The sequence below is a fragment of the Thalassophryne amazonica genome, chromosome 16, assembly GCF_902500255.1.
Source record: "Thalassophryne amazonica chromosome 16, fThaAma1.1, whole genome shotgun sequence".
Classification (NCBI taxonomy): domain Eukaryota; kingdom Metazoa; phylum Chordata; class Actinopteri; order Batrachoidiformes; family Batrachoididae; genus Thalassophryne; species Thalassophryne amazonica.
This window is the reverse complement of record NC_047118.1, coordinates 43,928,207-44,072,385: the sequence shown is the minus strand read 5'-3', so window position 1 is coordinate 44,072,385 and position 144,179 is coordinate 43,928,207. Positions and strand designations below refer to the sequence as shown.

General features: G+C 41.6%; 1 protein-coding gene and 1 long non-coding RNA gene across 2 annotated transcripts; one reads left to right on the top strand and one right to left on the bottom strand.

Annotated features, from left to right (window-relative positions):
* Positions 1-5,544: 5,544 nt before the first annotated feature.
* On the bottom strand, positions 5,545-10,664 carry LOC117527831. Its single transcript, XR_004565612.1, has 3 exons — positions 10,393-10,664; positions 7,395-7,399; positions 5,545-5,746 (listed from the first exon to the last, which is right to left on the bottom strand). It is a non-coding gene; the product is annotated as an uncharacterized LOC117527831 (long non-coding RNA).
* Positions 10,665-33,037: 22,373 nt separating this feature from the next.
* On the top strand, positions 33,038-119,292 carry slc29a4 (solute carrier family 29 member 4). The gene is made up of 11 exons (XM_034190548.1): positions 33,038-33,248; positions 38,915-39,318; positions 45,270-45,401; positions 53,887-54,000; positions 59,546-59,674; positions 68,043-68,117; positions 68,254-68,513; positions 76,139-76,259; positions 76,447-76,634; positions 84,973-85,213; positions 119,091-119,292. The coding sequence occupies exons 2-11, from the start codon at positions 39,084-39,086 to the stop codon at positions 119,234-119,236; spliced, it is 1,641 nt and encodes a 546-aa protein (XP_034046439.1). The 5' UTR covers positions 33,038-33,248; positions 38,915-39,083; the 3' UTR covers positions 119,237-119,292.
* The last annotated feature ends 24,887 nt before the right edge of the window (positions 119,293-144,179 follow it).

The window sequence follows — 144,179 nt, the reverse complement described above, 5'->3', positions numbered from 1 at the left end:
AAGGTACTGCTGAATTAGACCGTCCATCCCACCTTACTTATTACTTTCCCTGGAAAGTTTCTCCATCTCAAAATCTACGGCATAGGAAAAAACCAAGGGGTAAATAAGAGGCAGTGGTACTACACAACCATGCATGAACTTAGACAAGCCTTGTTTCCTAGCATGACTGTTTCCTACCCAACCAAATCTCTTAGACTTAAATGTTACCATGCTCCCAATATGGGTTTAAAACAGATTTGGTAGGATGTGTCTGTATGAACCTGTAAATTTGTCCAATTGCCTATAGATAATTGGAGATGGCTCAAGGTTGAAGATATTTCTCCAACCTCTACGTGAAGAGCTGGGATTGAAAGCTCGACAACATACATGGAGGGCCTAAGCTTATATCACATTGAGCTTTTGTAGATGAGATTTTGTATCTGAGCTGCATACAATACATTTTAAGGCAGAACGGATTATTTATTATTATGGCAGTATAGATTTGCTTAGGAGACTTCTTGCTAGCTCTCCAGCTACTAGCTGCCAAACACCTCATTATATTTGCTGCCTTTGTACATCTTGTGACAACTCTCTGGATATGATCACCAACGGTCAGTTTAATGATATTATTATTTATTTGAACTTAGTTAACTGACTGCCCATAAAGATTAATTGGAATTGGTAGATTATTACACTTTTTGGAGAAACATATGGCCTGTATTTTATCCACAGAAAAACAGAAACCCCACTTATTGCCTCATCTCTCCTCTGTGCTGACAGCCGTATGAAGGTTTTTCCCATTAAATGCCACATTTCAACCCTCACTGCCACCAGCTGTACACGAGTGTCAAACTGACAAAATCTTTCTTACATTGAAAATCCAGCATGGAAATCTTCTTCTTCTTTGATTTTATTTCTGTAGACTTGATGCCGCATCGCACACTGCTGCCTCCCTCAGCGATAAAACTGAATATTGCATTCAAAGTTATTTTTAAATTATTGGGTACTTTCGTTTAAAAAAACAAACAAAAAAAAAAACAAAACAAAAAAAAAACTATATATAAAACCTTGAACAATTCATGTGCCTATTGTGTTGTTCCATGAAGGTGAAAAAGAGGTCTGCAGGCTACAGGATTTATTTACTCCTGTGATTCTTGTCTCTGCAATAATCTTACTAAGATTATTATTATATTATTATTACTACTAATAAAAGAAATCCTAAAGTGCTTTTTGACACAATCAGCTCTCTTGTGTCACCTGCTGCCGTCACTCCTGTTATCTCTAAAACTAGTTGTGAGGAGTTCCTGGATTTCTTTATTGATAAGATTAGAGTTATAAAGGACAACCTGCCTCCATGCCATGGTCCCCAGCACTGGGAACCTCCCACTTAGTGCTGGGCCTCATTTGAGCCTGTTACTGTAGAGGACATCTCAACCATCATGAATAAAATGAAGCCATCCTCTGGTATTTTGGATGTTCTTCCGTTTAAACTGTTTGTGAATGTATTTGACTCCATCGGGCCCTACATTGCTAAAATGTTTAATATGTCTTTGTTGAGTGGTGTGTTTCCCTGTTATTTTAAACATGCCATTGTGGAACCACAGTTAAAGAAAGCTGGATTGGATTCTACAGAACTCAAGAACTTTAGGCCAATATCTAAAACCCCTTTCTTGGCCAAAGTCTTGGAAAAGGTAGTCTGTGTTCAGTTGAGATCGTTTTTGCAGGCTAACGACATCATGACACTTTTCAATCTGGGTACCGTGAGTTTCATTCTACTGAAACAGCCCTGTTGAAGGTGTCTAGTGACATGATGATGGCAGTTGACACTGGCAGATGTTCTGTGCTGATTCTGCTTGATCTGTCTTCGGCGTTTGATACCGTTGACCATGGCATTCTGATAAACAGATTGCGGGATTTGGTTGGAATGTCAGGTTGTGTTTTAGAGTGGTTTACCTCTTACCTGACTGGTAGAACTTTTAGTGTGATGATGGGCAATGCAGTGTCGGAATCTGCAGATCTTCTGTGGGGTGTGCCGCAGGGATCGGTCTTGGGACCTGTTTTGTTCTCGTTGTATCTCCTTCCTCTCAGCAAGTTGATCCAGCAGTTCAGTGATGTGTCCTATCATTTGTATGCTGATGATCTGCAGCTGTACTGCTCTTTTAAGACAACTGAACCACAGAAACTCTGCTCTCTCACAAATTGTTTGGCCAAAATTACGGAATGGCTCACTAAGAACAGTCTGCTGTTAAATTCCAATAAGACTGAGACTCTGATTGTAGCACCAGATAGTGCTGTACCTGGAATTAAGCAGCATCTCAGTAGCCTAAGCTGCACGGTTAAAAGCAGCCTGTGTAACCTGGGTGTCATTTTGGATGGAGGGATGTCTCTGGAGCAGCACACAAATTATCTGGTTAAGAACTGTTTTTTCCAAATTCGGAACATCTCTAAGCTCCGTAAGATGGTGACTTTAAAAGAGCTTGAGATGATTGTTCATGCGTTCGTCTCATCGCGTTTGGATTATTGTGACAGTCTTTTCACCTGTCTGAATAAGAAGGAGTTGGCCTGCCTGCAGGTTGTGCAAAATTCTGCTGCGCGCCGCAGGAGGGACCATATTACTCCTATCCTTAATACTTTGCATTGGCTGCCTGTCTCCTACAGGATTCATTACAAAATCCTGGTATTGACTTTTAGAGCTCTGCATGGACAGGCACCAGAGTACATCAGGGACCTGATCCAGCCTTATGCTTCCTCCAGGAGCCTCAGGTCGTCCAATCAGAACCTGTTGATGGTTCCTCGGACCCGTTTTAAAACTCGTGGGGACAGATCTTTTAAAGCGGTGGCGCCTAGCCTCTGGAATGAGCTTCCCTGTGCCCTTCGTTCTCTGGACTGTATAGATACTTTTAGAAGGCAACTAAAGACGCATTTCTTTAAGTTAGCTTTTTAGCCTAATATTGTATTTTATTGTTTTCGTATGTTATTTTTAGATTATTTTTGTATGCCATGTGCAGCACTTTGTGACCCTGGTCTGTGAAAGGCGCTTTATAAATAAAGCTTACTTACTTACTTACTGAGAGCAGACAGCCTGATTCTTTTGAGTCCTTGAAATCCAGACTTGAAGGAGATTTGTACTGTTTAACTTTGTTTTGTATATTATTGGCTGCTGTGGGGTGGCACAGTTGGTTAGTGGTTAGCACTGTTGCGTCACAGCAAGAAGGTCATGGGATCGATTCCCACCTGTGGCCTTTCTGCGTGGAGTTTGCATGTTCTCCCCACGTTTGCGTGGGCTCCCTACGGGTGCTCATTCCTCCCAAAGACATGCAGGTTAGGTGGATTGGAAACTTTAAATTGTGCATGTGGGTATGTTTGTGTGTTTATATGTGGTCCTGCGACAGACTGGCATCCTGTCCAAGGTGTACCCTGCCTCACACCCTGTGGTTGCTGGGGTGGAACCCCTAATTGGAGTAAGCAGCTGAAGATGAGTTGGTGGCACTTTGTATCTGTTGTCACTCTGTGGGATATGAGCCAGTGACGTTTCACCCTTTGATTTTAACATGCACATTTCTGAGACAATTAACAAATTCAGAATAAAAATAAGGAAATCCATCAATCCATCCATCCATTTTCTCTCACTTCAATGGGTCATGGGGAAATCTATGGGAGAAATACATACATGTAGACTTATTTATTTATGCCCACTAGAGGGCAGCATTGGTTTCTTATCCAAGCCAAACGTCGTATGACATTTTAACATTTTGCTCAAAATGACAAACTTGAATTTAATGTTTGCAAAAATCGAAATTTTCACACATGCAGAAGAGTTTAGTTTTCACAGTATGCTAATAAATCAAAATATCCATTAATGCATATCCATGTTGGTGTTGCAGAAGATGTTACTTTTTCAAAATATGCCTGCACAGCTGTGAAAAACCAGGTGAGCTGTTCAGTTCTGTCTTTCATTCAGAAGAAAACAGTCGTATAACATTGACACCTTAAAGGAGTCATATTGTGCAATTTTTTTTTATTTTTTTTTTATCTGGTTCCCTGTGGTTGGAGTTTCATGATATCTCCAAAGTACCACCATTTTCTGGCTATGCATCTAAACATTACCCTAGTTTGAACAGAATTTCTGCCTGAAATCTCTCATGTTAAACACCTGCTGTGACATAAGTCACAGACATCTATTTCGGATCTCTTGCATGCTCAGTTAGTTCTGCGCCACACGTCATTTACAGATGGAGAAATGGCCTCTCTCTGAGAGCTGAGGGATTGTGTTAGGTCACTCTGTGAAAGGCAGGGTACACCCTGGACTTTTCACCAGTCCATCCCCGGGCAACATATAGACACACAAACACAATCACGCTTACTGCCAATGTAAAGTTCTCATCTAATGTACATGTCTTTGGAAGTGAGAGGAAGCCAGATCACATGAAGGGATCCCACAGAAACATGGGGAGAACATGCAAACACCACACGGAAAGACCAGGTGGGAAGCAATCCCACATCCTTCTTCCAGTGAGGCAACAGTGCTAACACCTAAGCCCCCATACTGCCACTTACAAGTGTACATTTTTTTTACTAAACTGATTTTTAAAATTAAATATTAAAATTAAACAATGTTGGCGGTTTGAGTTAAACATACTGAAGGCCCCATAATTTTATAGTTGTGCATATAGAAATCCTCCAAGTATGAGCAAAATTTAGACTTGAAATGCCTAATTTTAAACTTGTGTGACATAAGTCACAGAAGTCCAAATTTGGACTCATGATTTCTCTGAGACAAGCCCACTAATCCCATCTGCATGTTGTGACACGCACACAAAATGTGTGTGTGTGTGTGTGTGTGTGTGAGAGAGAGAGAGTGAGTGAGTGAGAGAAAGAGATAGAAAGAGGGGGGCCTCATAACAAGAAGAAGGGGTGTGGCTGCCACGAGTTCCTGTTTAAGGCAACATGCACAGAAAGAAGCTGTTTCTCAGTGACATGAAAATGGGTTTATTTCGAGAAGCAAGCTCTCAGTCTCTTAGAAATTTTTGGCTATAAATTGTAATGCTGTATTTCTTCACAAGATCGCACATAACCTATATTAACATTTGCAGAATTGTATAATGTGGCACCTTTAAAGCAACAGGCGCATAAGCAGAATGTTTTGAAGACATCTGAATGATTTTTTTTAAAGTCTGCAGTAAGTCAATTAATAAGACGATTATGATCTCAGATTTTAAATGTTTCCTTTTAAGACACTTGGTGACTTATGGTATCCTGCTAAAGAGAAATGTGACACCTTTAAATATTAAGTGGATGGACATGCAGCTCTGACTGAACTTCAGTCTCACGTAGAATTAATTACTGGATTCTCAGTTTACTGTTTGCACTTATCTATTTATTTGCTGGTTGTTCTCTCTCTCTTTCTCTCTCTCTTTCATAAGCAGGTCTAAATCAACTGTTTGTTGTGATTCCTCGTGAGGATGTACCGTGAATCTCTGAATAATCAGCAGCCAGTAGAAGTCCGAATGTGCATGAAGACATAATGATCTTATTTGGGCTGGTCAGCCGGCTGATCGATGCATCTCTTGGTGTGTCTGTCCTGCATACCGAGTGAATTTGTGGGTGTAGTCGTGGTTCTGGCTTTCCTCCAAGCAGCAGCTTCTCTTCATTGCCAGCCTGATTTTTCTGCTCTCCTCTAATGACTTTCATTACATGAAGGAGATTTCACACACTCACCTCCTTTTTCCTGATCCTTTCTTCTCTCCTGGTGCCTCTGCTGAGTACACTGGATGAGCCCTAGTGAGATCATGTGGAATACACGTGTGCAACATTAATTATCTGCACATGGACACTTGAGGATTTTATGACGGAGGAAATTACTTATCTTAATTGTACAGCGGATCAAGAGACTGTGTGAAGCATAAATGTTATAAATGTTACAAAAGTCTGTTTGCACAATGATCACTCACAAAAATGTGATCCTGACTGTTGTGTGCACCCTGCTCACATATCCCTGATCAGAAATATTTGGACGTGCACATTAGTTCATGTTGCACTGTGACATATTCACAGGATTTATATGTCAAACTTAATGTTCTGGGTTTTTGTTTTCTTTTACTAGTATACAAGTATGTCAAAGATCCTGTTTGTCCAGTGCTTTTGAAAGCACAGAAAAATTCTGTTCTAGAATTGATATTTTTGCTGTGAAGAGGGTTTTTAAAAATGTCTTTCATCACCTGCTGACAGAAGCTCTAAATGCACCATCACCTCCTGCTCCCTCAGTGAAAAATGCATGAAGCACAGTAAGTCCTTTACAGGCCCTGAGATCCATCAGATTATCTTAGAAGACATGAATCTTCAGCTGCAGTTTGGGAGACTGGAGCAGATTTGAGCACTTTTCTTGTATGAAAATCCTCCTCTGTTCCACTGCATCATGAAGCTGTAACTGCTGACAGGTAATTTAGTTTTTTATTGCACGAAGCGGTAGCACCAGGTTTAAAAAATAAATGTGATTTATAGACAGGTGTTACGTATGTGTGTGTGTGTATATATATATATATATATATATATATATATATATATATATATATATATATATATATATATATATATATATATATATATATATATATATATATATATATATATATATATATATATATATATAAGATCTCACTTTGTGGGGTAAGGATGATTCTGAGAAAGCTCAAAACTACACAGGAGGACCTGGTCAATGACCTGAAGAGAGCTGGGACCACAGTCACAAAGATTACATTAGTAACACATGATGCTGTCATGGTTTAAAATCCTGCAGGGCAGCAAGGTCCCCCTGCTCAAGCCAGCACATGTCCAGGCCCGTTTGAAGTTCACCAGTGACCATCTGGATGATCCAGAGGAGGCATGGGAGAAGGTCATGTGGTCAGATGAGACCAGAATAGAGCTTTTTGGAATCAACTCCACTTACCATGTTTAGAGGATGAGAACAACCCCAAGAAAACCATCCCAACCGTGAAGCATGGGGGTGGAAACATCATACTCTGGGGGCACTCTTCTGTAAAGGGGACAAGACGATTGCACCGTATTGAAGGGAGGATGGATGGGGTCATGTATTGTGAGATTTTGGCAAACAACCTCCTTCCCTCAGTGAGAGCATTGAAGATGGGTCATGGCTGGGTCTTCCAGCATGACAATGACCCCAATCACACAGCCAGGCCAACTAATGAGGGGCTCCGTAAAAAGCATTTCAAGGTCATGGAGTAGCCTGGCCAGTTTCCAGACTTGAACTCAATAGAAAATCTTTGGAGGGAGCTGAAACTCCAAACCTGAAAGATCTAGAGAAGATCTGTATGGAGGAGTGGACCAAAATCCCTGCTGCAGTGTGTGAAAACCTGGTGACAAACTACAGGAAATGTTTGACCTCTGTAATTGCAAACAAAGGCTACTGTACCAAATATTAACATTGATTTTCACAGGTGTTCAAATACTTATTTGCAGCAGTAACATACAAATAAATTATAAAAAAAATCACACATTGTGATTTTTGGATTTTTTTTTTTTTTTTTTAAGATTATGTCTCTCACAGTGGACATGCACCTAAGATGAAAATTTAAGACCTCTCCATGATTTCTAAGTGGGAGAACTTGCAAAATTGCAGGGTGTTCAAATACTTATTTTCCTCACTGTAAGCGTTTGAACACCTGTGAAAATCAATGTTATATATTCTCTTCCTGAGACATTTTTGGACAGATGCGACTCATACTCCGGTGCATTTTACAGTCCGGAAATATATACCTGACTGCAGGGGGTGCCCAAACGGGGAGATTAAGGAGAAGGATTCTAGGGCCTCATGATTGTCAGGGCCCCAGAGAGGCTCCTAATACAATTATAATACTGACAAAGTTATATGACACAGTTATAAACTTACAATCACATATATATTTTATTTGCAATGTATAGGATCCCATAGTCTCGTTTGAGCCCTCAGTGATATCACTGAGAGCTCACACTGAGGGCTTACGACCACTTACGGGGACCTCCATTTAATATATACACAGCATAACTTCACACGGATAAATGGTGTACGGTTTTGTTTTCGGCTGCAATCACCGAAGCAGTTGCAAAAAGTATTCTTTTTTCGGTTCCTGGTGGAGAACAAAAGGCAAGGAGGTGAGAGACATTGTGTCCATAAGTGTTAGCCTACACAGCTAACCAGAGTAGCTCCGTTCTCTTGCCCGCAAATCACCTTGACACGTTTGTGCGTCGGATCATAAACAAACACATGTCCAATTTTCCACTGCATTGTCATTTTTTCTGTGCATTTTCACTTTGTTTGCGTGCAATTTGCCCAAAACCCCATTGAAAATACCATGGTTTGTACCCCGGAAGAAGAGAAATTACATCATATTTTTCCCCTTTAGCGCCTGCCCCCAAACGAGACTGCGCTGCCCTATAGGTAACACTAAGTTTATTTGTGTTTGCAACATTTCTCAACGCCCCCCCCCCCCCACGTATTTATGTAAAATGGTTCAGTCCACCTGCTCCCTCAGACTACTGCAGAAACCCTTCACAGAGGAGTGGAGGAGAGGCAAGACAGCTCAAAGACCTCAGAGGGCAAAAAATAAGAAAGAAAAAACTAAAAAAAAGCTTAGACAGGAGAAAGAAGTGAAGGGTTGAGTATATCACCCAGTTCTTTCATAGCCAAAGTGGGTCTGTGATGGAAAATTCAGGGATGTTAACCTGTTGTCTGTTCCTAACTTTGTCTATAAGCTAGCTCACTTTTCTCCCATGTTAGCTCATATTTCTGACGGAAATTCTGGATTTATACTTTTCACAGTTGTTTTAGTTAAATAATCAATGCAGGATGCTCTGCTAAAAATAAAGATTCATATTTCACACATCTTGAGTGTCTGTTAAGGATCCAAGCTCTGAGCTGCTTATAAAATGCCAGATTATGAATTAAAGCTGTGTGTTATAAGTACTCATTTGTCCCAATGGGGGGACATTTATTTTGCTTCTAACAGAGCTCTCTGAGGAACCTCAGTTTGCACACACACACACACATGCACGCTCATAAAAAGCACTTGGGCACAGATGATTTTATTCCACCTCAAGAGGCTGGTGCCCTCAAGGTCGACCACAGAGACAAATCTTTGAAGCTGATGGAAAAAGATGGAGAGAGTGATAATGCAACGGGGCCAGAGAGAGAGAGAGAGAGAGAGAGAGAGAGAGAGAGAGAGAGAGAGAGAGAGAGAGAGAGAGACAGAAGAGAATACACCAGCATGGAGACAACACGGGGATGAGAGATGTGGAAATGAAAATGATAAAACATGTAAGAACAAAAAGGAGACGCCAGCAGAGATACAGAATGGAGAAATGAGAGAGCGAGGGAGTGCTGCTGTGTAACCTTTAAAGAGCGTTCATCCTTCACTCACCATCAGTGTCTTTGTGTTTTTATTTACCTGCTTTTAATTCATTCCATCTTTTTATCTCTTTTCTCACAGCATCATTTATTTTCCAACCTGTTTCAAACTTTACTCTTTCCCCAGTGGTGGATGATCATTATTTTACTATTATTTATTTATTTTTGAACTGTTCTTTTGCAGGAAAAATTATTATATTTGCTGCTTATTTATTATTAAAATGAAACAAACTGTCCACAAGACAGACAAACCACAAGGAGGAGCTTCACACATACAGAGGACATCATGGGAGTGCCTGGAATGAATGGGCGGACGTCAAGACTGCAAACACACACACACACACACACACACACACACACACACACACACACACACACACACACACACTGCGTGGACACCAGGTATAAGGGTGGTGCACGGCTGTTGGAGTTGGTGGTGGGCCTGCAGGGTCCAACTCTGGATCCCGCTGTGCTGCAACATGTATTTGAAGATCATGAAACAGACTCATTTTGTTTCTGTTGAGAAATATTCAGAAAGTTTCTATGATGAAACAAATGTTTGAAAATCTTGTATCTCCTCAGTTTAAGCCTGATTTTTTTTATTTGGTAGATTTTGATATTTACTCATCATTCTCAGGCACAAAATGTCAGTAGAGATTATTTTTGGCACAACACTCATTCACTGAGGGCTCACTGATTATAATCAACCAGCAGTGGGCCATTGGGGCAGGATTTTTGGGCTGAGGAAGTCAGTGCAGTAATCTAACTATGTAGATCACCTTTTGCCAGTGAGAGTCCTCATAAAGAAAGACAAGTGTGTGGAACAGAGGGATCCAGCTCTCAATGGATCCGTGATCCAGTCTCCAGTCTGCATCTCTGAAATCTCTCCTGCTTTCTTACATAAACTCTGCAGCACCTGGATGTTTCTCTCTCTCTCTTTCCTTCTCTCACACTGCAGTTACTCTTCGCTCTCTTTGTTTTCATCTTTTCTGCATCTCCATCCCCGACTGGACTCGCCTCCTTGTGTGAGCGTTCCCCTTCTGCATGTTTATTTCTCCCTCTCCCACCCCTTCATCTGTCTCAATCCTTTGATCCTCTCCTTCTTCTGATTTTGCACCTGTTTATTTTCTTTCATCCCTCTCTTTCATCATAAACTCCTCTCTTCCACTTGCTCTTTCTCTGTTTCTGGTCTCTTTGTGACAGGATCAGGAACTCATTTGGTTCTCTCTCCTTCTGTCTTTAGTTCTTGTAGTTGTTGATGCCATTGCTTTTGCTCCTTCTCTCTCTCTCTGTGTGTGTGTCTCTTCTGAGGTGAGCGGAGGTGCTGAGACACAGCGATGCCATCAGTATGCAGAGTCACGGTTCTGTGGTTCTGCTGTGACTGATTGAACCAGCAGCTAAATATAGAAACTGTTGAGGCTCAGCATCTTTACTGGGCTGGAGGAAGAGATGGACGAGTGTATGGAGGGATAAACACACATGCACACACACATGCATGCACATATGCATGCACACACTTATTCTTACACAATGCTGCAGGTTGGTGGCAAACAATAAAGACAATGTAACAGAAACCCAGCAAGTACAGGAGCATAGTAGCATAGCATAATAGGGGAGATCAGGACATTTGTTACACACTTCACCTCAGCACCTTTACAGCTTTCAGATTGTCACAAAATGCTACTACTACAGAAAACAGTTACATGAAAACAAAAGCAACAATATGACTAATAAGTTCATCAGTACATTGTAAATGTGTGATTCTTTAATCCATTTTCTTTCATTTTTTCACATAGATTGAATCTGTAATAGGCAAAACCTTTGTGATGTCATGAAAAGCAGGTTTGAAGCTCAAAAGGGGCAGGTCTATGGAGTACCAAAGTGTAGCATAACATATCCATACTGTTGTAGTTCTCTTCAGGACAACACAGACAGACGTCGATTCTTTTGAAACAGGAGTTTATTGGCTGGGCTCCATTACCTCTTGTGCATCCACACATTCAGTTATCCCACAAAAACTATATTTACAGTGAACATACCATTAAGAATGTCAACAAATGTATGAAGATGATAGCATGGACACAAATGAAAATACAATAGCACTTAGTATTTAGCGGTTGGCATCACCATGAAACATTTTCTTCCTCTTTCAGCTGTTCCCGTTAGGAGTCGCTACAGCAGAGCAATCGTTTCCATTTCACCCTGTCCTGTGTAACTTCCTCTCTCCCACCAACCACCAGCATGTCCTCCCTCAGTACATCCATAAACCTCCTCTTTGGTCTCCCTCTTCTCCTCCTGCCTGGTGACTCCATCCTCAGCATCCTTCTCCCTATATACCCTGCATCCCTCCTCTGCATATGTCCAAACCATCTCAATCTCGCCTCTCTGGTTTGTCTCCAAACCGTCCCATCTGCGCTGTCCCACTGATATGTTAATTCCTAATCCTGTCCATCCTCGTCACTCCCAAAGAGAATCGCAACATCTTCAGCTCTGCCTACTGTCTTTTTGTTGGCGCCACCATCTCTAAACCGTACAACATAGCTGGTCTCATGACTGTCTTGTAAACTTTCCCCTTAACTCTTGCAGATATTCAGTCACAAATCACTCCTGCCACCTTTCTCCACTCACTCCACCCTGCCTGCACTCTCTTCTTCACGGCTGTACCACACTGTTGACCCCAAGTATTTAAACTCATCAATATTGCCTCACAGCAAGAAGGTTGTGGGATTACTTCCCACCTGGTCCTTTCTTTGTAGAGTTTGCATGTTCTCCCTGTGTTTGTGCAGGTTCCCTCTGGGTGTTTTGGCTTCCTTCCACTTCCAAACACATGCAGGTTAGGAGAATTAGTGACTCTAAATTGACTGTAGGTGTTTGTGTGTCTATATGCAATCATATCTCACTGCATTTTGTGATGGCATCACAAAAACTAAATTAATTTATTGGTTCATGATACCATCATGAAAAGTGTCACATTTTCATGATGGGAGCACAAATTTATTTAGTGTTGGGAGCAGGAAATGCGGGGTGAAGCAGGAGAGGTGGGGAGGGGGCAGTCTGTAGTCTATGGGGATTATGGTTTGGGTTAGGGGAAGGGAAAGGGTTAGGTTATGGTCAGGGGAAGGGGTAGAGGAAGAGGTAGGGATAGAAATGGTAAAATAAAAATACTGCGTCATGTAAATGTCACTTATTCCATGACGGGAGCATGAAAAAAATAGGTGCGCAACTTGGCTGCTATATGTGGCTCTGCAATAGGCTGGTGTCCTGTCCAGAGTGTACCCCATCTCATACCCTATAGTTTAATCGATTTGTTCTACATATACATATATTGAAATAAAAGGGGCCAAATAATCAAATTAAGAATTTACTCCCCCCCCCAATGCCATTTTCAAGATGGCTGCCATGTCAAGAAAAGATTGTGTAACTTAGTTGCTACTTGAGATATGCTGGTCAACCTGGTGTCAAAATGTTCCTTTTGCTGCAGCCTTTCCAATAAGCCAAAACAATATATGACAAGACTGCATAGTCAGTGATAAAGCAACCTTTTCAAGTTGTTATCCTGTGGCAGAATAAAAATTAAGCGTCAGAGATCACACGAGACAGAATGAGTAAGTTTAAAGATCTTTAGTAAAAACTTGTAGCATGGGAGCAACAGTCAGCATACAGTCAAAAGTCTGTTCACCAAGCTCTGGGCTTGCACACTCTTATATTCTGTATTTCAGTGTTTCCCATAATGCCCCTGGCGGCTGCCTGCGCTTCCCAGAATGCACCGCTGTGCCAGCAGAGTTCCTCTGTCTCACAGTGCATGTAAACAATGGCAAAGCGAGGATGTGGATGGGGTTAATTTAGCGAGTTCACGGGCGATAACGATGATTATACCCTCTAAGTTAAGAGGGTTATCTAGACGGGGTGTAGCACCTGAGATGGACTTCTGCTGTGCCCCGATGTTGACTTATTGTCCAGACTTCACGAGGTATGTTTACACTGTGAGTACTGAGCTCCTGACACCAGAACTCCACTGAAACTGACCTCTCACGTGAGTCACGGACCGCCAGGCAACACAAGATTCACAACTGTGAAACATTGAATAGGAGCATGACACTGTCAGTACAACACATCTACTATGCAGGCATGTATGGGTCATCTGGTTTGACAAGATTAGCCTGTGGTCAGTTCACAGTTTGCACAACATGTATCCAAGAAGACAATCACAAGAATTTCTTGTGCAGGCGCCACAACTAATTCAAGGGTGTCAGCAGTTTCTGTATGCAAAAAGCATTCTGTTGCAAAGATGCTATCACAAGGTTACTTGAGGTTCTAAATTTTCCTGACGTCCTCTCACCATTCTACCAAGATTTATGCATAATAGTAGAAAGCTTGTAATTTAGAAAGAAATGCTCTTGATCTGAAATTGATGTTCACTCTACAAATGGATTCTTCTCACACTGCCAATGAAAAGAATTACTAACAAGCGCAATCAGAGATTTCTGACTTCCGCTAATCCGGATCTGATCATCTCCAAAATTCAGTGGAGCACTCCATGCCCTAATATCTATCTGTGTGGTGAGACTTTCAAGTCCAGACTTAAGACGCACTTATTTTCCCTTTCATATGGCTAGCAAACTGGCATAGTATAGTTCTACGCTTTTTAATCTTAATTCATTTTATTAGGAAATGGAGCGTGCCACGGCCTCAACTTTATCTAAAGTCTGGGTCTTTTAGTGAAGCTTAGGGCTAGTGGCTGCCGATCACCTTAGTATTTCTTCTGTTTTTCTTGTTGCTTTATGCTGACAAATTACACTGTATTTGTCTTTCTGATGCTTGATTCTGCTTTTTTCCTTTTCTCTTTGTTTGAGGTGCAGCTCCATCCACAGATGGGTGTGGTATCTGTTCTGGAAACCGTCCTGTGCACCGGCAACATTTCCTGTATGTTCATTTTGTAAATTGTTTTGTAATTTGTGTCTGTGGCATGGTCCAAGCAGAGGGTCACCCCTTTGAGCCTGGTCTGCTTGAGGTTTCTTCCTCAGAGGGAGTTTTGCCTTACCACTGTTGCTCTGGGGGTTGGTAAGGTTAGACCTTACTTGTATGAAGCGCCTTGAGGCAACCTTGCTGTGATTTGGCGCTATATAAGGGTGATTCTTAGACTACGGGCACTTATTATGTCCTTTGATCATATTGTATGAAAAACAGAAAAAAGGGGAAATTTTACACTTTTATAGTTATCTTTACAATGAAAGTGTGTTAAGAAATTTGTTCTAGTAGTCTATGATGACTTTTTCACCTTTTTTCAGCATCATTATATGCAAATATTGCCGTTTTGTGCTTGTCCTACACCCAGACTTTTGATCTTCAATGATAAAAATGAATGGTAAAGAAACGTTTTTTTCTAATGTTTTAAAATATCTCTGAATAAAATATCAGTAAAATAATCAAAACATAATTGGTGTATTCAATGTCATACAACTGTTGTGATTTTTTTAAACAAAATGTAGTTGTCTCACACTATTGCCGTAATTTCCACCACAACACTGTAATGTCCCTAAACAGTTTGTATGAAAGATTGTTTGGGTAGTTTCTATGGAGATAAACAGTGACATCAGAGCACATGTATATAGCGCCAAATCACAACAAACAGTTGCCCCAAGGCACTTTATATTGGTGTGGTGGAAATTACATTTACAAGGCCAATAGTGCCCGTAGTTAAAGAATCACCCATAAATGAAAATAAATTGAAACTGAAATTGTGGTACAAATTTTGTGAGAAGCAATGAAGTAGTTTTGGCATAATCCTCCAAAGCCTATATAAAGTGAAACTTAATCCAGAATCCAGATCCAGATCACCTCCAAAATTTAATGGATTCTTCCATGGCCTAATATGTATCTGTGGTGAAAATTTCGTCAAAATCCGTGCAGTAGTTTTGACGTAATCCTGTTAACAGCCAGCCAGACAAATAAATAAATAAATGCTGATGATTTTATTATGTCCTTGGTGGACGTAGTTAGGTTTAGATATGCCAGATTCTTATTACTAAACCAATACATGCAAAATAGTTGGTAAGTGTGACAGCCTTCTGTCAAACAAATATCTCATGGCAGATGGTCAGTTCTCTACCGGTGCCTAATGAAAGGTAAAAAATACCTGGTTTCAATGTATCATTCTTCTTTTCTTTCTTTTTTATTTCAGATGACCCTTTACCAGATTCAAGTATCGTCCAGATCGTCTTGTAAAACCCTCCTTATTAGAAAATGTAGCAATATAGCAAGAACATTGTGAACAATGACAGAATAAGCAGAAATTTTACTTGAGGTGACACTTTAATGCAATAATAATAATAATAATAATAATAAAAACTCTAAGGTTGTTAGTGCATGACAAAAATAATTGTTTCTTTTAATGTGAATTTTGCTATAAAAGTTGTATGAATATGATCAGGAGATAGTGAGGTTGGTTTATACAATACTGTACTGTAGTGAATGTGATTAATGCAACAGGTGTCATTATGTTGTGTTGCTTAGTGTTCCATCTGTCCCCACGCTCCCCTACATGTGTTCTGGCAGACATGCCAGTCATTACAGGCCCTCGGGATATTAAAAAAAAAAATCCATGTAAGTGAAGAAGGTGTAATGTACTGTGCCCTTTTGACACATTTATAACAGAGCTGAGAAAAAGCACAGTGAGTCATTTTTTTCTGGATTGATCGCTGTGGGCTAAAACAACATGACAATCCATTATTATTCTGTAAACAGCATCAATCCAGAGCTGTGAGCTGTAAGCTTAGCAGAGAGCAGAAAGAAAACACAGACAGAAACAGGCGGCGCAATGACAAACCACATCAGTGTGACCCACAAACAGAAAACAACATCTGAAGGACTTTATGCAGATTAAATTCATCTCTGAACTGTGTTTGTGGAACACTGACTGCACCACGTGCTTGTGCATATTTAATACATACAGAATCATTTGATAAATAAATCGTGCCCAGCAAAGACTCATGATATTTTTATGTCTGGGCAGTACCTGTATGTCAAACAATTTTTGTGTGTTTATTTATCATTTTATGATTCATCATTATGAGTATGTTGTATAAAAAATTATATGGAAAATTGAATTGATTGTATTTAGAGAAAGCTAATGACAGGGTGCCGAGAGAAGAATTGTGGTGTTGTATGAGGAAGTCTGGAGTGGCAGAGAAGTATGTGAGGGTAGTGCAGGACATGTACAAGGATACTGTGACAGCGGTGAGATGCGCAGTAGGAATGACAGACTCATTCAAGGTGGAGGTGGGATTCCACCAAGGATCAGCTCTGAGTCCTTTCACGTTCACAGTGGTGATAGACAGGCTGACGGATGAATTCAGACAGGAGTCCCCATGGACTATAATGTTTGCAGATGACATTGTGATCTGTAGTGAGAGTAGAGAGCAGGTTGAATCTAGCCTGGAGAAGTGGAGATATGCTCTGGAGAGAAAGGGAATGAAAGTCAGTAGGAGCAAGACTGAGTACATATGTGAGGGGGAGTCCAGTGGAATAGTGCGATTACAAAGAGTAGAAGTGGTGAAAGTAGATGAGTTTAAATACTTGGGGTCAACTGTTCAAAGTAATGGAGAGTGTGGTAGAGAGGTGAAGAAGAGAATGCAGGCAGAGTGGAGTGGGTAGAGAAAGGTGGCAGGAGTGATATGAACATACATCTTCAACTGCTTATCCGGGATTGGGTCACGGGGCAGGATTGATTTGTGACTGAAGAATATCTGCAAGAGTGAAGGGGAAAGTCTACAAGACAGTAGTGAGACCAGCTATACAGTAAAATCACCAGTGTTAAATTAACCCTCTGGGGTCCGAGGGCATTTTTTGGACAGTTCACTAACGGACCTTTTTATTTTTTTCAAAAACTATGTGGATTTGAATCACGTGCACTTGCATCAGCCAAGCTTGAATCTTCGTGTGCATGCGTGAGTTTTTTCACACCTGTCGGTTGCGTCATTCGCCTGTGGGCAGGCTTTGAGTGAGCACTGGTCCAGCCCCCTCGTCGGATTTTCATTGTCAGGGAAATGGCTGAGTGACTGCTGCTTTGCTCTATGAAAGGTTTTTCAGAAACTGTGTAAGACAGCCAGGTGGAAACCATTTGGAAAATTCAGATGGCTTTCGGTGAAGATTCTATCGCCGTCACACAGATTAAGGACCATTACAACCAGATTAAAGACGGCCCACACCGGCGGAGGGCGCGCCGCGCTTCGAGCGGCCATTGACAGGCTGAAACGACCAGATCATTTCCAAAGTGAAGGCTGTGTTGATCCGGCACGTCGTGTGACTACCAGAGAAATCGCAGAAAATGTGGACATCAGCACTTTTGCGGCACATTCCACTGTCACAGGAGATTTTGTAATGAAAGACATGCGAAGGAATTCGCGCGTCGGGACGGAGCCCCTCAGTGCGTGCGGGAGAGAAAAAAGCTTGAGTATCGATCTTTTTATACGAGGATCATTCAATATCAATACCAGCGTTTGTATCAATATTATCAATATTAGGATCAATCCGCCAACCTCTACTTTATAAAGGTAATTTGGGCTCTTGTGTGAAAGTCTGTACAACAAAAAGGTTCAAACAATAAACACAAATGCACATTTTGAATAAACAATATATACAAAATGGTCTATGCATTTTGTTTGTCTTCATCTCAAAGCAATTTCTGTCTGCTATTACACAAAGGTCACATCACAAACTTCTACTATGAAGTTTATTGTGAGTTTGTTCTCTTCTGCTCTGAAAGCAACATTCACACTTTGAGGCTAATTCAGTTTGAGGAGCGGCCCCTCTCCCCTCACTCCATTGATATGGTAAACAGTGCTTTACGCCAGAGCAAGAGAGCTTGCCACAGGCTTATCCAGTAACATTCACAGGAAAACTAGTCGAGCAATCCTGATATTCACACACTGTTTGAGCACGTGAGATTGTATGAGAGGTTCTCTGTCTGCTTCGTCTGCTCACTTTCACTTTCGCTGTGCATAATGCGCAGGGCGCATTGGAGCACCCAGGGGGCTATTCAAACGGGCCAACTAGTAACACATCACTCCTAAAAACAATCTTTGGTGTGTCACGTGAGGTGAATCTGTGCTACGATTGGATTTTGGAAAACCATGTGACGGTGAACCAATTCCGATTGGACACTCACATTGCTCACGTCATCACACAGCTTCTATGAAGAATACAAAGATGGTGGACGATGGCTCAAAAGTCCGCAGAGTTAACTTTTCAGCAAAAAAGTAAGTTTCTATCTGTTGGAGTTATTCTGTAGATACACTGTTTTATTTTATCATGCATGTTTTGTGTTCTCTGCTCTGGTAGAATGTAGTTCTCTCTGCTCTGATAAAGTGTATTGTACTGATGTGATGGGTGAAGGTTACTTAAGATATGTGACATGACGTGTTTCTGCAAGTTGTGGTATCTCTGTGTGCACACTAAGCTCTTTTTAGGACATGTGAAGATGACTCATGCAGGACGCAGCCGAAGCTGAGCAGTAAGATAAAGAATAGAGAATTGAATGTTCCAACCACAGTGTGATTGTGATACATCAGTCCTTTTGTCAGAAGAAGTGTGATTAATCGTTAGATGTCTTAAACACATCTTAACCGAGCCCAAGATTAAAAAGGTTCTGAACATCCTGAATGTATTGTGCAATCAGCAGTTCTGCGGCAACAGCTCACGCGCTATCACTCTTCCCCTCAGGAGCTGTACCGCCCATGTATGTAGGGAAGTCCTAAATAAAAAGAGCGGGAGCGCAGGCCAGACTTTAGTGTAGCTTTGGTGTACAGCCTGACTGCACTCCTCGCGAGCTTAAATTGAAATCTATCTCTCACTTGTTTTATTGCCTGGTTGTCTCTTCCTCTTATCAAAGGTACAGTATTCTAAACCCGACAAAAGACTGGGGGCTCGTCCGGGATCCCAACAGACCTGACGGATCCAGCGAGCGTGATCGACACCAGAGAAATCCTTGGCCAAGGTAACTCAGACCCTTTGACGGGACTGGCTCAATCCGTTGGCTGGGATCTGAAAGGTTGACGGGATCACCGAGAGGGAAAGAGACCGACGGAGTGTGAGTATAGAATTTGATTCTGATAAAATTGTTGTTGTGAATGGTGGCAGTAGGCTGCGTAAAATAGAAATGTTGAAATAGTGAAATAGTGACAGAAAGTCACGGTTAAACAGGGAAATAAGTGCACAGTGAAAAGGCAGTTAAACCTCGCAGGGATGGTGGAGTCCCCTAATGCAGGACATTAGTTAAATTCCACGGGAGGGCGAGCTCCCCTGACCTAAGAATACGCGTACGGTTATTAAAAGTGTTTCTATGTATTTGTGTAAATAAAATAACTGTGTGTGAGTGTAATAAAAGTGACTGAGTGAGAGTGTGGAGTCACTTCGACTCCCCTCTATGAAAATCTCACAGGAAAGTAAGTAGTAAGTTTTGAGAAGAAGCAAAGGCAAGGCCTTCCCATGCCCTCCGGGGTGGCGAAAGGGAACGCACTTCTCAGAATAGTTGATTACTACCCTGTGATTGTAACAACACCAGTGGATTAGGACCCTGTAGGGGCAAAACCATCACTGGTCTAAAACGTTCTGAAAACACAAAATGGGAAAATCTAACAGTAAAAATGAGAGACCTAAGTCCTGGGACGATCTAAAAACAAAAGATTGGATATACATGAATAAAATTGATCCAAATTCAACAAAACACTTAGATAAGTGGATAAAAGATCATGGATTTGATGGACGCCTGCAGAAAGAGTCATTAACTAAACTAAAGAACAGTATTGAGAAAAAATGTGGAACAAGTGAGAAAAAGAAAGAAAAAGAAGGTCAAGGTGAAATTGTAGCATGGGAAAGAGAAGTTGAGAAACGAAAGAAGGGCCTTAGAGAAGGAAAGGAAAGACAGAAAGAAACAGTAAATGATAAGAAGGAGCAGGGGAACGTGATGTTTCACAGACAAGAAGATAATGAGACAGGGCCTGCGGCTCCAAAAGTAGAAATGGTAGTAAAATTAGATACTACAAAACACAGTCAGCCAGAAGCTGAAATAAAGGAGAATAAACTCTATCCAGATTTACCGCAGGGACAACCCCCATCATATGTAGACCCTACACAACACGTCATGAGAACACGATCCAAAACACTAAAAGATGAAGAAAATCAACCTGGACCATCAGCCCCACCGGCTGATCAGGAACCAGGTGGATCAGGAGTCTATCCAATGATTCATGTGGCAAATCCACATACGTCAGGACCAAGAACTATTCTTGTGTACCGAACTTGGACACAAGCAGACGTTAAAGCAGCTGTGGAAGGTGTAACTCCCCCACGAGAAGATGTAGCCCAGTACATTATTGACATAACCGCTTTGGTTAAATCCTACAATCTTAGAGGGGATGAAGTTCAACAAGTCATAATGGCAACTGTGACAAAGGATTGGGCTGATGTAAAAGGAGATTGGGATCCTGCAGAGGCAGACCACACTCCATTAGCCCATGATAGTCAGGAATTGGAAGATCGATTGGCCGCACTATTGCTGAGAATTAAGCAGAAATACCAGCAGAAGTCAAATTACACAGAAATAAATCGCACAAAACAGAAAGATGATGAACCATTCGAAGACTATCGACATCGAATGGAAAAAGTTTTTAAAGTGCACAGTGGTCTTCTACCACTGAAAAATGATAGCGTGTATGAACAACAATTGAAAAATGCACTCCATGCCAACTCCAGATCAGATATCCGAGCATGGGTAGACAAACACATGATAACGCTCCCAACAGCTGGGTTACAAGAGTATGTAGACCACGCCATACACGCAGAAAGAAATCTGAAAACAAAAAAGGCAGCCCCAAAAAGGAAACAGGTGACTACCTTCTATTCTGATGAGTCTGAATGGCAGGAAGGCCAAGTCTTTTCTTCAAGGCAGAAAATTCGGACCACCTCGTGGGCGGGGCTGTTTTAGAGGCCCACCCCGAGGACGTTTTCAATCAAACCCACAGAGGCAATGGAAGCAGGACAGGCAAGGAAATTGGCAGGGCCAAGGCCAGTCAGCTCCCCCAAAGCCCTGGGCTGGAAGGTCAAATGAGTGTTGGGTTTGCGGCAAATTAGGACATTTCGCCAAGGACTGCCCACAAAGAACACAGAATCCGCAATGACTAACCGCCCGACAGCAGCTGGATTTGAATCCTCCATCTGTTGGTGGTGCTCAATTAATAAGAACGTAGACAGAATAAACTACATCCACTACAATGTGCAGAAATTGGGAAATTGGACAGAGGAAGGTTTTAAAGCTGTACATTCCCAACTGGCAGCCACCTCACTGATGGCCTTCCAGAACCGCATAGCCCTGGACATGCTACTCACTGAGAAAGGAGGAGTCTGTGCAATGTTTGGAGAACAGTGTTGCACATTCATACCGAACAACACAGCAGCCGATGGAAGCCTGACCCAGGCCATTGAGGGCCTGCGGACACTGAACAAGAAGATGAAGGATCACAGCGGCGTTAATGCCGAATTCTGGGACTCGTGGCTGGACGTGTTTGGGAAGTATCGCACTTTGGTCTCCTCTGCGCTTATATCTATAGCAGTTTTTGCTGCAATTCTGACCTTGTGTGGATGCTGTTGTATTCCTTGTCTACGTGGTCTAGTCAATAGAATGATAACCACTGCTATCTCACCAGCCAGACAGGATTCAGCTCAGGCATACCCCCTTCTGGGTAACCATCCAGGCGATGACGATGATGAACTGATGAAGAAGACGACTACGACCACTATCTTCCAGATCTGTTCCCTGATCCAGGTGATTATGGTGAACCTGACGATGACCTCAACACCAACGATAAGACCTCCCGAGTGTAAATGTATTCTTACCATTGTTTAATGACCCTGCAGCTGAAAATCTGAATAAGAAGTGGTTGCTTAGTAACAATTGTTTACTTTTGGTCTTCGGAGTGAGATTGCATCAGAATTTTGGCTCTCTGTTGGGACTGTTTACACAGAGACGGCTACCTGCTGCTTTGGACTTGAACTAACAGTCTTTTTCAAGACTTTTTTTACTTTTTTACCTTTTTACTTTTTTAAACTTTTTTACTGTGCTCCAACGCCTAAGGAAGACCTCTAACGGTCGAAACATCGCGACGGAGCACTTTTATCAGCTAACTTTCATTAGCGTTGGCAAGCTAACTAGCTTGCTAACGCTTTCGTTTGAATTTTTTTTTATTTTTATTTTATTTTAGCACCGTTGTCGTGCGTTCGCTGTTGTCGTGCGTTGCCTGTGCTGCTTCATGGCCTGTTTGGTGCCTTGATTGGGGCACTCCTTCTGCTGAATCACCTCTGGATTATTTGCACATTATTCACTTTGTGTGTTTTTGGGAATCCGCTAGCTTAGCGCAGCTACTAGCTCTTAGCCGATTTAGCATGGCGGCTTCTCCTGTCTCTCCCGTACTTTTCTGCTCTGGGTGTGAAATGTTTAGTTATTCCTCGGCCTCCTTTAGCAGTAACGGTACTTGTAATAAGTGCAGCTTATTCGTAGCTTTGGAGGCCAGGCTGGGCGAATTGGAGGCTCGGCTCCGCACCGTGGAAAATTCTACAGCTAGCCAGGCCCCTGTAGTCGGTGCGGACCAAGGTAGCTTAGCCGCTGTTAGTTCCCCCCTGGCAGATCCCGTGCAGTCGGGAAAGCAGGCTGACTGGGTGACTGTGAGGAGGAAGCGTAGCCCTAAACAGAAGCCCCGTGTACACCGTCAACCCGTTCACATCTCTAACCGTTTTTCCCCACTTGACGATACACTCGCCGAGGATCAAACTCTGGTTATTGGCGACTCTGTTTTGAGAAATGTGAAGTTAGCGACACCAGCAACCATTGTCAATTGTCTTCCGGGGGCCAGAGCAGGCGACATCGAAGGACATTTGAAATTGCTGGCTAAGGCTAAGCGTAAATTTGGTAAGATTGTAATTCACGTCGGCAGTAATGACACTCGGTTACGCCAATCGGAGGTCACTAAAATTAACATTAAATCGGTGTGTAACTTTGCAAAAACAATGTCGGACTCTGTTGTTTTCTCTGGGCCCCTCCCCAATCAGACCGGGAGTGACATGTTTAGCCGCATGTTCTCCTTGAATTGCTGGCTGTCTGAGTGGTGTCCAAAAAATGAGGTGGGCTTCATTGATAATTGGCAAAGCTTCTGGGGAAAACCTGGTCTTGTTAGGAGAGACGGCATCCATCCCACTTTAGAGGGAGCAGCTCTCATTTCTAGAAATCTGGCCAATTTTTTTGGATCCTCCAAACTGTGACTGTCTAGCGTTGGGACCAGGAGGCAGAGCTGTGGTCTTATACACCTCTCTGCAGCTTCTCTCCCCTGCCATCCCCTCATTACCCCATCCCCGTAGAGACGGTGCCTGCTCCCAGACCACCAATAACCAGCAAAAATCTATTTAAGCATAAAAATTCAAAAAGAAAAAATAATATAGCACCTTCAATTGCACCACAGACTAAAACAGTTAAATGTGGTCTATTAAACATTAGGTCTCTCTCTTCTAAGTCCCTGTTGGTAAATGATATAATAATTGATCAACGTATTGATTTATTCTGCCTAACAGAAACCTGGTTACAGCAGGATGAATATGTTAGTTTAAATGAGTCAACACCCCCGAGTCACACTAACTGTCAGAATGCTCGTAGCACGGGCCGGGGCGGAGGATTAGCAGCAATCTTCCATTCCAGCTTATTAATTAATCAAAAACCTAGACAGAGCTTTAATTCATTTGAAAGCTTGTCTCTTAGTCTTGTCCATCCAAATTGGAAGTCCCAAAAACCAGTTTTATTTGTTATTATCTATCGTCCACCTGGTCGTTACTGTGAGTTTCTCTGTGAATTTTCAGACCTTTTGTCTGACTTAGTGCTTAGCTCAGATAAGATAATTATAGTGGGCGATTTTAACATCCACACAGATGCTGAGAATGACAGCCTCAACACTGCATTTAATCTATTATTAGACTCTATCGGCTTTGCTCAAAAAGTAAATGAGTCCACCCACCACTTTAATCATATTTTAGATCTTGTTCTGACTTATGGTATGGAAATAGAAGACTTAACAGTATTCCCTGAAAACTCCCTTCTGTCTGATCATTTTTTAATAACATTTACATTTACCCTGATGGACTACCCTGCAGTGGGGAATAAGTTTCATTACACTAGAAGTCTTTCAGAAAGCGCTGTAATTAGGTTTAAGGATATGATTCCTTCTTTATGTTCTCTAATGTCATATACCAACACAGAGCAGAGTAGCTACCTAAACTCTGTAAGGGAGTTAGAGTATCTCGTCAATAGTTTTACATCCTCATTGAAGACAACTTTGGATGCTGTAGCTCCTCTGAAAAAGAGAGCTTTAAATCAGAAGTGTCTGACTCCGTGGTATAACTCACAAACTCGTAGCTTAAAGCAGATAACCCGTAAGTTGGAGAGGAAATGGCGTCTCACTAATTTAGAAGATCTTCACTTAGCCTGGAAAAAGAGTTTGTTGCTCTATAAAAAAGCCCTCCGTAAAGCTAGGACATCTTTCTACTCATCACTAATTGAAGAAAATAAGAACAACCCCAGGTTTCTTTTCAGCACTGTAGCCAGGCTGACAAAGAGTCAGAGCTCTATTGAGCTGAGTATTCCATTAACTTTAACTAGTAATGACTTCATGACTTTCTTTGCTAACAAAATTTTGACTATTAGAGAAAAAATTACTCATAACCATCCCAAAGATGTATCGTTATCTTTGGCTGCTTTCAGTGATGCCGGTATTTGGTTAGACTCTTTCTCTCCGATTGTTCTGTCTGAGTTATTTTCATTAGTTACTTCATCCAAACCATCAACATGTTTATTAGACCCCATTCCTGCCAGGCTGCTCAAGGAAGCCCTACCATTATTTAATGCTTCAATCTTAAATATGATCAATCTATCTTTGTTAGTTGGTTATGTACCACAGGCCTTTAAGGTGGCAGTAATTAAACCATTACTTAAAAAGCCATCACTTGACCCAGCTATCTTAGCTAATTATAGGCCAATCTCCAACCTTCCTTTTCTCTCAAAGATTCTTGAGAGGGTAGTTGTAAAACAGCTAACTGATCACCTGCAGAGGAATGGTCTATTTGAAGAGTTTCAGTCAGGTTTTAGAATTCATCATAGTACAGAAACAGCATTAGTGAAGGTTACAAATGATCTTCTTATGGCTTCGGACAGTGGACTTATCTCTGTGCTTGTTCTGTTGGACCTCAGTGCTGCTTTTGATACTGTTGACCATAAAATTTTATTACAGAGATTAGAGCATGTCATAGGTATTAAAGGCACTGCGCTGCGGTGGTTTGAATCATATTTGTCTAATAGATTACAGTTTGTTCATGTAAATGGGGAATCTTCTTCACAGACTAAAGTTAATTATGGAGTTCCACAAGGTTCTGTGCTAGGACCAATTTTATTCACTTTATACATGCTTCCCTTAGGCAGTATTATTAGACATAAGGACATGGATGACCTCTAATTTCCTGCTTTTAAACTCAGATAAAACTGAAGTTATTGTACTTGGCCCCACAAATCTTAGAAGCATGGTGTCTAACCAGATCGTTACTCTGGATGGCATTTCCCTGATCTCTAGTAATACTGTGAGAAATCTTGGAGTCATTTTTGATCAGGATATGTCATTCAAAGCGCATATTAAACAAATATGTAGGAATGCCTTTTTGCATTTACGCAATATCTCTAAAATCAGAAAGGTCTTGTCTCAGAGTGATGCTGAAAAACTAATTCATGCATTTATTTCCTCTAGGCTGGACTATTGTAATTCATTATTATCAGGTTGTCCTAAAAGTTCCCTAAAAAGCCTTCAGTTGGTTCAGAATGCTGCAGCTAGAGTACTGACGGGGACTAGCAGGAGAGAGCATATCTCACCCGTGTTGGCCTCTCTTCATTGGCTTCCTGTTAATTCTAGAATAGAATTTAAAATTCTTCTTCTTACTTATAAGGTTTTGAATAATCAGGTCCCATCTTATCTTAGGGACCTCGTAGTACCATATTACCCCATTAGAGCGCTTCGCTGTCAGACTGCGGGCTTACTTGTAGTTCCTAGGGTTTGTAAGAGTAGAATGGGAGGCAGAGCCTTCAGCTTTCAGGCTCCTCTCCTGTGGAACCAGCTCCCAATTCAGATCAGGGAGACAGATACCCTCTCTACTTTTAAGATTAGGCTTAAAACTTTCCTTTTCGCTAAGGCTTATAGTTAGGGCTGGATCGGGTGACCCTGGACCATCCCTTGGTTATGTTGCTTTAGACGTAGACTGTGGGGGGGTTCCCATGATGCACTGTTTCTTTCTCTTTTTGCTCCGTATGCATCACTCTGCATTTAATCATTAGTGATCGATCTCTGCCCCCCTTCTCGGCATGTCTTTTTCCTGGTTCTTTCCCTCAGCCCCAACCAGTCTCAGCAGAAGACTGCCCCTCCCTGAGCCTGGTTCTGCTGGAGGTTTCTTCCTGTTAAAAGGGAGTTTTTCCTTCCCACTGTGGCCAAGTGCTTGCTCATAGGGGGTCGTTTTGACCGTTGGGGTTTTTCATAATTATTGTATGGCCTTGCCTTACAATATGGAGCGCCTTGGGGCAACTGTTTGTTGTGATTTGGCGCTATATAAGAAAAAAGTTGATTGATTGATTGATTGATTTTAGGTGAAGATGTAATACCGTTGGAATGCATGATAAACAGGGGGGAAATGTTGGAGTTATTCTGTAGATACACTGTTTTATTTTATCATGCATGTTTTGTGTTCTCTGCTCTGGTAGAATGTAGTTCTCTCTGCTCTGATAAAGTGTATTGTACTGATGTGATGGGTGAAGGTTACTTAAGATATGTGACATGACGTGTTTCTGCAAGTTGTGGTATCTCTGTGTGCATGCTAAGCTCTTTTTAGGACATGTGAAGATGACTCATGCAGGACGCAGCCGAAGCTGAGCAGTAAGATAAAGAATAGAGAATTGAATGTTCCAACCACAGTGTGATTGTGATACATCAGTCCTTTTGTCAGAAGAAGTGTGATTAATCGTTAGATGTCTTAAACACATCTTAACCGAGCCCAAGATTAAAAAGGTTCTGAACATCCTGAATGTATTGTGCAATCAGCAGTTCTGCGGCAACAGCTCACGCGCTATCACTCTTCCCCTCAGGAGCTGTACCGCCCATGTATGTAGGGAAGTCCTAAATAAAAAGAGCGGGAGTGCAGGCCAGACTTTAGTGTAGCTTTGGTGTACAGCCTGACTGCACTCCTCGCGAGCTTAAATTGAATTCTATCTCTCACTTGTTTTATTGCCTGGTTGTCTCTTCCTCTTATCAAAGGTACAGTATTCTAAACCCGACACTATCTCATATAATTAAAAAGTTATTTAGAATTTAGTAAATCTTGGTCTCAGCCATCGTATATGATGGCGTCGGCCCCAGAGGGTTAACACTGCCATTGTACATATGGTCCCACTCTGGCCAGAGGGACCATATTTACACTGGCAGTGTTCATTTAACACGGTCAGTACACGGTCATATGTTGTATGGCTAAGAGACAGTGGCACAAACAAAAAGACAGGAGGCAGAGCTGAAGATGTTGCGATTCTCTTTGGGAGTGACAAGAATGGACAGGATTAGGAATGAACATATCAGAGGGACAGTTCAGGTGTACACACACACACACACACACACACACACACACACACACACACACACACACACACACACACACACACTGTTCACAGCTTTGCTAGCGTGCATGGTAATTATTAACAGCAGTGGCACTGTGCAAAAGCTTTAGGCATATTTAATGTGCCAGATTATCTATCTCTCTATGAACCTATGAACCCAATAATTGATTAGTTTATTTATGAAAACAGAAAAAAAAATCACACATTTTGATTTTTTTCATTTTAATTTCAATTTCAATTTATTTTCATTTATATAGCACCAAATCACAACAGAGTTGCCTCAAGGCGCTTCACACAAGTAAGGTCTAACCTTACTAACCCCCAGAGCAACAGTCGTAAGGAAAAACTTCCTCTGAGGAAGAAACCTCAAGCAGACCAGACTCAAAGGGGTGACCCTCTGCTTGGGCCATGCTACAGACATAAATTACAGAACAATTCACAGAAAAAATTCACAAAACAAATATACAGGAAATGCTGTTGGTGCACAGGACAGGAGGGTTTCCAGCACAAATACAATTCCCATCTCTGGATGGAGCTGCACCTTAAACAGAGAAAAACAGAATCAGGCACCAGAAAGACAAGAAATACAGTATACTTGTAATGTCAATAAAAAGCACAACCTGTTTATTTGATCCTATACCAACTAAACTGTTTAAGGACCTGTGGCCCACTCTTGGGCCGATTGTGCTGGAAATTATTAATCTTTCTTTAACTTCTGGATCTGTTCCTAAAAGTTTCAGATCTGCAGTGATTAATCCATTACTTAAGAAACCTAATCTTGACCCTAGTGTATTGAAAAACTATCGGCCAATATCAAATCTATCATTTTGCTCTAAAATTCTGGAAAAGTGGTGTCACTGCAGCTCGTAGACTACAACCCCTGGCAAAAATTATGGAATCACCGGCCTTGGAGGATGTTCATTCAGTTGTTTAATTTTGTAGAAAAAAAGCAGATCACAGACATGACACAAAACTAAAGTAATTTCAAAATAGAACATTGCAGTAGTCCAGTCTAGAAGAGATAAACGCATGCATCAGGGTCTCAGCATCAGCCATAGACAGGATGGGAGCAATCTTCGCTATATTTCGCAGGTGGAAAAAAGCAGTCCTCGTAATATTTCTAACGTGGAGGTCAAAGGACAATGTAGGATCAAAAATGACACCAAGGTTCCTCACTTTGTCAGTGTGATGTATGACACGCGAGCCTAGGTTAAGCGTTCGCTTGCCAAATTGATGCTGATGTCTCACTGGACCAGGAACCATCATTTCAGTCTTAGAGTTTAACAGTAGGACATTTCTAGACATCCAACTTCTCACTGATGCAAGGCAGTCTAAGGATTTTATGTGAACGAGATTACCAGCAGTTATCGGCATATATAACTGAGTATCATCAGCATATCAGTGAAAGGTAATCCCAAAATGCAGCAATATGTGCCCAAGGGGCGCTATATAAAGGGAGAAAAGCAGGGGGCCTGAGACGGACCCCTGTGTAACCCCAAATTTCATGTCACTAAGGTTAGAGGTAGTGTTACTGTACAAAACACAATGAGAACGACTTGTCAAGTATGACGTCAGCCATGCAAGGGCACTCCCAGTAATCCCAAAATGATTTTCCAGCCTATCAAGTAGAATATGATGATCCACAGTATCAAATGCAGCATTGTGGTTCCAGAGTAGCATATATAAGATGCCTAGAAGTAGGTTTACGTTTGAGACATTCCACGCACGTTGTAGGTAGCAAACACAAAATCTTTGCTATTGCTGGAACAACCATTGGGCCATCCTCAATTTCAACATTATCCACTGTAGTAATGGGGATTAAGGTTGTAAAGGGCCATAGTCTCAACTTGTTGAATTTGCCTTCCTGGCAGATAAACTGCACTATCACCATAGTGGATTTTCTGCACTAATTTCCCTGCTAAGCTAATGGATTCCACAGCCACATTTGTCATAAGCCTTGTAGGGTCTCTAATCACCTGCTCCATGGCCTGCTTTGATTTTTGTTGGAATAGGAATCTTTCAACATTTGAGATCTGATATTCTTTTGTCCTGCTGTTAGAGGTGGCGGTGGTGAGGTTGTGAAACATGACATTGTCATCATAATCCTGGGCTGTCTAACAGCACCACAGATGTGATACTTTTGCAGCACAAAGAGGTTCATCACATTGTTTAATCTATTTTTCTCTTTGTTGTGCTACGTTACACACAGCAGGCTTCAGTTCATTCATTTTGCTTTGCACACCAACATGCAGCATCTGTCTCATGGAACAAACGACGTCAGAAACAGAAATCCAGAATATGACAGCCAGTGATTTGTGTATGAAATTTCAAAAAGATTCACTCACTCACTCATCTTCAAGTGCTTGCTCCAATTAACTGTCAGGGTGGGGAGCCTATTGCAGCAGTCATAGAGCAGTCATACACCCTGGACAGGACGCCAGTCTGTCACAGGGCCACATATAGACAAACAAACACATGCACACCCGCACACACACCTACAGACGATTTAAAGTTTCCAATCCACCTAACCTGCATGTCTTTGGATGTGGGAGGAAGCCGGAGCACCCAGAAGGAACACACACAATACGGGGAGAACATGCAAACTCCACACAGAAAGGCCACAGTGGGATTCAAATCCACGACCTTCTTGCTGTGAGGCAACAGTGCTAACCACTAAACCACTGTGCTGCCCCTTCAAAAAGATTATCATATTATTTTTTATTGCAGACTTGCCTAAAATTCATCAGAAGCAGAGAGTTTGGTGTTGCAATGAGATCAAGCTTTTACACAATGTTCTACTTCATTTGACACGGTTGTTCTCAAGCGGTGCATCTGTGATGTTCAGCCAAAAGGTGATTTCAATTTTGGATTAATTCTTCACACATTTATTAAAAACAAACTGAGTCAGAGATGCAATCTGTGGGCTGACTCTGAGTGCATAAGATGTGAGATTTTGACTAAAAACTGGGATTCAAACTCACACCCTTCACTGCACCATCAGCAGGTCCAGGTTCTGTTCTGAGACACACAAACAGACAGCGTTCTGGTTTATCTCACTGCAGTCTGGCTCTGCTTCTCGTGGCAGCAGCGTGCAAAATGTACAAAATGAAGAAGCCTGTCTGCCAATAATAAAGCATTAGCATATTGAACAGAACTGCCAGTCACTCTGTGTGTGTGTGTGTGTGTGTGTGTGTGTGTGTGTGTGTGTGTGTGTGTGTGTGTGTGTGTGTGTGTGTGTGTGTGTGTGTGTGTGTGTGTGTGTGTGTGTGTGTGTGTGTGTGTGTGTGTGTGTGTGTGTACTTGTTTCGTCCTGTTGTGGGGACACCAACCACTTCACACAGTCATATTGTTTAGGGGACAAACCTGAAGGTTAATTCTCATTATTTAATGTGAGCACTGAGTTTATATTTGAGGTTACGTGTGGGGAAATGATTTTTCTGTTTCACTTTGGAAGACAGAAACTCCTCGATAACTGATGTGATTCTGCAAACATACAAAGTGATTTCCAGATAATATTGTGTTTTTGTTATATTTTGCAGGAATATTTGTTTTTCACTGCACACTGAAGATCATAGTTTGTCCTTTTTTGATGATCAGACTTTACAAGTGTAACCTATGTGTTTATGAAGAAAACAAATGACCTCAATTTTCCAAGTCCCAAATAATACAGGCCAATCACAGGGGGAGGTGGGCGGGGTTAGGTTTATTTGTCCCTGAATTTCTTGTTATACATTACCACCACAAAATATGTGGGACACTGGGAAATGCCGAGGTAGTCATGAATGACTCAAAAAACATCTTTCATCTTGTACTTCTTCAAATTTTAATGACATATAATGAGGATGAACAGATTACATTTTGGTTAACTTTGAGACACCAGATAAATAAAAAAAAAACAAATATATACTCTAGGTATTCGTCTGTACGCAGACAGTGTGAACACAGTAATTTAATTACATTACACATGGCAGACACTTGACTCTTACATCACAGGTGCCTCTGGGGAAGTGTTTGAGTTTATTAGATTTTAAAGTTGTTTAATGTGTATATTTGCATATTAATGAAGGTGAATTTTTTTTATTCTTGTAAACACAATAACTCACAAACACGAGATGGTAGACACTGCATATATAGATCATAAACATGTTTAGTTCTGCTCTAAAGTTGGATATTTTAACATGTACTTGAATGGGAATCTGCCTGCTTTTTTTGGATGCAGCCTCAAGTGGCCAGACAAGGAACTGCAACTTTTTCTTCTTTCAGGTGGGCTTCATCTGAAACCTTACTGCTTGGGTTTCATAAGCTGAAAATGAGCTTTTCGTATCTACACGGGGAAGAGCCTCTCATGGAGGCCGCCATGTTGGTACAGTAACCCTAAAGGGACATACTTACTCCGCCTTTCTTATTTTGCAGCACAGCCTGAAGACACACTGTCAAGTAGTTACTAGTGCAGGCTGACATGTTTGAGAGCCGTCATGTTTGTGAAATGGAGGCTCAAACATATTACTTATCAAAAGAGAAGGCAAGAAAGCATGAATCAGCATAGCCAAAGAAGGGAAACGTGAAAAAAAAATGAAATAAATCTGAATAATGCAATCTGCAACCTCACCAGTAGGTGATACTAAAATCCTGCAAACTGTGGCTTTAAATATTTTCAAGTATTTTATTTTAAATATTTTTTACACAAGAGAACATTGTCAAAGGACAGCATTACTGTTTTTACGTCAAAAATGGCATGCCACTTATTCTTGTCTCCTGTGAATATAAAGGCGCTGAACTCCTTGTGACGTCACAACTACATTTGGCTCTCAGTGTCGGTTAAATTGAGCGCAAACGTTTTTCTTGAAGGTTAATCGCGCTCCTACGTTTATTTATTCGCGTTTTAAGGAGAGGATGTAACGCACGCACACACCCCTCCTCCTCCCTCCCTCCTCACATCCATCCACGCTCCTTTCTCCGCTGCTGGATGGTGCGTAAAGAGCGCAGGACGGTTCCGGGGCTTCCCTCTGATGGAGACGGACTGAAGAGAGTCCAGATCCGCCAGGAAGGATCCCGCAGGACGGAATCTGCCGCTGCCGACACGGATCCGGATCTGGATCGGACCCTGAGCCCAAAGCAGAGGAAGGAGACAAGGAGGTAAAGGATAAGGACCTGTTGTGTTTTCCACAGACACACACACACACACACACACACACACACACACACACACACACACACACACACACACACACACACACACACACACACACACACACACACACACACAGTCCTTCTTATGGACAGTGTGTGTCTTCTGTTGTGATTATTTCATTGAAAACGCGGATAAGGACAAAGATAATCGAGCATCCTTCACTTTGTGCTGCACCTTTTTCATTTAAAACAGGATGTGAAGTTATTGATTCAAATACAGCCACAGATTTGTGTCCACTCTTTTTTTCTTTCTTTTTTAAATGTTTTTTTTTTATATAAGTGCGCTATTAAACAATGGAAGCTGCGGCTTCATGTCTCCTGCCTTTTAATTAGAAGGTTAAAGGGTAGCGAGCGCCCCCTTCAGGATGCAAATGGAAGTCAGCTGGACGCCCCTGAGTGAACTAGATTTCAGACAGCTGGTGACCTGAGTTTCTATGTCTAGTCACCTGTCTGTGTCTAACCCGTGACAGTGTGAGTCAGAATGAGAGGAAATGTAAGCGGTGAGGGTTTATGAACGCAGGTTTGGCGTCAAGTTCAGGCGTTTACCTTCAGTTTGTGTCCACAATTTAAAGGATCGGAGCACACGGAGGCCTGCAGGACATGCTGAAAAAAAAAACCCACTGGTGACAGTGTGCACGGATCTGCGTGGTCTTGTGTAACCAGTGGCACAAAAACACACCTGTCTGAGCACACATGCAACATTTGTGTGTGTATTTACACATAACAATGTCAATACCCATTTATATCGATCTACACTGTAACATTTTCCTCAGCAGCTCCCAGCTGAGTCTCAAACCTAATGAGTGAATGTGAGTTATTGAGCCGTATTTAAGCTCCTGTAAATGCCGGGTCGCATCTCTTGAGAAGCAGTGATCTAGCAGTGTGGGGGTGGTGGGGGTCCGTTTTGGATTTCACCCGCCAACAGAGTGAATTGAACTGCAACATTTCTGAACTGTGGGGCACACTGAGCTCACACAAATGTGGAGAAAATTGTTACACATCTACATCCTTCTGTAAGCTCTAAATTTTGAGTCAAACAAGCCAGTTGCTTCACAAAACAAGCCATTAAACCATAGCAGCGCCTCACTGCCACCAGCTCGTTACGTCCGCCAAGGACGCAATAAAATCATCAGCGTTTATCTATTTGGAGTGCGTCAAAACTATTGCACAGATTTTGATGAAATTTTCACCACAGAGAGATATTAGGACATGGAAGAACCCATTCAATTTTGGAGGTGATCTGGATCCGGATTCTGGATCAAGATTTCGCTTTATATACGCTTTGAAGGATTACATCAAAACTACTTCAAGGATTCTCACCAAATCTGCACCACAGATAGATATTAGGGTACGAAAGACTCCACTGAATTTTGGAAGTGATCCGGATCCAGATTCTGAATCAGGATTTCACTTTGTAGACTTTTTAAGGATTACGTCAAAACAACTTGATGGATACGACATCAAGATGTAAAACCAATATCAGGAAGACACTAGTTTGTTTCAGCTTGTGAATTAAATATCAGATTACATCATCTTGATCAGTCGGGCGATTCTGGATCAGTATGCAATTATTACATTGTGTTGTGAAATCTGGATTCAGGTGAAGTGAATCACATATCTTTTATTTTGAGTCCTCATCAACCCTTGGTGCACGTCAGAAATCTCCTATTGCTTGTAGTTTTTTTTTTTTTAGCTTGCATTATTAACATCAGAGGTCTGAGCGATCTGTTAACTCCAGGACTCTCATTTATCAAACTGTGCTGAGAAAACATTTCTAAATTCCGCCATGCCGATAAAATTTAGTATGTGTGTAAGCACACACAAAAAAAATCATCACGTAACTCAAACAGGCTCACGCTGATCACACGCACATCAGTAAATATCAGCTGTTGATAAATCCCATCTAAATTACATGCTCATGCACACTCGTGGTCATTTATGTTCAGAAACACCCTCAGTTAACCATATATGGGAACAAGACATCTGTTTATATATTGTTTGTCTTCCTCACCAGAATAACGGAGCAAAAAAGTGAAGCAAATCAACTTTTGTGAAACAGAGATCGAGGCACTTGTGTGCTGGTTACACAGTGAGATGAGAAAAATAAACCCTGCAAGTGGCAACACTAGGTAGTGACAATGAGCCCTCAAGTAGTTTTGAACCTGTCATAGTGAACATAGTGAAGGGAGGGGGCATGCGTGATGTGTGTAAATGAGATGAGTTCGTATCAGTCACATGAGTTTCTGTCAGCGTGTGCATAATGTCTGGAGTTGCCTTGACAGCATCAGTCTGTAGGGGAGGGCAGAAAGATAAGAAGGGCAGCCAAATGTTTCACCAAGGATGTGGAGATTCATATGGAGGAAAACAGCGGGGCGTTTTGACCTTCAGCAGTTGATAAGCCTGCCATGTTTAGGGTTAAGCAGAGAAACACCATTTACAGCTCCTCTGACCATCTAAATACAATTTATGAGTATTCCCTGGTCTCCGACATCTTCCTTTGCAAGGCGTATATTTGCTCCGAGATGTTTTCCAACTTACGTCTAAGTTCAAGGGTTAACACAGTCTGAGACTGTACTGCCTTGTCCAACTCATTAATCATGATGGACAGGTGAGGGGTCGTGGTTCTGATAGCAGCCATTTTGCCAATTCTTCAGTAGGTCAGGGCAGCACATAAACCAATAAGCACCAGCCCTTCCACTATAAAACCAAATATAAATAAGTCTTTGACATCTTCCACAGAGAGTGGTACCAAGCACACAACACGCCACTTCTTCCTGGCGTCGAGAACATTGCCCACAGGGTAGATTCCATCTGGGCACACAGGGTCCCCCAGCCCTGATTTCCTTGTTGAAAAAATGGTGTCAATAGTGTTCAGAGACCATCTGATCAATTCCATGGTTAATCCAAATATAGTTTGAAGAATTCACAGTCCGGTGAAGTAGGGACTTTGAAGATTGGAGCAGAGATAAAGGAGATAGAGGAGAGAGGAGGAGATGTGACTGCCCTTGCTGGAGTCCCATGCTGATAACACGCAACATTTAACATAAAACATAGTAGTGCACACAGACATCAACAAATAAGCAAATTAATTCAACATAAACAGACAGACAGCAGGTATATACTACATTTGCCAGAATATTGACAGTGTGCCAGAAGTGTAGTCAGTTATGAAGCATGTTACTGGGGTGCAATAATAAAAAGGTGCAATATGGTAAAGTGCAACATGCAGAATAGCAGCATGGAGATACATATGAATGTAAACTTATATGTTCTTGTGCATATAAAGAGCATTTCACAGACATATGTTTTTGTGCATATAAAGGACATTGTACAGACACTGAGCTTAAATTATTTTTAATTTTCTCGAGTGAGTTAAGTAGTCTGATGGCCTGTGGGGAAAAGCTGTTGCTAAGTCTGGTAGTTTTGCACATTTTATCTGATGTGAGCGAAAAATCCGTTATACAAAATCCGTTATTTATGGTGTTTATTACATGGAAAACAATACAAAAATTTGGGGACTTTTTTTGTCCGGTTACTGTGAATATCCGGTTTATATGATGATGGTTTAGTTGAGTTTTACTGTACATGGTACTGAACAATAAATTTACCTCTGAAAGCTTTGATGATGACGTCGGCTTCCATCCTACATGGCTGACTTTATTTTCCCAAATTTTTCTTTTGCTTGGATCTGAAGGGAATCTGAACCCCTTCAGGGGATCTTGAAGCCCTTGTTGTGTCTATTTGTACATCCAAATGCACAACAGCATTTTCAGCGAATAAATAAATAAAATAGCTAGATTTAAATGCAGACAGATTAGCAGTGAACGCTATTTTGGAACCAGGATCGCACCATGAGTCACGTGACCAATTTTTTTTTTTTCAACTCGTCATGTTGTTACTCTCTCAATAAAGGGACTCTAGATGGGGTCTTTGATGCAGCAGCAGCAGGATGGATATAAGAACTGAAGGGATGGTTGGGTTGATCTGATGATTCACTGATGATGTCACTTCTTAATTTAGATATCACAATTACTTATGGACACAATTTTGACAAGCTCTAAGAAGCTTTAACACATTAACCACAAGAACCAGCATAAAGTGTTTCAGTTAACAGTAAAAGTAGACAATTATCTATCAATTGCCTCAGAGTCCTTTGTACTTCTGTGACATCACCGCCCTACTGTATTTATTAAGATAAGCTCTCTCCTAATGAAATTTTTGCAGCAAAAATGATTGGTGTTTTATCAAAAAATAATTGGGGATTTATCAAAAACTGTAAAATTAAGCTAAAAATGTTGCAGTTAGCCTTTAATATAAAACTGTAGGAGGGAAACTATTTGCGTCATGATCTGTATCTTTAATGACCTCTCATGGCCCATCAATGACAGGCAATTGAAAGATGCTTCAGTAAAATTAACTATTAACTAGAAGCAATTAACTAGAAGCACTTGGAGAGCGCAAACCTCCGCCAAGGCCATAGGGTCACTGACATCACATGGAATACCCTTTGGCAAAGAGACTTATTCCACGTTGTTTCACGCATCTACCGTCATGTTTTAGATTCAGTGGTTAAACCCTTAGATCTTCAGCAAATGGATTTATAAAGAGAAACTGCATGAACCACACAAGTTTTTTTTTAATTTTCTAATAAGTTTATTCAATGAGGAGAAACAAATGCTAAATTATTGTTGTGTCGTAATTTAATTTTTGTTCAGTCTTTGTGACCCATCTTCATGAAGTTAGATGCAAAAATGTTTAAATTGGCCCTATCCTGCAATGATAAAGAATCTTTAAAAAAAATTACTGGATCCAGATTATGTTCCGGATCATTACCAAAATTTAATGACTTCTAACTAAGTTAGGCCATGATACAACCCTGGTAAAAATTTCATTGAAATCCGTTGAGGATTTTTTTGAGTAAGCCTGCTAACAAACCAACCAACCAAACAACCGACAAACAAACAAACGGACGCGACCGAAAACATAACCTCCTTGGCGGAGGTAATGAATTGACATTGTGAAAAATAATGCAGATAGATGATAAGCACTGTTGTTATTGATAATGTAACAAAAATGTTTCATAAATATGTAACCTTCCAGATGGGTTAAGCAAGAAGAAAAGATGAATATATTTTAACTGTAATCATTTATACATTTGTTATATTTTTTAAATACACTTGCTTTTCAAATAAATCCATTCTTAATTAATAAAGTACCTGTGCTAGTTGTCAGAGAAGGGTGGAGCTTCTGTGATCACACCTGTCTCTTAGAGTAATAATAAAAGATATCTCAAAAAGCAGACGATGGTTTTCAACAAGATGTTGAAAGAAAGTGGTCCTCGGGAAGAGCTGATTAAAATTTGATGATCTGTAGCTGCCTCAGTTTTTTAATGTCTTAAGCACTGAGGCATTTTTAAAGGCCTGCTTTGTGACATCATGAAGCTTTGCAGCTAAAGACTTAGTACTTAGGACTTCTGCTTCATAGATCATACTCACAATAATATTTTTACTTTTCATGCTTCTTTCCTCCTCACTGTCCAGAGAAAACTGTTTTTCTCTTGGGATTATGACCTTGGATGTATTTCTGTTTCTGTTTCTTGTTTCTGGCTGCAGATTCCACATCCTTTGGAAGTCTCCTGCCGTTGGTTCTCAGTGCCTGACTGTCTCCTGGTTTGGTGTTTAAAATGTTCACTCCGAGTGTAGAGCCTCCAGAATCCTAAGAGTGCGTAGTGCATGTGTGAGCGTGCGTGTCTGTGTGTACGTTTGAAGCCACGGTGCAAGGATGGGCTCGGTGGGAGCAGAGCGCCGCAGGCCCACGCCAGCCCAGACACCAGAGGAGAGGGATGTGTGGAGAGAAGGCGGAAGAGCGGGATGGAGAGATGTTGGAAGGGAAGGATGGAGAGAGGGAAGAGAGAGTGGGGTGGTGCAAAGCTACAGTTTCGATTCCTATCAGTTGGAAGAGGAGGAGCTCAGTAAAGATGCCCCGGAGCGAGGAGTGCTGGCTCTGTCTGAACCTGGTAAGGAAGGACTTAAAAAAAAAAAGCCCACCAATACATAGTATAGGCACTTCATATATATATCATATATACTCCGTGGGCAGTAGATGCAGTGATTCGCCTGACCGATAGGCCAGCCACCACTGGAATTCCTTTGACTTCATGCTTGGTTTGTGCTCTGACATGCACTGTCAACTGTGGGACCTTATATGTAGACAGGTGTGTGCCTTTTCAAAACATGCCCAATCAACTGAATTTACCCCAGGTGGACCCAGCTGCAGAAACATCTCACGGATGATCAGTGGAAACAGGATGCACCTGAACTTTATTTTGAGCTTCATGGCAAAGGCTGTGCATGCTACTGAATGTGACTGGTTCCCTTTTTAAATTTTGCTTTCATTTTTAATAAATTTGCAAAAATCTCAAAAAACCTTTTTCACATTGTCATTATGGGGGACTGTGTGTAGACTTTTGAGGAGAAAAAAAAAAATAATTTCATCCATTTTGGAATAAGGCTGTAACATAACAAAATGTGGAAAAACTAAAGCGCTGTGAAAACATTCCAGATGAACTGTAAACACTGTGCCATTATCAAGATAGGGACATTTTGCTTTTCCATCAATGGGCCAACAGTGTGGAACTGTGAGGGTTTTAAAGAGGAGCAAAGTAATCAGACTGATGTGAAGCAGGTGTATGGAGAGAGGTGTGGTGTGGTGAAGTGAACAAAGAGGAGAGAAGAAAGGCAAGAGTGTGCGAGAGGGCAAAACAAAGTGGTGCAATACAAGAGAAGTGAGTGACAGAAAAACATGACGTGTTCAAAAATGAATGTGAACAAAACAAAAGGGGCAAACTTAAGAACTACCATAACAAATCAAAAAGGGGAAAACCAGATAACTAATGATTAAAACTAAAACGAGAATGGAACTGTAACTGAACAGTACAGAAAAGTGAATACAATAAAATGACAAAACAAACTATCGGTTAATCCACAAATAAACAAAACCCAGTGAACTCAGCATAATGCAATGAATAAAACAAGATAACTGATAAACAGAAAATGCAATGAATAACAAATGGAACATAATCTGATGAGCAACACCAAAGATAAATAATATCAAAAACCTGTGACTAAACATTATACAACAAATGTGATTAACAGAACTAAACTAAGACTAAAGTAACATAAAAGACCCAGAGTAACAAATACAAACTGCACAATAAATGATGAGCAAAGAATGAACCAGTGATGAAAGTGTAACACAAGGAAAAGCAACAAATAACTGAATGACTGCAAACTAAATGATGAGGTGCTGAATGAAAACAGTGACTAAATAATAAACAAAGCAAAACAATAAATGTTTCTGTGTAGGCTCTCAGTTGTCCAGGTGGTTTCCATAGTAGAGAAGCTTGAATCTTTGACTGGACTGGGTTGCTTGACACGAGAACGTTTCGCTTCAAATCACAGAAGCTTCCTCAGCTAAAATTCTTGCTCTGGAAGTCTGACTTCTGTCTGACTCTTGTAGAGAAGAATAAAACAGAAGCCAACAAAAGCTGGAGTTTTAAACCTAACCAGACCCCTCCTACTGAGAGGCAGACTGCTATAGGCTAGTGACTAAACAATAGCTCTAATTAGCAACTATTATGTTCTAGTTAGCACACCTAATGACAGGACAGCTGTCCCTCTAATGATGGGATGGATGCCTTTCTGATGGCTCCCTTGATGACGTGAATGAATCATTACCATGAACAAAAGACTGAAACTGCTTTGACCTGAGTACCCCATTGTAAACAGGGGATAAAGTGTGTCTCAGACCCCCTCCCTGGTTAAGGCTGGGTTTCAAACGTTTCACAAAGAATGCTTCCTTGACACCTCTCTCAAACCATTTCTTCTCTCTGGTTAATATTTTAACTTCCTTGTCTTCAAACGTGTGGTTAGTGTCTTTAAGGTGGAGATGAACCACAGGCTGAGGTCCACTGGCGCCCTCTCTGCGGTGCTGGTATAGCCTTTTGTGTAAAGCTTGCTTTGTTTCACCTATGTAGTGTTCGTTACAGTTTTCCTGACATCTGATAGAATACACTACATTGCTCTGTTTGTAACTAGGGATCATGTCCTTAGGGTGAACTAATTTCTGTCTCAAGGTGTTAACCGGTTTAAAGTAAACTGGGATTTTGTGCTGTCTGAAGATCCTCTGTAGTTTTTCCCCTACTCCTGCTGAATAAGGGAGAGACACTCCTCTTCTTCTTGTCTCCGCCTCCTGTCTATCTGGTCTCTTTGTTCTCTGGGACTTCTGCACTTTGTCCAGGGACCATCGTGGGTACCCACATACTGTGAGGGCTTTCCGGACACGTTATTGTTCTTTAGCCCTTCCCTCTGCAGTTGTGGGCACCTGTAGGGCTCTGTGTTGAAGCGTCCTGATCACCCCAAGCTTGTGTTCAAGGGGGTGGTTTGAGCCAAAGAGCAGATATTGGTCAGTGTGAGTTGGTTTTCTGTAAACCCCTGTCTGGAGCTGCCTGTTCTCTCCAATCGTAACATCACAGTCCAAGAAGGCTAAATGGTTGTTTCTGGCATCCTCATGTGTGAACTTGATATTGGCGTCCACCGAGTTGATGTGTTCTGTAAAGTCCTCAACTTGCTGTTGCTTGATTTTAACCCATGTGTCATCAACATATCTGAACCAGTGACTGGGAGAGATGCCCGTGAAAGATGTCAAGGCTGTCTTCTCCACTCGCTCCATGTACAGATGGGCCACAATGGGGGATACCGGAGACCCCATCGCACAACCATGAATCTGCCTGTAGTAATTCCCCCTAAACAGGAAATACATGGTGTTGAGACAGATCTCCAAGAGTTGGCAGATGTGGTCTGGTGTGAGTTTGGTCCTTTCAAGTAGAGACACATCCTCCAGCAGTCGAAACCAGCGAAACGTCCTCGCGTCAAGCAACCCAGTCCAGTCAAAGATTCAAGCTTCTCTACTATACAAAACAATACACAGAACCAAACTGAGACTAACATGATAAAGTATGAACTAATGAAAAGTAAAACCAGAAAATCACAAAAGAAATATGCCAAGGGCTAAGACCTAAAACCCGAGCTGGGGCCGAGCATGACAACAACAACAACATTAACAATAATTATCATTAAAATAATAACAATAATAGTAGAAAAATTTTATTTGCTTATACAGTAGGTGTACAGCGGGTGAGATGACAACACAAGGAAATTTGCTGATTATTTCTCACTGCTGCCCCCGCGACCCGACTCCGGATAAAGCAGAAGAAAATGGATGGATGGATGGATGGATAATAAAATAATTGAAAAACCTGATCAACTAAATTGAAAGAGACCATCTAAAAATGACAGATTCTTCATATGAGACATTTATTATTATCATTATTATTTGAAGTTTTAGGCATATTAACTGCGCAATATTATATTTGAATGGTTTTCCTTTCAACAAAATACAATTCCTGGAATAAGGGATGGTGCACTGCAGTGTTGTCTATTTTTTAAGAAAAATAGGCTGAATATGAGTTGTGTGTGGGTGGCTGATGGAGGCAGGAAAGAATTAAAAAAAGCAACAGGCAAGAAAAAAGGGGAGCATGTAAAACACAAGCACTGTTTGTGTTACCAGCAAATTGCTGTGTTGCCTGGTTACTCATGTTGCTCAAAGGCTTTGTTAATCAAATCAGAATTGACCAAGCAAGACACAGCAAGAGCTCAGAATCGCTCTGCCTTCATCTGTTCTCCTCTACCTCCTTTTAGCTGTCAGCTTCCATACCTCAGTCAACCTGCTGTTGAATGAGTCCACACACACACACACACACACAACAACAACAACAACAACAAAGCAGACTGATATCAGTGCATCTCTGTATGTAATTAAAATATGTGATTGCAGCATAAACAGCGAACAATAGAAAAGGAGGAAAAATGCTTATTGTCAGCTTCTTCTGAAGATCTCATCAGTCAGACAGCGTGGGCACTGAAACTGTGCCTCTTTCAGTTTTCTCTTAATGAGGTTTGAGTCACTGCAGGCTCTATGTTTTGTCTTTGAAGACCAGGTGACTATCACTGTGGGTTTATTTACTCAGTTCTCAGGAAATCTGTTCAGCACTATATGACTCACAACACACACATGCACACACAATGTGGAGTTGTGTCAGAAGGGGCATCCGGCGTAAAACCTGTGCCGAATCAACATGCAGCTGTGGTGACCCTGAGTGAAAACAAGGGAGCAGCTGAAGGGACTTGCCACCGAGGAGCTTTCTGACCACCTTGGTGACTTCGGCCTGGGTAATGGATGAGTCCGCCTCTGAGTCCCCAGTCTCTGCTTCCTCTTCGGAAGACTTAACGATGGGATTGAGGAGATCCTCGAAGTATTCCTTCCACTGCCCGACAACATCCCCAGTCAGGTCTCCCCACCCGCACTATAGACAGTGGAGAGCTGCTTCCGCCTCGGGAGATGTCGGACGGTTTGCCAGAATTTCTTCGAGGCCGACCGATAGTCCTCCTCTATGGCCTCCCTGAACTCCTCCCAGACCCACACAGGCTGCAGCATGCTTGGCCTGCCAGTACCTGTCAGCTGCCTCCGGAGTCCCACCTGCCAACAAAGACAAGTAGGACTCCTTCTTCAGCTTGACGGCATCCCTTACTTCTGGCATCCACCACCAGGTTCGGGGATTGCCGCCGCGACAGGCACCAGAGACCCTGCGACCACAGCTACGAGCGGCCGCATCAACAATGAAGGTGGAGAACATGGTCCACTCGGACTCCATGTCTCCAACCTACGATACGTTTGGGCCTGCCAGGTCTGACCGGCTTCCTCCCCTCCCAGCGGATCCAACTTTCCACCAGGTGGTGATCGGTCGACAGCTCAGCCCCTACTTCACCCGAGTGTCCGAGACATGTGGCCGAAGGTCAGATGATACGACTACAAAGTCAATCATCGACCTCCGGCTCAGGGTGTCCTGGTGCCACGTGCACTTATGGACACCCTTGTGCTCGAACGTGGTGTTTGTGATGGACAAACTGTGGCTAGCACAAAAGTCCAACAACTGAACACCACTCGAGTTCAGAACGGGGAGGCTGTGCTTCCCAATCACCCTCCTCCAGGTCTCACTGTCGCCGCCCATGTGGGTGTTGAAGTCCCCCAGGAGAACAATGGAGTCCCCAGTCGGAGCACTATCTCTAGTACCCCTCCCAGGTACTCCAAGAAGGTCGGGTACTCTGCACTGCCGCTTAGCCCCTAGGCTGAGACAACAGTGAGAGACCTGTCCCCGACCTGAAGACGTAGGGATGCGACCCTCTCGTTCACCGGGGTGAACTCCAACACATGGCAACTGAGCTGGGGAGCAAGCAATGCTACCCCCGCCCACCGCCTCTCCCTGTGAGCAATGCCAGAAAAGTGGAGCGCCCAGCCTCTCTCCAGGAGTTGGGTACCAGAGCCCAAGCTGTGCGTGGAGGTGAGCCCGACTATCTCTAATACTAATACTATAATCATGAATTTAAAAAAATAACAGAAATACCAGGATGTTTAAGACTTTTCACAGTAATGTATAGTTTTCCAGATGTTAACAGCAGCCTCAGTGACTGTGATTATCAATTTTTCTTTTTCTTTCTTTCTTTCTTTCTTTCTTTCTTTCTTTCTTTAATAAACTGCACATTTTAATCATGCAAAGAGCACGTTTTTGATTTGGCCTGTACAACTCAAGCAACTTGTTCCATAATCAGTAATTCTTTTGATCAATCATTCAGTAATACACACACACACACACACACACACACACACACACACACACACACACACACACACACACACACACACACACACACACACACACACACACACACACACACACACACACACAGTTTAGCGCTTTAGAGTGAACTCACATCTTCTGCCCACATTTTTGATGTGTGGTTTATGAATTCTCCAAACGGTGTGACCCTGCTCTCTTCTCTTCCCGCTCAGACTTTGAGGAGCCGATCCCTGACGACCGTTACCATGGCATCTACTTTGCAATGCTGTTGGCTGGAGTGGGCTTCCTGCTGCCCTACAACAGTTTCATCACTGAGGTGGACTACCTGCACCACAAGTTTGAAGGTATAACTGTTCATGGACGAAGATAAACATCAACTACAGAAAAATCTGTATTCAGGTTGTTTTCCATTGGAGTGACAATGTGGGTGTGAGTGGGCTAAAGAAATGGATGAATGGAAGTGACAGGATGAACCCAAATGCACAAACACTCAATGTGGATATCGTAATAAATAATTAAAGAAATAATATTAATAATAAAAAACTTAAAGTTAATCATATTAAAACACAAGCGCATTGCACCCTGATATAAATGAATATTGTATGTTACAGTGAAAACAAAAACGCTATGTTTTTAGTCTGAACATGGATTTGCAGATGATGCTGTTTTTAGAGAAAGCTCTAACTGTAGTTACTGCTGTTGCTTCACAGCAAGAAGGTCCTGGGATCGCTTCCCACCTGGCCCTTTATGGTAAACTAGCTGGGGTACCAGGCATTGCCCAGGTTAACCTGTTTAAGATATAATCTACAAAATATTCCAAAGTTTATATTTTGCCATAATTGTAGATATCTTGTAAGTATATATGTAGTCCGAATAGGCAAAGGTTTGAACTAAAAACCCAAAATAGGTGGAATCCCCAAACCAAGAGAGAAAACTGAATTTTGCTGCATGCAAGAAACAACAATGAAGTTCTTCAGACTTTATATTGTAGATCAAGTATGCTCATAATCATTAATCAGAATTGATGTTATGACCTTTATAATTGTTGATACATTGCAAATCTAGTTTATCAGAATGCTACAAAAATAAAATGGCTTTTAAGCAAATGTTAATTTTGGATTTGAGATGTTGAATATATATTTAAATGTAGCTTTTACTGACCAAAAGTTCTGAAGAGCCTCTTGGTAGACAATGTTCCTTGTCCTTCTGTCAGGAAAGTGGATATACGGCTGATAGGGGTTACCAACTCTGGAGCATCTAACTAACTACAACCCCTGGCAATAATTATGGAATCACCGGCCTCGGAGGATGTTCATTCAGTTGTTTAATTTTGTAGAAAAAAAGCAGATCACAGACATGACACAAAACTAAAGTCATTTCAAATGGCAACTTTCTGGCTTTAAGAAACACTATAAGAAATCAGGAAAAAAAAATTGTGACAGTCAGTAATGGTTACTTTTTAGACCAAGCAGAGGGAAAAAAATATGGACTCACTCAATGCTGAGGAATAAATTATAGAATCACCCTGTAAATTTTCATCCCCAAAACTAACACCTGCATCAAATCAGATCTGCTCGTTAGTCTGCATCTAAAAAGGAGTGATCACACCTTGGAGAGCTGTTGCACCAAGTGGACTGACATGAATCATGGCTCCAACACGAGAGATGTCAATTGAAACAAAGGAGAGGATTATCAAACTCTTAAAAGAGAGTAAATCATCACGCAATGTTGCAAAAGATGTTGGTTGTTCACAGTCAGCTGTGTCTAAACTCAACCAAATACAAACAACATGGGAAGGTTGTTAAAGGCAAACATACTGGTAGACCAAGGAGGACATCAAAGTGTCAAGACAGAAAACTTACAGCAATATGTCTCAAAAATTGAAAATGCACAACAAAACAAATGAGGAACAAATGGGAGGAAACTGGAGTCAACGTCTGTGACCGAACTGTAAGAAACCGCCTAAAGGAAATGGGATTTACATACAGAAAAGCTAAACGAAAGCCATCATTAACACCTAAACAGAAAAAAAAACAAGTTACAATGGGCTAAGGAAAAGCAACCATGGACTGTGGAATGCTGATGAAAGTCATATTCAGTGATGATCTCGATCTGCATTGGGCAAGGTGATGATGCTGGAACTTTTGTTTGGTGCCGTTCCAATGAGATTTATAAAGATGACTGCCTGAAGAGAACATGTAAATTTCCAGTCATTGATGATATGGGGCTGCATGTCAGGTAAAGGCACTGGGAGATGGCTGTCATTACATCATCAATAAATGCCCAATTTTACGTTGATATTTGGACACTTTTCTTATCCCATCAATTGAAAGGATGTTTGGGGATGATGAATCATTTTCAAGATGATAATGCATCTTGCCATAGAGCAAAAAACTGTGAAAACTTCCTTGCAAAAAGACACATAGGGTCAATGTCATGGCCTGCAAATAGCCGGATCTTAATCCAATTGAAAATCTTTGGTGGAAGTTGAAGAAAAATGGTCCATGACAGGCTCCAACCTGCAAAGCTGATCTGGCAACAGCAATCAGAGAAAAAGTTGGAGCCAGATTGATGAAGAGTACTGTTTGTCCACTCATTAAGTTCATGCCTCAGAGACTGCAAGCTGTTATAAAAGCCAGAGGTGGTGCAACAAAATACTAGTGATGTGTTGGGAGCGTTCTTTTGTTTTTCATGATTCCTAATTTTTTCCTCAGAATTGAGTGAGTCCATATTTTTTTCCCTCTGCTTGGTCTAAAAAAGTAACTGTTACTGACTGCCACAATTTTTTTTTTCTGATTTCTTATAGTGTTTCTTAAAGCCAGAAAGTTGCCATTTGAAATGACTTTAGTTTTGTGTCAGATCGTGGAAGATCGCAGGTTCTGCCATATTCAGGCCAGCCACATTATCAGCAAAAGTAGAGTGGTTTCTTTTTGCACACTTTGAGCATTCCATCTTTAAATGGTGTAAATGTTGCCTTGCATATTTCTTAAAGTTAGCATTCGTTGGTATATTTAGAGAACAAACAATCTTTTCAATGGTAAAAAAAAAGAGGGTTGACCACTAAAGCAGTTTGAGCCATAGAAACATCAACATACCAAAAACTATTAGATCAACCCCAAAGCTAGTGCACTATTATAATAGGACAGCAGGTTGTGAAGAGTTGATAAATAACAAAATTTAATTTATGATATTTACATCATAATGAGCAGCCTATATACAACATGCCGTTGGAGAACACAGGCTCTATGCCCGCTTACTGGCTGATTGAAAGGGTGCTGCCCCATCAGCAGTTAGAACTACATCACTTTTTCAAATGATCTGCAGAGTGCCATTGTGATACAGAAAACATGCGTTTGCCTGATACATTATGATCAGCGCTAGGCAAGTGATACACATCATGTACACTCTACACCTTTATTTTTAGAAAATGTGCAAATGTTTAGAAATACATGTACAAATTGCAAAAAAAGACAAAGCTTGATATTTTATCCAGTAAACTTTTAAAGTTTACTTTACAGCCTGTGGTTGAAAGCTCTCTGCTAAGAGTGAAAACCTTCATTCCAAGAAGGAATAGGCTGTATTCTGATAAGTATTATATCATAGTGATTGTGTATAAGTTTTATCAAAATTCATGTGGATTGACCCCCCTTCTCAGCCACCAATGCCTGGCATGGGAGAACTATCAAAATTCATGTGGATTGACCCCCCCCCCCTCTCAGCCACCAATGCCTGGCATGGGGAGAATGCATCTACATCTCTGAGCTGGCACCTTATCTGCAGGTCTAAATCCTTGTTCCTGGGGACAGCATTATGAAGCGTTTACCCTGTATTTATTTTGAAGTTGATAAACATAACGCAGTATTGGCCATTAGGTACAGAAAAATCTCAATTTGAGGGTGCATATTGCCATAATGATTAAACCAGATTTAAGGACTATTTTTAAGTAGGATGGCATATCTGTTGGGGAAAGTGTAGTGACACGGACCCACAACAGGGGGCGTAAATGAACGGACAATGAAAGAGTCGAATATGAACACTTTACTGTTGTGAATGAGCACAACCACAATACAGAGGAATGTGAAATTTTGCAAACAGTCAATCACCGGGTGACGTGTGGGCAGGCTTGAGGATAGAAGACGTCTGTCCTGAGAAGAACCGGAACCACCACGATTTCCTCCGCTACCGAACCCGGAGAATACTGGAGCCGCCAAGTCCTGAGTCCCCAGGTGGCCACCGTCTCGAATGTCGGATCTGCTCCACTGAACCACTACCCCAGATGGCCAATCAATCTGGGATTGTGTTCAACATCCACGGGAAACCCAAAATCACGCGGGAGGTAGAAGGAGTCACAAAAAACTCGATCTCCTCCCGATGATTTCCAGACACCACCAGAGTTACAGGTTGTGTCTTGTGCGTGATTAATGGGAGAAGGGTGCCATCTAGTGCCCGCACCTGCAATGGTGAAGGAAGCGCCACCAGAGGGAGCCCTACCTCCCTTGCCCATCTGCTGTCCAGCAGATTCCCTTCTGACCCCGTGTCCACCAGTGCTGGGGCTTGAAGGGTTAAATCCCCGCTCAGGATTGTAACTGGGAGTTGTGTGGCAATATGTGTGTGTCCCACGTGAATGTTATGACCACCCCTTAGTCCAGTCTCTAAGGGCGGGTGTTGTCGTTTTGGCCGTTTGGGGCAGTATTTCTGTATGTGCTCTTTTGAGCTGCAGAGAAAACACTCCCCGCGGACCAGCCTCCTCATTCTGTCATCTGTTCTCATTTTGGCCCTGTGCGTTTCCCTAGCAACGTCAGCAGGGGGAGCTGTTGCCCCCAGAGCGCTGCGACTGTGGAGCGTGGGGAGGGTGAACCCTTTCGGACCCGGAAAGGGAGAGGGAAGACGCGTGCCCGGCCACGTCCTTCGTCTCACTCCGACGGCGTTCCTCCAACCGATTGTCTAACCGTAATAACTAGATCGATAAGCCCATCTAAATCCCGTGGTTCTTCCTTCGCTACCAGGTGCTCCTTCAGGACCGCGACAGTCCGTTTATGAAGGCGGCGCGGAGCGCAACGTCATTCCAGCCGGACCTCGCAGCCGCGATGCGGAAGTCGACTGCATATTCGGCTGCGCTCCGGCGCCCCTGTCTCAGTGACAGCAGCACTGTTGAAGCAGTCTCTCCTCTGTTAGGGTGATCAAACACTGTCCTGAACTCCCTCACAAACCCAGTATAAGTGGTAAGGAGCCGTGAATTTTGCTCCCAAAGCGCTGTAGCCCAAGCGCGTGCCTCACCACGAAGCAAGTTAATTACATAAGCCACCTTGCTGGCGTCAGACGCGTACATTACGGGACGTTGTGCAAAGACGAGCGAACACTGCATAAGAAAGTCCGCGCATGTCTCCACACAACCTCCGTACGGCTCTGGGGGACTTATGTATGCTTCAGGGGATGGTGGGGGGGTTCGTTGAATGACCAGTGGAATGTTTATATCCTGCACCGGGTCGGCAGGAGGAGGAGCTGCAGCAGCGCCCTGAGCGCGCGCTTCCACCTGTGCGGTGAGAGCCTCCATCCTGTGATTAAGGATGACGTTTTGCTCGGTCATCAGATCCAGCTGAGCAGTAAAGGCGGTGAGGATTTGCTGCAACTCACCGATCACGCCTCCTGCAGACGCCCGTGCACCCTGCTCTTCCATTGGCTGTTCAACAGATGGGTGACGCCCCTCGGGATCCATGACGTTGGCCGAGATATCCTGTTGGGGAAAGTGTAGTGACACGGACCCACAACAGGGGGCGTAAATGAACGGACAATGAAAGAGTCGAATATGAACACTTTACTGTTGTGAATGAGCACAACCACAATACAGAGGAATGTGAAATTTTGCAAACAGTCAATCACAAGGGTGACGTGTGGGCAGGCTCGAGGATAGAAGACGTCTGTCCTGAGAAGAACCGGAACCACGCGATTTCCTCCGCCACCGAACCCGGAGAATACTGGAGCCGCCAAGTCCCGAGTCCCCAGGTGGCCACCATCTCCGAATGTCGGATCTGGTACTGCTGCCAAGAAGCAGAAACAACAAGATGTGGGTGTGTGCACACCCAGTAACAGCAATGGTGGAGATTCCACCTCCACCTCTCATCCACACTCGTGCAGCGCCTGCCACACAGCACTTATCTGGTGGGGTGTAAAGCGAAGCTGTTGCTGGTCACGCCAATCTCCAGATAGTGCACTCCACAGGAAAAAACAGCTGCAAAAAATGAGTTTACTAGACACAGTTATTTATACGGCTGAGATTGTTACCTTCACAGGTCGATGATATCTCGGCAACGAGGTGGAGATGACGTCCGGGTTTTATGGAGTAGCATGAAGAAGTGTTGATGGGTGACAGCTGTCATGAGATGATGAGTGACAGCTGTCACCCCCGGCTGTGTCCGTGGCGGCAGCGCCCTCTCGTGCCTGAAGCCCGCACTCCAGGCAGGGCACCATCTGGTGGTGGTGGGCCAGCAGTACCTCCTCTTCAGGCGGCCCACACAACAATATCTATACATTCACACATGGTGACAAATATCATGGATGTAATATTGGTAGAGGGGAGTATGGGGATAACAAAGCACATGGAAGAAAGTTACTTTGTATTGAATTGTGTATTTATATTCTTACAATCAAAATGTTCAGTATATGATTAGTCAGTAAATGACAGAATACTCACATTTGTTTTTGCTATAAACAGGTCTGAAAACACTAAAGTTTGTAGAGTTGTTTAAATCTTTTCAAGGAGAGTCAAACAGGTTTGTCGCACCCATGTGCAACATGTGCAGAGAAAGGATGCATTCATATCAAGGGGGATATTTGAATCTGCTTGGTTATACAACCAAGCTGGCATGCACACCCACGCTATGTGTGCTAGCCAGCAGCCAGCAGCAGATAGCCCAGGAGTCTAGGCTCTGTTTATAGCAGTAGGCAGGCTACTGAGCTCCTGCATATATGCATAGGGCCAGCGGCCAGCTATTAAAGCTGAGAGATTTGTGCTGGAGTACAACTGCCACTGAGGTACATATGGTTCAATTGTATGTATCAGATTATTGTTAATATTGTTGTCTTAATATTGATTTTTTTGTTTGAAAATAGTACCAGGTTGTAGCCCATGTCATGGTGGTTCAGAATATGTAACTTTGGGGTTCAACTGTATGTATCAGATTATTACTAATATTGTTGTCTTAATATTAATTTTTTTTTGTTTGAAAATAGTACCAGGTTGTAGCCCATGTCATGGTGGTTCAGAATATGTAACTTTGGGGAGTTCACCTTTTGTAGTTTTAGAGCCTATTCCGGACAGACAGAAAGACAAAAGTAGCCATTTATATATATAGATGGCTTTTCCATCTGTATCAGACGCTCAAAGCGCTTTACAATTATGCCTCACATTCACCCTGATGTCAGGGTGCTGCCATACAAGGCGCTCTCTACACACCGGGAGAAACTAGGGGATTAAGGATCTAAAGTGTAGTACTCATCCAGTACCAATGCTTCCTGTTATATGTAATAAACATCAAAAAAATTTCATGAATCACTTTGCAGGTCTGACTTGACAGGAGCTGGAGATCAGAAATGCTCCTTTTACAGCCATGATTCACAACAAATAATCTATTTTTCTTCAACCCTAAACTTTGTCATTTAGCATGAAAATGTGAGATTTTAATGGAGATTTTCTTCTTCCTGGCGTAATGTTAAAATGGGGGTAAGGGAGGGTATGGTGGAGTATTTCCTTAAATTTCTCAGCACATACGTCACTGTACTGATAATATTATTTGTATTTCCTGAAAAGCTATAAGCCATAGGGTTATTTATGTGCCCGACTCACTCACACAGGATTGTCATGATAAAATGTTTGTGGATTTTCCCAACCACAACTATTTTCACTGTCAATTTGACAAGAGCTTTGTTCCGTTTTTCGTATTGATCAATCAGAAATCATTCATATTCCTACCAGATCATTCTGGGTTTATTTCTGGTAGGCTGACAGGGGTTTATTACATTTCACAGAAGAAATAAATGATTATTACAAATTTTTCAAGGAAAAAAAAATAGGACTTTTTCCAAAATCAACATTTCATTTTTGATTTTGAGTGTGCACACTGACGGCCAGTTATGGATCTCTGATGGGTCAATTAATGTAAAAAAGGCATTTTTAAATATCCAGATAAAAGTAGGAACATAAAGCTAAAATAGGCCTTATTTTATCATTTGGCCAGTAAAAGACATGTAGGTGAACTGGTGCCTCTAAATTGACCGTAGGTATGAGTGTGTGTGAGTGAGTGAATTTGTCTGTCTGTGTGCAGCCCTGCAGTAGATGGCATCCTGTCCATCCTGTCCCCCCCACCTGACCCTTGATTGACGTAAGCAGATATAGAAAATGAATGAATGTTCCCTGTGCAAAGAGAAAGGAAACAATGAAGAAATCCCAACAACAAAAACCATATATGTCTGCTTTTGGTGATGAATCTTCAGTAGTTAGGAGACTATAACATCTAGGTGTGTCTTCAAACTAAATGTAAACTACACAGAACTGATTTTGGACCATTTTATCCTTTGTATTAAGTGTATTATGTAATATTTTGGGCCCCTTGACTTAATTTGCATCAAAGCTCAGCAGCAAACGACTCATGATTAGAACATTGTTATAAACAAATACAGTACCTATAAATATTAAAAAATAATAAAAGCAATAAAATGGTCATTTCACATGAATTAAGAAAACACAGTCAATATTACAATGAAATGACGTGAAGCAAATGTTAACATTACCAGCCTTCTGCAGTTCATGGCCGTTGTGTTTGTGTATTTCAGGGACATCAATAGTTTTTGACATGAGTCTGACGTACATCCTGGTGGCTCTGTTGGCTGTCATCCTCAACAACGTGCTGGTGGAGAGACTCAGCATGCACACCAGGATCACTGCGGGTCAGTGGCACACCAAACACCTGGTACACTCCATGATTAAAACTCACAGAAACATGCTGTATATTATATGCTCTGCAATAGATCTCTTTCATTTTCATTTCATTCATAATGAAGGTTCTCACTCATCCAGGCAGGAGATGTCCAGATGTTTTCTGTAATGCAACTCTACTTCTGTAATCTCCAAAACATTTTGACCCTCATCAGCGTGACCTTTTTTTTCAGTGTTTTTTAAATCACTCAGTCATCTTCAGCTGTTTACTCCAACTAAGGGTCACGGGGGGACTGGAGCCTATCCCAGCAGTCATAGAGCATGAGGCAGGGTGCACCCCAGACAGGACGCCAGTATAATTTAAAGTGTTTCTCAAACTATAAAACATGACTTCCTAAGTCTAACTCATCAGGAGAGCTGGCTCTGTCCTGGTGGTTGAGCTGGAGTCTGTGGAGGAGGTGTCAATCAATCAATCAATCAACTTTTTTCTTGTATAGCGCCAAATCACAACAAACAGTTGCCCCAAGGCGCTCCACATTGCAAGGCAAGGCCATACAATAATTATGAAACACAGTCTACGTCTAAAGCAACATAACCAAGGGATGGTCCAGGGTCACCCGATCCAGCCCTAACTATAAGCCTTAGCGAAAAGGAAAGTTTTAAGCCTAATCTTAAAAGTAGAGAGGGTATCTGTCTCCCTGATCTGAATTGGGAGCTGGTTCCACAGGAGAGGAGCCTGAAAGCTGAAGGCTCTGCCTCCCATTCTACTCTTACAAACCCTAGGAACTACAAGTAAGCCTGCAGTCTGAGAGCGAAGCGCTCTAATGGGGTAATATGGTACTACGAGGTCCCTAAGATAAGATGGGACCTGATTATTCAAAACCTTATAAGTAAGAAGAAGAATTTTAAATTCTATTCTAGCATTAACAGGAAGCCAATGAAGGGAGGCCAACACGGGTGAGATATGCTCTCTCCTGCTAGTCCCCGTCAGTACTCTAGCTGCAGCATTCTGAACCAACTGAAGGCTTTTTAGGGAACTTTTAGGACAACCTGATAATAATGAATTACAATAGTCCAGCCTAGAGGAAATAAATGCATGAATTAGTTTTTCAGCATCACTCTGAGACAAGACCTTTCTGATTTTAGAGATATTGCGTAAATGCAAAAAGGCAGTCCTACATATTTGTTTAATATGCGCTTTGAATGACATATCCTGATCAAAAATAACTCCAGATTTCTCACAGTATTACTAGAGATCAGGGAAATGCCATCCAGAGTAACGATCTGGTTAGACACCATGCTTCTAAGATTTGTGGGGCCAAGTACAATAACTTCAGTTTTATCTGAGTTTAAAAGCAGGAAATTAGAGGTCATCCATGTCTTTATGTCTGTAAGACAATCCTGCAGTTTAGCTAATTGGTGCGTATCCTCTGGCTTCATGGATAGATAAAGCTGGGTATCATCTGCGTAACAATGAAAATTTAAGCAATACCGTCTAATAATACTGCCCAAGGGAAGCATGTATAAAGTGAATAAAATTGGTCCTAGCACAGAACCTTGTGGAACTCCATAATTAACTTTAGTCTGTGAAGAAGATTCCCCATTTACATGAACAAACTGTAATCTATTAGACAAATATGATTCAAACCACCGCAGCGCAATGCCTTTAATACCTATGACATGCTCTAATCTCTGTAATAAAATTTTATGGTCAACAGTATCAAAAGCAGCACTGAGGTCCAACAGAACAAGCACAGAGATAAGTCCACTGTCCGAAGCCATAAGAAGATCATTTGTAACCTTCACTAATGCTGTTTCTGTACTATGATGAATTCTAAAACCTGACTGAAACTCTTCAAATAGACCATTCCTCTGCAGGTGATCAGTTAGCTGTTTTACAACTACCCTCTCAAGAATCTTTGAGAGAAAAGGAAGGTTGGAGATTGGCCTATAATTAGCTAAGATAGCTGGGTCAAGTGATGGCTTTTTAAGTAATGGTTTAATTACTGCCACCTTAAAGGCCTGTGGTACATAACCAACTAACAAAGATAGATTGATCATATTTAAGATTGAAGCATTAAATAATGGTAGGACTTCCTTGAGCAGCCTGGCAGGAATGGGGTCTAATAAGCATGTTGATGGTTTGGATGAAGTAACTAATGAAAATAACTCAGACAGAACAATCGGAGAGAAAGAGTCTAACCAAATAACGGCATCACTGAAAGCAGCCAAAGATAACGATACATCTTTGGGATGGTTATGAGTAATTTTTTCTCTAATAGTCAAAATTTTGTTAGCAAAGAAAGTCATGAAGTCATTACTAGTTAAAGTTAATGGAATACTCAGCTCAATAGAGCTCTGACTCTTTGTCAGCCTGGCTACAGTGCTGAAAAGAAACCTGGGGTTGTTCTTATTTTCTTCAATTAGTGATGAGTATCGAGAGGAGGATGCTGAGGAAGCTGCTCAGCATCCTCCCACACCTCCCACCCCTGCATGCCACACTGACATTCTGTCAGAGCACCTTCAGCCATAGACTAAGACCACCGAGGTGCACCACAGAACGCCACAGGAGGTCTTTCCTACCTGTGGCAGTCAGACTGTATAATTCCGCCCCCTTCTGCAGGATGAATACATAACGAACGAGTTATTCAGAGGTATTCAGTTATTCAGAGTCAATTTGTTGTACGTATTGTAGAAAACAAAACAAAACAAAAACAAAAAACATTGTTCACTGTTTACTGTTTCTGTACTCTGATTAAATAATTTCCTTTAGGATAAATGCAGTTTATCTTATCTTATCTTATCAATAATAATATACTGTTGTAATATACTGTTGGGGTGGTAAGACGACCTACTGTTTTTGCATGTTTGGGGAATTAGGTGGATTTTTTAGTTGGCTAAGGGGTCCTTAGTCTGAAAAGTTTGAGAAACACTTGTGTAATGTGAAGCGTGTAAATACACTCAACAAAAATATAAATGCAACACTTTTGGTTTTGCTCCCATTTTGTATGAGATGAACTCAAAGATCTAAAACTTTTTCCACATACACAATATCACCATTTCCCTCAAATATTGTTCACAAACCAGTCTAAATCTGTGATAGTGAGCACTTCTCCTTTGCTGAGATAATCCATCCCACCTCACAGGTGTGCCATATCAAGATGCTGATTAGACACCATGATTAGTGCACAGGTGTGCCTTAGACTGCCCACAATAAAAGGCCACTCTGAAAGGTGCAGTTTTGTTTTATTGGGGGGGATACCAGTCAGTATCTGGTGTGACCACCATTTGCCTCATGCAGTGCAACACATCTCCTTCGCATAGAGTTGATCAGGTTGTCAATTGTGGCCTGTGGAATGTTGGTCCACTCGTCTTCAATGGCTGAGCGAAGTTGCTGGATATTGGCAGGAACTGGTACACGCTGTCGTATACGCCGGTCCAGAGCAGCCCAAACATGCTCAATGGGTGACATGTCCGGTGAGTATGCCGGCCATGCAAGAACTGGGACATTTTCAGCTTCCAAGAATTGTGTACAGATCCTTGCAACATGGGGCCGTGCATTATCCTGCTGCAACATGAGGTGATGTTCTTGGATGTATGGCACAACAATGGGCCTCAAGATCTCGTCACGGTATCTCTGTGCATTCAAAATGCCATCAATAAAATGCACCTGTGTTCTTTGTCCATAACAGACGCCTGCCCATACCATAACCCCACCGCCACCATGGGCCACTCGATCCACAACATTGACATCAGAAAACCGCTCACCCACACGACGCCACACACGCTGTCTGCCATCTGCCCTGAACAGTGTGAACTGGGATTCATCCGTGAAGAGAACACCTCTCCAACGTGCCAAACGCCAGCGAATGTGAGCATTTGCCCACTCAAGTTGGTTACGACGACGAACTGGAGTCAGGTCGAGACCCCGATGAGGACGACGAGCATGCAGATGAGCTTCCCTGAGACAGTTTCTGACAGTTTGTGCAGAAATTCTTTGGTTATGCAAACCGATTGTTCCAGCAGCTGTCCGAGTGGTTGGTCTCAGACGATCTTGGAGGTGAACATGCTGGATGTGGAGGTCCTGGGCTGGTGTGGTTACACGTGGTCTGCGGTTGTGAGGCTGGTTGGATGTACTGCCAAATTCTCTGAAACGCCTTTGGAGACGGCTTATGATAGAGAAATGAACATTCAATACACAAGCAACAGCTCTGGTTGACATTCCTGCTGTCAGCATGCCAATTGCACGCTCCCTCAAATCTTGCGACATCTGTGGCATTGTGCTGTGTGATAAAACTGCACCTTTCAGAGTGGCCTTTTATTGTGGGCAGTCTAAGGCACACCTGTGCACTAATCATGGTGTCTAATCAGCATCATGGTATGGCACACCTGTGAGGTGGGATGGATTATCTCAGCAAAGGAGAAGTGCTCACTATCACAGATTTAGACTGGTTTGTGAACAATATTTGAGGGAAATGGTGATATTGTGTATGTGGAAAAAGTTTTAGATCTTTGAGTTCATCTCATACAAAATGGGAGCAAAACCAAAAGTGTTGCGTTTATATTTTTGTGGAGTGTAGCAGTCAGTCAAATTGTATATTTTTTAAAAGAATGACAACACATAGATGTAGATATTAGTTATTTTTTTCAGAAATTTCCATGCAAACCCAGCTTTATTTGTGGCCTTTCAGCAGATTATGTAATTGCCCTTTCTGATTATGGACAATAAAAGTCGAAACATGAGCTGAGGTTTACATAAAGGCCTCGTGGAGAGAAGGAGCCTATAGGCCAAGGAAGTGTAACAGCAAAGTTTATCTAAATCTATCGCAAAATTATTCATTTTATGTGTTTATTATTTTCCTCTAATGTTACAAACTACTTTTTTAAAATGTCATCCTGGAATTGTTTGACGACACAAAGTTGAAATGAGAATAAGAACTCTGCCCTCTTTTGGCTGATGGAAGTACTAATGGGTGGCCGTGATTATACTGGCAGAAATACGCACTCTGAAATGTTACTTTCCATTTCAGCGTGTCGCAGGTTTGAGTTAAACTAAACTTGACAATTGTCGGATTTAAGTGTCGCACTAAATTATTCAACGCAAAGCCCGGTTGAAATATTCCTCGTCCCTGAAAACGTTGGCAGTGTAAAATATTCTCAGTAAGATACAGTGTGTTTTTTTTTAGACTATAACATCATAAGGGTATTAATACTGCTCAGCCTCCCTAATATAAACTGTGTTTGGAATAAATTATGATGAAAAAAATCATTAATAATGCATGACCCCCAAGGAGAGGTTTGGGTATCTGTAACACAGGCGCTACACAGGGCATGGAAAAGGTTTCACTACAGTTCTCTGTAGAGCTTAAAATAGCTAGACTTTTATCTGAGAGGAAATGTCTTTAGAAGTGCTTGACAAATCATCTCTGGAGATAATAAACTCCAAATCGGACTATGGTGAGCTCCGAATGAAAGGAATACTGAACTTGAGTCAGCTTTGTTAAAGGCTGTGTGCGTTTAGTCAGACAGTCAGAACCGCTTTATGTTTCTCTGCAGGTTATATTTTAGCTTTGGGTCCGCTGGTCTTCATCACTGTGTTTGACGTGTGGCTGCAGAAGTTCTCCACCAAGCAGGCTTACATTTTCAACCTGGTCTCGGTGGGAGTAGTAGCATTTGGATGTACAGGTACTAACTAGGGTGCATAACTGTCTGTCTGTCTGTCTGTCTGTCTGTTAAATGCATGCTGTGATGCAGTTTGTGTACACTGAAGATAGTTTGTACCATCATAAATCACCAAAAATTACACAGACCACCATGCAGTGAATATCAATTACTAATTGATATAATACAGCTTCAGAATTTATCCTAAAATTTAGGATTTTAAAAAACTTTTTATTACATCCGCCAAGGACGTAATGAAATCATCAGTTTATTTATTTATTTGTCTGTCTGTCAGCAAGATTACATCAAAACTACTGCGTGGATTTTGACAAAAGTTTCACCACAGATAGGTATTAGACCAAGGAAGACCATTACATTTTGAAGGTGATCCAGCTCTGCAGCCAGACTCTGGATCAGGTTTCTGGATCAAGTTTCACTTTATGTAGGCTTTTTGTAGGCTTTCACCAAATTTGCACCACAGATAGATATTAGGCCATGGAAGACCACTGCATTTTGGAGGTGATCTGGATCTGGATTGGCAGGTGTCAGGAATCTCTGATTGCTCTTGTTCTATTCAATTTAGTGAAAGTGTTCTTTACCATAATATGTATAATAGGCTGAAATGTGAACTCACAGTCACCATTTATAGTTTATAACTTTATATGGAAGCACAGCCATGAACCCATCTATTTATCTGAAAGCTAAATATCTCAAAAAGATTTGTGGATTTGTGGTTCAGGCCTTGAAATTTATAATGCATCACTGCCTACATCTCATTGGTGTGGTATGTTTCTCTGGGTGTGATCCAACACGCAGGTGCATCACTGCTGAGGACCCCAGTGCACCTGCCTGCAGCAGATTGTTACTTTCAGCATATGGGATGGACTCGTTGTTTCCCTGGTTGGTTGCAACCCAGTTTCACCGCAACTCCTGGGACTGGGTTTAAAAAAGTACATTAATCTATGGGTTTGTGATGGGGGGTACAAAAATGAGGCGCTTTTTGTAACAGGGGCACAAATTCATTTGTGATGGGGAGCACAAAATATGGGGTCTGGGTCATGGTTAACATTTGGGGAGAGTAGACACTTACGCTAGGATTATGGTTAGAGTTAGGAGAAAGGGAAGATTATAAATAGCTAAATAATAAAAACAGTGTCACGAAAAGTGGGGACTTTTCGTGACGGGGCATGGGAAAAAAATGCGAGACCGGGCTGGGTGGTTGCCATCCTGGACTGAAAGTGTTCCATAGTGTGGTGGTTGCAGGACCAATTCGTGCTGCCAGACCTGCCTAACCTCACTGATTATTATGCAATTCGTATTTTTGGCAAAAGAACACCCCCTACCCGCACACAACTCAGATACAGACATATGAAGAATACTGTTGATCTTTGGTGGAGGTATGCTCTCTCTGACTGGCATCTATTCTTCACTTTTAATTTCTGTAATATTGAAATGCTTTCCTTTGATCTCTGCCTTGGTTTATGACATCATAAAGGACTACCAGGTGGAGAAGTTACAATATGGACTGTTTTATATTGATAATAATGGTTGTGTGTTGTTTCTCCTTTGGTGATGTGACTGAGTCGGTCTACACAAATAATAAAATTCTAAAATCCTTACGGTACTTCAGACACTTCGTATTTTATTTTAAAGAGTTTACTACAGCATATTGTTGTAGCACATGAATGAAAGTAAATCTGTGCCATCAGAGTTTGAATTTGAATTTTTAAGGTTGAATGTTTTTAGCATCAAAATCAGAGTTTGAAATTGAATTTCTATGGTTGAATTTGTTTAGCACCAAAATATTCAGCCTCAAAAATCTTCTGTTGTGTGGGCCGCTGAAGAGGAGGTACTGCTGGCCCACCACCACCAGATGGCACCCTGCTTGGAGTGCGGGCTTCAAGCACGAGAGGGCGTCGGAGCAATGGAGAGTGACAGCTGTCACTCATCATCTGCACCAGCTGTCACTCATCTTCCACATCACCATAAAAGCCGGACTACAACTCCACCTCCCCGCCGAGAAATCAGCAACCAAGAGGTAACCTTCTCTGCGGTAATTTCTCTGCTAACTGAACTCTTCTTTGCAGCCGTTTGCCCTGTGGTGTCCTTATCAGAGCTGGAGTAAGGGCGTGACCGCGACGACTTTGCATCACGCTCCATAGCAGATAAGTGGTTACACAGGAGCTGCACGAGTATGTGATTGGAGGTGGAGGTGCTCCCTCCTTAAAGAACATTATCTGTGAGTGGACTACTGAGTGTGCGGATTCACACTCACCTGGATTTTCTCTGTTCTCTGCCAGCAGTACCAGGGTCGACAGCCGAAGGCAGAGGCCACCTGGGGACTCGGGACTTGGCGGCTCCGGTGTTCTTCAGGCCCGCTGGTGGTGGAAGCTGTGTGGGAATCAGCTCTTCTCTCGCCAGAGGTCTTCTATCTTCGAGCCTGCCCACACGTCACCTGGTGTATCACTGGCAATCCGTATTTCTGTCTGTATTCCGTTGTGTGTTTCCACAACATTAAATTGTTACTCGTTGGCTTATCCATTGTCCGTTCCTTAGCGCCCCCTGTTGTGGGTCCGTGTCACGACACCTTCCCAACAGGATTTCTCGGCCAATCATCATGGATCCTGAGGGGCGTCAACCAGAGCTTGAACGGCCAATGGAAGAGCAAGAGGCGCAGGCGTCAGCGGGAGGTGTGTTGAGTGATCTGCAGCATATTCTAACCGCTTTCACGGCTCGGTTGGATTTGGTGACCGAGCAGAATGTACTCCTTAATCGGAGGATGGAGGCTCTCACCGCCAGGGTGGAAGCGCGCGATCAGGGCGCTGCTGCAGTCCCTCCTCTTGCTGGTCCTGGGCCCGACACAGACATTCCACTGATCGTTCAACGACCCCCCCCCACCATCCCCTGAAGCATACATAAGCCCTCCGGAACCGTACGGAGGTTGTGTCGAGACGTGCGCAGACTTCCTCATGCAGTGTTCGCTCGTTTTTGCACAGCGTCCAATCATGTATGCATCAGACGCTAGTCGGGTGGCTTATGTGATCAATTTGCTTCGAGGAGAGGCACGCGCCTGGGCTACGGCGCTCTGGGAGCAGAACTCACGGCTCCTAACGTCTTACGGTGGGTTTGTGCGGGAGTTCAAACAGGTTTTTGATCATCCCAACAGAGGCAAGACTGCTTCGAGCGTGCTACTGTCAATGAGACAGGGGCGCCGGAGTGCAGCTGAGTATGCAGTCGACTTCCGCATCGCGGCAGTGAGGTCCGGCTGGAATAACGTTGCGCTCCGCGCCGCCTTCATAAACGGACTGTCTCCGGTCCTGAAGGAGCATTTGCTGGCTAAGGAGGAACCGCGGGATTTTGATGGGCTTGTCGATTTGGTTATACGCTTAGACAACCGTTTGAATGAACACCGTCGGGAGCAGGCCGGGGGGCGTGGCCAGACACGAGCCGTCCCTCTCCCTTCTGGTTCCGAAAGGGTGCCGTCGTCCCCACGCTTCACTGCCAAAGAGCTCCATGTGGCAACAGCTCCCCCTGCTGACGAAGCTATGGACACGAGCAAGGTCAAAGTGAAAGCAAACATCAGACAGAGGAGGCTGGCCCGCGGGGAGTGTTTTTTCTGTGGCTCTCGTGAGCACATGCAAAAGGACTGCCCCAAACGGTCAAACTACAGACGCCCGTCCTTAGAAACTGGGCTAAGGGTGGGCCATAACACACACGCGGGGAAGCCCCGCAAATCTGCACGAATCCCAGTAACGATCCTGAGTGGGGATTTAACCCTTCACGTCCCAGCACTGGTAGACACCGGGTCGGAAGGGAATCTGCTGGACAGCAGATGGGCAAGGGAAGTAGGGCTCCCCCTGGTGGCTCTGCCGTCACCATTGCAGGTGCGGGCACTAGATAGCACCCTACTTCCATTAATCACACATCAGACACAGCCCATGACCTTGGTTGTGTCTGGGAATCACAGGGAGGAGATCGTGTTTCACGTAACACCTTCTACCTCCCGAGTGATTTTGGGGTTCCCATGGATGGTGAAGCACAATCCCCGGATTGATTGGCCGTCTGGGGTTGTGACGCAGTGGAGCGAAACCTGCCACCGGGAGTGTTTAGGATCCTCGCTTCCACCCGGCATGACGGCTAATGAGGAGGTCAAAGTCCCCCCCAATCTGTTGGCGGTGCCAAAGGAGTACCACGATCTTGCTGACGTCTTCAGCAAAGATCTGGCACTCACTCTTCCCCCGCACCGACCGTACGATTGTGCCATCGATTTGATCCCGGGCGCTGAGTACCCGTCCAGCAGGCTGTACAACCTCTCACGTCCGGAACGCGAATCAATGGAGACCTACATCCGGGATTCCTTAGCTGCCGGGCTGATCCGGAACTCCACCTCCCCGATGGGTGTGGGTTTCTTTTTCGTGGGCAAAAAAGACGGCGGACTCCGTCCATGCATCGATTACAGAGGGCTGAACGAGATTACGGTTCGCAACCGATACCCATTACCTCTGTTGGATTCGGTGTTCACGCCCCTGCATGGAGCCAAAATCTTCACTAAACTCGATCTTAGGAATGCGTACCACCTAGTTCAGATCCGGAAGAGAGACGAATGGAAGACGGCATTTAACACCCCGTTAGGTCACTTCGAGTACCTGGTCATGCCGTTCGGTCTCACGAACGCCCCCGCGACGTTCCAAGCTTTGGTAAATGACGTCTTGCGGGACTTCCTGCATCGGTTTGTCTTCGTATATCTGGATGATATACTCATCTTTTCTCCGGACCCTGAGACTCATGTCCAGCATGTACGTCAGGTCCTACAGCGGTTGTTAGAGAACCGGTTGTTTGTGAAGGGCAAGAAGTGTGAGTTCCACCGTACGTCTTTGTCCTTCTTGGGGTTCATCATCTCCTCCAACTCCGTCACCCCTGATCCGGCCAAGGTTGCGGCGGTGAGAGATTGGCCCCAACCAACAAGCCGAAGGAAGCTGCAACAGTTCCTCGGCTTTGCGAATTTCTACCGGAGGTTCATTAAGGGGTACAGTCAGGTAGTTAGCCCCCTGACTGCCCTTACCTCCACTAAAGTCCCCTTCACCTGGTCGGATCGGTGCGAAGCCGCGTTCAGGGAGTTGAAACGCCGGTTCTCGTCTGTGCCAGTTCTGGTGCAGCCTGATCCTAATCGCCAGTTTGTAGTGGAGGTGGACGCCTCTGACTCAGGGATAGGAGCCGTGCTGTCCCAGAGCGTGGAGGCCAACAAGGTTCTCCATCCTTGTGCCTATTTTTCCCGCAGGTTGACCCCAGCCGAGCGCAACTATGACGTGGGCAATCGGGAACTCCTTGCGGTGAAGGAGGCTCTTGAAGAGTGGAGACACCTGTTGGAGGGAGCGGCGTTGCCCTTCACGGTTTTCACGGACCATCGGAACCTGGAGTACATCCGGACCGCCAAGCGGCTGAACCCCAGGCAAGCCCGCTGGTCGCTGTTCTTCGGGCGCTTTGACTTCCAGATTACATACCGCCCCGGGACTAAGAACCAACGATCGGACGCACTGTCCCGGGTGCATGAAGAGGAAGCCAAGGCTGAGCTGTCGGATCCAACCGAGACCATCATCCCCGAGTCCACTGTCGTGGCCACCCTCACCTGGGACGTGGAGAAGACCGTCCGGGAGGCCCTGGCAAGAAACCCGGACCCGGGGACCGGCCCTAAGAACAGATTGTACGTCCCACCAGAAGCCAGAGCTGCCGTCTTGGACTTCTGTCACAGGTCCAAGCTCTCCTGTCATCCCGGAGTGCGTAGGGCCGTGGCAGTTGTCCAGCAGCGCTTCTGGTGTGCGTCCCTGGAAGCCGACGTCCGGGACTACGTCCAGGCCTGTACCACCTGTGCCAGGGGCAAGGCAGACCATAGGAGGACCACGGGCCTCCTCCAGCCCCTGCCGGTGCCTCATCGCCCCTGGTCCCACATCGGCCTGGACTTCATCACGGGCCTCCCGCCGTCCCAGGGCAACACCGCCATCCTCACAATAGTGGACCGGTTCTCCAAGGCGGCCCACTTCGTGGCCCTCCCGAAGCTCCCGATGGCCCAGGAGACGGCAGACCTCCTGGTCCACCATGTCGTGCGTCTGCATGGGATACCATCGGACATCGTATCGGATCGTGGTCCCCAGTTCTCCTCGCAGGTCTGGAGGAGTTTCTGTAAGGAGCTGGGGGCCACCGTGAGTCTCTCATCCGGGTACCACCCCCAGACAAACGGCCAGGCAGAACGGGCTAACCAGGAGCTGGAGCAGACCCTTCGCTGCGTAACCTCCGCGCACCCGGTGGCCTGGAGTAACCATCTGGCCTGGATCGAGTATGCCCATAACAGCCAGGTCTCGTCTGCTACCGGCCTCTCCCCGTTTGAGGCGTGTTTGGGGTACCAGCCCCCTTTGTTCCCGCTTGTGGAGGGAGAGGTCGGAGTACCCTCGGTCCAGGCCCACCTCAGGAGGTGCCGCCGGGTGTGGCGGACCGCCTGTTCTGCCCTGTTGAAGGCTCGGACGAGGGCCAAGGCCCATGCGGATCGCCGGCGTTCCCCGGCCCCTGCGTACCAGCCCGGGCAGGAGGTGTGGTTATCTACCAAGGACATACCACTCCAGGTCGAGTCACCAAAACTGAAAGACCGCTACATCGGACCGTTCACCATCCTCAAGGTCCTCAGCCCGGCCGCAGTGAAGCTGCAGCTACCAGCTTCACTGCGGATCCACCCCGTCTTCCATGTGTCCCGTTTGAAACCCCATCGAACCTCACCACTTTGCACCCCAGGACCTGCACCGCCTCCTGCCCGGATCATCGACGGGGAGCCGGCATGGACTGTGCGTCGGCTCCTGGACGTCCGTCGGAAGGGCCGGGGTTTCCAATACCTGGTGGACTGGGAGGGGTACGGACCCGAGGAACGCTCCTGGGTGAAGAGGAGCTTCATCCTGGACCCGGCCCTCCTGGCTGAGTTTTACCACCGTCACCCGGACAAGCCTGGTCGGGCGCCAGGAGGCGCCCGTTGAGGGGGGGTCCTGTTGTGTGGGCCGCTGAAGAGGAGGTACTGCTGGCCCACCACCACCAGATGGCGCCTGCTTGGAGTGCGGGCTTCAAGCACGAGAGGGCGTCGGAGCAACGGAGAGTGACAGCTGTCACTCATCATCTGCACCATCTGTCACTCATCTTCCACATCACCATAAAAGCCGGACTACAACTCCACCTCCCCGCCGAGAAATCAGCAACCAAGAGGTAACCTTCTCTGGGGTAATTTCTCTGCTAACTGAACTCTTCTTTGCAGCCGTTTGCCCTGTGGTGTCCTTATCAGAGCTGGAGTAAGGGCGTGACCGCGACGACTTCGCATCACGCTCCATAGCAGATAAGTGGTTACACAGGAGCTGCACGAGTGTGTGATTGGAGGTGGAGTTGCTCCCTCCTTAAAGAACATTATCTGTGAGTGGACTACTGAGTGTGTGGATTCACACTCACCTGGATTTTCTCTGTTCTCTGCCAGCAGTACCAGGGTCGACAGCCGAAGGCAGAGGCCACCTGGGGACTCGGGACTTGGCGGCTCCGGTGTTCTTCAGGCCCGTTGGTGGTGGAAGCTGTGTGGGAATCAGCTCTTCTCTCGCCAGAGGTCTTCTATCTTCGAGCCTGCCCACACGGCACCTGGTGTATCACTGGCAATCCGTATTTCTGTCTGTATTCCGTTGTGTGTTTCCACAACATTAAATTGTTACTCGTTGGCTTATCCATTGTCCGTTCCTTAGCGCCCCCTGTTGTGGGTCCGTGTCACGACACCTTCCCAACATCTTCAACCTAAAAAAAAAAATTCAACCTAAAAAAAATTTCAACCTCATTAATTCAACCTAAAAAATTCAACCTCAAAAAAATTCAACCTAAAAAAAAAATCAACCTCAAAAAAATAGAAAACCAGGGAGAAGCGATCAATTCCTGTCTCAATCATCCAACATCACAGATTTATTTCCATAAACGTTGGATGATTGAGACAGGAATTGATCGCTTCTCCCTGGTTTTCTATTTTTTGAGGTAGAATTTTTTTTATTTTTTTTTTTAGGTTGAAGTTTTTGAGGCTGAATATTTTGATGCTAAACAAATTCAGCCCTAGAAAATCAACTTCAAACTTTGATTTTGATGCTACAAAAAAATTCAAATTCAAACTCCTGCTTTCTGTAAATCCTACAGGAGTCACTGACACTGTGGAAAGTAGGAGTTTATAACACTCCATAGTAATTACTGACAGGCTGAAGGTGAGAGCCACTTCTGTGTCTCATGTGGCCTTTGTGAGTTCAGGAAGTCGTGACTCTAAATAAATTGAGCAGATAAAGTGTTGACTCTGTTACAAGATGTTTACTCCCACAACACCTTGTTCATCCCTTTCCAGTGCAGCAGTCCAGTTTCTATGGTTACATGGGGATGCTGCCCAAGAGGTACACACAGGGGGTGATGACCGGAGAGAGTAAGTACACACATACACACTCTGAATTTTCCACATTCTTTGTTACATGTTTTCTCCATTATCCTCCATTCTTATACATTCCTCATCTTCCCTGGTACTTTTATTTCTTTTTCCTTACTCTCTCGCTCTCCCCCAGGTACAGCCGGAGTGATCATCTCTCTGTCACGCATCTTCACCAAGCTGCTGATCAAGGATGAGAGGAGGAACACACTTATCTTCTTCCTGGTCTCCATCGGCATAGAGATGCTTTGCTTTCTGCTCCACCTGGTGGTCCGCCGCTCCCGCTTCGTCTGTTATTACACAAACCACTCCCAGGCTAAAGGTCAGGGCAAAGTTCATGACCCCCGTGACAATGGGACTGGATACAGGGTTCACCATGATGTCACTGCAGAGGAAGTAAGATTTGTAAGTGGAGTTGTCTCCAGTTTGCTTGAACATACTTCATTGCACAACTTGAACTGTCACAGGGTCACATCAGGTCTGAATCATGTGCCGGTGCCATGTGTCACTGCATCCACCACATGCATCTCACTACAGAACCCTCCTTCTTCCTGAATGGGCCAAACATGACCATGCAAGAAGTATGACTCACCCGGGTTTCCAGACATAACTGTTAGGAAACTGTTAGTAACTCCGAAGAGGTCTTGTTCGAAAACATCCAGTCATCAGGAGGGTATCTGCAAGGGAGAAGGGGAAAGTTTACAAGAGGGTAGGGCTTAGAGGTTCAGGCACTGACAAAAACACAGGAGATGGAGCTGGAGGTGGCAGAGCTAAAGATGATGAGATTTTCTTTGGGAGTGAGAAGAACGGATAGGAATCAGAACAAACATATTGGAGGGACAACGCAGGTAGGACATTTTGGAGGCAAAAGGGCCTGATTTACTAAAGGTTTGCATATGTAAAAACAAGCACAAACCCATAGATCCTGTAAAAAATGAATTTCACAAAAAAAAAAAAAATGTAGTTTACGAACAGCGATCATTGATTTTGTCTTTCAAATGAGCAAAATAGCACATAGTATCCATTTAACACGTTTGCCTTCATGAATATGCAATTGAACATGCAAATAGGTGAGATTTGAAAAAACAACATGATATATCAAAGCCAAATGCAATTTCATGGACTGAAATTGCATCTTTAATTTTACACATTTAAAACCTTGGTGCTAAATTACCCAGTGTAAATCATGCATAGATCTGAGTCAGTCATTCCCCATGAACTATTTGGGTATGCAGTTCTTTATTTACGCACAATAATCTTATTTAACACAGAAAACACTACGATTTTATGCATACACTGCGCATCCAGTAGCAGCGTTCCATGCTTGGCTATTTATTTAGTTGCAGAACTTCGCTATCGTCACTGAATTTTATGTTTATTTTTGCCTACTCTTTGCTCACCATCTTAAGGGCCCTGTCCCACTGGCGTTTAGGAGGATTTGCGGATGGAATGCGCACAAAAGTGGCCCACATCCGCCAAACAACCGCAATAACCGTGTAACATTCCTGTATGAGTCGGCCGCCATCCGAACACGTCCGTGATCATCCGCAGAGGCAAGCATGTCCGCAGCCAGGATTTTTGAGCGACTCAAAAATCCTGCTGCGGATGAGATCCGCATCACTGCCGGAACACATACTGAAGACATACACAGGACATACACAACCAACGCGCCGCATATCCCCTGTCATCCACTGATATCTGCAACCGACGGGTTGGCGCGGCTTGGCGGCGGACCGGGACAGCATGCAAAACAGATATGACGCGTGCCCAGCACGGCCACATCACAGTCACAAATGGTATGTCGCGCATGCAGACAGAGTGGGCACGGATGAAGCGAGTGCATCACGGCTGCTGTGCCCCTCATGGGGGCGCCTCCGCGGTCGCCTTCGCTTCTGTTCCCTGTTATATACATTTTTCTTCCTTATGTATTCGCTGATCCACCCTGGGACATTTGTCATTTCTGCCCACCTTTGTTGCAGACGCTCAGCTTTTGTCTCCTCATTTCATGCGCAAATCCTCCTAAACGCCAGTGGGACAGGGCCCTAAGCCAAATTGTCTTTTGAAACATCCACTGCTTAAATAAAATTAAATGTGACATTTATCATGACTTCTATGTGCTAGAAATAATTCAAATTCAAAAATTGTGTGTGCTTCTGTTCAGTGCAGCCCCCATGCAGAACTAAACTAAACCACGCACAGGAGGTGACAGCATTATTGAACATAAGATAATACGTTACGTAAGATTACGTAAGATAATAGAATCTTAATAATTAATGTAAATAACTATATATATATTTATTGAACGTAAGATAATACGTTACGTAAGATTACGTAAGATAATAGAATCTTAATAATTAATGTAAATAACTATATATATATATATATATATATATATAATATACACATACATACATGCTTTGCATTGGGATACCAATTAAACAACTGCAAAATATACTGAAGACAATGTTCATATGGCCGAGGGTATTTTAGCATCGTGTTATATTTGATTTGGCAAATGCTCAGTAAATTACATTTTCATTGAAAATGTGTGGGTTTGTCTTATTTTATCCATAGCTGCAACTGTGGCAGATTGAATTTAATTTTGCTCTTACAGTCATTAACATACACAAAATCCTCATTTCCATACTGTGTCTCTATCATGTTACCACCCACTGTCACGTGTGCAATTATTCTTAGTAAATTACAATCAAATATTCATCGACTCAACATGCAAAGCATTTGAATGCTCATACAATTTAGAACTCCTATGGGATCTTATCAGACACACAGTCACAGAGGTCAGATGGAGATGGTTTGGACTTACAAACATCTCCATCAAAAAATGAAAAAATAAAAATAAAAGCATCAATGGTACCAGCACCACAGCAGAATTTACTAAACAATACACAAATGCAGAAAAATTTCTAATTTTGGGGGCAGCAAACTCCTTTTTCAATGCCAAAGCTGGTATTTCTGAATCTCTTAGGCGGTCCGTTGACATTCATTCCATTAATGGATGTCCTGATTGCAGCACTTAAGAAGCCAATTTCCCCATTTAATGTAGCTTGAGGAAGAGCTGCTTCTCAAATTAAAGTTTCTTGTGTGATTAATGAGTTCTGTGCCATGTCCGTGTGGAGGAACGGTTGCATTTATGAATGTACGTGAGTTAAAACTGCTCCAATTTACTTAAAAAGTGATGCAAATAATTAATTGAGTCCATAGGATTTATTCATGGAATAGTTTTGACTGTGTTGAATGTTTGGTCTCCAAACTGACTGTCAAACAAGGTCAGTGTCCACTGGATTCTATAACATACGACATGTTACCCCACAGCATGATAACACACGGTGCAAACTATTTCATTTATTAATCCATTTACCTCCATCAGTAATGTGCATCACTTTTTACCAATACTGGAGCAAGTTTAACTTTTGACCCCTGGATAAACTTAAATTGACCTTTGTCACCATTTTTTGCTGTTTTTTGCTCCATAACTCCAAAAACATTCAGTCATAGGTAGTCAAAACTATACCTTCATGGTCAGACGAATGATGTGGTTTGGTTTTCAGTGTAATTTGAGCATTTTTAAATGTTGACCACATGCAATTCTCCATTTACCTGACTTGGCTACAGGTACCACCTTCGGATAGCTATCATACAATGTACTGATGCACCCACTTTTGGGGGTCTGGCCCAAGGCCTATATGAGCATTGGGGGCGGTAAAGGTGGAGGAGTATTTCAGGGTGAGATCAGCATATGAAAAGGCACACATGGAATTTGAGACTTTCAAGCAAAAGTTAAAAACTTCCTGTAAATAGTGGAGTTCAAGTCAAGCAAATGAAAGCATTAAAGAAGAAAAAAGAACAAAAACTGAAAAAGAGCAGCAAGGCAGCCAGGCAAGGAGCACAAAAATGATTGATGAAGAAAGACAAAAAAAAAAAAAAAAAAATGAATGTGAGCAAAGAGCAGAAAAGGCAATAAAAGACTTTTATGAGAGAGAAAGAAAAGAAGAAAAGAAAAGTACAAGAGTTTGCTAAATACATTTTGCTCTTGTGTTTGTAGCCAGAAGACTTGGAACTAATAATTCTCATTAAACTGTGTGTCTTCAGAGGCAGCAGGCCCTGAGAGGACCTTCAAAAGAAGACACGGCCCCTCAGGCTGTCTAATTTTTATGTGTTTTGCACGAACACACAAAAGGCAAGAGTGTGAGGAATGGTTCCCCTGTGTGCACGTTAGCGTGCGTGTCTGCGGGTTGATTTAGGAGGATGCTTTGTTCTGGCAGCACTGTACATTTACAGGGTAATCAAGAAGAGTGAGGCCTTCTGGCAGGCAGGTCCTTCTAATCAACTAATGGATCTGTGTATGTGTGTCTATGTGAGTGTGTGTGTGTTCACACACACACACTTATTTGCCTCATACAGTGAGGCAAATAAGTATTTGATCCACTGTCGATTTTGCAAGTTTTCCCAACAACAAAGAATGTGGAGGTCTGTAATTTTTATTGTCAGTAAACTTGTGAGAGACAGAATCGAAAAAAAAATCATCAGAAAATCACATTGTATGGTTTTTTAAATAATTAATTTGCATTTTATTGCATGAAATAAGTATTTGATCACCTAACCAGCAAGAATTCTGGCTCTCAGAGACCTGTTAATTTTTCTTTAAGAAGCCCTCTTATTCTGCACTCTTTATCTGTATTAATTGCACCTGTTTGAACTTGTTACCTGTATAAAAGACACCTGTTCACACACTCAGTCAATCACACTCCAACCTGTCCACCATAGCCAAGACCAAAGAGGTGTCTAAGGACACCAGGGATGACAAAATTGTAGACCTGCACAAGGCTGGGATGGACGACAGGACAATAGACAAGTAGCTTGGTGAGAAGGTAACTGTTGGTGTAATTATTAGAAAATGGAAGGAACACAAGATGACTGTCAAGCGTCCTTGGTCTGGGACTCCATGCAAGATCTCACCTTGTGGGGTAAGGATGATTCTGAGAAAGCCCTCCCTACACGGGAGGACTTGGTCAATGACCTGAAGAGAGCTGGGACCACAGTCACAAAGACTACCATTAGTAACACATGATGTTGTCATGGTTTAAAATCCTGCAGGGCAGCAAGGTCCCCCTGCTCAAGCCAGCACATGTCCAGGCCGTTTGAAGTTCACCAGTGACCATCTGGATGATCCAGAGAAGGCAAGGGAGAAGGTCATGTGGTCAGATGAAACCAAAATAGAGCTTTTTTGTATCAGCTCCACTCACCATGTTTGGAGGAGAACAATGCCAAGAACACCGTCCCAACTGTGAAGCATGGGAGTGAAAACATCATACTCTGGGGGTGCTCTTCTGCAAAGGGGACAGGACGACTGCACCGTATTGAAGGGAGGATGGATGGGTTCATGTATCATGAGATTTTGGCAAACAACCTTCTTCCCTCAGTAAGAGCATTGAAGATGGGTCATGGCTGGGTCTTCCAGCATGACAATGACCCCAAACACACAGCCAGGGCAACTAAGGAGGAGCTCCGTAAGAAGCATTTCAAGGTCCTGGAGTGGCCGAGCTAGTCTCCAGACCTAAACCCAAGAGAAAATCTTTGGAGGGACCTGAAACTCAAAACCTGAAATATATGGTGAAAGTCTGTATGGAGGAGTGGACCAAAATCCCTGCTGCAGTGTGCAAACTTGGTCAATAACTAAAGGAAACGTCTGACCTCTGCAATTGCAAACAAAGGTTTCTGTACCAAAGGTAAGGTCTGTTTGTATGAAATACTTATTTAATACAATAAAATGCAAATTAATTATTTAAAAATCATATAATGTGATTTTCTGATTATTTTTTTTTTAATTCTGTCTCTCACATTTGAAGTGTACCTACAAGTATGATAAAAATGACAGACCTCCCTGTTCTGTGTAGGTGGGAAAACTTGCAAAATTGACAGTGGATCACGTATTTATTTGCCTCACTGTATGCATATGTTATCAAAAAGTGTGAAATTGTACGTGACATAAGAAGAATGTGTCTCCAAGTTTGTTTTGTGGCTTACTGTATGAGGGTGCACGGCAGCGGGATTATTTGCAGTCCAGTCTGTAGTCTGTCTCACGTCATTACACCAACCTGCAGCGACACATCGATCCTCTCAGAGTTGTTGCCAAAGCTGATGTCATACAGTTAGAAAGCCAATATTTATGAAAAATGAGAAAGTTCAACTGCAGAAGCTACTGCAAGTGCTGCATTTTTTCTGAGAGGTGATCACAGGAAGGCAGGGGCAGATCTAGCTTCAGGTGTGGGGAGTGATTTGGGGAGTCCGGGGCATGTCCCCTCTGAAGATTTTTCAAAATCTCTAACCTTGTTCCTGCATTCTAAGAATCTGGGAAGCTAAATACTGCATCTTTAGTCATTGCTTTTAAAGGACGTGTCATACCAAAATTATAACAACTTAAATTTAGGCTGTTAGTGACCATCCGATGATACACCGGGATTACTTTGTGTACTTCTGTGACTGGTCTCAAAGTATACAGCATTCGCAGCAAACAGCTACAGAGACTGATAAAAACAAAGTACTCATGAGTGTTTTTCAGACTGTTTCCAACAGAGTTTACGTAGCTTTGAGGAAAACGTCCCAGCACGTGCTTGAATAGAATGTAGTTGGTAACATTAAGAACGGAGCCGTGGATTAATTGCAAGGTTTACATACCTGTGATGTTATTATGATGACTCATTTTTAAGTGAGAACTGTTCATTTTTGATGCTGTCATGGTAAACGTGCACGTCCATCGTGAATGCAGCTTGTTAAAAATGAGATTCAGCTTTGTGCATGCTTATAAGCGTTGTCATTGATATAACTGTGAAAAATCTAAGAAAAACATCTGTATTATCAGAAAGCCTGAAAAACAGTGGAGAGTTCCGTGGGCACGTTCATATTGGTAGCTATAACAGGGTTAAAACAGCATGCTGGTCTGGTACAGAGAACAGACTCCACACACATCGAGATCCAAAATCCAACAGACTCCCTGGAAGTAAAATAAAATTAACAAAACCTACCAGCTGCACTGAGGAGAACAAAATACAAAAGGATAAAACTGAACACGGTACTCACCCACTTGTGCAATGATTGATGAACAAACTTTTCTAACAAATGTTATGCTTGTCACTTTGTGCTTCTGCAAGATTAAATATGTAAAGTCGACACCATCAAAGAAGTAATCACGGACTGATCATGAGTGGTTGTCAGCCGGAGAATCATGTCCAGGTCCACATAATCTAAGAAGTCATCACGCACAGATCCTACACAATTGGCAGCCAGAGAATAATGTTCAGGTTCACACCATCAAAGAAGTTATCATGCATGGATGGCACGCTTTTGCCAGCTGCAGAATAATGTCCAGGTCCACACCATCAAAGAAGTCATCACGCACGGATGGCGCATGATCACCAGCCGGAGACCAATACCCAGGTCCATGTCATCCTCCTGTGGGCAGATGTCCTCCATGGTTCTGCTGTGATTAAACCCACCTCTGTGCATGGGGGCTGACTAACGCTGCCAGCAGGAGATGTTTTCCCATTGTGGTCCTGATTTAGAAGAAGAAGAAAAAGGATAAACTGGTGCAGACAGGTGTGTCCAACCCACTCCCTATGAGCCACAGCTGCTGTAGTCTTTTGGCTTCTTCCAAAAACAGCTCTCTATCTGATCATCTCTGCTATTTTTGCATGCTCCCACAGCAGCTCCACCATCAGCTCCTCACATGGTTCTGCCACAATTCTGGCGTGTTAGATAGAAAGTCCATTATCTCCTGAAAATAACGTATTAATGGAACCAGAAACAAGGATCACAGCTCAAAGGCAGAATTTACATAATTTAACAGATCCTTCTTTAACTCAAGGTCGACCTCTCCACCATATTTCACTGAAATCGGTTTATTTACTTTTGAGATGTCCTGCTGCCAAATGGAAAGATAACCATTCAAATATATCCTCCATCATGGAGATAATAGGAAAACTCTCACGTTATGTGTTTTTTAGGGTAATGGTGTTACGGCAGCGGCATCTACTGAAGGCATCAATGAGGACTTTGTTGGTGGAACATATGTGCGATTCGATGCCCCAAAAACCAAGATAAGGAGGAGCTGGCCTGGCATCCGAGGTGTGTGCTCTTCTCTCTCTCTCTCTCACTCTCTCAGTTAACCTGTAACTCTGAAAGTTGAATTTGAAATGTAAAAGCATCTCCTGGTAATGAGAGGTTGTTGACTGTATTCTCAGTAAATTTACCTGGATTGAACAAAGGGGTTTGTGTTTATTAATCTGCTCCCATTTCTGCTTTCTGTCACCAGACATGATCTTGCATCGGTACGTGGTATCCCGTGTGATCTGGGCCCACATGCTGTCTATAGCGGTGACCTACAGCATCACTCTGTGCCTGTTCCCCGGGTTGGAGTCTGAAATACGAAATGTCACTTTAGGAGAGTGGCTGCCCATCCTCATCATGGCCACCTTCAACATGTCAGACTTTGTTGGCAAGGTGAGGTAGCAAATAACAAACTGTGAGACTGCATAGCAAAGTACTCAGTGTTAATTAACTCACAGTGTTAACATTAAGACGACTAGGTAATAGTACCCAGTGCATAAAGATGATAATGGCTACACCAATGTGACATTTACCCCCAATGATCTTGACTGACCTCTTTCTGACCTTGCTACCTAAGTGTGCCCCAAGTTTGATTCAGACTGGGTTGAAAATCGAATTCCTTGACCTTGTTAAATACCTTTGCTAAAATTATTATTATTTTTTTAAACACTAATTTCTGGGCTAACCGTCATTGACATTGGTAGAAATCAACAAAAAGAGCCTGAGACACAGACATGACCTCGATGCAAATGATTGACCTGTGCCAAGTCTGACTTAGCCATATTTGTGGCAAGTTTGGTGCAAATCAGAGTTTGAACACCCCCCCCCCCCACACACACACACACACCACCTGTGCCAAAAACAAACCAAAAAAAAAAAAAAAACTTTTTTGACTTTTGACCCCAAGAACCTTGACCCCTGTGATTAATCTTTGGTAGATTTGATGTTGCCTGGGTAATTCCAGAACCTACAGGGTCACCCCCCCATAAAAACAGAACTCCTCAAACTTGTAATAAATTCTACAAACTAAACTTTAGTCTGTGTACAATCATTTCTCAATCATTTCTTTGCATAAAAGTCATGTTCTTTCAAAATTATGCTCCAAATGGTCTGATTTGTTGGCAAAATAGGCCTCCAGGCAAAATGTCTTCTCCTTGGTTGACCAAGACGATTGGAACAACACTCTTCCCCAACATGCTGTTTTTTACTCTGGGTCACCACAGCAGATTGGATTGGTGCAAGTTTTACGCCGGATGCCCTACCTGACACAACTCCACATTACATGGAGAAAGGTGGCAGGGGTGGGTTTTGAACCAGGAACCTTCCACACTGAAACCAAGCACACTAACTACATGGCCACCACTCTAATGACCTTGACATTTCCAAAACAAACTTTAAGACCAATTCTGGAGTAAACCCACGTGCACATTTCTCATATATAAAACTTATACGCAGGTGCAAAAAATTATAGGCTGTTCATCTACAATGATCTCCAATGCTTAATCTTGCTTGATCAGCTCCAGGATGATCAAAGACAGTCTGGATTTACCGGTAAGTGCTGTGACAGTTAGAAGATGCCTGTGTGAAGCTAATTTATTTGCAAGAATCCCCCGCAAAGTCCCTCTGTTAAATAAAAGACGTGCAGAAGAGGTTACAATTTGCCAAAGAACACATCAACTGGCCTAAAGAGAAATGGAGGAATATTTTGTGGACTGATGAGAGTAAAATTGTTCTTTTTGGGTTCAAGGGCCGCAGACAGTTTGTGAGACGACCCCCAAACTCTGAATTCAAGCCACAGTTCACAGTGAAGACAGTGAAGCATGGTGGTGCAAGCATCATGATATGGGCATGTTTCTCCTACTATGGTGTTGGGCCTATATATCGCATACCAGGTATCATGGATCAGTTTGGATATGTCAAAATACTTGAAGAGGTCAAGTTGCCTTATGCTGAAGAGGACATGCCCTTGAAATGGGTGTTTCAACAAGACAATGACCCCAAGCACACTAGTAAACGAGCAAAATCTTGGTTCCAAACCAACAAAATTAATGCCTCGCAGATGTGAAGAAATCATGAAAAACTGTGGTTACACAACTAAATACTAGTTTAGTGATTCACAGGATTGCTAAAAAAGCAGTTTGAACATAATAGTTTTGAGTTTGTAGCGTCAACAGCAGATGCTACTATTATTGTGAACACCCCCTTTTCTACTTTTTTTTGTTTTACTAATAGCCAAATTTCATAGCCTTAAGAGTGTGCATATCATGAATGCTTAGTCTTGTTGGATTTGTGAGAATCTACTGAATCTACTGGTACTTTGTTTCCCATGTAACAATAAGAAATATACTCAAAACCTGGATTAATCTTTTTAGTCACATAGCACTACTATTATTCTGAACACTACTGTATATGAAAGTCAGTGGTAGAGTGTACCTTAACATGGTTTGGACATAAGTGTGTAATTGTTTTGACATTGTTTCTATCAGGGGTCACTGACCCTGACCCTGTTGCTGGAGGTCATCTGCTCTGCAGGGTTTCTATGTACCACAGCTGATGAGTCAAGACTGGTTTTTCCTTGCTCTTGCTTGGCTGAGCACACATGACTTTGTTAATTAGCGGTGGGTGGAGCAGGAAGCGCTGGAAACATGCAGGTCAGGTGAGCGTTTGGCAGAGCGGGTACAGGCTGAAAACCTGCAGGTCAGGGGTCCCAGAGGACCAGGATTAGAAACCATTTGTTTATAGCAATACTACAGGCAAAGACCTCAGGGTGGGTTTGAACCCACAACCTTTCAGTTATGAGGTAACTGCGCTGTCAGAGAACCATCAAAAGCAACAAAATTCCATTATCTCATTTCAATCTCAACTGGTGAACAGGCTTAAAATGACACCTCCAAAGAAATTACTCTTGAGTTGAGTTGTGGGAGTTGAATCAACACCCACATGATCAACTCAGTGAAACGAGAGCAGTATTCTGCAATATCTGATGCTGAAAGTGTTCAAATAAAAACTCTAGAATTTTAATAGTCCACTTGTTGCTGAGTGTGGTTTAAAGCTGTTCAAATTAAGAAATAAGGTCATCTTTCATGACTGTATAAATTTAGAAACAGCTGTCTTCAAAAGATCTATTTATTGGCTGTATAATGGTTTGAGTGCGTTTCTACAGAGTGGTGCTATTTTGACCTCCTGTCACAACATCCTACCTAGACAGAATCACTTAGTATTTGTTTGAATAGCATTTTAGCATGCAAAAATGAATGGTGGCCATGAATGCTGGTAACATTTCAGTTTAGATTTTCTTTTGATCGACAGAAGACCAAAAGATTAGGGAGAAAAAAGGCAAAAAAAACTACATTATCCAATTTTTGTCAAACCTAAAACGTCCGCAGAATAATTAATGCTAAATATTTACACATTTGGCATAATATTTACAAACATCAAGCTAAATATTAAGCTAAATGTTGAGACAAATATGCACCTTAATAAAAGAGCTCATTGTTCCTCCCAGAAAGACAGATTAATAAAGTGTCTAATGACAGACATTTAGCATGTAAGGGCGTGTTTATTCAAATTTACAATTCATGGATGTTTTGTTTTAGAATTATATTGTCGCCTGTGGTCTTTCGATGTCAATTTTAGTTGTAGGTGCACTTCTAAAATATTTGAAAAATTTACTTTAAAAAAATGGCTGTTTGGGGCAGCATGGTGGCTTAGTGGTTAGCACTGTTGCCTCACAGCGAGAAGGTCATGGGTTCAATTCCCGTGGCCTTTCTGTGTGGAGTTTGCATGTTCTCCGTGTGTTTGCGTGGGTTTCCTCCGGGTGCTTCAGTTTCCTCCCACATCCAAGACATGCGGATTAGGTGGATTGGAATCTTTAAATGTCCATAGGTGTGTGTGTGTGGTGTGTCTGTGTTTGTTTGTCTGTTTGTGGCCCTGCGACAGACTGGTGTCCTGTCCTGGGTGTACCCCGCCTTGCGCTCTATGACTGCTGGGATAGGCTCCAGCCCCCCGCGACCCATAACTGGACTAAGCGGTAGAAGATGAATGAATGAATGAAAATGGCTGTTTTGTTAAAAGAAATTGGGGAGGGGCGCTAGGAGGGGGTCTTGCCCAGGGAGTAATTCAGTATAGAAGCGCCACTGAGCAAGATGCAGGATTTCAGTGAATTCCTGGACTTGGCCATCAGAAGTCTAGCTTTGAAAATGACAGTGTTGAACTTGTAGAGAAATTCACTTATCTCAGCAATGACATTCATGTCTCTGTGTCCTCGGCCTTTGAGATCAATGGACTCTTCGGAAGAGCTTATGTAGTTATGAGGTTTCTGGACAAAAGGTGTTTGGCAATGATTACTACCTTTGCAGGAAAACAAAGGTCCAAACCTTTAGGGTCTTGGTGCTTCCTGTTTATTGTATGGTTGTGAGACCTGGACGCTAAAGAGTGAAGTCTCTTTGGAGGATCCATGTATACTACAGGAACATCTTGCACCTGTGTGTTTGCTTTAGTAGTTGGTAGGTTAGACCTTACTTGTGTTAAGTGCCTTGAGGCAGTTTTGTTGTGATTTGGTGCTATATAAAATGAAATAAATTGAAAATTTAAATGGCATCATTCAGCTATGACAGTTTTACCTTTGTGGTTCATTATCCAGGACCCCAGTGGGTGGAGAATGCCAAGGGGACAGCCATGTTTCACCTGGCTCAGTGTTACTTTCGAAAAATGGAGATGGATCAGTTGCCTGAGTGGGTAGTTGCCATCTGGATCGTGGGTGGTTCTGTGGTGTGGTGGACATGGCAGCACGTGGCACCAATAACTTCACTAGATCCCTATAGGATAGAGTAGTAAATATTCATATTTAGTGAATATCAGTTATAATTTTGCTCAGCAAAATTTGTAAAGTACATTTTAAGCCATTTTGTTAATCCAAGAAAACCAAGAACCCACTGGAGGGTACATTAATAAGGGCACCTTCACACATAGTACAAATGTGATCGAAGTGTGCATGAAGTGCGCTTTAGCAGCAGCCAAGCTGCCATTGGGCTGGGACCAGATTCCAGCAGAGGACCGTTTCCTATCGGCTATCTGTGCAGCTGCCAGGCAATAAACCAGACCGGTTAGCCTCCAGGACCAGCAGCGGCTTAAACATTGGGACAGGCCCTTCTCTCGGGTGGTGTGGTAACTGCTCGAAGGGCTAAGGTAAAACCTTTTTTTCTTATCACTTCATCATGCCAAAAAAAGCCATAAGCGGAGACTTGGACAAAATCAAACAGTCCTTGAACCATGTCAGATGAACTCAGTGGAGTGGGTAAACAGCAATCTGAATTGCTGGTTTACTAAAGAAGGTTTAAGACCTCAGAAAGCAAATGCAAGAGAAGGACAATAAAATCAGAATACTGGAAAAATCGTGTGGATGAACTCAAGCAATACACTAGAATGGAAGATGTAATTGTAACAGGACTAAATATAAACATTGGTCATACGCGAGGGCTGTTGCCATTGGTAATTGTGCCGGTGTCAACGAGGATTTGCAGGAAGAAATTAATCCCTGGAGCATCAAGTCATTAATTTTTTTTCTTCAAAGGACATCCACATTAACAATAGTCACATCGCAGACTGCCACTCATTACAAGAAAAGATAATAAGTCTAAACCTGCCATTATTATTCGGTTTTGCGGACAGGAAGTTCAAGAATGAGTTGCTTCGACAACAAAAATGCTACGAGGACCGGATGTGTATGTAAATGAACATTTGACAAAGAAAAATGCAGAGATAGCCAGACAAGCAAGACCCTTGCGAAAGCAGAAAAAAATACAAGCAACCTGGACCAGAAATTGTAAAGTGTGGATTAAATTAAATCGAACGCCAGAGGAGGCAAAAGTTATGTTGATAAGAGAACGTTCGGACTGGATCATTTTAAAACGATTGTTGAAACTGTAAACAATTTGGTTGTTTCTTGCTTGGAGTGGTCTTTTCATCTTTGTTATGGGACAAATTTTGAGTAATTATATCATGTTTAGGTTCATATCATGAAGTTAGAACTTATTTAAATGCATCTCTTGGTCTGTGGTTTATATTTCTTTTATAATGATAACTGATTCTTTACCATTTATTTCTGCACAGGAGCTCAATTTACAAGTTTTTGATGAGGTCGAACAGATTTCATAACATTGAAAATAATATTGATCCGGACTGTTTTTTTTTTTCTTGAAAACAGAAATCATCTTTGTAATTATTTTACTAAGGAACAATTTAAGCATTATTCTTTCATAAATGGGACATTCTCTATTATACATTTCAATAGCAGAAGTCTTTCTCTGAATTTCTCAAAAATTCAGGACTGTTTAAAAACTGCTAATAAATGTTTTTCAGTTATTGCAGTGACTGAGACATGGTTAAAAGATGAGTATGTTGACTCTGTCCGGTTTGAGGGTTATGATTTTTTTTTTTTGCCAGAAATAGGGCAAATAAACGTGTGGCACTCTATGTTAGGGCCCTGTCCCACTGGCGTTTAGGAGGATTTGCGTATGGATTGCGCACAAAATTGGCTCATATTCGCTTAACATCCGCAATATGCGTGAAACATGCTTGTATGAGTCGGCCAACACCTGCACACGTCCGCAATTATCTGCAGATGCACGTTTTTCCGTTGCCAGGATTTTTGAGCTGCACAAAATCTGGATGCGGATGACATCCGCTTTACATACTCCATACATACTCAATTCATACACAATACATACTCACTCTATGCGCTGTATATCTGCCATTAACCGCTGATATCCGCAAATGACGGGTATTTGCGGCTTGGCAGCGGACCGGGACAGTGTGTACAACAGATATATATCGTGCCTATCACGTCCACATCACAAACTAAAATATGTTGTAGCGAATGCATACAAATTGGCCACAAATAAAGTGTTTTTATTACATCTGCTTTGCAGCTGATTTGCAGACAATCTGTGAATGCATAACAAACTCGTCACGTAAACCCAAAGTACTGTATGTGGCAGAAAGCGACATACCTGCCAGTCAGTGTTGGTCCGGCTGTGTAGATCCACAAAGATGTAATAACTGCTGCAATCCAGGACTTTTATTTAACACCAACAAAAGGAAGAGTTGCTGTTTAGCCACAACTCATGCTGAAGTCTGTTTTGTGTGACACTCTCAAAAAAAAAAAAAAAAAAAAAAACACCGTCCCACACCCCGAGCGGCTTACCCCCTCCTGCTCCCCAAACTCATGAACAGTTAACCCTCGCATGACAAGAACATTAACTCTGTGATCAACTTGTAAAGTCCAGCAAATGCTCCAGAGGCTGTATTGTTGGTGTGAATAGTGATGCCGAAAGGCCCGAGTGCGCTTATTTTATGGCCGCAGTGCAGATGCCGTGCACGTGCAACACGTGCGCGATGCATTCATAATACACACGTAATACTGCCGTGATAATCTCAATGTGTCGGATCAGTTTCCTCACTACATGCGTTATATAACCGTGACTGTTCATCATATATTCACTATATATTATTAATATATCCGTAATTCGTAATGGGACATTTGTCATTTTTGGCCATTTTTGTTGCAGACGACAATGAACGCCCGTACTTTGTATACTCAATTCATGCGCAATTAATCCTCTCCCCAGTGGGACAGGGCACTTAGATCTAGCCATCACTGTGAAATTGTTCACAATATGTTCTTTTCTTTGGACATCATGGAATGTGTTACTGTAGAAATTACATGTGAAAAATCCAAAAACATAATTATAAGTTGCATCTATAGAGTTCCCGGATCTAACATAAATATTTTTGTGGAGAAATTGACAGAATTGTACAACTCAGTTAAAAATAATAAGCTTTTGTTATACAAATAGCTGAATTTTTAGACTCTGCGTTTTGTATGGGATTGTATCCAGTGATAACACATCCAACCAGGATTACTATAATATCATCGACACTTATATTAACAAATGTCATTGTTGGGAATTTAACGAGTGGGTTGCTTATTAGTGACATTAGTGATCGCTTGCCAGTCTTTGTTGCTTCTAATTCCTTAGTTGATAAAATTGAACATCCTGAAATCACAAATTTCAAAAAGAAAATAACAGAGGAATCTATGGCAAATCTTAGAACGGATTTAATGCACCAAAACTGGCGTGGTACTTATACCGAGGGTATTGATCAATCATACAAATCATTTATCGCCATTATTTGTAATTTATACAATAAACATTGTCCAGTGATGTTAAAACTTGGTAATGACCGAAATTCCACTAAACCCTGGATCACAAAGGGATTGCTGAATGCATGTAAGAAGAAAATTTTTGTGCAAGCAATTCTTAAATTTCAGAACATTTGAGGCTGAGAGTAAATACAAGACATATAAAAACAAGCTTACCAATATTATGCAATCTTGCAAAAGGCAGTACTACAGTGATTTATTGGAAAAAATAAAATAAACATTAAAGGTACCTGGAAGCTATTAAACCAAATCATCAAAAATAAAAGCGTTGTCAAAGACTATCCAACATATTTTTACACAAATACTGAAACAATTGTTAAGGAAAGGAAGCCGCAGTAGATCATTTTAATAATAGAACCTGCTGTTTGTCCTTCCTAACTGATATCACTTTATAATCATAAAACTAACTGGTCTTGCAGCCAAATAAAAATCAGACTGTACTGTTCACTACACCCTGCTTATGCGTCTGATCTCAGTGTAAAAACATGTCACCCTTGCTGTCCACAGATCCTGGCAGCGCTGCCGTATGACTGGTCCGGAGGCCGTCTACTCTTCTTCTCTTGTCTCAGGGTCATCTTCATCCCTCTATTTGTCATGTGTGTTTACCCGGCCAATGCACCCACCCTGTCCCACCCCGCCTGGCCGTGTCTCTTCTCCCTCCTCATGGGAGTCACCAACGGCTACTTTGGGTCGGTGCCAATGATACAGGCGGCTGGCAAAGTGCCGCCCGAACAGAGGGAGCTGGCAGGTGAGAAAAAAAACACCTTAATAATGAGAAAGAAAAAAAAAAAAACAACAGATATCTTTAATTCATTGAAAGCTTGACTAAGCTTGATAAGATAATTATAGTGGGCGATTTTAACATCCACACAGATGCTGAGAATGACAGCCTCAACACTGCATTTAATCTATTATTAGACTCAATTGGCTTTGCTCAAAATGTAAATGAGTCCACCCACCACTTTAATCATATCTTAGATCTTGTTCTGACTTATGGTATGGAAATTGAAGACTTAACAGTATTCCCTGAAAACTCCCTTCTGTCTGATCATTTCTTAATAACATTTACGTTTACTCTGATGGACTACCCAGCAGTGGGAAAATACTCACATACTAGTTTTACATCCTCATTGAGCACAACTCTGGATGCTGTAGCTCCTCTGAAAAAGAGAGCCTTAAATCAGAAGTGCCTGACTCCGTGGTATAACTCACAAACTCGCAGCTTAAAGCAGATAACCCGTAAGTTGGAGAGGAAATGGCGTCTCACTAATTTAGAAGATCTTCACTTAGCCTGGAAAAAGAGTTGTTGCTCTATAAAAAAGCCCTCCGTAAAGCTAGGACATCTTACTACTCATCACTAATTGAAAAAAAAGAACAACCCCAGGTTTCTTTTCAGCACTGTAGCCAGGCTGACAAAGAGTCAGAGCTCTATTGAGCCGAGTATTCTTTAACTTTAACTAGTAATGACTTCATGACTTTCTTTGTTAATAAAATTTTAACTATTAGAGAAAAAATTACTCATAACCATCCCTAAGACATATCATTATCTTTGGCTGCTTTCAGTATGCTGGTATTTGGTTAGACTCTTTCTCTCCGATTGTTCTGTCTGAGTTTTCATTAGTATCCTCCAAACCATCAACATGTCTATTAGACCCCATTCCTACCAGGCTGCTCAAGGAGCCCTACCATTAATTAATGCTTCGATCTTAAATATGATCAATCTGTCTTTATTAGTTGGCTATGTACCACAGGCTTTTAAGGTGGCAGCAATTAAACCATTACTTAAAAAGCCATCACTTGACCCAGCTATCTTAGCTAATTATAGGCCAATCTCCAACCTTCCTTTTCTCTCAAAAATTCTTGAAAGGGTAGTTGTAAAACAGCTAACTGATCATCTGCAGAGGAATGGTCTATTTGAAGAGTTTCAGTCAGGTTTAGAATTCATCATAGTACAGAAACAGCATTAGTGAAGGTTACAAATGATCTTCTTATGGCCTCAGACAGTGGACTCATCTCTGTGCTTGTCTGTTAGACCTCAGTGCGCTTTTGATACTGTTGACCATAAAATTGTATTACAGAGACTAGAGCATGCCATAGGTATTAAAGGCACTGCGCTGCGGTGGTTTGAATCATATTTATCTAATAGATTACAATTTGTTCATGTAAATGGGGAGTCTTCTTCACAGACTAAGGTTAATTATGGAGTTCCACAAGGTTCTGTGCTAGGACCAATTTTATTCACTTTATACATGCTTCCCTTAGGCAGTATTATTAGAAAACATTGCTTAAATTTTCATTGTTACGAATACCCAGCTTTATCTATCCATGAAGCCAGAGGACACACACCAATTAGTTAAACTGCAGGATGTCTTACAGACATAAAGACATGGATGACCTCTAATTTCCTGCTTTTAAATTCAGATAAAACTGAAGTTATTGTACTTGGCCCCACAAATCTTAGAAACATGGTGTCTAACCAGATCCTTACTCTGGATGGCATTACCCTGACCTCTAGCAATACTGTGAGAAATCTTGGAATCATTTTTGTTCAGGATATGTCCTTCAATGCGCATATTAAGCAAATATGTAGGACTGCTTTTTTACATTTGCGCAATATCTCTAAAATTAGAAAGGTCTTGTCTCAGAGTGATGCTGAAAAACTAATTCATGCATTTATTTCCTCTAGGCTGGACTATTGTAATTCATTATTATCAGGTTGTCCTAAAAGTTCCCTGAAAAGCCTTCAGTTAATTCAGAATGCTGCAGCTAGAGTACTGACGGGGACTAGAAGGAGAGAGCATACGAGGTCTGTGAGAAAAGTATCCAACCTTTTATTTTATGCAAAAAATATATGGATTTGATTCATATGTTTTTACGTCAGCCAAGCTTGAACCTTCGTGCGCATGCGTGAGTTTTTCCATGCCTGTCGGTTGCGTCATTCGCCTGTGGGCAGGCTTTGAGTGAGCACTGGTCCACCCCTCTCGTCGTTGTTTCATTGCGAGGAAATGGCGGAATGATTTGGGCTTTTTTTCCATCAGAATTTTTTCAGAAACTGTTAGAGACAGGCAGCTGGAAACCATTCGAAAAATTTATCTGGCTTTCGGTGAAAATTTTAAGGGCTTCACAGAGAATAGGAGTGTTACTACAGCTTTAAGGATGGCCCACAATGGCACATGGCTCGCCGCGCTCCGAGCCGCCATCGAGAGGCAGAAACCGCCACATTATTTCTAAACGGATCGCTGTGTGGAGCCGGGACTGTCGTGTGCAATTTCTCTGGTTATCACAAGAGCTGGACATCAGCCATTTTCCGGCAGATTTCACTTTTAACAAGAGATTTTGTCATGGAAAGCCGTGCGGAGGCTTCGCGCGTCACGACCGATTCGTTGATGAAGCGAGACAAAGGAACACCTCCGTTTCGGAGTGTTAAAGGACAACTTGGGACATGCCTATCTTGGCTTTCAGTGCTTACCAGTCGAGTGAGTATAAGAGAAATTGTGGAGAGCTGGGCATGTCCCAACTTGTGGCAGGTAAAGTTGAAACCTATTGTTATTTATTTATTGATGAAATATTGGTCTGATTATGACAAAAACACTAAGCTGACCATGAAAACATGATGGATATCAGATGAAAGAAGATGTCCAATTTTGGCTTGAGTTTGCCAGATGTCATGTGGGAAACTGGAGCCTCTATGTTTGGGGACTGAGTGTGGGTCCTCACAACAGTTTGTTTTGGTGTGGGCATTAAATATTATGCAAAATTTATTTCCTCAGTAATGGATTAACTTGGACCTAACATCATGAAGTTACCTATAGCTCCTAATGAGTTAACACCATTGGCATTAAAAATTAAATCATGACCATTTTCTTAAACACAAATACTACAGCACAAATGTCTTAGATGATCCTCAAGGAGGACTAACTGCACAACAAGACACATTATTATAGATATTTGTCATAAAATGCTTAAAACGACAGACACTGTCCTCCACAATAGCTAGCAGCTGTAGCCAGCGGCCTCCACGCAACTGAGGCTCTGACTCTGTGTGAAGTGACACCACATGAGCTGTCACTCAAACTGGACACACCCCTAATTATGCATAACGTTATGGCTCAGGAATTATTTGAAAAAAAAAAACCTTGCCAGGCTGTGTGTGAATCCAGGTAGATGCTAACTAGCTAAGGTTCCACTGAGGGCTGCATTAGTGTGGTTGCTATCGCTATCCAGATGATGAACTACTGCTATGTGATGCACAAGCTATAGCGTTAATTTTGTCACCTGTTTTTTAGTTTAGTCTTAGTGTTTTGTCAAATGTCCTTTTTAGTTTTTGTGATATTTAGTCATTCACATACCATTTTTATTTAGTCATGTTTTAGTCGACTAAAAGTCAACTAATTTTAGCCAGGTTTTAGTCAAAAGAGAACCAAATGTATTTTAGTCTCGTTTCAGTCAAGACATTTTTTTAATAAAAACACATCTGATTATTTCTGATTACCATTTCAGTCAATATAGTATGTCACACATCCAAAATAACAAATGTTATCATTACCTGACAAAATACACTTGTTGAATTATTGAAGGCTTGTGGTGTTTATCCCCCAAATTTTAAATCTACAAGGCTTCCCGTCAGTTACGACAGAGCCACAACTTGACCCAATTTAATTTAAATATGATGCGCACTTCATATTTCATTATTTTATAATATTTCATGTCATTTGTATATATTAGTCATAAATAATGTTAAAAACTCATTGATATTGGATGGATATAGTGTTTGCTGCTGTGTTCAAAAATCTACACTCAGTTTCTTTAATCTGAGCCTCAGAGAGCTGATCAGACACTTTAACAGTCAGAGTGCACATGTAAGCTTTTTTTTTCAATAAATGTCATTCACATCGGATGGATTTACTCTGCAGCACGTTTATCATTTATTTAATTTATTTATTTGAATAGTCTTGTGAAGTGTAATGCATCTCATATGATATACTTCTACACTATATTTTTCCATGCAGTCGCCCACAAAGCTTGATCATTTGCCATAAAGAAGTAAATTGGTGTAAGAAATTCATGTGAGTAATCAAATGTACGAGGTCTATTAGAAAAGTATCCGACCTTATTATTTTTTTCAAAAACCATATGGATTTGAATCACGTGTGATTACATCAGACATGCTTGAACCCTCGTGGGCATGCAAGAGTTTTTTCACGCCTGTCGGTTACGTCATTCGCCTGTGGGCAGTCTTTGAGTGAGGAGTGGCCCACCCTCTCGTCGATTTTTTCATTGTTTAGGAATGGCTCAGAGACTGCTGCTTTGTTTGATAAAAAGTTTTTCAAAACTGTAAGGCACAACTGAGTGGACACCATTCGATAAATTCAGCTGGTTTTCGGTAAAAATTTTAACGGCTGATGAGAGATTTTGGTCTGGTAGTGTCGCCATAAGGACGGCCCACGGCGCCTGACGGCGATCTGCGCTTTGAGGCGGCAGCGTCTCGCCGTTTCAAGTTGAAAACTTCCACATTTCAGGCTCTGTTGACCCAGTAAGTCGTCAGAGAACAGAGAACTTTCAGAAGAAGTCGGAATGAGGAGTTTATTCGGACATTCCATTGTTAACGGACATTTTGTAATGAAAGAACGTGTGGGCAGAGTTGCATGTCGGGCCGGACCCGACCGCGGGGGGTCGCGACAGGAAAAACACCTCCGTTGGAAACCTTAACGGGCAAGTTGGAACATGCCCAAGCTGTTAAACAATTTCTCAGTTACTCACTTGTTGAAAGCCATCAAAAGCCGCCTGAATTTTACAAATGGTTTTCAACACGGAGTGTTTTTCCTGTCGCAGCGCACACAGATTCGCCGAGTCATCACGGAAACAACTCGGCGAATTTGCGCGCACGTCTTTCATTAAAAAATGTCCTTAAACAGTGGAATGTCCACATAAAGTCCTCATGCCGGCCTCTTCTGAATCTTCTCTGTTCTCTCACGACGTCCTGGGTGAATTAAGCCTTAAATTAGGATGTTTTCAGGTCGAAACAGGTCGACGACGGCGCCTGGAAGCGCTGCAGGACGTCCCGCTCTGTGGGAAGTCCTTACAGCGACAGAAACACCCCATAATCTCTCATCAGCCGTTAAACTTTTCACCAAAAACCAGCTTAATTTCTCGAATAGTGTCCACTCGGATATTCCTCACAGGTCCAGAAAAATTTTGATAAAGCAACGCGCGCCGTCTGGAGCAGCGTGTGAAACAAAGGAATTCAGAGGGCGGGGCCACATCTCACTCAAGGCCTGCCCACAGGGAAATGACGTCACCGACACGTGAAAAAACTAACGCATGCGCACGAGGGTTCAAGCATGATTGGTGGAATTGCACGTCATTCAAAGCCATATAGTTAAAAAAATAAATAAAAGGGTCAGTTTATTGTCTAATAGACCTCGTATATGCTAGGATTGGACAGGTTCACTGGTTACTACAGCCGACCGCGAAGTCGCACACTCGCTTCGATGACTCGCCAAAAATGACACATCATGAAATTATCTAGTGTGAAGATCATTTTATTCAATTGCCTGCTCTGGGTTATGCATATCATGTTTCAATCAATCAATCAATTTTTTTATATAGCGCCAAATCACAACAAACAGTTGCCCCAAGGCGCTTTATATTGTAAGGCAAGGCCATACAATAATTATGTAAAACCCCAACGGTCAAAACAACCCCCTGTGAGCAAGCACTTGGCTACAGTGGGAAGGAAAAACTCCCTTTTAACAGGAAGAAACCTCCAGCAGAACCAGGCTCAGGGAGGGGCAGTCTTCTGCTGGGACTGGTTGGGGCTGAGGAAGAGAACCAGGAAAAGACATGCTGTGGAGGGGAGCAGAGATCGATCACTAATGATTAAATGCAGAGTGGTGCATACAGAGCAAAAGGAGAAAGAAACAGTGCATCATGGGAACCCCCCAGCAGTCTACGTCTATAGCAGCATAACTAAGGGATGGTTTAGGGTCACCTGATCCAGCCCTAACTATAAGCTTTAGCAAAAAGGAAAGTTTTAAGCCTAATCTTAAAAGTAGAGAGGGTGTCTGTCTCCTGATCTGAATTGGGAGCTGGTTCCACAGAGGAGGAGCCTGAAAGCTGAAGGCTCTGCCTCCCATTCTACTCTTACAAACCCTAGGAACTACAAGTAAGCCTGCAGTCTGAGAGCGAAGCGCTCTATTGGGGTGATATGGTACTACGAGGTCCCTAAGATAAGATGGGACCTGATTATTCAAAACCTTATAAGTAAGAAGAAGAATTTTAAATTCTATTCTAGAATTAACAGGAAGCCAAAGAAGAGAGGCCAATATGGGTGAGATATGCTCTCTCCTTCTAGTCCCCGTCAGTACTCTTTTTCAGCATCACTCTGAGACAAGACCTTTCTGATTTTAGAGATATTGCGTAAATGCAAAAAAGCAGTCCTACATATTTGTTTAATATGCGCTTTGAATGACATATCCTGATCAAAAATGACTCCAAGATTTCTCACAGTATTACTAGAGGTCAGGGTAATGCCATCCAGAGTAAGGATCTGGTTAGACACCATGTTCTAAGATTTGTGGGGCCAAGTACAATAACTTCAGTTTTATCTGAGTTTAAAAGCAGGAAATTAGAGGTCATCCATGTCTTTATGTCTGTAAGACAATCCTGCAGTTTAGCTAATTGGTGTGTGTCCTCTGGCTTCATGGATAGATAAAGCTGGGTATCATCTGCGTAACAATGAAAATTTAAGCAATACCGTCTAATAATACTGCCTAAGGGAAGCATGTATAAAGTGAATAAAATTGGTCCTAGCACAGAACCTTGTGGAACTCCATAATTAACCTTAGTCTGTGAAGAAGATTCCCCATTTACATGAACAAATTGTAATCTATTAGACAAATATGATTCAAACCACCACAGCGCAGTGCCTTTAATACCTATGGCATGCTCTAATCTCTGTAATAAAATTTTATGGTCAACAGTATCAAAAGCAGCACTGAGGTCTAACAGAACAAGCACAGAGATGAGTCCACTGTCCGAGGCCATAAGAAGATCATTTGTAACCTTCACTAATGCTGTTTCTGTACTATGATGAATTCTAAAACCTGACTGAAACTCTTCAAATAGACCATTCCTCTGCAGATGATCAGTTAGCTGTTTTACAACTACCCTTTCAAGAAGTTTTGAGAGAAAAGGAAGGTTGGAGATTGGCCTATAATTAGCTAAGATAGCTGGGTCAAGTGATGGCTTTTTAAGTAATGGTTTAATTACTGCCACCTTAAAAGCCTGTGGTACATAGCCAACTAACAAAGACAGATTGATCATTTAAGATCGAAGCATTAAATAATGGTAGGGCTTCCTTGAGCAGCCTGGTAGGAATGGGGTCTAATAAACATGTTGATGGTTTGGATGAAGTAACTAATGAAAATAACTCAGACAGAACAATCGGAGAGAAAGAGTCTAACCAAATACTGGCATCACTGAAAGCAGCCAAAGATAACGATACGTCTTTGGGATGGTTATGAGTAATTTTTTCTCTAATAGTTAAAATTTTGTTAGCAAAGAAAGTCATGAAGTCATTACTAGTTAAAGTTAATGGAATACTCAGCTCAATAGAGCTCTGACTCTTTGTCAGCCTGGCTACAGTGCTGAAAAGAAACCTGGGGTTGTTCTTATTTTCTTCAATTAGTGATGAGTAGAAAGATGTCCTAGCTTTACGGAGGCCTTTTTTATAGAGCAACAGACTCTTTTTCCAGGCTAAGTGAAGATCTTCTAAATTAGTGAGACGCCATTTCCTCTCCAACTTACGGGTTATCTGCTTTAAGCTACGAGTTTGTGAGTTATACCACGGAGTCAGACACTTCTGATTTAAAGCTCTCTTTTTCAGAGGAGCTACAGCATCCAAAGTTGTCTTCAATGAGGATGTAAAACTATTGACGAGATACTCTATCTCCCTTACAGAGTTTAGGTAGCTACTCTGCACTGTGTTGGTATATGGCATTAGAGAACATAAGAAGGAATCATATCCTTAAACCTAGTTACAGCGCTTTCTGAAAGACTTCTAGTGTAATGAAACTTATTCCCCACTGCTGGGTAGTCCATCAGAGTAAATGTAAATGTTATTAAGAAATGATCAGACAGAAGGGAGTTTTCAGGGAATACTGTTAAGTCTTCTATTTCCATACCATAAGTCAGAACAAGATCTAAGATATGATTAAAGTGGTGGGTGGACTCATTTACTTTTTGAGCAAAGCCAATAGAGTCTAATAATAGATTAAATGCAGTGTTGAGGCTGTCATTCTCAGCATCTGTGTGGATGTTAAAATCGCCCACTATAATTATTTATCTGAGCTAAGCACTAAGTCAGACAAAAGGTCTGAAAATTCACAGAGAAACTCACAGTAACGACCAGGTGGACGATAGATAATAACAAATAAAACTGGTTTTTGGGACTTCCAATTTGGATGGACAAGACTAAGAGACAAGCTTTCAAATGAATTAAAGCTCTGTCTGGGTTTTTGATTAATTAATAAGCTGGAATGGAAGATTGCTGCTAATCCCCGCCCCGGCCCGTGCTACGAGCATTCTGACAGTTAGTGTGATCGGGGGTGTTGACTCATTTAAACTAACATATTCATTCTGCTGTAACCAGGTTTCTGTTAGGCAGAATAAATCAATATGTTGATCAATATTATATCATTTACCAACAGGGACTTAGAAGAGAGCGACCTAATGTTTAATAGACCACATTAACTGTTTTAGTCTGTGGTGCAGTTGAAGGTGCTATTATTTTTTCTTTTTGAATTTTTATGCTTAAATAGATTTTTGCTGGTTATTGGTGGTCTGGGAGCAGACACCGTCTCTACGGGGATGGGGTAATGAGGGGATGGCAGGGGGAGAGAAGCTGCAGAGAGGTGTATAAGACCACAACTCTGCTTCCTGGTCCCAACCCTGGATAGTCACAGTTTGGAGGATTTAAGAAAATTGGCCAGATTTCTAGAAATGAGAGCTGCTCCATCCAAAGTGGGATGGATGCCGTCTCTCCTAACAAGACCAGGTTTTCCCAGAAGCTTTGCCAATTATCTATGAAGCCCACCTCATTTTTTTTTTATCATGTTGCACTCATTTTGAGCAGAAATTGGCAAAACGTACAAGTGGGTATCAGACGAGATTAAAAAAGATGACTTGGGAGTGGGCGAGTTGGTAGAATGGTGAGTTGACCTGGAACCTTTTGGAACACTGACGTAATGTTGTCATCATCTCATTTTTTATATTTCATCTCATCTGACAAAATAACACTAACACAAGCCAGACAGATTGTATGCAGACAGACAGGCAGCACATCCATCAATCCTCTTGAGACAAATCAGGGAACACTTGCATTCTCCCTCAACTTCCTTCAGGAATTCATATTGTAATATGTTAGACTTCAGACTTCAGACAACTTTATTGATCCATAAAATGGCAATTACGTTTATACTCCAATTACGTCAGACAAGATACAACAATTAATCCACAATTATTACTTGTTTACTGTAATAATGGCACACATCAAAATTTAAAGATAGCACATATACATTTGACATTGTTTACGTGCTCTAAACTTGAAGCAGTCCAGGCAAAGTGGGTGAAGGCCGCAGCAAGAGGGATCCACACCGCCAGCTTGGGGGTTGAAGGCAAACTTAATTGACCTTTGTCACCATTTTTTGCTGTTTTTTGCTCCATAACTCCAAAAACATTCAGTCATAGGTAGTCAAAACTATACCTTCATGGTCAGACGAATGATGTGGTTTGGTTTTCAGTGTAATTTGAGCATTTTTAAATGTTGACCACATGCAATTCTCCATTTACCTGACTTGGCTACAGGTACCACCTTCGGATAGCTATCATACAATGTACTGATGCACCCACTTTTGGGGGTCTGGCCCAAGGCCTATATGAGCATTGGGGGCGGTAAAGGTGGAGGAGTATTTCAGGGTGAGATCAGCATATGAAAAGGCACACATGGAATTTGAGACTTTCAAGCAAAAGTTAAAAACTTCCTGTAAATAGTGGAGTTCAAGTCAAGCAAATGAAAGCATTAAAGAAGAAAAAAGAACAAAAACTGAAAAAGAGCAGCAAGGCAGCCAGGCAAGGAGCACAAAAATGATTGATGAAGAAAGACAAAAAAAAAAAAAAAAAATGAATGTGAGCAAAGAGCAGAAAAGGCAATAAAAGACTTTTATGAGAGAGAAAGAAAAGAAGAAAAGAAAAGTACAAGAGTTTGCTAAATACATTTTGCTCTTGTGTTTGTAGCCAGAAGACTTGGAACTAATAATTCTCATTAAACTGTGTGTCTTCAGAGGCAGCAGGCCCTGAGAGGACCTTCAAAAGAAGACACGGCCCCTCAGGCTGTCTAATTTTTATGTGTTTTGCACGAACACACAAAAGGCAAGAGTGTGAGGAATGGTTCCCCTGTGTGCACGTTAGCGTGCGTGTCTGCGGGTTGATTTAGGAGGATGCTTTGTTCTGGCAGCACTGTACATTTACAGGGTAATCAAGAAGAGTGAGGCCTTCTGGCAGGCAGGTCCTTCTAATCAACTAATGGATCTGTGTATGTGTGTCTATGTGAGTGTGTGTGTGTTCACACACACACTTATTTGCCTCATACAGTGAGGCAAATAAGTATTTGATCCACTGTCGATTTTGCAAGTTTTCCCAACAACAAAGAATGTGGAGGTCTGTAATTTTTATTGTCAGTAAACTTGTGAGAGACAGAATCGAAAAAAAAATCATCAGAAAATCACATTGTATGGTTTTTTAAATAATTAATTTGCATTTTATTGCATGAAATAAGTATTTGATCACCTAACCAGCAAGAATTCTGGCTCTCAGAGACCTGTTAATTTTTCTTTAAGAAGCCCTCTTATTCTGCACTCTTTATCTGTATTAATTGCACCTGTTTGAACTTGTTACCTGTATAAAAACACCTGTTCACACACTCAGTCAATCACACTCCAACCTGTCCACCATAGCCAAGACCAAAGAGGTGTCTAAGGACACCAGGGATGACAAAATTGTAGACCTGCACAAGGCTGGGATGGACGACAGGACAATAGACAAGTAGCTTGGTGAGAAGGTAACTGTTGGTGTAATTATTAGAAAATGGAAGGAACACAAGATGACTGTCAAGCGTCCTTGGTCTGGGACTCCATGCAAGATCTCACCTTGTGGGGTAAGGATGATTCTGAGAAAGCCCTCCCTACACGGGAGGACTTGGTCAATGACCTGAAGAGAGCTGGGACCACAGTCACAAAGACTACCATTAGTAACACATGATGTTGTCATGGTTTAAAATCCTGCAGGGCAGCAAGGTCCCCCTGCTCAAGCCAGCACATGTCCAGGCCGTTTGAAGTTCACCAGTGACCATCTGGATGATCCAGAGAAGGCAAGGGAGAAGGTCATGTGGTCAGATGAAACCAAAATAGAGCTTTTTTGTATCAGCTCCACTCACCATGTTTGGAGGAGAACAATGCCAAGAACACCGTCCCAACTGTGAAGCATGGGAGTGAAAACATCATACTCTGGGGGTGCTCTTCTGCAAAGGGGACAGGACGACTGCACCGTATTGAAGGGAGGATGGATGGGTTCATGTATCATGAGATTTTGGCAAACAACCTTCTTCCCTCAGTAAGAGCATTGAAGATGGGTCATGGCTGGGTCTTCCAGCATGACAATGACCCCAAACACACAGCCAGGGCAACTAAGGAGGAGCTCCGTAAGAAGCATTTCAAGGTCCTGGAGTGGCCGAGCTAGTCTCCAGACCTAAACCCAAGAGAAAATCTTTGGAGGGACCTGAAACTCAAAACCTGAAATATATGGTGAAAGTCTGTATGGAGGAGTGGACCAAAATCCCTGCTGCAGTGTGCAAACTTGGTCAATAACTAAAGGAAACGTCTGACCTCTGCAATTGCAAACAAAGGTTTCTGTACCAAAGGTAAGGTCTGTTTGTATGAAATACTTATTTAATACAATAAAATGCAAATTAATTATTTAAAAATCATATAATGTGATTTTCTGATTATTTTTTTTTTAATTCTGTCTCTCACATTTGAAGTGTACCTACAAGTATGATAAAAATGACAGACCTCCCTGTTCTGTGTAGGTGGGAAAACTTGCAAAATTGACAGTGGATCACGTATTTATTTGCCTCACTGTATGCATATGTTATCAAAAAGTGTGAAATTGTACGTGACATAAGAAGAATGTGTCTCCAAGTTTGTTTTGTGGCTTACTGTATGAGGGTGCACGGCAGCGGGATTATTTGCAGTCCAGTCTGTAGTCTGTCTCACGTCATTACACCAACCTGCAGCGACACATCGATCCTCTCAGAGTTGTTGCCAAAGCTGATGTCATACAGTTAGAAAGCCAATATTTATGAAAAATGAGAAAGTTCAACTGCAGAAGCTACTGCAAGTGCTGCATTTTTTCTGAGAGGTGATCACAGGAAGGCAGGGGCAGATCTAGCTTCAGGTGTGGGGAGTGATTTGGGGAGTCCGGGGCATGTCCCCTCTGAAGATTTTTCAAAATCTCTAACCTTGTTCCTGCATTCTAAGAATCTGGGAAGCTAAATACTGCATCTTTAGTCATTGCTTTTAAAGGACGTGTCATACCAAAATTATAACAACTTAAATTTAGGCTGTTAGTGACCATCCGATGATACACCGGGATTACTTTGTGTACTTCTGTGACTGGTCTCAAAGTATACAGCATTCGCAGCAAACAGCTACAGAGACTGATAAAAACAAAGTACTCATGAGTGTTTTTCAGACTGTTTCCAACAGAGTTTACGTAGCTTTGAGGAAAACGTCCCAGCACGTGCTTGAATAGAATGTAGTTGGTAACATTAAGAACGGAGCCGTGGATTAATTGCAAGGTTTACATACCTGTGATGTTATATGATGACTCATTTTTAAGTGAGAACTGTTCATTTTTGATGCTGTCATGGTAAACGTGCACGTCCATCGTGAATGCAGCTTGTTAAAAATGAGATTCAGCTTTGTGCATGCTTATAAGCGTTGTCATTGATATAACTGTGAAAAATCTAAGAAAAATCTGTATTATCAGAAAGCCTGAAAAACAGTGGAGAGTTCCGTGGGCACGTTCATATTGGTAGCTATAACAGGGTTAAAACAGCATGCTGGTCTGGTACAGAGAACAGACTCCACACACATCGAGATCCAAAATCCAACAGACTCCCTGGAAGTAAAATAAAATTAACAAAACCTACCAGCTGCACTGAGGAGAACAAAATACAAAAGGATAAAACTGAACACGGTACTCACCCACTTGTGCAATGATTGATGAACAAACTTTTCTAACAAATGTTATGCTTGTCACTTTGTGCTTCTGCAAGATTAAATATGTAAAGTCGACACCATCAAAGAAGTAATCACGGACTGATCATGAGTGGTTGTCAGCCGGAGAATCATGTCCAGGTCCACATAATCTAAGAAGTCATCACGCACAGATCCTACACAATTGGCAGCCAGAGAATAATGTTCAGGTTCACACCATCAAAGAAGTTATCATGCATGGATGGCACGCTTTTGCCAGCTGCAGAATAATGTCCAGGTCCACACCATCAAAGAAGTCATCACGCACGGATGGCGCATGATCACCAGCCGGAGACCAATACCCAGGTCCATGTCATCCTCCTGTGGGCAGATGTCCTCCATGGTTCTGCTGTGATTAAACCCACCTCTGTGCATGGGGGCTGACTAACGCTGCCAGCAGGAGATGTTTTCCCATTGTGGTCCTGATTTAGAAGAAGAAGAAAAAGGATAAACTGGTGCAGACAGGTGTGTCCAACCCACTCCCTATGAGCCACAGCTGCTGTAGTCTTTTGGCTTCTTCCAAAAACAGCTCTCTATCTGATCATCTCTGCTATTTTTGCATGCTCCCACAGCAGCTCCACCATCAGCTCCTCACATGGTTCTGCCACAATTCTGGCGTGTTAGATAGAAAGTCCATTATCTCCTGAAAATAACGTATTAATGGAACCAGAAACAAGGATCACAGCTCAAAGGCAGAATTTACATAATTTAACAGATCCTTCTTTAACTCAAGGTCGACCTCTCCACCATATTTCACTGAAATCGGTTTATTTACTTTTGAGATGTCCTGCTGCCAAATGGAAAGATAACCATTCAAATATATCCTCCATCATGGAGATAATAGGAAAACTCTCACGTTATGTGTTTTTTAGGGTAATGGTGTTACGGCAGCGGCATCTACTGAAGGCATCAATGAGGACTTTGTTGGTGGAACATATGTGCGATTCGATGCCCCAAAAACCAAGATAGGAGGAGCTGGCCTGGCATCCGAGGTGTGTGCTCTTCTCTCTCTCTCTCTCACTCTCTCAGTTAACCTGTAACTCTGAAAGTTGAATTTGAAATGTAAAAGCATCTCCTGGTAATGAGAGGTTGTTGACTGTATTCTCAGTAAATTTACCTGGATTGAACAAAGGGGTTTGTGTTTATTAAATCTGCTCCCATTTCTGCTTTCTGTCACCAGACATGATCTTGCATCGGTACGTGGTATCCCGTGTGATCTGGGCCCACATGCTGTCTATAGCGGTGACCTACAGCATCACTCTGTGCCTGTTCCCCGGGTTGGAGTCTGAAATACGAAATGTCACTTTAGGAGAGTGGCTGCCCATCCTCATCATGGCCACCTTCAACATGTCAGACTTTGTTGGCAAGGTGAGGTAGCAAATAACAAACTGTGAGACTGCATAGCAAAGTACTCAGTGTTAATTTAACTCACAGTGTTAACATTAAGACGACTAGGTAATAGTACCCAGTGCATAAAGATGATAATGGCTACACCAATGTGACATTTACCCCCAATGATCTTGACTGACCTCTTTCTGACCTTGCTACCTAAGTGTGCCCCAAGTTTGATTCAGACTGGGTTGAAAATCGAATTCCTTGACCTTGTTAAATACCTTTGCTAAAATTATTATTATTTTTTTAAACACTAATTTCTGGGCTAACCGTCATTGACATTGGTAGAAATCAACAAAAAGAGCCTGAGACACAGACATGACCTCGATGCAAATGATTGACCTGTGCCAAGTCTGACTTAGCCATATTTGTGGCAAGTTTGGTGCAAATCAGAGTTTGAACACCCCCCCCCCCCACACACACACACACACCACCTGTGCCAAAAACAAACCAAAAAAAAAAAAAAAATTTTTGACTTTTGACCCCAAGAACCTTGACCCCTGTGATTAATCTTTGGTAATTTGATGTTGCCTGGGTAATTCCAGAACCTACAGGGTCCACCCCCCCATAAAACAGAACTCCTCAAACTTGTAATAAATTCTACAAACTAAACTTTAGTCTGTGTACAATCATTTCTCAATCATTTCTTTTGCATAAAGTCATGTTCTTTCAAAATTATGCTCCAAATGGTCTGATTTGTTGGCAAAATAGGCCTCCAGGCAAAATGTCTTCTCCTTGGTTGACCAAGACGATTGGAACAACACTCTTCCCCAACATGCTGTTTTTTACTCTGGGTCACCACAGCAGATTGGATTGGTGCAAGTTTTACGCCGGATGCCCTACCTGACACAACTCCACATTACATGGAGAAAGGTGGCAGGGGTGGGTTTTGAACCAGGAACCTTCCACACTGAAACCAAGCACACTAACTACATGGCCACCACTCTAATGACCTTGACATTTCCAAAACAAACTTTAAGACCAATTCTGGAGTAAACCCACGTGCACATTTCTCATATATAAAACTTATACGCAGGTGCAAAAAATTATAGGCTGTTCATCTACAATGATCTCCAATGCTTAATCTTGCTTGATCAGCTCCAGGATGATCAAAGACAGTCTGGATTTACCGGTAAGTGCTGTGACAGTTAGAAGATGCCTGTGTGAAGCTAATTATTTGCAAGAATCCCCCGCAAAGTCCCTCTGTTAAATAAAAGACGTGCAGAAGAGGTTACAATTTGCCAAAGAACACATCAACTGGCCTAAAGAGAAATGGAGGAATATTTTGTGGACTGATGAGAGTAAAATGTTTCTTTTTGGTTCAAGGGCCGCAGACAGTTTGTGAGACGACCCCCAAACTCTGAATTCAAGCCACAGTTCACAGTGAAGACAGTGAAGCATGGTGGTTGCAAGCATCATGATATGGGCATGTTTCTCCTACTATGGTGTTGGGCCTATATATCGCATACCAGGTATCATGGATCAGTTTGGATATGTCAAAATACTTGAAGAGGTCATGTTGCCTTATGCTGAAGAGGACATGCCCTTGAAATGGGTGTTTCAACAAGACAATGACCCCAAGCACACTAGTAAGCGAGCAAAATCTTGGTTCCAAACCAACAAAATTAATGCCTCGCAGATGTGAAGAAATCATGAAAAACTGTGGTTACACAACTAAATACTAGTTTAGTGATTCACAGGATTGCTAAAAAAGCAGTTTGAACATAATAGTTTTGAGTTTGTAGCGTCAACAGCAGATGCTACTATTATTGTGAACACCCCCTTTTCTACTTTTTTTTGTTTACTAATAGCCAAATTTCATAGCCTTAAGAGTGTGCATATCATGAATGCTAGTCTTGTTGGATTTGTGAGAATCTACTGAATCTACTGGTACTTTGTTTCCCATGTAACAATAAGAAATATACTCAAAACCTGGATTAATCTTTTTAGTCACATAGCACTACTATTATTCTGAACACTACTGTATATGAAAGTCAGTGGTAGAGTGTACCTTAACATGGTTTGGACATAAGTGTGTAATTGTTTGACATTGTTTCTATCAGGGTCACTGACCTGACCCCGTTGCTGGAGTCATCTGCTCTGCAGGGTTTCTATGTACCACAGCTGATGAGTCAAGACTTGGTTTTTTCCTTGCTCTTGCTTGGCTGAGCACACATGACTTTGTTATTAGCGGTGGGTGGAGCAGGAAGCGCTGGAAACATGCAGGTCAGGTGAGCGTTTGGCAGAGCGGGTACAGGCTGAAAACCTGCAGGTCAGGGGTCCCAGAGGACCAGGATTAGAAACCATTTGTTTATAGCAATACTACAGGCAAAGACCTCAGGGTGGGTTTGAACCCACAACCTTTCAGTTATGAGGTAACTGCGCTGTCAGAGAACCATCAAAAGCAACCAAATTCCATTATCTTCATTTCAATCTCAACTGGTGAACAGGCTTAAAATGACACCTCCAAAGAAATTACTCTTGGTGAGTTGTGGGAGTTGAATCACACCCACATGATCAACTCAGTGAAACGAGAGCAGTATTCTGCAATATCTGATGCTGAAAGTGTTCAAATAAAAACTCTAGAATTTTAATAGTCCACTTGTTGCTGAGTGTGGTTTAAAGCTGTTCAAATTAAGAAATAAGGTCATCTTTCATGACTGTATAAATTTAGAAACAGCTGTCTTCAAAGATCTATTTATTGGCTGTATAATGGTTTGAGTGCGTTTCTACAGAGTGGTGCTATTTTGACCTCCTGTCACAACATCCTACCTAGACAGAATCACTTAGTATTTGTTTGAATAGCATTTTAGCATGCAAAAATGAATGGTGGCCATGAATGCTGGTAACATTTCAGTTTAGATTTTCTTTTGATCGACAGAAGACCAAAAGATTAGGGAGAAAAAAGGCAAAAAAACGACATTATCCAATTTTTGTCAAACCTAAAACGTCCGCAGAATAATTAATGCTAAATATTTACACATTTGGCATAATATTTACAAACATCAAGCTAAATATTAAGCTAAATGTTGAGACAAATATGCACCTTAATAAAAGAGCTCATTGTTCCTCCCAGAAAGACAGATTAATAAAGTGTCTAATGACAGACATTTAGCATGTAAGGGCGTGTTTATTCAAATTTACAATTCATGGATGTTTTGTTTTAGAATTATATTGTCGCCTGTGGTCTTTCGATGTCAATTTTAGTTGTAGGTGCACTTCTAAAATATTTGAAAAATTTACTTTAAAAAAATGGCTGTTTGGGGCAGCATGGTGGCTTAGTGGTTAGCACTGTTGCCTCACAGCGAGAAGGTCATGGGTTCAATTCCCGTGGCCTTTCTGTGTGGAGTTTGCATGTTCTCCGTGTGTTTGCGTGGGTTTCCTCCGGGTGCTTCAGTTTCCTCCCACATCCAAAGACATGCGGATTAGGTGGATTGGAATCTTTAAATTGTCCATAGGTGTGTGTGTGTGGGTGTGTCTGTGTTTGTTTGTCTGTTTGTGGCCCTGCGACAGACTGGTGTCCTGTCCTGGGTGTACCCCGCCTTGCGCTCTATGACTGCTGGGATAGGCTCCAGCCCCCCGCGACCCATAACTGGACTAAGCGGTAGAAGATGAATGAATGAATGAAAATGGCTGTTTTGTTAAAAGAAATTGGGGAGGGGCGCTAGGAGGGGGTCTTGCCCAGGGAGTAATTCAGTATAGAAGCGCCACTGAGCAAGATGCAGGATTTCAGTGAATTCCTGGACTTGGCCATCAGAAGTCTAGCTTTGAAAATGACAGTGTTGAACTTGTAGAGAAATTCACTTATCTCAGCAATGACATTCATGTCTCTGTGTCCTCGGCCTTTGAGATCAATGGACTCTTCGGAAGAGCTTATGTAGTTATGAGGTTTCTGGACAAAGGTGTTTGGCAATGATTACTACCTTTGCAGGAAAACAAAGGTCCAAACCTTTAGGGTCTTGGTGCTTCCTGTTTATTGTATGGTTGTGAGACCTGGACGCTAAAGAGTGAAGTCTCTTTGGAGGATCCATGTATACTACAGGAACATCTTGCACCTGTGTGTTTGCTTTAGTAGTTGGTAAGGTTAGACCTTACTTGTGTTAAGTGCCTTGAGGCAGTTTTGTTGTGATTTGGTGCTATATAAAATGAAATAAATTGAAAATTTAAATGGCATCATTCAGCTATGACATTTTTACCTTTGTGGTTCATTATCCAGGACCCCAGTGGGTGGAGAATGCCAAGGGGACAGCCATGTTTCACCTGGCTCAGTGTTACTTTCGAAAAATGGAGATGGATCAGTTGCCTGAGTGGGTAGTTGCCATCTGGGATCGTGGGTGGTTCTGTGGTGTGGTGGACATGGCAGCACGTGGCACCAATAACTTCACTAGATCCCTATAGGATAGAGTAGTAAATATTCATATTTAGTGAATATCAGTTATAATTTTGCTCAGCAAAATTTGTAAAGTACATTTTAAGCCATTTTGTTAATCCAAGAAAAACCAAGAACCCACTGGAGGTACATTAATAAGGGCACCTTCACACATAGTACAAATGTGATCGAAGTGTGCATGAAGTGCGCTTTAGCAGCAGCCAAGCTGCCATTGGGCTGGGACCAGATTCCAGCAGAGACCGGTTTCCTATCGGCTATCTGTGCAGCTGCCAGGCAATAAACCAGACCGGTTTAGCCTCCAGGACCAGCAGCGGCTAAACATTGGGACAGGCCCTTCTCTCGGGTGGTGTGGTAACTGCTCGAAGGGCTAAGGTAAAACCTTTTTTTCTTATCACTTCATCATGCCAAAAAAAGCCATAAGCGGAGACTTGGACAAAATCAAACAGTCCTTGAACCATGTCAGATGAACTCAGTGGAGTGGTAAAACAGCAATCTGAATTGCTTGGTTTACTAAAGAAGGTTTAAGACCTCAGAAAGCAAATGCAAGAGAAGGACAATAAAATCAGAATACTGGAAAATCGTGTGGATGAACTCAAGCAATACACTAGAATGGAAGATGTAATTGTAACAGGACTAAATATAAAACATTGGTCATACGCGAGGGCTGTTGCCATTGGTAATTGTGCCGGTGTCAACGAGGATTTGCAGGAAGAAATTAATTCCCTGGAGCATCAAGTCATTAATTTTTTTTTCTTCAAAGGACATCCACATTAACAATAGTAACATCGCAGACTGCCACTCATTACCAAGAAAAGATAATAAGTCTAAACCTGCCATTATTATTCGGTTTGCGGACAGGAAGTTCAAGAATGAGTTGCTTCGACAAACAAAAATGCTACGAGGGACGGATGTGTATGTAAATGAACATTTGACAAAGAAAAATGCAGAGATAGCCAGACAAGCAAGACCCTTGCGAAAGCAGAAAAAAATACAAGCAACCTGGACCAGAAATTGTAAAGTGTGGATTAAATTAAATCGAACGCCAGAGGAGGCAAAAGTTATGTTGATAAGAGAACGTTCGGACTTGGATCATTTTAAACGATTGTTGAAACTGTTAAACAATTTGGTTGTTTCTTGCTTGGAGTGGTCTTTTCATCTTTTGTTATGGGACAAATTTTGAGTAATTATATATCATGTTTAGGTTCATATCATGAAGTTAGAACTTATTTAAATGCATCTCTTGGTCTGTGGTTTATATTTCTTTTATAATGATAACTGATTCTTTACCATTTATTTCTGCACAGGAGCTCAATTTACAAGTTTTTGATGAGGTCGAACAGATTTCATAACATTGAAAATAATATTGATCCGGACTGTTTTTTTTTTTTCTTGAAAACAGAAATCATCTTTGTAATTATTTTACTAAGGAACAATTTAAGCATTATTCTTTCATAAATGGGACATTCTCTATTATACATTTCAATAGCAGAAGTCTTTCTCTGAATTTCTCAAAAATTCAGGACTGTTTAAAAACTGCTAATAAATGTTTTTCAGTTATTGCAGTGACTGAGACATGGTTAAAAGATGAGTATGTTGACTCTGTCCGGTTTGAGGGTTATGATTTTTTTTTTTTTGCCAGAAATAGGGCAAATAAACGTGTGGCACTCTATGTTAGTGGCCCTGTCCCACTGGCGTTTAGGAGGATTTGCGTATGGATTGCGCACAAAATTGGCTCATATTCGCTTAAACATCCGCAATATGCGTGAAACATGCTTGTATGAGTCGGCCAACACCTGCACACGTCCGCAATTATCTGCAGATGCACGTTTTTTCCGTTGCCAGGATTTTTGAGCTGCACAAAAATCTGGATGCGGATGACATCCGCTTTACATACTCCATACATACTCAATTCATACACAATACATACTCACTCTATGCGCTGTATATCTGCCATTAACCGCTGATATCCGCAAATGACGGGTATTTGCGGCTTGCAGCGGACCGGGACAGTGTGTACAACAGATATATATCGTGCCTATCACGTCCACATCACAAACTAAATATGTTGTAGCGAATGCATACAATTGGCCACAAATAAAGTGTTTTTATTACATCTGCTTTGCAGCTGATTTGCAGACAATCTGTGAATGCATAACAAACTCGTCACGTAAACCCAAAGTACTGTATGTGGCAGAAAGCGACATACCTGCCAGTCAGTGTTGGTCCGGCTGTGTAGATCCACAAAGATGTAATAACTGCTGCAATCCAGGACTTTTATTTAACACCAACAAAAGGAAGAGTTGCTGTTTAGCCACAACTCATGCTGAAGTCTGTTTTGTGTGACACTCTCAAAAAAAAAAAAAAAAAAAAAAAACACCGTCCCACACCCCGAGCGGCTTACCCCCTCCTGCTCCCCAAACTCATGAACAGTTAACCCTCGCATGACAAGAACATTAACTCTGTGATCAACTTGTAAAGTCCAGCAAATGCTCCAGAGGCTGTATTGTTGGTGTGAATAGTGATGCCGAAAGGCCCGAGTGCGCTTATTTTATGGCCGCAGTGCAGATGCCGTGCACGTGCAACACGTGCGCGATGCATTCATAATACACACGTAATACTGCCGTGATAATCTCAATGTGTCGGATCAGTTTCCTCACTACATGCGTTATATAACCGTGACTGTTCATCATATATTCACTATATATTATTAATATATCCGTAATTCGTAATGGGACATTTGTCATTTTTGGCCATTTTTGTTGCAGACGACAAATGAACGCCCGTACTTTGTATACTCAATTCATGCGCAATTAATCCTCTCCCCAGTGGGACAGGGCACTTAGATCTAGCCATCACTGTGAAAATTGTTCACAATATGTTCTTTTCTTTGGACATCATGGAATGTGTTACTGTAGAAATTACATGTGAAAAATCCAAAAACATAATTATAAGTTGCATCTATAGAGTTCCCGGATCTAACATAAATATTTTTGTGGAGAAATTGACAGAATTGTACAACTCAGTTAAAAATAATAAGCTTTTGTTATACAAATAGCTGAATTTTTAGACTCTGCGTTTTGTATGGGATTGTATCCAGTGATAACACATCCAACCAGGATTACTATAATATCATCGACACTTATATTAACAAATGTCATTGTTGGGAATTTAACGAGTGGGTTGCTTATTAGTGACATTAGTGATCGCTTGCCAGTCTTTGTTGCTTCTAATTCCTTAGTTGATAAAATTGAACATCCTGAAATCACAAATTTCAAAAAGAAAATAACAGAGGAATCTATGGCAAATCTTAGAACGGATTTAATGCACCAAAACTGGCGTGGTACTTATACCGAGGGTATTGATCAATCATACAAATCATTTATCGCCATTATTTGTAATTTATACAATAAACATTGTCCAGTGATGTTAAAACTTGGTAATGACCGAAATTCCACTAAACCCTGGATCACAAAGGGATTGCTGAATGCATGTAAGAAGAAAATTTTTGTGCAAGCAATTCTTAAATTTCAGAACATTTGAGGCTGAGAGTAAATACAAGACATATAAAAACAAGCTTACCAATATTATGCAATCTTGCAAAAGGCAGTACTACAGTGATTTATTGGAAAAAATAAAATAAACATTAAAGGTACCTGGAAGCTATTAAACCAAATCATCAAAAATAAAAGCGTTGTCAAAGACTATCCAACATATTTTTACACAAATACTGAAACAATTGTTAAGGAAAGGAAGCCGCAGTAGATCATTTTAATAATAGAACCTGCTGTTTGTCCTTCCTAACTGATATCACTTTATAATCATAAAACTAACTGGTCTTGCAGCCAAATAAAAATCAGACTGTACTGTTCACTACACCCTGCTTATGCGTCTGATCTCAGTGTAAAAACATGTCACCCTTGCTGTCCACAGATCCTGGCAGCGCTGCCGTATGACTGGTCCGGAGGCCGTCTACTCTTCTTCTCTTGTCTCAGGGTCATCTTCATCCCTCTATTTGTCATGTGTGTTTACCCGGCCAATGCACCCACCCTGTCCCACCCCGCCTGGCCGTGTCTCTTCTCCCTCCTCATGGGAGTCACCAACGGCTACTTTGGGTCGGTGCCAATGATACAGGCGGCTGGCAAAGTGCCGCCCGAACAGAGGGAGCTGGCAGGTGAGAAAAGAAAACACCTTAATAATGAGAAAGAAAAAAAAAAAAAACAACAGATATCTTTAATTCATTGAAAGCTTGACTAAGCTTGATAAGATAATTATAGTGGGCGATTTTAACATCCACACAGATGCTGAGAATGACAGCCTCAACACTGCATTTAATCTATTATTAGACTCAATTGGCTTTGCTCAAAATGTAAATGAGTCCACCCACCACTTTAATCATATCTTAGATCTTGTTCTGACTTATGGTATGGAAATTGAAGACTTAACAGTATTCCCTGAAAACTCCCTTCTGTCTGATCATTTCTTAATAACATTTACGTTTACTCTGATGGACTACCCAGCAGTGGGAAAATACTCACATACTAGTTTTACATCCTCATTGAGCACAACTCTGGATGCTGTAGCTCCTCTGAAAAAGAGAGCCTTAAATCAGAAGTGCCTGACTCCGTGGTATAACTCACAAACTCGCAGCTTAAAGCAGATAACCCGTAAGTTGGAGAGGAAATGGCGTCTCACTAATTTAGAAGATCTTCACTTAGCCTGGAAAAAGAGTTTGTTGCTCTATAAAAAAGCCCTCCGTAAAGCTAGGACATCTTACTACTCATCACTAATTGAAAAAAAAAGAACAACCCCAGGTTTCTTTTCAGCACTGTAGCCAGGCTGACAAAGAGTCAGAGCTCTATTGAGCCGAGTATTTCTTTAACTTTAACTAGTAATGACTTCATGACTTTCTTTGTTAATAAAATTTTAACTATTAGAGAAAAAATTACTCATAACCATCCCTAAGACATATCATTATCTTTGGCTGCTTTCAGTAATGCTGGTATTTGGTTAGACTCTTTCTCTCCGATTGTTCTGTCTGAGTTATTTTCATTAGTCACATCCTCCAAACCATCAACATGTCTATTAGACCCCATTCCTACCAGGCTGCTCAAGGGAGCCCTACCATTAATTAATGCTTCGATCTTAAATATGATCAATCTGTCTTTATTAGTTGGCTATGTACCACAGGCTTTTAAGGTGGCAGCAATTAAACCATTACTTAAAAAGCCATCACTTGACCCAGCTATCTTAGCTAATTATAGGCCAATCTCCAACCTTCCTTTTCTCTCAAAAATTCTTGAAAGGGTAGTTGTAAAACAGCTAACTGATCATCTGCAGAGGAATGGTCTATTTGAAGAGTTTCAGTCAGGTTTCAGAATTCATCATAGTACAGAAACAGCATTAGTGAAGGTTACAAATGATCTTCTTATGGCCTCAGACAGTGGACTCATCTCTGTGCTTGTCCTGTTAGACCTCAGTGCCGCTTTTGATACTGTTGACCATAAAATTGTATTACAGAGACTAGAGCATGCCATAGGTATTAAAGGCACTGCGCTGCGGTGGTTTGAATCATATTTATCTAATAGATTACAATTTGTTCATGTAAATGGGGAGTCTTCTTCACAGACTAAGGTTAATTATGGAGTTCCACAAGGTTCTGTGCTAGGACCAATTTTATTCACTTTATACATGCTTCCCTTAGGCAGTATTATTAGAAAACATTGCTTAAATTTTCATTGTTACGCAGATAATACCCAGCTTTATCTATCCATGAAGCCAGAGGACACACACCAATTAGTTAAACTGCAGGAATGTCTTACAGACATAAAGACATGGATGACCTCTAATTTCCTGCTTTTAAATTCAGATAAAACTGAAGTTATTGTACTTGGCCCCACAAATCTTAGAAACATGGTGTCTAACCAGATCCTTACTCTGGATGGCATTACCCTGACCTCTAGCAATACTGTGAGAAATCTTGGAATCATTTTTGTTCAGGATATGTCCTTCAATGCGCATATTAAGCAAATATGTAGGACTGCTTTTTTACATTTGCGCAATATCTCTAAAATTAGAAAGGTCTTGTCTCAGAGTGATGCTGAAAAACTAATTCATGCATTTATTTCCTCTAGGCTGGACTATTGTAATTCATTATTATCAGGTTGTCCTAAAAGTTCCCTGAAAAGCCTTCAGTTAATTCAGAATGCTGCAGCTAGAGTACTGACGGGGACTAGAAGGAGAGAGCATACGAGGTCTGTGAGAAAAGTATCCAACCTTTTTATTTTATGCAAAAAATATATGGATTTGATTCATATGTTTTTACGTCAGCCAAGCTTGAACCTTCGTGCGCATGCGTGAGTTTTTCCATGCCTGTCGGTTGCGTCATTCGCCTGTGGGCAGGCTTTGAGTGAGCACTGGTCCACCCCTCTCGTCGTTGTTTCATTGCGAGGAAATGGCGGAATGATTTGGGCTTTTTTTCCATCAGAATTTTTTCAGAAACTGTTAGAGACAGGCAGCTGGAAACCATTCGAAAAATTTATCTGGCTTTCGGTGAAAATTTTAAGGGCTTCACAGAGAATAAGGAGTGTTACTACAGCTTTAAGGATGGCCCACAATGGCACATGGCTCGCCGCGCTCCGAGCCGCCATCGAGAGGCAGAAACCGCCACATTATTTCTAAACGGATCGCTGTGTGGAGCCGGGACTGTCGTGTGCAATTTCTCTGGTTATCACAAGAGCTGGACATCAGCCATTTTCCGGCAGATTTCACTTTTAACAAGAGATTTTGTCATGGAAAGCCGTGCGGAGGCTTCGCGCGTCACGACCGATTCGTTGATGAAGCGAGACAAAGGAACACCTCCGTTTCGGAGTGTTAAAGGACAACTTGGGACATGCCTATCTTGGCTTTCAGTGCTTACCAGTCGAGTGAGTATAAGAGAAATTGTGGAGAGCTGGGCATGTCCCAACTTGTGGCAGGTAAAGTTGAAACCTATTGTTATTTATTTATTGATGAAATATTGGTCTGATTATGACAAAAACACTAAGCTGACCATGAAAACATGATGGATATCAGATGAAAGAAGATGTCCAATTTTGGCTTGAGTTTGCCAGATGTCATGTGGGAAACTGGAGCCTCTATGTTTGGGGACTGAGTGTGGGTCCTCACAACAGTTTGTTTTGGTGTGGGCATTAAATATTATGCAAAATTTATTTCCTCAGTAATCGTGGATTAACTTGGACCTAACATCATGAAGTTACCTATAGCTCCTAATGAGTTAACACCATTGGCATTAAAAATTAAATCATGACCATTTTCTTAAACACAAATACTACAGCACAAATGTCTTAGATGATCCTCAAGGAGGACTAACTGCACAACAAGACACATTATTATAGATATTTGTCATAAAATGCTTAAAACGACAGACACTGTCCTCCACAATAGCTAGCAGCTGTAGCCAGCGGCCTCCACGCAACTGAGGCTCTGACTCTGTGTGAAGTGACACCACATGAGCTGTCACTCAAACTGGACACACCCCTAATTATGCATAACGTTATGGCTCAGGAATTATTTGAAAAAAAAAAAACCTTGCCAGGCTGTGTGTGAATCCAGGTAGATGCTAACTAGCTAAGGTTCCACTGAGGGCTGCATTAGTGTGGTTGCTATCGCTATCCAGATGATGAACTACTGCTATGTGATGCACAAGCTATAGCGTTAATTTTGTCACCTGTTTTTTAGTTTAGTCTTAGTGTTTTGTCAAATGTCCTTTTTAGTTTTTGTGATATTTAGTCATTCACATACCATTTTTATTTAGTCATGTTTTAGTCGACTAAAAGTCAACTAATTTTAGCCAGGTTTTAGTCAAAAGAGAACCAAATGTATTTTAGTCTCGTTTCAGTCAAGACATTTTTTTAATAAAAACACATCTGATTATTTCTGATTACCATTTCAGTCAATATAGTATGTCACACATCCAAAATAACAAATGTTATCATTACCTGACAAAATACACTTGTTGAATTATTGAAGGCTTGTGGTGTTTATCCCCCAAATTTTAAATCTACAAGGCTTCCCGTCAGTTACGACAGAGCCACAACTTGACCCAATTTAATTTAAATATGATGCGCACTTCATATTTCATTATTTTATAATATTTCATGTCATTTGTTATATATTAGTCATAAATAATGTTAAAAACTCATTGATATTGGATGGATATAGTGTTTGCTGCTGTGTTCAAAAATCTACACTCAGTTTCTTTAATCTGAGCCTCAGAGAGCTGATCAGACACTTTAACAGTCAGAGTGCACATGTAAGCTTTTTTTTTCAATAAATGTCATTCACATCGGATGGATTTACTCTGCAGCACGTTTATCATTTATTTAATTTATTTATTTGAATAGTCTTGTGAAGTGTAATGCATCTCATATGATATACTTCTACACTATATTTTTCCATGCAGTCGCCCACAAAGCTTGATCATTTGCCATAAAGAAGTAATTATTGGTGTAAGAAATTCATGTGAGTAATCAAATGTACGAGGTCTATTAGAAAAGTATCCGACCTTATTATTTTTTTCAAAAACCATATGGATTTGAATCACGTGTGATTACATCAGACATGCTTGAACCCTCGTGGGCATGCAAGAGTTTTTTCACGCCTGTCGGTTACGTCATTCGCCTGTGGGCAGTCTTTGAGTGAGGAGTGGCCCACCCTCTCGTCGATTTTTTCATTGTTTAGGAATGGCTCAGAGACTGCTGCTTTGTTTGATAAAAAGTTTTTCAAAACTGTAAGGCACAACTGAGTGGACACCATTCGATAAATTCAGCTGGTTTTCGGTAAAAATTTTAACGGCTGATGAGAGATTTTGGTCTGGTAGTGTCGCCATAAGGACGGCCCACGGCGCCTGACGGCGATCTGCGCTTTGAGGCGGCAGCGTCTCGCCGTTTCAAGTTGAAAACTTCCACATTTCAGGCTCTGTTGACCCAGTAAGTCGTCAGAGAACAGAGAACTTTCAGAAGAAGTCGGAATGAGGAGTTTATTCGGACATTCCATTGTTAACGGACATTTTGTAATGAAAGAACGTGTGGGCAGAGTTGCATGTCGGGCCGGACCCGACCGCGGGGGGTCGCGACAGGAAAAACACCTCCGTTGGAAACCTTAACGGGCAAGTTGGAACATGCCCAAGCTGTTAAACAATTTCTCAGTTACTCACTTGTTGAAAGCCATCAAAAGCCGCCTGAATTTTACAAATGGTTTTCAACACGGAGGTGTTTTTCCTGTCGCAGCGCACACAGATTCGCCGAGTCATCACGGAAACAACTCGGCGAATTTGCGCGCACGTCTTTCATTAAAAAATGTCCTTAAACAGTGGAATGTCCACATAAAGTCCTCATGCCGGCCTCTTCTGAATCTTCTCTGTTCTCTCACGACGTCCTGGGTGAATTAAGCCTTAAATTAGGATGTTTTCAGGTCGAAACAGGTCGACGACGGCGCCTGGAAGCGCTGCAGGACGTCCCGCTCTGTGGGAAGTCCTTACAGCGACAGAAACACCCCATAATCTCTCATCAGCCGTTAAACTTTTCACCAAAAACCAGCTTAATTTCTCGAATAGTGTCCACTCGGATATTCCTCACAGGTCCAGAAAAATTTTGATAAAGCAACGCGCGCCGTCTGGAGCAGCGTGTGAAACAAAGGAATTCAGCCGAGAGGGCGGGGCCACATCTCACTCAAGGCCTGCCCACAGGGAAATGACGTCACCGACACGCGTGAAAAAACTAACGCATGCGCACGAGGGTTCAAGCATGATTGGTGGAATTGCACGTCATTCAAAGCCATATAGTTAAAAAAAATAAATAAAAGGGTCAGTTTATTGTCTAATAGACCTCGTATATGCTAGGATTGGACAGGTTCACTGGTTACTACAGCCGACCGCGAAGTCGCACACTCGCTTCGATGACTCGCCAAAAATGACACATCATGAAATTATCATAGTGTGAAGATCATTTTATTCAATTGCCTGCTCTGGGTTATGCATATCATGTTTCAATCAATCAATCAATTTTTTTATATAGCGCCAAATCACAACAAACAGTTGCCCCAAGGCGCTTTATATTGTAAGGCAAGGCCATACAATAATTATGTAAAACCCCAACGGTCAAAACAACCCCCTGTGAGCAAGCACTTGGCTACAGTGGGAAGGAAAAACTCCCTTTTAACAGGAAGAAACCTCCAGCAGAACCAGGCTCAGGGAGGGGCAGTCTTCTGCTGGGACTGGTTGGGGCTGAGGAAGAGAACCAGGAAAAAGACATGCTGTGGAGGGGAGCAGAGATCGATCACTAATGATTAAATGCAGAGTGGTGCATACAGAGCAAAAGGAGAAAGAAACAGTGCATCATGGGAACCCCCCAGCAGTCTACGTCTATAGCAGCATAACTAAGGGATGGTTTAGGGTCACCTGATCCAGCCCTAACTATAAGCTTTAGCAAAAAGGAAAGTTTTAAGCCTAATCTTAAAAGTAGAGAGGGTGTCTGTCTCCCTGATCTGAATTGGGAGCTGGTTCCACAGGAGAGGAGCCTGAAAGCTGAAGGCTCTGCCTCCCATTCTACTCTTACAAACCCTAGGAACTACAAGTAAGCCTGCAGTCTGAGAGCGAAGCGCTCTATTGGGGTGATATGGTACTACGAGGTCCCTAAGATAAGATGGGACCTGATTATTCAAAACCTTATAAGTAAGAAGAAGAATTTTAAATTCTATTCTAGAATTAACAGGAAGCCAAAGAAGAGAGGCCAATATGGGTGAGATATGCTCTCTCCTTCTAGTCCCCGTCAGTACTCTTTTTCAGCATCACTCTGAGACAAGACCTTTCTGATTTTAGAGATATTGCGTAAATGCAAAAAAGCAGTCCTACATATTTGTTTAATATGCGCTTTGAATGACATATCCTGATCAAAAATGACTCCAAGATTTCTCACAGTATTACTAGAGGTCAGGGTAATGCCATCCAGAGTAAGGATCTGGTTAGACACCATGTTTCTAAGATTTGTGGGGCCAAGTACAATAACTTCAGTTTTATCTGAGTTTAAAAGCAGGAAATTAGAGGTCATCCATGTCTTTATGTCTGTAAGACAATCCTGCAGTTTAGCTAATTGGTGTGTGTCCTCTGGCTTCATGGATAGATAAAGCTGGGTATCATCTGCGTAACAATGAAAATTTAAGCAATACCGTCTAATAATACTGCCTAAGGGAAGCATGTATAAAGTGAATAAAATTGGTCCTAGCACAGAACCTTGTGGAACTCCATAATTAACCTTAGTCTGTGAAGAAGATTCCCCATTTACATGAACAAATTGTAATCTATTAGACAAATATGATTCAAACCACCACAGCGCAGTGCCTTTAATACCTATGGCATGCTCTAATCTCTGTAATAAAATTTTATGGTCAACAGTATCAAAAGCAGCACTGAGGTCTAACAGAACAAGCACAGAGATGAGTCCACTGTCCGAGGCCATAAGAAGATCATTTGTAACCTTCACTAATGCTGTTTCTGTACTATGATGAATTCTAAAACCTGACTGAAACTCTTCAAATAGACCATTCCTCTGCAGATGATCAGTTAGCTGTTTTACAACTACCCTTTCAAGAAGTTTTGAGAGAAAAGGAAGGTTGGAGATTGGCCTATAATTAGCTAAGATAGCTGGGTCAAGTGATGGCTTTTTAAGTAATGGTTTAATTACTGCCACCTTAAAAGCCTGTGGTACATAGCCAACTAACAAAGACAGATTGATCATATTTAAGATCGAAGCATTAAATAATGGTAGGGCTTCCTTGAGCAGCCTGGTAGGAATGGGGTCTAATAAACATGTTGATGGTTTGGATGAAGTAACTAATGAAAATAACTCAGACAGAACAATCGGAGAGAAAGAGTCTAACCAAATACTGGCATCACTGAAAGCAGCCAAAGATAACGATACGTCTTTGGGATGGTTATGAGTAATTTTTTCTCTAATAGTTAAAATTTTGTTAGCAAAGAAAGTCATGAAGTCATTACTAGTTAAAGTTAATGGAATACTCAGCTCAATAGAGCTCTGACTCTTTGTCAGCCTGGCTACAGTGCTGAAAAGAAACCTGGGGTTGTTCTTATTTTCTTCAATTAGTGATGAGTAGAAAGATGTCCTAGCTTTACGGAGGCCTTTTTTATAGAGCAACAGACTCTTTTTCCAGGCTAAGTGAAGATCTTCTAAATTAGTGAGACGCCATTTCCTCTCCAACTTACGGGTTATCTGCTTTAAGCTACGAGTTTGTGAGTTATACCACGGAGTCAGACACTTCTGATTTAAAGCTCTCTTTTTCAGAGGAGCTACAGCATCCAAAGTTGTCTTCAATGAGGATGTAAAACTATTGACGAGATACTCTATCTCCCTTACAGAGTTTAGGTAGCTACTCTGCACTGTGTTGGTATATGGCATTAGAGAACATAAAGAAGGAATCATATCCTTAAACCTAGTTACAGCGCTTTCTGAAAGACTTCTAGTGTAATGAAACTTATTCCCCACTGCTGGGTAGTCCATCAGAGTAAATGTAAATGTTATTAAGAAATGATCAGACAGAAGGGAGTTTTCAGGGAATACTGTTAAGTCTTCTATTTCCATACCATAAGTCAGAACAAGATCTAAGATATGATTAAAGTGGTGGGTGGACTCATTTACTTTTTGAGCAAAGCCAATAGAGTCTAATAATAGATTAAATGCAGTGTTGAGGCTGTCATTCTCAGCATCTGTGTGGATGTTAAAATCGCCCACTATAATTATCTTATCTGAGCTAAGCACTAAGTCAGACAAAAGGTCTGAAAATTCACAGAGAAACTCACAGTAACGACCAGGTGGACGATAGATAATAACAAATAAAACTGGTTTTTGGGACTTCCAATTTGGATGGACAAGACTAAGAGACAAGCTTTCAAATGAATTAAAGCTCTGTCTGGGTTTTTGATTAATTAATAAGCTGGAATGGAAGATTGCTGCTAATCCTCCGCCCCGGCCCGTGCTACGAGCATTCTGACAGTTAGTGTGACTCGGGGGTGTTGACTCATTTAAACTAACATATTCATTCTGCTGTAACCAGGTTTCTGTTAGGCAGAATAAATCAATATGTTGATCAATTATTATATCATTTACCAACAGGGACTTAGAAGAGAGCGACCTAATGTTTAATAGACCACATTTAACTGTTTTAGTCTGTGGTGCAGTTGAAGGTGCTATATTATTTTTTCTTTTTGAATTTTTATGCTTAAATAGATTTTTGCTGGTTATTGGTGGTCTGGGAGCAGACACCGTCTCTACGGGGATGGGGTAATGAGGGGATGGCAGGGGGAGAGAAGCTGCAGAGAGGTGTATAAGACCACAACTCTGCTTCCTGGTCCCAACCCTGGATAGTCACAGTTTGGAGGATTTAAGAAAATTGGCCAGATTTCTAGAAATGAGAGCTGCTCCATCCAAAGTGGGATGGATGCCGTCTCTCCTAACAAGACCAGGTTTTCCCCAGAAGCTTTGCCAATTATCTATGAAGCCCACCTCATTTTTTTTTTTATCATGTTTGCACTCATTTTTGAGCAGAAATTGGCAAAACGTACAAGTGGGTATCAGACGAGATTAAAAAAAGATGACTTGGGAGTGGGCGAGTTGGTAGAATGGTGAGTTGACCTGGAACCTTTTGGAACACTGACGTAATGTTGTCATCATCTCATTTTTTATATTTCATCTCATCTGACAAAAATAACACTAACACAAGCCAGACAGATTGTATGCAGACAGACAGGCAGCACATCCATCAATCCTCTTGAGACAAATCAGGGAACACTTGCATTCTCCCTCAACTTCCTTCAGGAATTCATATTGTAATATGTTAGACTTCAGACTTCAGACAACTTTATTGATCCATAAAATGGCAATTACGTTTATACTCCAATTACGTCAGACAAGATACAACAATTAATCCACAATTATTACTTGTTTACTGTAATAATGGCACACATCAAAATTTAAAGATAGCACATATACATTTGACATTGTTTACGTGCTCTAAACTTGAAGCAGTCCAGGCAAAGTGGGTGAAGGCCGCAGCAAGAGGGATCCACACCGCCAGCTTGGGGGTTGAAGGCTGCAGCAGTAAAAACCGTGCTGCCTTCAAGGTGGCAGGGAGGAAGCCAGGGTGAGGGGAGCGGAGACACACGGGGGGAGGGGGGTAATAGGGATGGAGGGAGGGAGACATGCGTTGTGTGCAGATGAGTTAAATTTCTGTCAATTTCTGTCCATGTGTGTGTAAAGTCTGACAGTTTCTGTCCGTGTGTGTGTTATAGCTTCATAACAATGGAATAATCTACTGCAGGCTGCTGTTTGTGAATTTTATGTGATCTAATGATGGTTCTTTAAATTTCTCTGAATGAAAACATCTTCTTCTGTCTCTAGGTAACACGATGACGGTCTCCTATATGACGGGTTTGATGTTGGGTTCCATTGTGGCGTATGCAGCTTACAGCTTCACTGCTCCGGGATCAGGAAGGCGCTTCCCCACGCCATACATGCACATGACTGCCAACACCACAGGGTACTGAATGTAAAACACACACACACACACACACACACACACACACACACACACACACACACACACACACACACACACACACACACACACACACACACACACACACACACACACACACACACACACACACACACACACACACACACACACACACACCAGCCACATACAGAAGCATGGTAAGCAGCTGAGAGACCCACTGAGGTGGAGAAGACACCTGTACAACCTCATGCTCATCTCCTGATCTGGCTCATGTGGGAGTGGAAGCACAAACACACGTGAAAACTGTAGCTTACTGATGGACTGAATGATGGGACATAGTGAAACTGCAGCAGACTTCTTCTCCCTCTCCATCTGTTAACCTTTCCGATGTCGGGGTTTTACTCTGATGAACTTTCCCCCGGAGGCCCGGCTGCAGCTCTCTGAGTGTTTCACGGTGTAATTGTTGTGTGCCAACAGATGGGATGACATTTGTGCAGTGGAAAGTCAATATATCTTCTGCTTAATCTGCACGCTGCTGCTGCTGCTGCAGAGAATGAACGGTTTTTCAAGTATACCTCGTGCTGCGTACTGTTTTGCAGTTCAGCCACTTACCCAAGGGAATCCTTTATAGCCCAGGGTCTTTTTTTGTTTGTTTGTTTTTGAAACACATTTAGTTTCACTGTCTGTCATCATGGATAATCTCATGTCTAATACCATAGTATTTTTTGTGCTGGTGATTTTAGACAGTTGCTCTCTTTAATAATAACTGTCCTCTCATTATTTGTGTGAAATCAAAGAGGTTTAAAAATGACAAATTTTGATTTGATAAGCGTAAGAAGATTGCACTTTCAGGCTCACGTTAACTGCATAGTGACTGGCTCCTTGTGTAGAACACCTCATCAAAGAAAATTATTAAAAACTCTTCATTTAACAACATTATTCTCATATCCATAGGTGTAGGAAGGGGGGTGCAGGGGGGAAATGCCCTCCCAATTTTTAAAACTATAATTTTTGCCTAAATACAAGCAACAACAATAATAATACTTTTTTTTTGATAAACCAAACCAGAATTGCCCCAACGTTAATTTTTTATTTATTTATTTATTTTTCATTTATATAGCGCCAAATCACAGCAAAGCTGCCTCAAGGTGCTTCACCCAAGTAAGGTCTAACCTTACCAATCCCTAGAGCAAACACACAGGTGACAGTGGTAAGGAAAAACTCCCTCTGATGATTTTGAGGAAGAAATCTCAAGCAGTCCAGACTCAAAGGGGTGACCATCTGCTTAGGTCATAACAATAATACAGAGGAACATCAAATTTTTGAGAATTATTAAGTCCATCAAATTCTGACATCCTTCCATGTGAGCATTTGTTCCTTATATGCGTGCTAATATTTGAAAAGCAGCTAAATGACTATAATTACAAACGAGTAACATCAGAAATCTATTAAGGTCATTAATAAGCATAGGTATTCTGCACCTTCTCTAGGTTAGCACTATGGTGACATTTTTGGACATGCCAAATTTTTTATCTGAAAAGAACAAAGTGCTTGGAATATTAATTTTCCAGGTGATGTTGTGATAACAGTGATGTTCAGGGGGTTGCCGTGAAAACTTGTTTACGTGTTAACCTCATCCACTTCTGTGTCCCTCTGAAGGGGGTTGGGGTTTGTACAGTAAATCTAACAGGGTTGCACAGTGTTGGAAAAAACTGACAGTGATTTTTTTCATGCAATTTAAATTGCGAGATGGAAAAATACAGGAATTTTCACCAGATAACTTACGTAGCTCTGTTTGGATAGAATGAATCGTTGTAGAATGATCATGCCGTTTTGATAGGGGAATGCATCTGCAAAGTACGGAGCCCCAGAGTGACAATAGGGAGAAATAAATTAAGGCCTTTTACTAAATCATATGCATTAATGCAAATGTTTAGATTAATTATTTCCTATGTTTTAATCAATTTTCCACCACATTTTCATTAACTTGTGCACAAGAGACACATTTTCATTCCCACATTTTGAGTTAAATTATTAATTCTGGCAACTCATCTGGCCCAGTCATTCATTCCTATTTTTCTCCTTCAGTGTCGCCCTGCTTGTGTGACAACTAGGTCACTATGATAATGTAATTCTCAGCCAATCATTGCCTGGTGTTCAGGTTCAGAGCAACATGGGTCCTTCACACAAATGATTAATGTCAGTGGATCCAGACCCTCTTTTTTAGAAAGTGGAGTTACAAAAGAGGGACCGAACAAGAGAACCTGCATGTTGCTCTCTGGTAACAACCTCTATGACTGTTTTTCAGTTCAGGGGCCGCATCCTTCGAAGGTTGCAATGGTCGACTACATGTGTCATAGTGATGCAACTAGGCTGTCTGAATTTGAAGGCTCCTTGGATTGTCCCAAGACTCACTGCATGAATCACAGTTCCCCTCACAATGGTTGGTAAATTTAAAAAACTAAAGGACAATTTTGGGCTCCTTATGTACACTCAGACAGAGGTGATGATAATCACATTGTTGTAATAATCAAGAGAAAAATGGTCTGTGGGCAAGTCAGTGTCATTTCAGAATGGTTAGCTTGGCCCCACCGTGCTTGGATGGCCTCTTTTAGAATGCAGCCTTCGAAGGATGTAACCCCTGATTTGAGACACAGCCCTTGTATACAAGAACGTTTAAATCTGAGTAAATGATGTTATATTGGACTTCTCTTGTAGATTGTCGTGGAAGATGGTAACCATGCGAGGGTGTGTTTTTGTTAATAGCAGAGACGAATGTAAAGAACATATTACAGGATAAAAGATTTAAATACACAGTGAAAGTAGCTGAAGGCAACTAAGAGCTTTTATTGGCATTCATTTAATAAAGCATCTCGACTGCATATGTTCCTGGAAATGAGAGAATATATTTTTGTAATTTTGTTTAGTGGAACTGATTTGGAGGGAAGTGGTTTTCTTGATTTGTTTCTTTTTGTCAACACTCCGGCTCCTCCACTCATCCTGTCGGATGTGAACTGTTGTTCAGTAATAAGAGGATAATGCTGCATGGCAACGGACTTATTATGCGTGATGAAGACATCACGCCTCGGTGTAAGTGCACCACATTATCTAGGTGACGGCTCAAATGGATCCTGCTGTCAGCCCTGTTTGAGGAACTGCGGGGTGCGATTTGGGAGCTAACCTCATTACTGTCTGTGTGTCCCACTGTGCTGCCTGAGGCACCTCAGTCAGCTGGTGGGTTTGAATGTGTTCTCAGGTTATTTTTGGTCAGCCACCTTATTGTTGGACATGATAAGTCTCTTTGTCTCTGTGCGGTTATTACCACAGTGTTGTTTTCAAAGAAGTGTTCTTTAGTTTCTAGTTGGCAGTGATAAACACAAAACAAAAAGAAACAGTAAGGTATGTCACAGAAATGAATAAGTGTAACATTTTGCAGTTGGCTCAGTAACCTGCCAGTGTGGTCACTAGATTTAAGCTGCATAATGGAGAATGGGAACCTGGGAATGGGCAATTTTAAAGGGGTCAAATTATACAAACATTTCATAAAGGATAATGCAGGTCAATGAGAGTGTTTCACACAGGGCCGTAGATGTTTGTCCCAGAAGAGGAGATCTGGATTTCTGTGATTTATGTCAAAAGAATCTAAAAGGAGTCACTACAGGCCTGTCTTTTGCTGCTAGCAGCAAAGATTCTACATACAAAAGTCAGACAATTAATGAGGTTAATCAACACGAACACCACTCATGAATAATTAACCTTAATTAATGCTTAATTGTTAGTTGATGCTTATTACTGCATTAGCATGAACATCATAAATACATGATTACTAAACATCCGAGTTAAGGCTAAATTAACTGTTACTTTATGATGATTACTATATTAACTAACATGAACACTATTACTAAACACCTCATTTAACACTTAACTGTTACTTAATGCTTATTACTGCATTAGCGTGAACATCATGAATATGATTACTAAACACCAGAGTTAAGGCTAAATTAACTGTTACTTTATGCTGATTACTATATTAACTGACATCGACACAATTACTAAACAATCATTTAACACTTATTAACTGTTACTTAATGCTTATTATAGCATTAACTAACAGGGATACCCTTAATAAATGACTACTAAACACAGTTAATGCTTAATTAAATGTTACTTACTGCTCATTACAGCATTAACTAACAGGGATACCATTAATAAATGATAACTAAACACAGATAATGCTTAATTAACAGTTACATAATGCTATTTACTGCACTAACTAATAAGAACACCATTAATAAATGACTACTAAACACAGTTAATGCTAATTAACAGTTACATACTGCTAATTATTACATTAACTAATATGAACACCGTTAATAATTGATTACTAAACACAGTTAAAGCTTAATTAACAGTCAGTTAATGCTATTAATTACACTAATATGAACAACATTAATAAATGATAACTAAACACAGTTAATGCTTAATTAATAGTTACATAATGGTAATTACTGCATTAACTAACATGAACACAGTAAATGATTACTAAACACTTTGTTAACACTTAATTAACTGTTACTGTTACTTAACACTTAATGCTGTATTATCTAATGTGAACATGATTAATACATAATAAACATGATTAATGCTTGATTAACAGCTAATGCAGTAATAAACATTAACTACACTCAATTAAAAAATGATCACAAAACACCCTAGTTACAGCTTAATTAATTGTTAGTTAATGCTTGTTACTGCATTAACTAACACGATACATTAATGAACGATTACTAAACATTGCAGTTAGTGCATAATTAATTGTTAATTCATACTTAATATTGTATTAGTTAACATGAGAACATGGCTACTGAACACGTCAGTTAATGCTTATTTATTTAACTGTTGGTTAATTTTTATTGCCGCATTAACTAATGTTAATTAATGTAATTGTATTGTAAAGTGTTATCCTTTTACTTGGGGGGACACGCTGCACATAGCATTACTGACTTCACCAAAAGTACAGGCAACCAAAGCAAAGGAAATGTAAATGAGGGAGACCTGTGAAAGTCTTAAGTACCAGGAAAATAAATATGTTTTTTAAGATGCTGTATTTGTAAAGTAGCTAGACAGGAGAGGAAATTACTATTAAAAAAAACTGGTGATTGAAGGTTATTCAGCACTCTGTAGCAAATTTGACAGCTTTGTAAACAGTCTGGCATGTTTGAAGCTCGTTATGTTTTTGCTGTTTGTTTTTTTCTCATTATTTTTCTCCGTGTCTAATATTTGTCAGGATGTCATGTGATTTGTGTGTTTCTGCCTCTTTTTAAATCAGCATTCTACTGTGATAATATTGATTTTCGTCAGTGTTGACAACCAATTTACATCAGAATACTGACTGCACACTGTGAAATATTAGCATGGTGTAACACCTATAAAAAGATTACGTATATATGTAGTATGCAATGTCGTGTGTACACCCTTTGCAACTTCACTTAAATGTGAAATGATTCAAACTTGTATCACCTCTCAGTAATCACATTTTGTCTGCAACCCCATTTCCAAAGAAGTTGGGATGTTGTGTAAAATGTAAATAATTCAAAATTATCAAATATTTGCACAAAAACAAAGTTTATCAGTTTGAACACTAAATAGCTTGTCTTTGTGGTGTATTCAATTGAATATAGGTTGAAGAGGATTTGCAAATCATTGTATTCTGTTTTTATTTACATTTTACACAACGTCTCAACTTATTGGAATTGGGGTTGTAAGTTATAAAGTAGAATTTCTTCTCTTATGAAGAACCAAAAACAAATACATTACATTAAAACCCCTTAACGCCTGAATTTATATAGCTGTACATAAAAAATGTTTTGTGTGTGTTTTTGCCTTTAAGTAGATGGTAAATAATGTTGAGATTATTAATTTCACTGTTGCACAAAAAATAAATAGAAATTTGGTATTTTGGTAATAATTTATGTTATAATGTTATAATAATAATAATGGTATGTTGCAAATTTGCGACAACAGGCATACTGGTCAATTTGGTATGTTGCATATTTGAGTCAAATATTGTAGCATATATGAGACAATAGGTGTTAAGGGGTTAAAAAAAACAGGCCCCATAGTAGGAACTCTGCAGCAAATATCACATTCTTACATTTAAGTGATACTGCTCAGAGGCAGACTCACGTTTGCTGTATGCTACATAAAATGTAATATATATATTGTACACTCATATCTATTATAAGAAAATATTTTGCAGAGATCATATATAATGAGTGAAAATCAGCAGTTGAATTCAGAGTAGTTGATGATTTTCTTTTACTTTTAATAAAAGTCAAAAATTTTAAAAAAGAGCGGGGATCAGGCTAAATTTGCGCAAGCTTGGTGTAGTTGGTACTCCGCATTACGCAACTCTATGGTAGATCGATGTGAAAGGGCCCCTCCCCACTCCAGTGTCCAACAAATTTGGTACACAAATGTTAGCTGGGTTCTGGAATTGCCCAGGAATGATCAAATAGGTCTATCAGTGGGGTCAGTGTTATGGGGTCAGTGGTCAAAATGTAAGTATTTCACAATGATTTGCACAAAGAGGTGTATAGAGGTGGGCTTTGGATTTACACAGGCAAGGTCAAATTTTCCACATCTGTCACTTCAAAGGTCAAAATTTAAGTGACCCTGCCCCCAATTTGGCAAACGTTTAGAGGTGGGTTCTGGAATTAACAAGTAACATCAAATTTGCCAAAGGTCAATCATTGGGACCAAGACCAAGTCACCCTGTGTGTTTGTTGATCCTCGGTGCATTTGCTGATTTGTACCAAATCTGATATGTCAATGATGGTTGACCCTGAAGTTGCCCTTAGTGAATTCATTTTGTCAAAGGACAATTAATTTAATTTTCAACTTGATTTGTGCCACACACACACACACACACACACACACACACACACACACACACACACACACACACACACACACACACACACACACACACACACACACACACACACACACACACACACACACACACACACACACAGGTGGATTCCAGAACTGCCCTGGCAAGGTCAGCCAGAGGTCAGTCACCAAGGTCACTGGGTTACTGGCTTCATGCCCACGGGTACTATTACCTAGGTTATTATAATATGTACATAATTCAACCAACAATGGAAACAAAATGTCTAAAAAATTCAGCTCTCCAATCAGTGATACAGAACACGTGTTGTTTCAATCACACCACAGGCACCAACAAAATCTGTTGTAATTTATTGCCTTCCTCCAAAATGTTGTATGAATCTGTGCCAAAATTCTAAAATAATCACTAAAAGATATGTTTATTGTAAATATCCTACCTGATTTCTGTTAAAATGGAATTTAAGTCAAAATGTGCCAACGATTGTATACATCATCAGCTGTTAATAAACAAGACTTTTTTGCATCTCTACTGCCTCCGTGTTTGTGTGAAGCTGACGGCACTGCTACTCCTGTTGCTATTTCTGCGTTTGCATGGAAAGAGAACAGATTCCAGAAACCCCCCCCCCCCCATCACTACTTCTGGTTTACAACCCCAATTCCAATGAAGTTGGGACGTTGTGTAAAATGTAAATAAAAACAGAATACAATGATTTGCAAATCCTCTTCAACCTATATTCAATTGAATACACCACAAAGACAAGATATTTAATGTTCAAACTTTAAAATAAATAAACTTTGGTGTTTTTGTGCAAATATTTGCTCATTTTGAAATGGATGCCTGCAACACATTTCAAAAAAGCTGGGACAGTGGTATGTTTACCACTGTGTTACATCACCTTTCCTTCAAACAACACTCAATAAGTGTTTGGGAACTGAGGACACTAATTGTTGATGTTTTGTAGGTGGAATTCTTTCCCATTCTTGCTTGATGTATGACTTCAGTTGTTCGACAGTCCGGGGTCTCCATTGTCGTATTTTGTGCTTCATAATGCACCACATTTTCAATGGGCGACAGGTCTGGACTGCAGACAGGCCAGTCTAGTACCTGCACTCTTTTACTACAAAGCCACGCTGTTGTAACACGTGCAGAATGTGGCTTGGCATTGTCTTGCTGAAATAAGCAGGGACGTCCCTGAAAAAGACGTTGCTTGGATGGCAGCATGTTTTGCTCCAAAACCAGGATGTCCCTTTCAGCATTGATGGTGCCATCACAGATGTGTAAGTTGTCCATGCCATGGGCACTAACACACCCCCATACCATCACAGATGCTGGCTTTTAAAATTAGCGCTGGAAACAATCTGGATGGTCTTTTTCCTCTTTTGTCTGGAGGACACGATGTCGATGATTTCCAAAAACAATTTGAAATGTGTACTCATCAGACCACAGCACACTGTTCCACTTTGCGTCTGTCCATTTCAAATGAGCTCAGGCCCAGAGAAGGCGGCTGCGTTTCTGGATATTGTTGATGTATGGCTTTCGCTTCGCATTGTAGAGTTTTAACTTGCACTTGTAGATGTACCGATGAACTGTGTTAACTGACAATGGTTTTCTGAAGTGTTCCTGAGCCCATGTGGTAAGATCCTTTACACAATGATGTCAGTTTTTAATGCAGTGCCGCGTGAAGGATCGAAGGTCACGGGCATTCAATGTTGGTTTTTGGCCTTGTCACTTACGTGTAGAAGGTTCTCCAGATTCTCTCAATCTTCTGTTTATATTATGGACTGTAGATGATGGAATCCCTAAATTCCTTACAATTGAACGCTGAGAAACATTGTTCTTAAACTGCTGGACTATTTTTCACGTAGTTGTTCAAAGTGTTGATACTTGCCCCATCTTTGCTTGTGAATGGCTGAAACTTTTGGGGATGCTCCTTTTATACCCAATCATGACACTCACAGTTAGTGTCGTCAGTTCCCAAACGCTTATTGAGTGTTGTTAGAAGGAAAGGTGATGTAACACAGTGGTAAACATACCACTGTCCCAGCTATTTTGAAACGTGTTGCAGGCATCCATTTCAAAATGAGCAAATATTTGCACAAAAACAACAAAGTTTATCAGTTTGAACATTAAATATCTTGTCTTTGTGGTGTATTCAATTGAATATAGGTTGAAGATGATTTGCAAATCATTGTGTTCTGTTTTTATTTACATTTCACACAACGTCCCAACTTCACTGGTATTGGGGTTGTATATCTGAGCATCTCAGCTCATCATAACAGGATGCAACCTCATTCAAATGGAATCTTTCCTGTGTCACCAGCTGTGAGTCAAACAACTCGCCGCCACAAAGCCTCAAATGTCAGAAAATCTCTTCTTCTTTGACTTTACTCAGACAGCAGGATGTCGTGGCCCAAGAAGCCAACAGAGTGGAAATGCAACTGTTAGAAAAAGCCTCTGCTCTGCTGGAGTGTTGCTGTAGGACACTGAAACTAACCTTCTGCGGGGAATCAATTAAAAGGGCACGCAGTAAATGCATAGCTCTGCCAAAGCTGAACAATACAGGATAACACTTGGATTTTGAATCATCACATTTGCAAACCCCATTTCCCGCAATACAGCAAGGTGATTACCATCACTTCTGTCTGAAGGAAGAGTATTTATTCACTGCAACATATCTGGATTCTTATCTAGATGTGCACACAATTTTAGTTTCTGATTCATGTCATAGGATAAATATATATAACATTAATCCAGATCAAAATGTCAAAAAATATCTAGTCAAATTCTTTATGAGACAAAAATGCACAGATGCTGCATTGACTGTAGTCTTGAAATATGAAATACAAAATTTGCACATTCCTGAACCTTCCAGCAGCTGACAGTGTTCAGCAGGTGGCAGACAGGTCTGCTGTGTTTTACATAGAAAAACATCATTATCTGCTCTTTTAATGCCAAATTCAAAATCATGGAGTAATGCTGAGACTCAAAAGAACACGAACAAGGAATCCATAAATAATTCAACTGTGATCCTATTTCAGTTGCTTGCATTTTATTATGAGGGGGAAAGGCCAAATCAAGTGGAATGCTGTGAAACAGTTTTCTGACATAATGAGGCTCCCTTCAGCACAGCACATGATGCCTCCATTTAACACAGATTCTGGAACAATGTTCTGAAACACTGAAGGTTTTGAAACATTCCGAAATGCTGTTTGGATTTTGCCATCACTAATTTGCAGGAACAAGACAAAAAATTTGGTATCATCCCCAGCCATGTGTTTGCACCTTCTTCAACTGCAGGTTTATTTGTTTTGTCCTACATTAGTCCATGTACTGAGCATATCAACTGTCCCTGTGATTGAGCGCCATAGTCTCATTTGAGGGTGGGCGATAAAGCGGTTAAATGAAAGAATATATAACACAAAAATTGCACTTCTGGGGACAGCCCATTATCATTATTCACATTAAATCTCACTAAAATGTACAGACACAACCTCTCTCATTTGCTTTGTCTTCCCTTCTCCATTGGGAACCGGAACAAAACTGCACTTTTCGTGACTGTTTTGGTGATTGCAGTCAAAACCAAAACATTACACCATCTTTCTGTGTGTAGTGATGTTGTGTTTGTGTTGTGGACTGGCAGGCTGTCCCCAGAAGTGGTCAAATCCCATGATATCACACAGGGGTTCAAACGAGACTGCACTGCCCCATTGCTAGCTTAATTTGTTAGCTGAAGCTCGTGTGAAGGCTGGCACATTACATACCCAATGTACAACAAGTGGTAGAAAAACCTACATATAATTTAAGACGTGTGCTCCTGAGGCATTTGCAAGGTACAAACAGGCCCAAAGGGCGGCAGTCTCTGTTGTGGGGGAGGCAAAGCAGCGGGTGTGGGAGGAGTTTGGAGTAACCATGGAAAAGGACTTTCGGTCGGCACCAAGGTGCTTCTGGCAGACCGTGAGACACCTCAGGAGGGGAAAATGGGGAACCATCCAAGCTGTCTACAGTAAGGATGGGACTCTGTTGATGTCAACTGAATGGTAAATGGACTGCATTTATATAGCACTTTTCGATCTGCATCAGACACTCAAAGCGCTTTACAATAATGCCTCACATTCATCCTGATGTCAGGGTGCTGCCATACAAGGCGCTCACTACACACCGGGAGCAACTAGGGGATTAAGGAACTTGCCCAAGGGCCCGTAGTGATTTTCCGGTCAGGCTGGGATTTGAGCAAAGGATCCTCTGGTCTCAAGGCCAACACTTAACCACTAGACCATTACCTCCCCTAACTGAGGAGGTAATCCGGCACTGGAAGGAACATTTTGAGGAACTCCTGCATCAGACAGGAGCGTCCTCTATAGCAGAGGCAGAGCTGGAAGCTGATGGAGGATTTTCATCATTTTCCCTGGTGGAAGTCACTGAGGTAGCCAAACAACTCCACAGTAGCAAGGCCCCGGGGGTTGATAAGATTCGTCCAGAAATGCTGAAGGTTCTGGGTGTGGAGGGACTGTCTTGGATGAGACATCTCTTCAACATTGCGTTGAGGTCTGGGACAGTGCCTAAGGAGTGTCAAACTGGTGTGTTGGTCCCCATATTTAAAAAGGGGGACCAGAGAGTGTGTGCCAATTACAGGGGCATCACACAACTCAGCCTACCTGGTAAAATCTACTCCAGTGTGCTAGAAAGGAGGGTTCAGCCGATAGTTGAATCTCTGATTGAAGAAGAACAATGCGGGTTCCGTCCTGGTCGTGGAAGAACTGACCAGCTCTTCACTCTTACAAGGATCCTGGAGTGGGCCAGGGAGTATGCCCACCCAGTCTACAAGTGTTTTGTAGACATCTGAGAAGGCGTATGACTAGGTACCTCTGAAGATACTGTGGGAGGTGCTGCGGGAGTATGGAGTGAGGAGGTCTCTTCTCAGGGCCATCCTAGCTCTGTAAACACAAAGTAAGAGCTGTGTTTGGATTCTCGTCAGTTCTGGTGGGGATTGGCCTCTGCCAGGACTGTGACACACACACACACACACACACACACACACACACACACACACACACACACACACACACACACACACACACACACACACACACACACACACACACACACACACACACACACACACACACACACACACACACACACACACACACATTATTCCTTAACAGCATACAGCAGTTCCACTGTGAGGCAGGGGTCTTGGAAAATAAAGTAGTTTTGATTTATGGTTTTGATTTATAAATCAAATTATTCTGGATATAATAACTACATTAATGACAATTCTATCATTTGTACAAAGTTAAAATATAACACATATCTTTTAATTTTAAATAATGCACTAATTTTGAAGTTTTGTAACAAACACACACAGATGCCAAAGGGATTATGGGTAAAATGAGCTTCCGCTAACACTGATTGGTTGACTCATTCATTTTATGTAAAAACAAATACGTTAATGTGACATGTGTGTTGGTTTACATATAAATGTGCTTTTGTAAAATATGGCATTTTTTCATATGTAAATAAAAAAGCCATTTGCAATAGCCAAAAGTCAAGTTGTGATTAGACAACTGTCTGATATAACAGGGGTCAAAATGCATAGAACACTGCCATCTACTGGCGCCCAGATGCTCAGACCCTAGGATTACGGAATATCTCAATACTTAGGGCAAACACTGCATGAACACTACTGGCCAGTAGATGGCAGTAGAGACCATGAAAACTTGCCAAAACAAATATTCCAAATATATAATCCATGTTTGCTATGTTTAATCTGCATGGAATTTAATAAACACAAACCAATTTTCAGACATCTTATATATTACTCTGGAACAAAGATGACAAACAGTGTTGTAAAGGACAATAATTAGGACATTATAGAATAAACAGGAAGTGATTGCAGCTCACAGTGATTCCAACTGAAAATAATGGAGAAGCAACCTGAGCTTCTACTCACATTTTTACATAAACACAATAACAACATCCATAAACCCAGAGAATATATTCACTAGAGTTTTAGGCACAATATACAAAAAATTTAATGCTGTTGTCTGTGTGGAGCCTGATCAGAGCATCTCAAATGCATTTCTCCTATCGTGAACTTTTACCCAGAATGCACTGTGCGCACAATATGTCCACACTAAAACCTTTCAAATTAGTGCAATACTTTAAAACTAAAACATATAGCTGATATTTTCACTTTATAAAACTTCAGACGTGATGTTAGTTTAAACTTGTCCGGAATTAGTTTGGTTAAAATTTTAACCATAAGTTAAAACGGTATGCCTCTGGTTGACTTGGGTGATATTGCCAGCGGGTTAGTAGGGTGTTAAGAGAAAAGATTTTTTTTAGCTCTCATTTTGGTCTCTTCTGTGACCAGCTCTCTAATTGCAGAGGATAGAGTGGTTTCTTCTGAAACCAGCTGTTCTCTGTCTGTGAAGGATAGAACTGTACATCTATTACAAAATATTTAACAGGTACACTTTAAAATCTTTGACTTTAAAAATGTTTATTAACTATTAAAGCTTTATTCACTAAGCTTGCCATAATATGTTAGTGGTCTAAAAATTATTGGACCAAAATTTATCGGAAGATAATTGATTCGATGATGGTTTTCAAAGTTATCTGAAAAGCTAATCTCATAATGAAAACATTAGCTTCGATAATTAGTGGATTAGCGGAACTGTGCCCACCACTGTCTGAGAGTCCTTCATGTGCCTTTTGGCAAACTCCAGGTGGGCTGCCACGTGCCTTTTACTAAGGAGTGGCTTCTGTCTAGCCTGTCTAGATCTGTCTAGTTGTCCTTCTGGAAGGTTCTGGAAGTTCTGTCTAGTCCTTCTGGAAGGTTCTCCTCTCTCCACAGAGGAATGCTGGAGCTCTCTGACAGAGTGACCATTGGGTTCTTGGTCAACTCCCTGACTAATTCCCTTCTCCTTTGATTGCTCTGTTTAGATGAGCGACCAGCTCTAGGAAGAATCCTGGTTTGTCCAAACTTCGTCCATTTATGGATGATGGATGCCACTGTGCTCATTGGGACCTTCAAAACAACTGTAATATTTCAGTACCCTTCCCCATATCTGCCTCGGAGGTCTACAGACAATTCCTTTGACTTCATGCTTGGTATGTGCTTTGACGTGCACTGTCAACTGTGGGACCTTATATGTAGACAGGTGTGTGTCTTTCCAAATCATGTCCAATCAACTGAATTTACCCCAGGTGGACTCCAATTAAGCTGTAGAAACATCTCAAGGATGATCAGTGGAAACAGGATGCACCTGAGCTCAATTTTGAGCCTCATGGCAAAGGCTATAAATACTTGCATGAGGTTTCTTTGTTGTTTTAAAATTAATACATTTGCAAAAATCTCATAAAAACTTTTTTTCACATTGTCATTATGGGGTATTGTGTGTAGACGTTTGAGAGGGAAAAGTGAATTTCATCCATTTTGTAATAAGGCTGTAACATAAAATGTGGAAAAAGTGAAGTACTGTGAATACTTTCCGAATGCACTGTATTTGTTATTTTTCTCCAGCAGAGCGAGCTGTTGCTTCGAGAAAAGCTTCAAGGATTTTTTTGGATGATTTCAGGTTCAAAAGGATAAAGGATGTAGAGGACAGAGAATCAGAGGGTTGTGTTTTTATTTTGTATCACTGTATCGTCATGCCAACATGTGGCGACGGGGTGGGGGATCATCATTTTTCTTTCTGTACCAGTCTAAGTAAGGTGAGAAGATGAAAAACAAAGCTACATGATGCATAGTAATCCCTTCTTCTCTCTTATGTTACAGAGCTCAAAGTGCTTTTTCTGGAGCCTGCTTGTGCATGACTTTATCTGAATATCAGTGTCATGCTGACTTGAGTTTATGTATTTGTTTTCCTCTCTCTGTGTGTATGTGCTAATTTTAGAATTGGCTGCAGGCAAAGAAAGTCTTTGGCATGTGACAGAGCAACTGATCATTACTCATTCTGCTCCACATATCATGTGGAGGAGAAAGAAAGAGGGAACAGAAAGGTAAAAGAGTTCTGGCAGGTTGTTCCTGCTGTGTTTTAACAACCTTACGTCTCCAGACACCAGTGTGTCCTTTTCAAATTTATGAAAAACACACAGATTTTTGTTTTGTTTTATGGAAGACTCTGTGGTTGTTATGGGTCAATTAAAAAGGGCAAAAGGACAAAGCAAAAATATAAATTTCATAAATACAGGTGAGGTGAAAAACAAGCCGGACAAGGTAAAAAGAACAGCGGGAATACCAGACAACCTGGTAAATCAAATCAAATCAAAATCAAATCAAATCAATTTTATTTATATAGCGCCAAATCACAACAAACAGTTGCCCCAAGGCGCTTTATATTGTAAGGCAAAGCCATACAATAATTACGGAAAAACCCCAACGGTCAAAACGACCCCCTGTGATCAAGCACTTGGTGACAGTGGGAAGGAAAAACTCCCTTTTAACAGGAAGAAACCTCCAGCAGAACCAGGCTCAGGGAGGGGCAGTCAATGCTGGGACTGGTTGGGGCTGAGGGGAGAGAATCAGGAAAAAGACATGCTGTGGAGGGGAGCAGAGATCAATCACTAATGATTAAATGCAGAGTGGTGCATACAGAGCAAAAAGAGAAAGAAACACTCAGTGCATCATGGGAACCCCCCAGCAGTCTAAGTCTATAGCAGCATAACTAAGGGATGGTTCAGCCTGAAAGCTGAAGGCTCTGCCTCCCATTCTACTCTTACAAACCTTAGGAACTACAAATAAGCCTGCAGTCTGAGAGCAAAGTGCTCTATTGGGATGATATGGTACTATGAGGTCCCTAAGATAAGATGGGACCTAATTATTCAAACCTTATAAGTAAGAAGAAGAATTTTAAATTCTACTCTAGAATTAACAGGGAGCCAATGAAGAGAGGCCAATATGGGTGAGATATGCTCTCTCCTTCTAGTCCCTGTCAGTACTCTAGCTGCAGCATTTTGAATTAACTGAAGGCTTTTCAGGGAACTTTTAGGACAACCTGATAATAATGAATTACAATAGTCCAGCCTAGAGGAAATAAATGCATGAATTAGTTTTTCAGCATCACTCTGAGACAAGACCTTTCTAATTTTAGAGATATTGCGCAAATGCAAAAAAGCAGTCCTACATATTTGTTTAATATGCGCATTGAATGACATATCCTGATCAAAAATGACTCCAAGATTTCTCACAGTATTACTAGAGGTCAGGGTAATGCCATCCAGAGTAAGGATCTGGTTAGACACCATGTTTCTAAGATTTGTGGGGCCAAGTACAATAACTTCAGTTTTATCTGAGTTTAAAAGCAGGAAATTAGAGGTCATCCATGTCTTTATGTCTGTAAGACAATCCTGCAGTTTAGCTAATTGGTGTGTGTCCTCTGGCTTCATGGATAGATAAGCTGGGTATCATCTGCGTAACAATGAAAATTTAAGCAATGCTGTCTAATAATACTGCCTAAGGGAAGCATGTATAAAGTGAATAAAATTGGTCCTAGCACAGAACCTTGTGGAACTCCATAATTAACCTTAGTCTGTGAAGAAGATTCCCCATTTACATGAACAAATTGTAATCTATTAGATAAATATGATTCAAACCACCGCAGCGCAGTGCCTTTAATACCTATGGCATGCTTTAATCCAGGGGTGGGCAGCGAGGGCCGAGACACTGCAGGTTTTCCTTGCAACCAATCACCTCAGCAGGTGGATTGCTGATGAGCTTCTCCCCTGAACATAAACACCTGATCGTCAATGCAATCACCTGCTGAGACAAGTGATCATTAATGAAATCACCTGCTGAGGTGATTGGTTGTAAGGAAATCTGCAGTGTCTCGGCCCTTCATGGCACATGATTGCCCACCCCTGCTCTAATCTCTGTAATAAAATTGTATGGTCAACAGTATCAAAAGCAGCACTGAGGTCTAACAGAACAAGCACAGAGATGAGTCCACTGTCTGAGGCCATAAGAAGATCATTTGTAACCTTCACTAATGCTGTTTCTGTACTATGATGAATTCTAAACCCTGACTGAAATTCTTCAAATAGACCATTCCTCTGCAGAATGGTATATTTGAATGCCATTTAGACCGTCGTGAGACAGATTAGTTTTACCCTACTGATGATGTTTTGTTTCAATAGTAATCCTGCTCAGTATGAGAAGAACTACAGATTCAGACATTTGGCGTATGTGCTTGGCTGAGGAGCCAATGGTGCGAAGCTACCATCTGTGGGATTATGACTGAACGCCTCTAAGTCAGAATCCTGCCTAGACGAAGCGATACCGAAGCGCCGTGGATTTTCGGTTGGCCCCTGATAGCTGGGCCTCCCCCCCAGGGGTGGCCCGGTGAGCAGAGCCGCTCGTGACTGGACTGCGGCGTGGCTGGATATGCGGCCGCCCCTCTCCTCCCATGCAACTCATGTTTGTGGAGAACCTGGTGCTAAATCACTTGCGACAGTCATTGTCATTGAATGTCATTGGTAAATGACAAATGTAGCTTTGTAAGTAGGACTGCGGTGGGTGCAGACACCAAGAAAGTGATAACGGTGGGAAGATGTGATGCTACTCAATGGAATAACAGACGCTGTGTCATAGGAAGGATTGAACACTAAGGAGCCAAAATAAAGACTTTCTTCAGAATGTCTCATGAACAACAAACTCAGCAAAAAGCTTCCACCAACATTCTGAATATTACGTCAGTGTAAACATGGTTTCTGGGATCAAGCACTTAGTCATGTGCCCAACACAAACTTCTCAACCTATTATTACTTTTCTCCGGATACATGGCTATTGTGTTTCAGTTCTTTTTTCAAAAGGCATATTGACACCTATAATAATTCATACAATTTTGGGAGAAATTTTGGGAGCATCTTAATGTTTCGTCACAAGTTTTCTTGTATGGTCACTGAGTTTTCAAGAAATGTCTACTCCAGACATATGTACCATAGAGTACTATACTCATTGTATTTCTGAATGATTGGTAATATGTATATGTCACGGACATGAACGAGTGAAGCACTTCAGCATCTCACCATGTCATTTAGGTCCTTCAAACTTTTTTTTGAGTAAATGCTTCAGGGGAGCATTAGCATGGCTAAAACCTTTCAGCTTCTGGAGGGGCTCTGCCCCCCATACCACCCACCTTTTTAAGCATTTTTTTTTTGTCTTTCAGGTGACCCCCCCCCCCCCCCTATTTACAGCCCTCTTAACCCCCTGCCACTTTAAGCATTTTTTAATGTAGATGTAAATTAATATTCAAAGTTTTCAACTAGTTGATAGTAGGGCTGTACAATATGGCCAAATTATCGTATCTCAGTATTGTCATATCGCCTTGTTGAATGGTTTGTTCCAGCTTTCACCTCATGAAATATTCGTACCATTGAAAGAATGTAAAAACATTCATTATTTGTTTTATATAACAGCTAAAATAGATCCTTGTCATTTGATATTGTATTAATTTATAAAAAGCAGAAAAGGGACTTACATTTTGGTGTTCCACTGCTGCTAAAGTCCAAATTGTAACGTGTAGTCCATTGATGCTGTGCACTGACTTCAGACTTCCATAAAAAAAGAAAAAAAAGCATAGTTCCTCAGTCCAGCCAAAAATCATATCAGTGTTTCATGTGAACAGGTCTTCATGCATTAAGATGACTTATAGCGGAGTGGATTTTGTGTGTGCGTGTAGCAGCGTCAGTTAGCTCAATCAAATCATCATGTCATTGCCCCCTGCACGTGCACGCGGTCGACTGTGTACGTCCTCAGTGCAGCAAAAAAAACAAACAAAAAAAAAACCATCACGTCAGAAATGAGTCCAGCTTTTCTTTCTCTCTTCCTGCTCACAGCATCCAGACAGCACAGTGGATTTGTTTTGTGTGTGTGGGTGTGTGTGTATCTTACAAGAATTAGCAGCGCCAGTTAGCTCAATCAAATTATGTCTCGGGAGAGTCATTGTCCCCCTTGTGCGCACACACACGCAACCTGGTCAGTGCTTGTGCATGCGTGTACTACCAAAAAAAGACTGTGTATGTCCTCAGTGCAGCGAAAAAAAAATCACGTCAGAAATGAGTCCAGTTCACCATCAGCCACAGTCACTACTAATGGACTAACATCACAATGTTTCACATTGCACAGGGAGACCAAGCAGGGATGTCCACTCTCTCCATCATTATTTACCATCTTTATTGAACCCCTAGCAGCAGCAATCCATCAGAACCCACTCATCAAAGATATTGAAACAACCCAAAGTCATAAAATATCACTATATGCAGATGATATTTTACTTTTCATTCAAAATCCACAAATCTCTCTACAAGAAGTAATTACAACAATTCAGTCATTTTCCCAAATCTCTGATTATGCAATAAACTGGAACAAATCATCCATTCTCCCACTTAACAGTTATCGGGATGTGGTAACCCAGCAATCACCCATTCCCTTATGCACAGATCACATCACTTATCTAGGAGTGTAGATATCCTCCAGGCTGTCAGAGCTGAGCGTTCTCAACTTCACACCATTACTGACAACAATAGAAGATGACTTACTCCACTGGCATAATTTGCCACTTACCATAATTGACAGAATAGCAGTCGTAAAAATGAACATATTACCTAAATTAAACTATTTATTTTCAATGATTCCAATCCATCCCAAACCCACCTGGTTCAGAAAATTAGATTAAATTATTTCCCATTTCTATTGGAAAAACAAACCACCAAGAATAAAACTAACCACTCTGCAAAAAAATAAATTTCAAGGAGGTCTAGAAGCACCAAACTTTCAATTATACTCCCTGGCAAACCAACTACAATACATATATAAATTGACACACCTTACCCAATCCGATATCATCTGGCTAGACTTGGAACAAACTCTGTGCAAAGACATAAGCATCAGACATCCCTTTTATTACAAAGTCCATTAAACACCATACATGCTTCAACGTGGTCACAATAGCCTCCACCCTGACAGCCTGGTAGAAATTCCACCAAATCACTAACTCCACTCTTGCCCCATCTAACTTCACTCCACTGTGGAATAACCCAGACTTTGTAAATAATAAAAAAATCACTTAACTTTAACACGTGGGCTGAAAACGGTATCACTCACATTAACCATATTTTCTATTCCAATGAACTAGTACAATTTCCACTCCTGATCCAGAGGTTTGGCATCGGGAACAATCAGTTCCTGAAATACCTGCAATTAAAATCAATTCTACAAACAAAAATATATCTCAGATCATCAAATCTACAACTCCCACCTGCAGTATCACAATTAATTAATCTATCTTCATCCAAAAAATTACTCTCCAAAATATACAAAATTATTTAAAACCTCTTCAAGAAATATCTCTGCCGACATCCAAATGGGAAAATGACTTGTCGATTGCTCCCGATGCCAACTTCTGCAATAAAATCTGTAAAAATATTTATTTTATGACTAATAATGCAAACTTACAATTGATACAATACAAAACACTGCATAGGACACATTACACGGGGGAAAGGTTATCAAAAATGGAATTCACATCAGATATTTGCATGCACTGCACAGAGAATCAATCAATCAATCAATCAATCAATCAATCAAGTTTTATTTCTAAAGCACTTTACAACAACCAAAGTTGATCAAAGTGCTGCACACAGTTAAAAACAACCATAAGATAAAACATATACATCTAAAATATATTACAGTTGTCGATTTCCAGGGAGTCACAGCTCTATGTGTCAAAGGCCAATCGAAACAAATACGTTTTCAGCCTGGCTTTGAACAGGGGCAAGGATGAGATGGAGCGTAACTCCAGAGGAAGAGAGTTCCAGAGTCTAGGACCTGCCACGGCAAAGGCACAATCGCCCCACTGTCTATACCTCGACCTTGGAACCACCAGCAGGTTTTGGTCTGAAGAGCGCAATGCTCTGCTGGGCTGGTGAGGGGTCAAAATGTCACTGAGGTAAGTCATGCAAGGCCATGGACTGAACTAAAGATGAACAACAAGAGTTTAAATTGTATTCGGAACTGAACTGGGAGCCAGTGGAGGGAGTAAAGAACTGGTGTGATATGGTCGTATTTGCGAGTGCTGGTGAGGAGGCGAGCAGCCACATTCTGCACAAGTTGCAGACGGTAAAGAGAGGCTTGACGAAGTCCAGTGTATAGAGCATTACAATAGTCCAGACGTGAACTGACAAAAGCATGGATGGTTTTCTCAAAATCTCTGCGGTTTAGTAAAGGTTTGACCTTAGCTAACTGAGTTGGAAAAAGCTTGCTCTAACCACGGAGTCAATTGTTTATTAAATTTTAAATCTGAGTCAAAAACCACACCCAGATTCCTGACAGTGTGGTTGGGCTGAGAGCCAAAATAAGTGATGTTTTTAGTTTTTAACTGAATTTACATGGCTGGAAGATCCAAAGAGGATGAATTCAGTTTTTGACTCGTTCAGACAGAGAAAGTTTTGAGATAGCCAGCACTTTATGTCAGTGAGACAGGAATTAATGGACTGTGTGTCTGAAAAAGAAATCACAGGCAGATAGATTTGTAAGTCATCCGCGTACATATGAAAGGACACATCATGATGAGCAATAACAGAACCTAATGGCATAATGTACAACGAAAAAAGGACAGGGCCAAGAATTGAGCCCTGTGGCACACCGGAGGTCAGAGAAGCTGGTGAAGAGGAGAGGTCGTTAATCATAACAGTAAAAGACCTATTTGAAAGATATGACCTGAACCACTCCTGTACAGGTCCCTGGAGACCCACCTGCTGGGCCAGGCGGGTCAGTCTTGGAGTCCAGAGACAACACAATGTCATTCTGCACTTTTAAATGTGCCAACTCTGTGCTATGGCGTGCTCTGAATCCGGATTGAAATTTATCATAAATTTGATTCTGAACCAGGAATGAGTTTAACTGAGTGAAAACAAGCTTTTCAAGAACTTTGGAACTGCACAGACACATACATTCATGGGTGATTCTTAGACTACGGGCACTTATTATGTCCGTTGATCATATTGTATGAAAAACAGAAAAAAGGGGAAATTTCACACTTTTATAGTTATCTTTACAATGAAAGTGTGTTAAGAAATTTGTTCTAGTAGTCTATGATGACTTTTTCACCTTTTTTCAGCATCATTATATGCAAATATTGCCGTTTTGTGCTTGTCCTACACCCAGACTTTTGATCTTCAATGATAAAAATGAATGGTAAAGAAATGTTTTTTCTCATGTTTTAAAATATCTCTGAATAAAATATCAGTAAAATAATCAAAACATAATTGGGGTATTCAATGTCATACAACTGTTGTGATTTTTTTAAACAAAATGTAGTTGTCCCACACTATTGCCGTAATTTCCACCACAACACTGTAATGTCCCTTTAAACTGTTTGTATGAAAGATTGTTTGGGTAGTTTCTATGGAGATAACCAGTGACATCAGAGCACATGTATATAGCGCCAAATCACAACAAACAGTTGCCCCAAGACGCTTTATATTGTAAGGCAATGGTGTGGTGGAAATTACATTTACAAGGCCAATAGTGCCCGTAGTTAAAGAATCACCCTCATGCGACATGGCACTGCACCCCCATCAGACACTTCTGGGAACAGGTTACACAGGCACTGTCATCCTTGCTGGACTGCCACATCCCATTATCTCCCGCACTCTACTTGCTAGGGGACACATCAATAATAATAAAAAAAAAAAACTATAGATCTCAAACTGGTCCTCATAGCTCTAACCATTGCCAACTATCCTCATGAACTGGAAAACACGAAACCATATAAACATCAATTATTGGAGAAATCTTCTCACAGACTTTATCACAATGCAATATTCTTCACCTCCATACAATGACACAGCAGAATCCCAACCCTCCCACTCAACATTAACTGACTTGGTATTGTTTTAGTTTCCTTTCGGGGACGAGGGAAGAAGAAAGAAAAGGAAGGAGGGAGAAGGAGAAAGGAAAGGGAAAGGGAAGGAAAAGAGAGGGGAAGGGAAAGGAAAAGAAAAGGGGGAAAGGGAGGGGGAAGGGGGAAAGGAAAAGGGGAAGGGAAGAAGAAAAAAGAAGAGAAAAAAGAAGTAAAGACAAAGGAAAGAGGAAAAAAAGGGAAAAAAGAAAAATATTCAAAACCACCACGTCACTCTTGACAGTACACCCACCTCTAGCCCCCCCCACACACAGAACCCACTGGCATCTGGTCAATATTAATAACTTTCCTCTCATAACCTCACACCAGTTATATATATATATATATATATATTAATTTAGGCTATTTATATAATCATTATTGATAATAATATAATAATAACTATTATATGATATATGACATGATATATGTGTGTATGTGTATGTATGTATATATCTTTCCTCAGTAACTGTTTTTCACTGAAATTTTACGATTACTTATATGATTAACAGCTGCATGAAATGCTAACAGCGACAACAACACAAGGACAGGCTAAATTAATATATATTTAATATATATACATTAAAGATAATTAAAAATAAAACACCGCACATTCAAGGATCCGGTCCATTCTAAACCCACATTCATGTCTGTGTGTTTTTAATGCACTACATTCCACAATGTTTTTAATGCACCACATGAGATGAGACCCACACATAGACAAAAAAAACAAAAACAAAAAACCCCCAAACAAAAAAAAGAAAAAAGAATGGGTCGGATACAACGTAATAATCAATGTCACATTATTTTGAAAGGTTGTTTAATCGTTGTTGTTGCTGTGGTACGGATTGATGTTGTTATGATTATTGCTATTAATATACACAAATATATATATATATATATATATATATATTATATATATATATATATATATATATATATATATATATATCGTATATGAGTCCAGTTTTTCTTTCTCTCTTCCTGCTCACAGCCTCCAGATAGCACAGTGGATTTGTTTTGTGTGCGCGTGCATGCACTCGTACATGTGCGCGATCATGTGCGATCACGAACACTTGTGCACACATGTGCGTGCGCAATGACGTGTGCGCAGGTGCGCAATGACGTGTGCGCTTGCGTGCGGGCATGCGTGTGTAGAGTGCAATGGTACCAAACGTATATAAGTTTGGTGTGATTAGAAGTCCATTGTTCAAACGACGTGTTCAGTTCAAATCTGAGGCAAGCATTTTTCTTCTTCTACTAAGTGGATTAGAACTTTTTTGTGGTACATAGCACCAACTACTGGACAGGAGGAACCTAGCAGTCAATGTGACTCACTTATTTCAAAATGCAGCTCTTTCAACCAGATGTGTAGTGCAGTGACATGTCAATCATCTGTGTCCAATCAGATTTCAGGGAAGTGTTGTGTGGGCCGCTGAAGAGGAGGTACTGCTGGCCCACCACCAGAGGGCGCCCTGCCTGAAGTGCGGGCTTCAGGCACGAGAGGGTGCAGCCGCCTCACGGGAGCAGCCAGGAGTGACAGCTGTCTCTCCTCACCACTTGACAGCTGTCACTCATCACCATCTCCACAAAAGCCGGGCAGCAACTCCACCTCCCTGCTGAGATATCTTCAAGCCAAGAAGGTAAACTGCTCAGCCGTCTTTTGAGTCTTTCACAGACAGTTTTTGCTTCTGTATTGTTTGCAGTCATCTCTGTGAGTGCTTGCAGCTGGAGGCTGGGTTTGTGGTACGTGGAGGGCTGACGTCTTCGCTCCCCACGCCAAACTTTGATAAGTACTCACTAATACTGCACGTGCCAGGTTTCTGGATTGGAGGTGGAGGTCTCTCCCTCCGTTGGAAACTTAAGACTGTTTTTTTGCTGACTGTTTGCTGGGTGTGTGCTCACACCCACCCTTGATTGTTTCTGCTTCCTGCCAGCAGTACCAGATCCGACAGCCGGAGACGGTGATCACCTGGGGACTCGGGACTTGGTGTCTCCATTATTCTCCAGGTTCGGTGGCGGTGGAAATGGGTCCCGGCTCCTCTCTGGACGGACGTCTTCTATCCTCGAGCCTGCCTACACGTCACCTTTGTAGATTGACTACATACAAGATTCTGTAATCGTCTGTATTTCGTTGTGCACATTCACAACAG

Coding starts and splice junctions, on each gene's coding strand:
- slc29a4 (XM_034190548.1), top strand. CDS start 39,084: ATGGGCTCGGTGGGAGCAGAGCGCCGCAGGCCCACGCCAGCCCAGACA. Junction 39,319..45,269: donor GCTGGCTCTGTCTGAACCTG/GTAAGGAAGGAC, acceptor CTTCCCGCTCAG/ACTTTGAGGAGCCGATCCCT. Junction 45,402..53,886: donor CCTGCACCACAAGTTTGAAG/GTATAACTGTTC, acceptor TGTGTATTTCAG/GGACATCAATAGTTTTTGAC.